At 42.0% G+C, this 113,450-nt stretch overlaps 4 protein-coding genes and 2 pseudogenes across 6 annotated transcripts; 4 read left to right on the forward strand and 2 right to left on the reverse strand.

The window, feature by feature from the left end:
- Nucleotides 1–14,530: 14,530 nt before the first annotated feature.
- Nucleotides 14,531–22,326, forward strand: LOC112267409 (transcription factor 15). The gene is made up of 2 exons (XM_024445682.2): nt 14,531–15,200; nt 17,818–22,326. The coding sequence occupies exons 1-2, from the start codon at nt 14,703–14,705 to the stop codon at nt 17,881–17,883; spliced, it is 564 nt and encodes a 187-aa protein (XP_024301450.1). The 5' UTR covers nt 14,531–14,702; the 3' UTR covers nt 17,884–22,326.
- Nucleotides 22,327–33,910: 11,584 nt separating this feature from the next.
- Nucleotides 33,911–47,715, forward strand: LOC112267398 (casein kinase II subunit alpha). Its single transcript, XM_024445673.2, has 13 exons — nt 33,911–34,022; nt 37,336–37,609; nt 37,790–37,901; nt 38,042–38,143; nt 38,236–38,286; nt 39,172–39,231; nt 39,547–39,630; nt 39,893–40,003; nt 40,211–40,312; nt 40,590–40,690; nt 42,473–42,621; nt 43,885–43,974; nt 45,732–47,715. Exons 2-13 carry the CDS (start codon nt 37,509–37,511, stop codon nt 45,848–45,850), a joined length of 1,182 nt encoding a protein of 393 aa, XP_024301441.1. The 5' UTR covers nt 33,911–34,022; nt 37,336–37,508; the 3' UTR covers nt 45,851–47,715.
- LOC112223435 lies at nt 38,687–38,782 on the forward strand (annotated as a pseudogene).
- A 4,210-nt stretch (nt 47,716–51,925) lies between the features above and the next one.
- LOC112267363 (solute carrier family 2, facilitated glucose transporter member 10) lies at nt 51,926–57,716 on the reverse strand. Of its 3 annotated transcripts, none has more exons than XM_024445660.2 (7): nt 57,568–57,716; nt 56,447–56,529; nt 54,557–55,834; nt 54,263–54,385; nt 52,781–52,916; nt 52,571–52,670; nt 51,926–52,231 (listed from the first exon to the last, which is right to left on the reverse strand). In XM_024445660.2, exons 2-6 carry the CDS (start codon nt 56,448–56,450, stop codon nt 52,571–52,573), a joined length of 1,641 nt encoding a protein of 546 aa, XP_024301428.1. In that variant the 5' UTR covers nt 56,451–56,529; nt 57,568–57,716; the 3' UTR covers nt 51,926–52,231. The 3 variants fall into 3 exon arrangements, with proteins under 3 accessions (XP_024301428.1, XP_024301421.1, XP_024301415.1); XM_024445653.2 differs by having other exon boundaries at nt 51,926–52,271; XM_024445647.2 differs by having other exon boundaries at nt 51,926–52,670; nt 57,579–57,650.
- Nucleotides 57,717–58,889: 1,173 nt separating this feature from the next.
- Nucleotides 58,890–59,508, forward strand: LOC112267387 (annotated as a pseudogene).
- Nucleotides 59,509–66,536: 7,028 nt separating this feature from the next.
- LOC112267353 (serine incorporator 1) lies at nt 66,537–83,889 on the reverse strand. Its single transcript, XM_024445639.2, has 10 exons — nt 83,454–83,889; nt 80,527–80,688; nt 79,813–79,991; nt 75,634–75,713; nt 74,660–74,797; nt 74,016–74,185; nt 69,982–70,072; nt 69,405–69,606; nt 68,785–69,030; nt 66,537–67,125 (listed from the first exon to the last, which is right to left on the reverse strand). Exons 1-10 carry the CDS (start codon nt 83,490–83,492, stop codon nt 66,987–66,989), a joined length of 1,446 nt encoding a protein of 481 aa, XP_024301407.1. The 5' UTR covers nt 83,493–83,889; the 3' UTR covers nt 66,537–66,986.
- Nucleotides 83,890–113,450: the final 29,561 nt, after the last annotated feature.

Raw genomic sequence — 113,450 nt, forward strand, 5'->3', positions numbered from 1 at the left:
AATATAGCTAACTCTCAACTTTTCTCTTTACTTCTCCTTCATTTTAAAGGAATGATTTTGTTCAAAACTGTTGAACTATTATCTTTCTCACTCTTTGAGTCAACTACTCATCACATTTTATGCACTGCAGTGCTACCGTAGGTAGCTGTAGCTTATGCTTTAGCACTAGATTCATTCTCTGATCCTTTCATTGGGTGGACAACATGTCAGTTCATGCTGCAAGAGCTCTGATCGGTTGGAGGACATCCTCCAGAAGTTGCCATCATTTCTGTGTAAGTCTATGGAAGGGGGTGAGAACCATGAGCCTCCTAGGTTTTGTATTGAAGTCAATGTAGACAGAGGAGGACACTACCCTACAGAGTGATGTTGAGGCTACTGTGGACCTGCATTGCAAAACAGTGTGTTTTAATACATTATTTGGTGACATTAATATATTTTGTATAGTTTTATCTAAAAAGGATACTTTTTTCTATTGTTTCATTATTTTTTATGAAATTCACTTAGGAGGATGGTTCACACCTCCCTCCTCTGAGGAGCCTCCACTACACTCGAGGTAACATTATTCGACACATAAACCATCAAGGAAACAAAAAGTATGAATAAATTCAGAATATATCTTACTTGAATCATAGTTGCTTTACCTAACAACTTTGTGTTAAATAAACTAACAAATAAGGCAACAGTAAACATGTTGTCTCCCAGTCCAATTAGTAACAACAATTCAAGCTCAAAGGGGACAGGAGACATGTTTGTTCAAAGTTTCGAATTTCAGTTGATTACTATAGGGCCCCTCTTGGGCCAATCAATGTAATTTCATAAATATGTATCTCTATGGTAAGATGCATCATACATCTAAGTTTTTTCAAAATTGGGCCATTGGTGTCTTAGATATACGAACGGACAGAGACGGATCCATAATTTGGTCATCAAATTTGATCTGATCATCTAAGTCACGACAATGGACAAACTTTCTGCTTAAACTAATAATACACAAACAATTATAAGTTTTATGTCTTTATTGAACACACCATATAAACATTCACATTGCAGGGTGGGAAAAGTATGTGAACCTTGGATTTAATAACTGGTTCACCCTCCTTTGGCAGCAATAACCTCAACCAAATGTTTTCTGTAGTTGCAGATCAGATCTGCACAACGGTCAGGAGGAATCTTGGACCATTTTTTTTATACAAAACTGTTTCAGTTCAGCAATATTCTTGGGATGTCTGGTGTGAACCGCTCTCGAGGTCATGCCACAGCATCTCAATCAGGTTGAAGTCAGGACTCTGACTGTGCCACTCAAGAAGGCATATTTTCTTCTGTTGAAGCCATTCTGTTGTTGATTTACTTCTGTGTTTTGGATTGTTGTCGTGTTGCATCACCCAACTTCTGTTGAGCTTCAATTGGCGGACAGATAGCCTTACATTCCTCTGCAAAATGTCTTGATAAACTTGGGAATTCATTTTTCCGTCGATGATAGCAAGCTGTCCAGGCCCTGAGGCAGCAAATGTTAGCTCTTGAGTGGCACAGCAGTCTAAGGCACTGCATCTCAGTGCAAAAGGGGTCACTGCAGTCCCTAATTCAAATCCAGGCTGCATCACATCTGATCGTGATTGAGAGTCCCATACATAGGCGGCGCACAATTGGCCCCGGGGTAGGCCGTCATTGTAAATACGAATTTGTTCTTAACTGACTTGTCTAGTTAAATAAAGGATCAAATAAAAAAGCAGCCCCAAACCATGATGCTCCCTCCACCGTACTTTACAGTTGGGATGAGGTTTTGATGTTGGTGTGCTGTGCCTTTTGTTCTCCACACATAGTGTTGTGTGTTCCTTCCAAACAACTCAACTTTAGTTTCATCTGTCCACAGAATATTTTGAAAGTAGCGCTGTGGAACATCCAGGTGGTCTTTTGTAAACTAAAGACATGCAGCAATGTTTTTTTTTTGGACAGCAGTGGCTTCTTCCGTGGTGTCCTCCCATGAACACCATTCTTGTTTAGTGTTTTATGTATCGTAGCCTCGTCAAAAGAGTTAGCATGTTCCAGAGATTTCTCTAACTCTTTAGCTGACATTCTTCTTAACATTGAGCATTCTACGCTGTGCTCTTGCAGTCATCTTTATAGGATGACCACTAGTAAGGAGAATAGCAACAGTGCTGAACTTTCTCCATTAATAGACAAATTGTCTTACCGTGGACTGATGAACATCAAGGCTTTTAGAGATACTTTTGTAACCTTGTAACCTGCAAGTGAACAATTCTTAATCTTAGGTCTTCTGAGATCTCTTTTGTTCGAGGCATGGTTCACATCAGGCAATGCTTCTTGTGAATAGCAAACTCCAATTAGGGCAGGGCAGCTCTAACCAACATCTCCAATCTCGTCTCATTGATTGGACTCCAGGTTAGCTGACTCCTGACTCTAATTAGCTTTTGGAGAAGTCATTAGCCTAGGGGTTCACATACTTTTTCCAACCTACACTGAATGTTTAAATTATCTATTCAATTTAGCAAAATACAATAATTTGTGTGTTATTAGTGTAAGCACACTGTGTTTGTGTATTGTTGTGAGTTAGATGAAGATCAGATGAAATGTTATGACCAATTTATGCAGAAATCCAGGTAATTCAAAAGTGTTCGCATACTTTTTCTTGCCACTGTATCCAATTTCATCCTGGTGGGACACTAATAGCAGACAACCATCAAAATGATTTACTCTAACAGTACTCTTCCCCTGGCCAGTAGAGGGGGCTACAACTTTTATGAAACAGGATCCATCAACTAAACACAAGGTTTGTACAACCTTTCGGTACTTAGTATAATACAAAAGGATACAGTACATTATAAGGAGCAGTGCTCGAAGTAGATGTGTCTATCCTGAGAAATCAGAACACAAACATGAAAGGGAAAACCCCCAATGCTGCTCTTGAATAGGGTGTGAGATCAATGTGTTTCCCCCCTCTATGCTTGTGCATGCTGTCTTTAGGTCCAGCCCTTAGGTCCAGCCAGAGAGCCACCCAGATCTCCTTTGGGTCAGAGGCTCTCCACCGGCCCAGCTCGGCTCCCTGACCACACCACGCTGTGGGGCTGAGGACAGGATGTGGACTGGGTCAGGTGTCGTGAGAACCAGGCCCCTTTCCCCCACTCTGTCCCAGACGGGGCCCTGAGACCTCCCTTCTCGGCCCCCAGCCACTGGCCCCCCCATGGGAAAGTCCAGCTATCTGTTTCAGACTCTCAGTGCACTCCAGCTGACTATTTTGAGACACAATGCGGTCCGTACACACACAAACACATACACACACACACACGCTTGTCTGAACCACAGTCCGTGAAAAGGATGTAGCCATTAAAAACAGCCGAACCCCACACACTATACATTAAAAAAAACATGAACACAGTGAACAAAAAAGTCAATCCATGGTATCCCCACTCCAGGTCTTTCCTCAGCCAATCACGATGGAGGATTCAACCGCCCCCAAATCAAGAGCATGTAGGGTCATCAGAGGGATAAAGCGGAAGGGCCTTTTATAGCCTACCTTTATCAAATCTTATCAAACCATAGGATCATAAAAGAGGAGGTTCTTGTAGATTCTCTGGCCTGATAAACTCGCTGGCCCGTGAACATTGTAGAGTTGAGACAAGGGTCCCAAGGTCCCAAGCGACCCGAGAGGAAGCTGTATATTGCTGCTCAGAGGAACCGCAGGAACGGCCGGGCGACCATTAAGGCCTGTTAGTTGGCTTCTCCAAAGAATTGTCGCGTGTGAGAAGACTTCCTGTTGTGATCAAGAGGTTGACATTCTAACTGTCTGAAAGAGACAAGGCTCCTCTGTTTGGATATCCGTCAGTCCCAGCAAAAGTATCACCAAAATATCCCCATGTCATTATGTGGCCATGTGAAAAGTGTAACTTCAGAAACTGTCAACTAATAAAAGAGTATAGATAACGTTTGCCATTTAGAACTTCGATTTGGACAACAATTTCTACTTCAACGAGTCGTCATCTCTGGACGTTCAGCTTACTCTGGACCAGGCCCTAATCCCCGGGACCAGAAAGGGGAAGTGGTGACGAAAGAGAGGCAGGCAACCCGGCACCATGACGAGACTAAGTCAGCAAGCAAATAGACCGACAATGCCCTCTGTTCTATTGGACAAACGTGCATTCACTTAAGAACAAACTGGATGAGCTCCATTCGAAACAATCCTATAAATGGGAGCTGATATCCTTCATTTCTCAGAGTCGTGGCTGAACGAGGAACTGGATATATCTTGTTGGTTTTTCTATGCATCGTCAAGACCGGATGGCGGACTCGGATAAGATGAAGGGAGGAGGGTGTGTCTCTTTGTTAACAACAGCTGATGCAAAATCTCTAATGTTCAGGAAGTCTCTCGGTTTTGCACGCCTGAGTTAGAATACCTCATGATAAGCTGCAAACCATACAATCTACCAAGAGAGTTTTCATCTGTATCTTTCGCAGCTGTCTATTTACCACCACAAACTGATGCTGGCACTAAGAACGTATTCAACTAACTGTATAAGGCCATAAGCAAACAAGAAAATGCACATTCAGAGGTGGCGTTTCTCGTGGCCTGTAATTTTTACAAGCATGTCACATGTGCAACTAGAGGTGACAAAACTCTAGATCACCTTTATTCCACACACAGAAACATACAAACATACAAAGCCCTCCATCACCCTGCCTTTGGCAAATCAGACCATAACTCTATCCTCCTGCTTCCTGCTTACAATAGTGCTAAGTGATTAGTGTTTTTTGAGGTTGGTTTTGAGAGTTACACATCGGTTATTAAAAAATAATCCGTTATTTTTTTGGGGGGGGGGGTTTGATACATTTTTTTAACATTAAATGCACTATGCAGTATGTGGGTTGAATGCTGTAACAACACATAATAAAACAATTAATAAACTCCCATGATGGTAGTGACTGCCCATTACTGCTTATCACTTATTAACCATAATTTGTTCACATTATTTTACTTTAATAAAATATTTCAGTTGTTGTGTAAATTACATTTGTTTTATTTGATGACTTTATTATTTAATTCCAAGTCATCATCTCATCTCTATAGAGCTGCTGCCTAAGCTGTCTGACAAAATCACTATTTTGTATTTCTTCAAAGTAAATAAGGCATACCTTTATGACTGCTGAATACCAACTATCAATCACTTATATCATATATTTTCAGGTAGAGATACCTCGCAAAGCAACAGCTGCTCTACAGTATATCACCTCATGATTGTGCTATCTTCTGTCTCTTCTGGAGCAGGCATAAAATAAACACAGACTGGACAAGTAGATGGATTAAGGTCATTGCAATTTTATGTGCTACATTATGTAGACTATTGGCCAGTTGGAAACCACAACTCCCTACTACATCACACAGTTCAGGCTGGATCTGATTTATCTGTAGAGAAACTGTGCAATTATGAACATTGAGCCCACAGAAAAAAAACTGAACGAAATGGAATTCAAATAAATGAAACGACATTGGTCAGTTGATCAGTTGTCAGTTGTTTAAAAAACAAATAAATATAAGAAATAATCACTCAGCACTAGCTTACAAGCAAAAACTCAAAAAGGAAGTACCAATGGCGTGCTCAATATGGAAAAAGTCAGTTGAAGCGGATGCTAAGCTACAGGACTGTTTCGCAAGCACAGATTGGAATATTTTTCTTTTTTTCTTTCACCTTTATTTAACCAGGTAAGCTAGTTGAGAACAAGTTCTCATTTACAACTGCAACCTGGCCAAGATAAAGCAAAGCAGTGCGACAGAAACAACTACACAGAGTTACACATGGAATAAACAAGCGTACAGTCAATAACACAATAGGGGGGAAAAGTATGTCTATATACAGTGTGTGCAAATGGCATGAGGAGGTAAGGCAATAAATAGGCCATAGTAGCAAAGTAATTACAATTTAGCAGATTAACAGTGGAGTGATAGATGAGCAAATGATGATGAGCAGATGATGGTGTGTAAGTAGTGATACTGGTGTGCAAAAGAGCAGCAAAGTAAATAAAAACAATATGAGGATGAGGTAGGTAGATTGGGTGGGCTATTTACAGATGGACTATATACAGCTGAGACGATCAGTTAGCTGCTCAGATAGCTGATGTTTAAAGTTAGTGAGGGAAATGAAGTCTCCAGCTTCAGCAATTTTTGCAATTTGTTCCAGTCAATGGCAGCAGAGAACTGGAAGGAAATGTGGCCAAAGAAGGTGTTGGCTTTGGGGATGACCAGTGAGATATACCTGCTGGAGCGCATGCTACGGGTGGGTTTTGTTATCGTGACCAGTGACCTGAGATAAAGCGGAGCTTTACCTAGCATAGACTGATAGATGACCTGGAGCCAGTGGGTCTGGCGACGAATATGTAGCTAGGGCCAGCCGACTAGAGCATACAGGTCGCAGTGGTGGGTGGTATAAGGCGCTTTGGTAACAAAACGGATGGCACTGTGATATACTGCATCCAGTTTGCTGAGTAGAGTATTGGCAGCTTTTTGTAGATGACATCGCCGAAGTCGAGGATCGGTAGGACAGTCAGTTTTACTAGGGTAAGTTTGGCGGCGTGTGTGAAGGAGGCTTTGTTGCAAAATAGAAAGCCGATTCTAGATTTGATTTTGGATTGGAGATGTATGATATGAGACTGGAATGAGAGTTTACAGTCTAGCCAGACTCCTAGGTATTTGTAGTTGTACACGTATTCTAGGTCAGAACCGTCCAGAGTAGTGATGCTAGTCGGGCGGGCGGGTGCAGGCAGCGAACGGTTGAAAAGAATGCATTTGGTTTTACTAGCGTTTAAGAGCAGTTGGAGGCCACGGAAGGAGTGTTGTATGGCATTGTCTGGAGGTTAGTTAACACAGTGTCCAAAGAAGGGCCAGATGTATACAGAATGGTGTCGTCTGCGTAGAGGTGGATCAGGGAATCACCAGCAGCAAGAGCGTCATCGTTGATATATACAGAGAAAAGAGTCGGCCCGATAATTGAACCTTGCGGTACCCCCATAGAGACTGCCAGAGGTCCGGACAACAGGCCCTCCGAACACTGAACTCTGTCTGCGAAGTAGTTGGTGAACCAGGCGAGACAGCCATTTGAGAAACCAAGGCTATTGAGTCTGCCGATAAGAATATGGTGATTGACAGAGTCAAAAGCCTTGGCCAGGTTGATGAAGATGGCTGCACAGTACTGTCTTTTATTGATGGCAGTTATGATATCGTTTAGTACCTTGAGCGTGGCGGAGGTGCACCCATGACCAGCTCGGAAACTGGATTGCACAGCGGAGAAGGTATGGTGGGATTCGAAATGGTCAGTGATCTGTTTATTAACTTGGCTTTCAAAGACTTTAGATAGGCAGGGCAGGATGGATATAGGTCTACAACAGTTTGGGTCTAGAGTGTCACCCCCTTTGAAGAGGGGGATAACCGCGGCAGTTTTCCAATCTTAAGGGATCTCAGATGATACAAAAGAGAGGTTGAACAGACTGGTAATAGGGGTTGCAACAATGGTGGCGGATAATTTTAGAAAGAGAGGGTCCAGATTGTCTAGCCCAGCTGATTTGTATGGGTCCAGGTTTTGCAGCTCATTCAGAACATCTGCAATCTGTATTTGGGTGAAGGAGAAGCTGGGGAGGCTCGGGCAAGTAGCTGTGGGGGGTTCGGAGCTGTTGGCCGGGGTTGGGGTAGCCAGGAGGAAAGCATGGCCAGCCGTAGAGAAATGCTTATTGAAATGTTCGATTATCATGGAATTATCGGTGGTGACCGTGTTACCTAGCCTCAGTGCAGTGGGCAGCTGGGAGGAGGTGCTCTTGTTCTCCATGGACTTTATAGTGTTCCAAAACCTTTTGGAGTTAGAGCTACAGGATGCAAATTTCTGTTTGAAAAAGCTAGCCTTTGCTTTCCTGACTGATTGTGTATATTGGTTCTTGACTTCCCTGAATAGTTGCATATCGTGGGGACTATTCGATGCTATTGCAGTTCGCCACAGGATGTTTTTGTGCTGGTCAAGGGCAGTCAGGTTTGGAGTGAACCAAGGGCTATATCTGTTCTTAGTTCTACATTTTTTGAAAGGGGCATGCTTATTTAAGATGGTGAGGAAATTACTTTTAAAGAACAACCAGGCACCCTCGACTGACGTGATGAGGTCAATATCCTTCCAGGATACCCGGGCCAGGTCGATTAGAAAGGCCTGCTCGCAGAAGTGTTTTAGGGAGCTTTTAACAGTGTACCCATAGCGGATGCAGGCAATGAGGCAGTGATCACTGAGACCACTAGCCCTGAGCCAGGCGCATCTCCTGGCTCCATGCCATCCAAGTTCCAAAAAATATATAACAAGGCTTATGATATGTTATGTCTTTCTATCTTTCTAAGACTCCAGCCACCCAAGCCATAGACTGTTCTCTCTGCTACCGCACAGCAAGCGGTACCAGTGCACTAAGTCTGTTACCAATAGGACCCTGAACAGCTTCTGCCCACAAGCCAAAAGACAGCTAAACAAGGCTGCAGCTGCTAAATAGATAATCGAATGTCTACCTGCTGCAGCTACAGTCTAATATCTATCCTGTTGCCTAGTCACCTTACCTATATGTACTTAGCTACCTCAATTATCTCGTACCCATGCACATCGACTCTGTATTGGTACTCCCTGTATATAGCCATGTTATTTTTACTCATCATTGTTATTCATTGTGTATTTATTCCTCGTGTCACTATTTATTTATTTTTTCTGTTTTATCTTTAACTCTGCATTGTTGAAAAAGGACCCGTAACATAAGCATTTCACTGTTATTCTACACCTGTTATTTACGAAGCATTTGAAACATTGATTTACATTTTATTTAAACTAACAATGTAACAAAATACGGTACATTGTTATTATTATATAGGAAGTGTACAAAACATGAGGAACACCTGCTCTTTCCATGACATAGACTGACCAGATGAATCGAGGTGATTGATGTCACCTGTTAAATCCACTTCAATCAGTGTAGATGATGGGGAGGAGACCGGTTAAAGAAGGATTTTGAGACAATTGATACATTAGATTGGATAAAATATTTAAGTGCCTTTGAATGGTATATGGTAGTAGGTGCTAGGTGCACTGGTGTGAGTGTGAAAACTGCAACGCTGCTGGGTTTTTCACGCTCAACAGTTTCCTGTGTGTATCAAGAATGGTGCACCACCCAAAGGACATCCAACTGTGGGAAGCATTGGAGTCAACATGGGCCAGCATCCCTGTGAAACGCTATAGTTCCTGATTTAAGGCTGTTCTGAGAGCAAATGGGGTTGCAACTCAACAGTAGGAAGGTGTTCCTAATGTTTTGTACACTCAGTGTAAGTCTTATCACAAACCAGACCAGATCTCATTAGAAGTATGTCAGAATGTTGAAATATACCATTGTAGTAACATGTAATTTATGCTGACATATGGGTTATTTGTGGCTCTACAGACTCAAAAATGTTTTTTTAAAGTAATCCTCAAATAAAGTGAAAATACACTGGAGTATAGTCAGGCTACTGAAGTATAGTATTTAATGCTGAATTTAACTAGCAGTCCCACCTGATAACTCAACATGTAGAAAGCCTTGTAAGCCAACCAGTATCTTTGGGAGGGAGGGAAGGAAGGAAGGAAGGAAGGAAGGAAGGAAGGAAGGAAGGAAGGAAGGAAGGAAGGAAGGAAGGAAGGAAGGAAGGAAGGAAGGAAGGAAGGAAGGAAGGAAGGAAAAAGAGAGGAGGGAAGGAAAAAGAGAGGAGGGAGAGTTAGATCTGAGGCCTAGGCTCATCTTTAGGTCACATTTGAGGGTAAAAAAAGTATAGGCTTCTGTTGCTACTTCATAGTCCTACCAACTTGCATGAATTGAGAAACAAACTGGATATACTGTACAAAAGGAAAAGGGAAATTGAAGTAGAATAAAATATGTTTCGTTCTTATAATTAACAAGTTATATAACAATAATGACAACGGATGTGTTTCAGGATGAAATGCCTTAACCATGCTTTTCCTCCCCAAAATCAAAGGGATGTTTGTAGCATTACCCACTTCTTAAGGCAGTCACTTTAAATCAGCAATTTGCACCTGAAATGTTATTCCCGACCTCTCATATCCTAACATATGCATACATTTTTTTCCACACAAAAACCCCTTGTTGAATGTATTGTCAATATTAAAATCAATTTTATGCCCCAATATTCCAGGAGATGTGCAGCTGGCTGGGTGCTCTGTGGAGTAGCTACTCTAGCCTAGTTCCAGAATGATTTGTGCTGTCTTGACAACTCCTTTGGTTTCATAACCATAGGAGTTGACAAGACAGCACAAACAGATCCGGGACCAGGCTAAAACTGCTCTGGGTCTGAGTCTGGGCCTCTGCACTCCCCTGTGCAGCTGTCCATGAGTCAACACGTCTCACCACAGAGAGTATCTAACCCAGCAGGCCATCATGGCCGCACTGCTGGCATTAACACAATATTGGGGCTGACTCGCAATGTGGTCACCGTGTCATCACTCAAAACAGTGCAGGAGTTGTCCAAGAGAGAAAATGGATTGGACGTGTGGGGGAGGCGATGGTGAATTGTCCTAAAAGGGAAGTTTATCAGGCCTGCTGCTTGTGCAGCAGACATTACTTAAAACATGTCTCTCATTTTTCATTGTCCCCCACGATGAAATCGGGGAGGGGACTGTGGATCTGTCTCTGTCCGTTAGTACGTTAGTTCGTCACACGTGATATCTCAGATGATATCTCAGACAGCACTGGGACGATTTGGTGAAACTTGGGTGAATGATGCGTCCTGCCATAGAGATTCAGCATTTACAAAACTGATTGGCCAGATGGTGGCAAGCGATTGAAAATGTACATTTTGAGAGGTCACGCACTTAACCCCGTTTGATCAAAAGTCATAAGATTTGGTACATAGGTTCCTCTCATCACAAGTAACACATTTGTCTCAGGTCACATAAGGTCCAACATGATGGACTTTTCACCATTTCGAATTTTGTGAAAAGCATTTTAAAAACGCTACCGATCTGCACGAAACTTGATATGTGGCATCTATGGACTAAGGTCGCGCAACGCAATACTTTCCAGACTAGTACCTAAAACAACATGGCCATTATTGACCAATAAACATTCACATGGGCGTGGTCTGGCACACAAATGCATAGAAATCAGTCAAGGGTATTCATATTGTAATGAAATTTCATACACATGTTGCAAACACTGAAGACTTAACATATGCAAGAACATTCATATTGACCACATGGTGGCACTATAACGGGCACATGTTTATATCTCTTGATCTGTTTGACTCAGAGTGATGAAATTTGGCACACATGCTCAGGGACATGAGTCTAGCTAACCCACGTGATATCTCAGACACCACTGGCACATTTGTTATGAAACTTGAGTGAATGAGATTACAAAATTACACTGATTGGTCCGGGGGCTATAGTCATCAACTGTACGTACGTTAGTCACACTCGATATGTCAGACACCATTCCCCTGATTCTGACGAAACTCGGGTGAATGATGTGTCTTGCCATAGAGTGCGACACACCGTGACTGCAAACTCAATATCACTTAGTTAATCGCCTCAACAGGTTTTTAAAGGCATTCCTTGGTGCGGGGGGCCAAAGTATTTACGGTTCCAAACTGTGAGGTTGGGGAAAGTGAGCAAGGGGTCGAGTTGGTCGCGGCTGAGGAGCAGTAAAAATAATCTTGCTGTGTCACGGTTTACAAGCGGGGACCGGGTCTTCTGCAGGTCGCCATTGTTGGTGCAGCTGAGTTAGGACCAGAGCCAGCAGGGCCTGCTGGTGGCTTGATGTGTCAGAGGTTGTGATTGTAAAAACAGGCCAAAGAGGCCCTTTGATGTCACACACCAGCAAATCTGGAAGCCATTTGCTTTTCCACAGTCAGTGATCGCATCCCAAATGACCAAGGCCCATCACAAGTAGTGCACTATATAGGGAATAGGGTGCCATTTGGGACGTATTTAGAGAAAGTGGAGGGCTTGATCCCCTCCAGCATCTGCTGCCTGTTTATTTACCCAGCTCACTTAACCCATTAGACAAACTAACCAGGGCTCACCGTTGCGCCACTGTTAGATTGGCCTCAGAGGACAGGATCTGTCACAGGGGCTTTAGACTGTAACAGTTGAAAATACCAAACATAGAAAGACGTAACATTTCATAAGCCTTGTTATAAGATATTATTAAGGTTAGAAATCTTTCAACAAGTTATAAAGCATCATACTTTGATGGTTTAAGTAAAGTGTTATTATCTCTAAGAGGAGCATAGACAACACCTATAAAATGTTTCTTTGTAGGTGTACTTTAATTGGATTACATGAAAAGGAACTCTAATAGGCCGTCAGAGCTGTGGTTTTAGTTGTTTTGCATTGCAGCAGCTTTTCATGTGCTGCACAAACAACAGAACATCATTACGTTTTTAATCTCACTTTATAGTATGTGGTGAGAGTTTCACGCCTCACATTCCTATGCATAATCACACTAATGTAATCTTTTGTATATACAAAAATGGCAATAGGCCTATTTAAATAAGTACAATGCTGGTAAAGATAAATGTTGTAATTGTAGTACATAATAAATTGGCAATAGCAGCCTCCAGTATCAAACACTGTTTAATGGAAGCCTCACCAACATAATCCAGGTAGAATCAGGATTTTCCCAGGGCAACTGTCTAGGCCCCTTGTTTTTTTCAATATTTTTTTCAATCTTTACTAACGAGTTAAGCCAGTGTGTCTATGTATGCGGATGACTCAACACTTTACATGTCAGCTACTACAGTGACTGAAATGACTGCAACACTTAACAAAGAGCTGCAGTTAGTTTCAGAATGGGTGGCAAGGAATAAGTAAGCCTTAAATATTTTGAAAACTAAAAGTGTTGTTTGACAAATCATTCACTAAATCCTTAACCTCAACTAAATCTTGTAATGAACAATGTGGAAATTGAGCAAGTTGAGGTGACTAAACTGCTTGGAGTAACCCTGGACTGTAAACTGTCATGGTCAAAACATGTTGATAGTAGCTAAGATGGGTAGAAGTCTGCCCATAATAAAGTGCTACTCTGCCTTCTTAACAATACTATCAACAAAGCAGGTCCTACAGGCCCTAGTTTGGTCGCACCTGGAATACTGTTCAGTCGTGTGGTCAGGTGCCACAAAGATTGACTTTGGAAAATTACAATTGGCTCCGAACAGGGCAGCACGGCTGGCCCTTAAATGTACACGGAGAGCTAACATTAATGATATGCATGTCAATCTCTCATTGCTCAAAGTGGAGGAGAGATTGACTTCATCATTACGTGTTTTTGCAAGAAGTGTTGACAAGCTGAATGCACTGAGCTGTCTGTTTAACCTACCAGCACACAGCTCGGACACTCATGCATACCCCACAAGTCATACCACCAGAGATCTCTTCACAATCCCCAAATCAAGAACAGACTATGGGAGGCGCATATTACTACATAGAGCCACAACTACTTGGAACTCTATTCCACATCAGGTAACCGATTCAAGCAGTAGAATCTGATTGAAAAAAACAGATCAAAAGACACCTTAAGGAACAGCGGGGACTGTGAAGAGACACACAGGTGCAGACACACGCATATGCACACATGCACTAGCACACAGGCACTAGCACACGCACATTGTAATATTGTTGTATGGTGGTATCATACATTTTGTGTTGCAGATATATGGTGGTGTAACAATGTTATATGATGTACTGTTTTATCTTTTGTTTTATGTGTAATGTAAGTGCCTTAATGTGTTTGGATCCCAGGAAGAATAGCTGCTGTCAGGGGATCCCCAATAAATACAAATGGGGATTAAATAAATTATTATCTAGCCAAGTTCTTCAACTCTTCCACAGAGTTGATCACAGACTAGAGTTTTTTTTAATGAACCTCTGACTCCTTTGAGTCACTAGGCGTCAAAACTTAAAACATGTTCATTCTTAAACCTTTTTAATAAAACGTGAACCAAATACAGACATTTCCTCATTGCTGCTGATCAAGATGGCAGCTCAGCAAGAAGGTGCATGTGCCAATTAAATCTCAACAAGGAAACAGATGGTGGTTGTTTTATTCAAAAGTATGGATTTCAGCAAACAAAGACAGGCACAGAACAACAGAGGACAAACATATGTACACGGTAAGGGTTGAAGAACTTACATGTTTGAAGAGTCAAAGCATATCGACTCCAAGGAGTCTTGAGGTTAATTTAAAAAACTCTAGTCTGCGCTCAACTCCATGGAGGAGTTAAGGTACTTGGCTTAACCATATTATGCAAATGATGCTTCAATTTATTAAAATGATACTGACCTATTAAAATAATACAAGTTGTTTATAGTCTATAATATAATTTTGGAGGGCTATGGTTCCTGTTGGACTGTAGCCTAATTGGTCCTTTTGGACAGATTGGTTTGCATGTCCCAAACAACCCATCCCCTTCTGCTGAGCTACAGTGGGCTGGCTATAAGAGCTTACTCAAGCACTCACTGTTAACCATCCGGCAACACCATACTATGAGGATATGTCAAAACACTTTTTTCCTATTCGAGGGGGTATTCCTATGCAAGTTCTGACCTCAACGGCTGTCCATGAGCACATATTAAACTGTAGGCTTATTATCTAAAGAATACTAAATTCATTGTAATTGGGTTATACTTTAGTTTATAATGGCTTTTACAATGCTTCGGCCGGTGGCAACTCACCCCTTCTCCTCCTACCCTCCTGATCTCAACATGATCTCGGACGACGAGGAGAACCGCAGCGAGAGCGACGGCAGCTCTGACCAGAGCTATGAATGCTGTGCCTCTTCAGATAAGACTTGTCGGCAGCTTTCCCGCATGGTGGGAGTCGGTGGGGTTGTTGTGGTCAAACAGCGCAACACAGCCAACGCCAGGGAGCGAGACCGGACCCAGAGCGTCAACACCGCATTCACCGCGCTCCGGACACTCATACCTACGGAGCCGGTGGACAGAAAGCTCTCCAAAATTGAAACGCTCCGGTTGGCGTCCAGCTACATCTCACACTTGGCCAACGTTCTGGTGCTTGGTGACGGGCGTGAGGATGGGCAGCCGTGCCTGAGTGCAGTGTACCGCGCTCAAGGACATGGAGAGAGGAAGCAACCCAGAACTATCTGTACCTTTTGCTTGAGCAACCAGCGAAAAGGGGTAAGCGTGCATGACAGTGCTATGTCAAGTATGAATTCCAAATATATTTATACTATTTTACATAGTAGACTAGACAGGCAGCATGGCACCCTTGACAGCCTAGTAGTGTACAGTGCCTTCAGAAAGTCTTCATACCCCTTGACGTATTCCAGTTTGTTGTATTACAGCCTGAATTCAAAATGGATTACACAAACAAACTATTCTCACCCATCTACATACAATACCCCATAATGACAAAGTGAAAACATGTTTTTCGAAATGTTTACAATCTTATTGAAAATGAAATACAAAAATATCTCATTTATATAAGTATTCACACCCCTGAGTCAATGTTAGAATCACATTTGGCAGCGATTATAGCTGTCTTCTGGGTAAGTATCTTAGAGCTTTGCACACCTGGATTGTACAACATTTGCACATTATTCTTTTTAAAATGATTCATGATCTGTCAAGTTGGTTGTCGATCATTGCTAGACAGCCATTTTCAAGTCTTGCCATAGATTTTTCATGCCAATTTAAGTAAAAACTGTAACTAGGCCACTCAGGAACATTCAATTTCGTCTTGGTAAGCAACTCCAGTGAATGTGTTTTAGGTTATTGTCCTGTTGAAATATTAATTTGTCTTCCAGTGTCTATTGGAAAGCAGACTGAACCAGGTTTTCCTCTAGGATTTTGCCTGTGCTTAGCTCTATTCCATTTCTTTTTATCCTAAAAAACTCCCAAGTCCTTGCCAATGACAAGCATACATAACATGATACAGCCACCAACATGCTTGAAAATATGAAGAGTGGTACTCAGTGATGTGTTGTGTTGAAATTTGCCCCAGACATAGTACTTTGTATTCAGGACATAAAGTTGATTTCTTTGCCACATTTTTTGCAGTTTTACTTTAGTGACCTTATTGCAAACAGGGTGCATGTTTTTGAATATTTTATTCTGTACAGGCCTCCTTCTTTTGACTCTGACATTTATGTTAGTATTGTGGAGTAATTACAATGTTGTTGTATCCTCAGTTTTCTCCTATCACAGCCATTAAACTCTGTAACTGTTTTAAAGTCACCATTGGCCTCATGGTAAAATCCCAGAGGGGTTTCCATCCTCACCAGCAACTGAGTTAGGAAGGACAGCTATATCTTTGTAGTGACTAGGTGTAATGATACACCATCCAAAGTGTAATTCATAACTTCAACATGGTCAAAGGGATCTCCTTTAAAAAATATATATATGTTATTATAAACTGGGTGGTTTGAGCCCCGAATTTTGATTGGCTGAAAGCCGTGGTGTATCAGACCGTATACCATGGGTATGACAAAACATGTATTTTTTACTGTTATAATTACATTGGTAACCAGTTTATAATAGCAATAAGGCACCTTAGAGGTTTGTGATATATGGCCAATATACCACGGCTAAGGGCTGTTTCCTAGCACTCCTTGTTGCGTCGTGCCTAAGAACAGCTCTTAGCCATGGTATATTGGCAATATAAATCAAATCAAATTTTATTTGTCACATACACATGGTTAGCAGATGTTAATGCAAGTGTAGCGAAATGCTTGTGCTTCTAGTTCCGACAATGCAGTAATAACCAACAAGTAATCTAGCTAACAATTCCAAAACTACTACCTTATAGACACAAGTGTAAGGGGATAAAGAAGCTACACCACACCCCCTCAGGAATTATTGCTTAATTATAGTCTACTTTTGTTGCATTCAATATCCTCTACTAATAGTATCATGTTTAATTAACCCTAGACTTGTTTTGATTGGCCACTTAAAATTAGTATTAGGTTTGTAATCTAGTTATTCCAGTATATCCAAAGAAATAAATGTCAAACATAGTTAATGTCACAATGATAATATGGCATAAAAACATTACTAGGACGATAACAAAATACTTTCTTGCCAGGTCACATGAAGATTCTTCATAATAGGTATCCATCAGTTCAGCTTCAATCTGTCAAACATCTTCTTGAGAGAAAACAACCGAATGGCAAATTATCCCGTTTGGGACATCATGTATTTATTAATTTCATTTTCAGTTTGCTAAGATATCCTTTAAATGAAAAACTGAGGAGGGGCTGAGGGGTTGTTGATATCAATTACACATACATAGTCTCAGAGCTTAAAAATCCTTCTTTAACCTGTCTCCTCCCCTTTATCTACCCTGATTGAAGTGGATTTATCAAGTGACATCAATAAGGGATGATAGCTTTCACCTGGATTCACCTGGTCAGTCTATGTCATGGAAGTCATTTTTTGTCTAAAGAAAGTGGTTAAATATGTGTTAAACATTTTGGGGGGGGGAGTTTCCTCATCTTTCTTATTCTGTATTGCTCAGATAAAGTCCAAACACTTCAAAACAAACTTCCTTTAGAATTGTTTTTTGAATATCTGTTTTTCCATGTTATTCAATGCATTTCTATGGGCTAATTGCAGTAAGGCCAAATTCAATGTTTCATCCCCCAAAAAATGATAGGCTCTTCATAAGCCAAAGACAAATATGCATGTAGTATTCATGTTTTGGTCGCAGATGTTTCCAACCACAGAATGTTCAGGACAGAAATCAATTCTGATGTTATTGCAACTTTTTGGCCTAACATGATATTTGTTTTTGCAGGGGAAAGATGGTCGGGGTTGTCTGAAAATGCGTGGAGCCAGTGCACTACGAATGAGCCGAAAATAGACGGCTCTCAGACTTCAAGGATTGTTGAATTCAAGTCAGCACCTCAGGGAAAAAACTCTAGCTAACACACCCACTGTACATATACCGACACATAGGCCAGAATGCCCTCCAACTTTGGGAAAAGACTGTCAAAAAGATGCGTTTCTGGAATTTGTTTGTGTGAGAAAAGGCTACTCCTCTCTGCCGCAATGCTGGCTATGGAAAATGTGATTTTGGAGGAACATTGTCATAAATGACACTTTATTTGGTTGCCTTTTCAACACCATTTTGAATTTTGCTTTAAAATTCTATTTTTACATAGTTGTCCCTAGTCTTTATTTCAGCCCCTCAATACCAACAATATTGTGGTGTTATTTTGATATAACTTACAAAATGTCTACCAACAAAAAAATGTTTTAAAGATAAAGTATGTCTGGGAATTTCCGATACAGTTTACCTTATCCTCCAGCAATGCTAAGGAATCTTTGCTAAGGAAGTGCGCGAGATAGGGCCTTTCCAAAATTTCTGAGATTGGCCAACCAAAGGCCTTTTGAGCCTAATAAGGATAGGACATGTCAGTGTGTGAGGAAAAACATGAATCACTCTGAAACATCACGCTCTGAATTTGCTCTAAAAAGTTCAAGGGAAAACAGGAAAGGCAACATGAATAGTGTCGGTAGATCTTTTGTCAAGACTAATGATTACTCATGGAAACTATCAAAACGTATGGCACCTTGCTGGACCGATGCCCAATATCAGGAAAAGATGGTAAAAGCCAAAGGTAGTGAGTTGAACAATTGGTAACACTTTAGTTAAATCCTGCACTTTAGTTAATGCTTTATAACCTGTTTTCAGGCTCATGAAGCAACTGCTTCACTTCCCTCTCGATTGCGCGTTCTCTCTTCTGTCTCCGTGTCTGCGCCGCACAAGTTTAAATTGAACCAACGTCGGTCAATTATTTGTTTAAGAACCGAAAAATATGTTGGTTTAATTGCTCAGCACTACTATATATGTATCAACATTTCCACTGACTCAAACTCATTATGAGATGATTAAAAGACATTATAAAAGGGGTCAGTCATGCATTTTCAAGACAAGGTTTACAATGATTATCACATAATGCATTGTCTCTGTTGGCTTAAAGTAAAGTGTTACCAATTGAACAAATTCAGTGTTTGAGTTTCAGATCCATGTCTAGCAATTCGCAAGTCTGCAGTAAAGTGCACTTAGAGTATAAACCATTCAATGGTTTTGGCTTATTGAAGCTGTATTTCAACAGCTGCAGAGGATCCCAGGAAGCAGTAAGCTGCAGGGCTTTAACACTGGTGTGTTTGAGTAAATCTTGCTGGTTTTAATGCACATGTGCTATTAATTAGTCACACCTAATATCACCTAGCAGCCTGTGTTGAGCAAAACACAGCTGCTGATATGTTAATGGCGTAAATCACAACTCTCCGGAGCTGGAGATGTATGGAGGGGTCAGAGAGCTGTGTGTATGTGTGTGGGTGCGTGTGTGTGTGTGTGTGTGTGCATGCCTTTGTATGTCTGAGTGTGTCAGTGAGAGAGAGAGAGAAAGAGAGTTTATAAGAGCTGAGTTATTGTTTTGTAAAGCACCTCTAAACCTGTGTAAGATGAGATTTAGTCATTTCTTTAAGTCCTCTGTCATAAAGCCAACTTGTCATTTGAAATAGACTTATATGATGTATTTTCCTCATAACACACATGCTGTGACATTGTTTGAGTGGTTGGTTCCTCAACTCTGATAATATAAGGCCAATAAAAGAATATCAGTAGCCTGGTTGTCTGTCTGTTAAGCTAACATTCCACTCCTTGTACTCCATGTTATGTGCCGTGGAGTGGAATGTTAGCTAAACAGACTGGCAATCAGGCTACAATATCACAGCTCCCATTACCAGATTTGGAATGTTGTCATGTCTCCACAATTACTACGTTACTGTAAATGGCAAGTGTTACAAAGTGGCATTGTTGTAGTTACAGCCTCAACCCATCAATAATGTACAATTAATTGTGCACTTGCATAAAAAGCACCCCCGGTCCCTTCTCCACCTGCTGTCCAACAGATCTGGGTTCAAAAACTATTCAAAATCATTTTACATACTTTAACTGGGCTTGATTGAGCTTGCCTGGCGCAATTGAATCAATAGAATAGTCGTAAAGATGCAAACCCCGTCCACCTGGCACTCCAGGCAGACTAAAGCAAATGCTTTAAAGAATATTAAACATTTCAAAACACTGTCAAAACGGGACTAATTAGAAACTGCTGTTTGACTGAGCTTATTCTGTAACTCTGGGTCTTGGGGCCCACTAGGGCCCCTTCAAATGGCTCCCAGAGGCCCCCGAGGCAGGAAGATGTCACGGAGGAACAGGAAGGAAAAGCAGGAACAGCCGACCCGGCAAAGGCCCTCCCTGTGGGGCCAGCAGGTCCTGGGTCAGTGCCAGTCCTGACATCAGCCTGCAGAGCTGGGGTCCAGATGTCCAGCTTCTAATTTTAATTAATGGGTGGGAAAGCCTGGCATTCCATCATGTATTATAGTCCAGAGGAATGTACTGTTTCACAAAGTCCCTAACAGCTGGTAAGGTTATGAGAGAAACACTGTTACAGTACAACAACCTGCAGGCTACTGTAACACCGCCTGGTATGGAGGATGCTGTTGTTACTTACCTTTATTATTAAGTTGACATTTACAGCAACAGCCTGTATGTATGTTGTTGAGAACAGAACATTTGACTGCCATTGAGTTGAGACGGAATAAAAGGAAGATATACACTTTAAAGTAAATTGTCTCGTCAAAGGAGTCCCCATGCAGCACTTACTCAATTCCTGTCCAGCCACATACTAGACATTTGCTGAGGGAACCATGGGACAAATAGGGCTAATATTGTGATACAGTTCCCTCAACCATGCTTCGACCAAAACAAACCCCTTTTGTGCCTTCTCTCACACAATCCACAATCCCCCCGTTCAACCTAAAGCTTCCTGTCCAACCTGCATGTCAGAAGAGCTAATCGCCTTCAGACACGCACTGCAGCCCTTTCATGAGACAGGGCCTTGGATACAATGCTTCTGATTTTTTATGATGTCATGATCCTTTTTTTTCCGTGGAAGAGGGATGGGAGTGTGGGGAGCAACTGAATCCAGCCAAGCGGGCCTAACCAGAGCCAGAGGGAGGGAAACTGTGTATGTGTGTGTGTGTGTGTGTGTGTGTGTGTGTGTGTGCGCGTACCTGCATGGTTGGGTGTGTGTGTGCGCCAGAATGGGTGTGCGTGTACTGTAGGAGCGATACTGTTGACACACTCTCCACCCGGTGGACACACTGGGGGCTATTGTTTCCCTACAGTACGCAAAGGGAGGAAGTGAAGGAATGCCCTGAGACATTAGCCTAGAGACAATGTCAGTCTGCTGGGGCCAGGGCCGGGCCTTGATTGCTGTGTTTCCCTGGCTCCCGCTCCTGCCGCTGGGCGGGGTCCTTAATGCTGAGGTGAAAAGGCTGCTAATTTCGAGCCCGATTTCTCCCATCAAAATAATAAAACAATATGAGTGCGCAAGCAGCCCTTCAGGAGGAAAGAGGCTTCCATCCTTAGTAACCATCCATCAGGGCGTAATAGTTCATTATTGTTTTGAGCAGGAGCATGGGGTCACTGGGGGTCAAGTGCTTGTATAATATCAGAAACTGTATGCACAAAACACTCTCAGAGTAGCACTGCAGATCTAGGATCAGGTCCTCTCTGTCCATGTCATCTTATTCATTATGATATATAATATATATATATATCCTAGATCAGCACTTTTAGGAGCTTTATGGATACGGCCTTGACTTCCATCTACCATAAACACAATCCTATGAGTCCTCTGTAAGTTAAATGAATAACTCAGGGCATGGCTTGTCTTGTTTAGCATTCTCTCGCTCTCTCTCTCTTGTAAACATTACTTGTACCTATCTAATGGTTTCATCACCACAAATGTGTAACTCTGTGCTTGTTGAGGCAAAAGCTTACAGTATGTAAATCACCCACTCTAGAAATGTATTAAACTACTTGCCATACCCTCAATGACCAACTATTTTCTGTATATCCTAACCTCGACATGAGATGATCTAAATGACTTAAAGGAATGAGTTCTCAATATGTAAGTTGCGGTCTGAGTCTATTTTGTTTTCACTCAAGATGGCTGACACTTTCACACCTTTCTCCAATGTTTGTGAGTGTGTGCATTTTATTTTTGTTTTTACAGTAGATTGGAAACTCTTCTGGCGAACTGAGTGCAGACGGCTAGATGTCTGACACTTAAAATGTGGCCCATATTTCATTTTGAAACCAGGAGCAATTGTTAGGAGGATATCCTCAATCAAGGACCCACAGAGCGCAATGAATAGCCTCACTAACAGAAGCATGCTGACCCATAACCTCTGGGACCAACATGTAAATGTTAGGCTACCTACATTGGAAATTGAGGAGCTCCCCCCTAAAATAAAAAAAAACACATAATCTGGGATACTTTGTTTGTTGTTTGTAAAAATGGTCATTTTACCGTATCCAGTCAAACCCCTAGATGCATATCTGAAACATCTGCAAGGCCTGGGTGACATTTCATATGGATCCAGTCTAGCCTAACCATTTTGAAGTGGGAAGTGGCAAGCAAGACCAAAAGTAGACAGCAACACAACCCGCATTTACAACGGTGTGCAAACACAGGTTCAGTAGGCGTACTATAGCCTTTCTGTAACTCACAGTGAGTACTTTCACAGATGCAAGTTACATATCGCCCCCTTGGTTTGAAAAATATATGGAGTGGGGTGTATTTGTTTTATGCTTTTATTCATTTCTCTTTAAATTAATTAACATTTGACTGTTGTCGGTTAGATGTCCAGATGCCTCTTAAAATACAGTTGAAGTCGGAAGTTTACATACACCTTAGCCAAATACATTTAAACTCAGTTTTTCACAATTCCTGACATTTAATCCTAGTAAAAATTGCCTGTTTTAGGTCCGTTAAGATCAGCACTTTATTTTAAGAATGTGAAATGCCAGAATAATAGTAGAGAGTTGTCACGGTTTTCTTCCGTCGAAAGAGAGTCGGACCAAAATGCAGTGTGGTTAATTCGATTCATCTTTAATGATGAAGAAAACACGATAAATACAAAAACAATAAACGTAACGTGAAAACCAAAACAGCCTAAACTGGTGCAAACTAACACAGAGACAGGAACAATCACCCACGAAACACTCAAAGAATATGGCTGCCTAAATATGGTTCCCAATCAGAGACAACGAGAATCACCTGCCTCTGATTGAGAACCGCCTCATGCAACCATAGACTATGCTAGAAAACCCCACTAAGCCACAATCCCAAAACCTACGAAAAAACCCCATACATAAACACAACACAAAAAAACCCATGTCACACCCTGGCCTGACCAAATAAAGAAAGAAAACACAAAATACTAAGACCAGGGCGTGACAAGAGTGATTTATTTCAGCTGTAATTTCTTTCATCACATTCCCAGTGGGTCAGAAGTTTACATACACTCAATTAGTATTTGGTAGCATTGCCGTTGAACTGTTTAACTTGGGTCAAACGTTTTGGGTAGCCTTCCACAAGCTTCCCACAATAAGTTGGGTGAATTTTGGCCCATTTCTCCTGACAGAGCTGGTGTAACTGAGTCAGGTTTGTAGGCCTCCTTGCTCGCACACACTTTTTCAGTTCTGCATACAAATGTTCTATAGGATTGAGGTCAGGGCTTTGTGGCCACTCCAATACCTTGACTTTGTTGTCCTTAAGCCATTGTCCATTTGGGAGGCCCATTTGCGAGACTTGTGGAGGTCTTTAATTTTTTTTCTGATGTCTTGGCTGATTTATTTTGATGTTCCCATGATGTCAAGCAAAGATGCACTGAGTATGAAGGTAGGCCTTCAAATACATCCACAGGTACACCTCCAATTGACTCAACTGATGTCAATTAGCCTATCAGAAGCTTCTAAAGCCATGACATCATTTTCTGGAATTTTCCAAGCTGTTTATTAAAGCCAGAGTCAACTTAGTGTATGTAAACTTCTGACCCACTGGAATTGTGATACAGTGAATTATAAGTGAAATAATCTGTCTGTAAACAGTTAATAAATAACTTGTGTCATGCACAAAGTAGTGGTTAAAACCGAGTTTTAATGACTCCAACCAAAGTATATGTAAACTTCCAACTTCAACTGTATCTGGGTAGTTGCCATTGTGGCCAAAACAAAAGTGAAAAAATAACTTCCTCCAAAATGATTGTCAAAACATAGTTACAATAAACTATGTCTAAACAACTCAAAATGTTATGTGGCCACTTTACATTTTTTTGTTCATATCCTGTTTAAATGAACCATTTAATGCATTAGGACCTTGCACATTTGGCCTCTGGTATGACATTACAATTAATGTTTATATATATATATATATGTCTATATATATGTCTCTATATATGTTTCTCTCTCTCTATATATATATATATATAGAAAGGTTTAATTATGCCAAAATAGACAATAACATTTTATTTGTTATTTAGATACTTCTGTCTTACTTCTGTCTTTAAATCAATAATCATATTCATATTTCCTTGTTTAATGACGATACCCAAAATGTAATAGACACTTGGTTAAGATTCACAGTATTTTCACGAAACCTAGACAAAAAGCAATTATCTTACTTGTGTATTATTATAATGTTACCTGTCCAAGACAACACCTTTTTTCCTTTAATTTATTGGCGTCACCCTGTAGGACTTTGTGAATAAAGTAACTCTCCCTATAATTTCAAAAGGAAGAATTGGCTTTGGGGGTGATCAGTGAGATATACCTGCTGGAGTGCGTGCTATGGGTGGGTGCTGCTTTGGTGACCAGTGAGCTTAGATAAGGCGGGGCTTTACCTAGCAGAGACTTGTAGATGACCTGGTGCCAGTGGGTTTGGTGATGATTATGTAGCGAGGGCCAGCCAACTAGAGCGTACAGGTTACAGTGGTGGGTAGTATATGAGACTTTGGTGACAAAACAGATGGCACTGTGATAGACTGCATCCAATTTGTTGAGTAGAGTGTTGGAAGCTATTTTTGTAAATGACATCGCCCAAGTCGAGGATCGGTAGGATGTTCAGTTTTACGAGGGTATGTTTGGCAGCATGTGTGAAGGATGCTTTGTTGCGAAATAAGAAGCTGATTCATGATTTAATTTTGGATTGTCCACATATTCTAAATCAGAACCGTCCAGAGTAGTGATGCTGGAAGGGCAGGCAGGTGCGGGCAGCAATCTGTTGAAGAGCATGCATTTAGTTTTACTTGCATTTAAGAGCAGTTGGAGGCCACGGAAAGAGAGTTGTATGACGTTGAAGTTCATCTGGAGGTTAGTTAACACAGTGTCCAAAGAAGGGCCAGAGGTATACAGAATGGTGTCGTCTGCGTAGAGGTGGATCAGAGAATCACCAGCAGCAAGAGCGACATCATTGATGTATACAGAGAAGAGAGTCGGCCCGAGAATTGAACCCTGTGGTACCCCCATAAAGACTGCCAGAGGTCCGGACAACAGGCCCTATGATTTGACACACTGAACTCTGTCAGAGAAGTAGTTGGTGAACCAAGGCTGTTGAGTCTGCCGATAAGAATGTGGTGATTGACAGAGTCAAAAGCCTTGGCAAGGTCGATGAATACGGCTACAGAGTAACAGTAATGTCTCTTATCGATGGCAGTTATGATATCGTTTAGGACCTTGAGCGTGGCTGAGGTGCACCCATGACCAGCTCTGAAACCAGATTGCATCACAGAGAAGGTACGGTTGGATTTGAAATGGTTGGTGATCTGTTTGTTAACTTGGCTTTGAAGACCTTGGAAAGGCAGGGTAGGATAGATATACTGTGGGTCTGTAGCAGTTTGGGTCTAGAGTGTCTCCTCCTTTGAAGAGGGGGATGACATCGGCAGCTTTCCAATCTTTGGGAATCTCAGACGATACGAAAGAGAGGTTGAACAGGCTAGTGATAAGGGTTGCAACAATTTCAGCAGATCATTTTAGAAAGAGAGGGTCCAGATTGTCTAGCCCAGCTGATTTGTAGGGGTCCAGATTTTGCAGCTCTTTCAGAACATCAGCTATATGGATTTGGGTGAAGGAGAAATGGAGAGGCTTGGGTGAGTTGTTGTGGGGAGTGAAGGGCTGTTAATCAGGGTAGGGGTAGCCAGGTGGAAAGCATGGCCAGCCATAGAAAAATGCTTATTGAAACTCTCAATTATCGTGGATTTATAGGTGGTGACAGTGTTTCCTAGCCTCAGTGCAGTGGGCAGCTGGGAGGAGGGGCTCTTATTCTCAATGGACTTTACAGTGTCCCAGAACGTTTTGGAGTTTGTGCTACAGGATGCAAATTTCTGCTTGAAAAAGCTAGCCTTTGCTTTCCTAACTGCCTGTGTATATTGGTTCCTAACTTCCCTGAAAAGTTGCATATGATGGGGGCTATTCGATGCTAATGCAGAACGCCACAGGATGTTTTTGTGCTGGTCAAGGGCAGCAGGTCTGGAGAGAACCAAGGGATATATCTGTTCTTAGTTCTACATTTTTTAATGGAGCATGCTTATTTAATTATTTAACGGCGATGAAGGCACTTTTAAAGAATACCCAGGTATCCTCTACTGACGGGATGAGGTCAATATCCTTCCAGGATACCCGGGCCAGGTCGATTAGAAAGGCCTGCTCGCTGAAGTGTTTTAGGGAGCGTTTGACAGTGATGAGGGGTAGTCGTTTGACCGCAGACCCATTACGGATGCAGGCAATGAGGCAGTGATCGCTGAGATCTTGGTTGAAAACATCAGAGGTGGATTTGGAGGGCAAGTTGGTCAGGATGATATCTATGAGGGTGCCCGTGTTTATGGATTTGGGGTTGTACCTGGTGGGTTCATTGGTCATTTGTGTGAGATTGAGGTCATCAAGCTTAGATTGTAGGATGGCCGGGGTGTAAAGCATGTCCCAGTTTAGGTCACCTAGCGGCACGAGCTCTGAAGATAGATGGGGGGCAATCAATTCACATATGGTGTCCAGGGCACAGCTGGGGGCAGAGGGTGGTCTATAGCAAGCGGAAATGGTGAGAGACTTGTTTCTGGAAAGGTGGATTTTTAAAAATAGAAGCTCGAATTGTTTGGGTACAGACCTGGATAGTAAGACAGAACTCTGCAGGTTATCTCTGCAGTAGATTGCAACACCACCCCCTTTTGCAGTTCGATCTTGTCGAAAATGTTATAGTTAGGGATGGAAATTTCAGTTTTTTTGTGGTCTTCCTAAGCCAGGATTCAGACACGGCTAGGACATCCGGGTTGGCAGAGTGTGCTAAAGCAGTGAATAAAACAAACTTAGGGAGGAGGCTTCTAATGTTAACATGCATGAAACCAAGGCTTTTACATCATGACATATTGGAGCCCTGTGTGAGGAATCTAAGAAAAAACTAGGCTTTACTGTTGAATTCAGTCCATGTGAATTGTGTAGCAAAATACATTATACACAAATAGCGATGTAGGCAGGACAAAGTGGAGTGGCGTGTGTGTGGTTCCTTTTCATCCAGATACTAGTAGGGAGAGATTGACTCTTGTGTTGTTTATCAGATGAAAGGTCAGTGTGTAGGGAGGTCAGAAACCTGACCATGTGGTTCAAGGACAACAACCTCTCCCTCAATGTGATCAAGACAAAGGAGATGATTGTGGACAACAGGAAAAAGAGGACCGAGCACGCCTCCATTCTCATCGATGTGGCTGCAGTGGAGCAGGTTGAGAGCTTCAAGTTCCTTGGTGTCCACATCACCAACACACTAACATGGTCCAAGCACACCAAGACAGTCGTGATGAGGGCACGACAAAACCTATTCCCCCTCAGGAGACTGAAAAGATTTGGCATGAGTCCTCAGATCCTCAAAAAGTTATACAGCTGCACCATCGAGAGCATCCTGACTGGTTGCATCACTGCCTGGTATGGCAACTGCTCGGCCTCCGACCGCAAGGCACTACAGAGGGTAGTGCGAACGGCCCAGTAAATTACTGGGGCCAAGCTTCCTGCCATCCAGGACCTCTATACCAGGCTGTGTCAGAGGAAGGCCCTAAGAATGGTCAAAGAATCCAGCCACCATAGTCATAGACTGTTCTCTCTACTACCGCACGGCAAGCGATACCGGAGTGCCAAGTCTACGTACAAGAGGCTTCTAAACAGCTTTTACCCCCAAGCCATAAGACTCCTGAACATCTAATCAAATTACACACCGCTGCTACTCTATTGTTATCATCTATGCATAGTCACTTTAATAACTCTACCTACATGTACATATTACCTCAACTAACCGGTGCCCCCGCACATTGACTCTGTACAGGTAGACCATGTATATAGTCTCAATATTGTTATTTTACTGCTGCTCTTAATGACTTGTTACTTTTATTTCTTATTGTTATACACATTTTTTAAAGTAAGCATTCCATTGTAAGGTCTACTCTAGAGGCGGAAGAAACACACACCTATTTAGGAGAGGTGCTGGCTAGCGGAGTAATAACCTAATAACCAGACAAGCAGTCGAAACATTGGATATTAGGTTATTAAATTATTGCATCTGAGCTCCTAGTGTGCGGCTCACCTGTTGTATTCGGCGCATGTGACTAATAAAATTAGATTTGAAACCCCTACTCCCTTTCTCTCCCGCTTTCTTACTCCCCCTTTTATTTGTACCACTATGCTCCATACTTGCTTCACTCTTCTCCATCACTATCTCCTACCATCTCTGACCTAGTCACCGCGCAGCCGTGCCAAACCGCCGCCACACCGAGTCAAATTGGATTGTTTGTTTATCAACGATTGATACCGGAGCTCCGATCAGTATCTAGCGATCAGATTATGTTGCCTTTAAATAAATAATGATGTGTCTAATTGAACACATTTTTGAAGTAGCAAAGACATAGAAGTTGCTTATGTGGAAGAACTTACTGACATTGTCAAAATCTAATGACTGCAGCTTTCTTCTGTCTTTTTTGTCTTCTATGATATCACTTTGAAGGTGCATGCTGCCACCTATTATGCTGGAGTGTGCAATCAATATCTGCCTAATTCTATAGTACTAAGAAAAGAAAAGAAATTAAATAAATCCCTACTAACTTCTACCCCCACCCCCAAAAAAACTCCCAAGCCCCCAATCCATTAAACTTGATCTTGTTCATGCTGAACCAATCCACCCGTAGGATTATTCAGAATGTCAACAACCATTGACAGTAACATCTGTTACCCCCAATAACTGTTTTGCCATATCCACTATCACCTTCAACCTGGCACTTCTGCCTACCACAACCCGAGTCATGTTGATAAGCTTACCAATGAAAGCTATGAAGTTAACTTTATTGACTATCAGGGTCCTTTAACATAGCACATTCATGATCACCAGATTCCCGAACAAGTCTCGAAACCATGCCAGAATCAGCAGAAGCACCAGGTCCACTTAGTACAGGAAAAGCCATGGAAGCTCCATCAGTCCGCACTGTAGTTCCACCAATCTATCTTACAGCCTCTGCATATGATACATCATGACTGATTCTATACTGAACAAAATGAAATGCAACATGCAACAATTTCAAAGATTTTACTGAGTTACAGTTCATAGAAGGAAATCAGTTAATTGAAATCAATTCATTAGGCCCTAATCTATGAATTTCACATGACTGGGCAGGGGTGCAACCATGGGTGGGCCTTGGAGGGCATAGGCCCACCCACTTGGCAGCCAGGCCCAGCCAATCAGAATAAGTTTTGCCCCACAAAAGTGCTTTATTACAGACAGAAATTACTCCTCACGTGGACTGAGTGGTGGTCTGCGGTTGTGAGGCCGGTTGGACATACTGCAAACTTCTCTAAAATGACGTTGGAAGCAGTTTATGGTAGAACATTAAATTCTCTGGCAACAGCTCTGGTGGACAAGGAATTGCACGCTCCCTCAAAACTTGAGACATCTGTAGCAATGTGTTATGACAAAACTGCATATTTTAAAGTGGCCTTCTATTGTCCCCAGCACAAAGTGCACCTGTGTAATGATTATGCTGTTTAATCATCTTCTTGATATGCCACACATGTCAGGAGGATGGATTATCTTGGCAAAGGAGAAATGGTCACGAACAAGGATGTAAACAAATTTGTGCACAACATTTGAGAGAAATAAGCTTTTTGTGTGTATGGAACAGTGACGATTTCAGCATTGTAAATCTTAGTGGGGCAAACCCCAAACATTTTTGGGGATGCATGCCAGCAAAGCCACTACATATCACAATGCTAAATAATAGATAAATTGCACTATAACAGTGACAAATGCTGCCTACAATCTGCCTATATAAAGCTGTCCCAACACCTTACCACTGCTACACCTGGCTATCAGCAGAGCCTTGTCTGGCAGTGAAACAGTTCATTCAGCCTCATTTACCACCTTTAAAAAAACTGCTGATATGGCTGACTTGCTAAAACAAATGTGGTTTCTACTGACAATTGAGATGTACAAACTATGGCATAAGAGAGGCTATCACACCCTGATCTGTTTCACATGTCCTTGTGATTGTCTCCACCCCCTCCAGGTGTCGCTGATTTTCCCCAGTGTATTTATCCCTGTGTTTCCGGACTCTCTCTGCCAGTTCGTCTTGTATGTTTTTCCAAGTCAACCAGCGGTTTTCCCGTTCTCCTGTTTTTTGTTATTCTCTTTTTTCTAGTCCTCCCGGTTATGACCCTTGCCTATTTCTGGACTCTGTACCCGCCTGTCTGCCACTCTGTACTTCCTGGACTCTGATCTGGTTTTGACCTTTTGCCTGTCCACGACCATTCTCTTGACTACTCCTTTTGGATTAATAAACATTGTAAGACTCAAACCATCTGCCTCCTGTGTCTGCATCTGGGTCTCGCCTTATGTCATGATAGAGGCAATTTAGATGAAGACATTAATGAGCGAGCTAGGACGGGCGTAGTCAAATTATTATTAAAAGTATAGATACCTTAATAGAAAGTTAGTCAAGTAAAAGTCAGCCAGTAAAATACTACTTCAGTAAAAGTCAAAGTATTTGGTTTTAAATATACTTAAGTATCAAAGGTAAATGTAATTGCTAAAATATACTTAAGTATCAAAAGTAAAAGTATAAATCCCTTAATTCCTTATCTTAAGCAAAGCAGATAGCACCATTTTTTTGTTTTTTAAAATTTATGGATAGCCAGGGGGACACTCCAACACTCAGAGATTATTTACAAAAGATGCATTTGTGCTTAGTGAGTCCGCCAACAGAGGCAGTAGGGATGACCACGTGTTCTCTTGATAAGTGTGTGAATTTGACTATTTTCCTGTCCTGCTAAGCATTCAAAATGTAACAAGGACTTTTGGTTGTCAGGGAAAATGTATGGAGTAAAAAGTACAATATTTTCTTTAGGAATGTAGTGAAGTAAAAGTAAAAGTAGTCAAAAATATAAAGTAAAGTAAAGATAACCAAAACAACTACTTAAGTAGTACTTTAAATTATTTTTTACTTAAGTACTTTACACCACTGATTATTTGTTCAGCACTTTTAAACTGTACAGCGACAGAATTCAGAACATGGGCCATTCATAAAGTATTCTCCCTGTACACTAAGTCAGAACCGTAGGATAAATAAAAGGGGCATATAAGCTCTTAAAATATTCAATTATGATATTTCTCTAAAACAGGCTACAGGCTACATGTGCACCACCAAGTCAGAACAGTAGGCTAAGTTATGAGAGGAAAAGGGACCAAATTATTAGGGTCATGCACATGGGCTACTAACAGCTTACTATACGACATACACTTACTATTACTTTCTTAGCTACAATATACACATCTCCCTAGCATATTACATCCTTTATGCATCAGCATACAATACATTTTTGGACTCACTTGAACAGGAAGGTGGTGCAGCAGTCCTTCGTGGGCAAATTTTGTCAAAGTCTGGCATTCTCTGGATTTATGGTGCTTTCAAGACGAATGGGAACTTGGAAAAAAACAAGGTTGAATCATGACGTCAGTGATCTACAGGTCGGAGCTCTAGAAAGAGACCCGAGTTCCCGACTTGGAACACCGAGCTTGATGACAGTTCAAAACGTATTTTCCCAGTCGGAGCTTGTTTTTTTTCCAGAGTTTCCAGTTGTCTTGAACTCACTGAAGTCTGAGATTTCCCAGTTCCGAGTTTCCAGTTGTTTTGAATGTGGCAGAAATCATGCTGGATTGACAGCATGGCCAAGCTTGGAAAAGAGACCCTTCAACCCTGACTTGGACCACACACACTCCACCGAATAGCAGGGTAGTGATTGCTTTGCAATGCTTGCAGTTAGCCACTAATTCCTTCCAAACCACCCATTGTTGAATTCGCGATTTCCAACTTGTTGTGTAATGTTTATGTCCAATGGCCGATGAGCACCGATACGTTTTATCTATAATTTCTCTTCATATGACAAGGATTTAAATGGATTTGCCAGTAGATAGTCAAGTTGATTCATGATGATGATGACTGCTAGCTTGCTAGCTAAGATTTTGAAAGTATGATGTTGACATGTACAGTCCAATCAAAGCTACCGTAGATATAACATGATTTGACGTTATTTTATCAGTGGCCAATGACCTTGATCATTATTGGATGGACACTTCTAATGTAACTCTAGAGGCTTGAATCTTCAAGCTTTCCAAGTAGATTTTGTGGTGACGTAGTGTACCCATGAGTGGCAGAACACTGAGCCAATCACAGTGCAACTAGAGAACATTACCAACCCTTTAATTATTTTTTTAAAGCTTAACAGGTGGGAGTCAAAACAGGTGGGGTTCTGCCCCACCTGCCCTGAATGACAGATCACCACTGGTTCCAGGAATTTATATTTCAGCTCATGAAACATGGGACCAACACTTCACATGTTGCATTTATTGTTTTGTTCAGGGTATATCGTTGAGCCTCTCTCTGCACCTGGTATCCACGAAAGGCTGCACTATGTGTCGTCGTCCCCCCCACACACATTTACAACACTTAACCTTCCCATTTCTCCCACATTCACCATAGTCATGTTCCCCTCCACACTTGGCACATTTTTTCTTTCCTTTACACTGAACAACTACATATTCCATTATTTGGCATTCAAAACACTGCAGTGGGAATGGAACAAATTCTCTGACATCGAAACTAAGGAATCCTATCTGTACTTTTCCAGACAAAACCTTCCCAAACCTCCGACAGCACCGACACGCTTCCACTTCTTTGACCTTCTTTCCTACTGATTGAACTTTAGGCTTCAATCACTCTTCCTCCTTTCACATTTTCTTTAATATCATCTATGGACATAGATATTTAGGCCCCAGTGATGACTCCCCTAAACCTAGCACCAGAGACATGCTTTTAATCTTCTTCCCATTAAGCTCTTCAATTTGCATAATCTTCCCTTGCTGAGTCTGACTACCATAACATATGAGCAATCTATATTTTCCAATCAACCAGGCTAGTTTGACTTCACCTATCATTCTCTAAGCCATTGGTTAGTCAGATAGGGCCTCATTTACACCCTGTGGTCTCATCAAACACCATCACCACTTTCCACTCCTCATCAAACACCATCACCATTTTCCACCCAAACACATTATTACTCTTGCTTCATACCTTGGCCCTCTTTATGCTTTCTTTACGAGACGTGCCACTGCTTTCAGTATCATGAGCTCTCTTCTCCCTATGTACAATAGTTCCACTGCAGACCATTCAGGTCCTCTACCCTCATCCTCCACCTCCATGGCTTTAGAACTTAGGGCCATATATAGTTTGCATTCCAGCACAGCTGTTGCTTCTCCAACGTTTTCTCCATTTCCATCCCAAGTGCATTGTCAAGCCCTCTCTCACACTGGCTAGCCTTGTCCAGATTTATTCGTAGATTTTTTTTTTTAAAGCCTAAAAAATGGCCTTATACCCATTAATGGGTAGAACTTGATATCAAGAAACGCCCCTATCAGAAAACGCCCCGAAATGCTGTCTGCAATTACACCCATCGCGGTAGTCCGCCATATTGTCTCTGAGACAGCAGAAATCATACAGAAGTACACCGGCGAGAGGAAAGAAAGCGAACCTGCCTTCACTTGGATCCCATATTTGATCAAAGAGGTAGCTATATACAATGGAAGTTTGTCCTCTGGTTTAAATTATTTTATGAAATAAGCAGTCAGTTAGACATGCTAACCGATTTAGCTAGCCAAGCCAGCAGTGGGACCCGGTGACTAGTTAGCTACCTACTAACGTTACGCATGTAAGTTGGGGCGAGAGGTTGATGGTGGGGTAGGGAGACTACCGGTATCTATCCAATTGGATAACAATTTACAGCTGACACGTTGATTTCGCAAACTTTTGCCAATTAACGTTAGCGAACTTTCGTACCTCTACTTGAAATCTGGGGCACTGGGCTAACACACTTTTGTTATTCCTCAATACAACGAGACGCGTTTCTTATCAAACATGGCATTAGTTAACTATTTTAGCCAGAGGGCAGCAACACCACTTTCCCCCAAGAGATTGCATCCATCACAGAAGGGGACTAATAATAGCCACATTTTTTTCAATTAAAACTAGCTAGTGTAACTTCATCATATTATGATATGTAGTGGATGTGAAACTCGCATGTGGCATGTTTACTCTGAACCAAACAGAATTTGTCCAATAGAAACTCAGGTTTTCGTTTAACGTTTTGCAACGTAATCCGCGAAATGAATACACTCTATTAATATCACACCGTCCCTGAATTCTAAAGGCAACTGTTGCTCACATAGTGGTAACTGGTTCTCTCCCCATCACTTATTGAGCAACAGTTGATTTTAGACCTCAGGGAAGGTGTGATGTACTCCAGGTGATTTTTCACATTCACACCCAAATGGTGCGGTGACCCGGATCTACAGTTGGGCTCTGCCCGGCTGCTGGTGTTCGGAGGTGTAGGAAGGGGTCAAATGGGATGGGTGTGAAACGCGACTGGTTGCTGGAGTACATTGGTGATATCACACCTTCCCTGCGATCTAAAGCCAACTGTCGCTCATGGAGTGACTGACTAGCCTGTTGGGGGCGATGAAACAACAGAAGCCATTCAGTTTAAATGGAATATCAAATTGTATTTGTCACGGGAGCGTGAACAGGCCGGGACTAAAGTTGGAAAGCTGAACGTTGTGCAAATACTCTGCCATACCAGGGGGCGATTGACCAATCGAAGCTCATTTATGGCTTCCAGACCCTACTGGATTGACTTTTGATCCCTAGCACTACCTAGCATGCTGTTGGCTTGCTAGCACCCACATAAGGAGACACTCTGGGTGAAGCTAGCAGGGCTAGGTGAGGTACTGTGTCAAGTGCTGAGTAGTGGACACCCACGTTACTCTGTTGGCTATGACGGTTGCCTTTAAGATCCATGTGTTGATGGTGCAGAAGTTTGGTGGTTCACATCCAGCTCCTGGCAGAACAAAATGTGCTCTGTTGTAATGACATGAGGACAAATTGAAGTTACTGCAGCTAGCTGAGATCCTTGTCCTACATAGCTGACAAGTTGTAACATTATGAACACTAGTCAGTGAGAGTATTCTGCAATGAATGTTGCAGATCTTATATTCTTGCCTATCCCAGAAGATGGTACTTCAGTTCTTAAAACCTAGTGTAATTGAGGTGTAAGAGCTAGGTGTAGGCTCATGTACCAGGCAAATATCTCAAAGCTAGGTAAAAGGAGCCTCTGGGTAAAACCGTTGAACCACAAATGCATTGACTGCTTTGTTAAGTTGGCTCAAGTGAGGATATCTATGACAGGAACCACGATCTATGACAGGCACCACAGTTATGACCGTTTGTCCATTGCTGGCAAAGATAAGCGAAGGCTTGACTGAGAATATTGCAGATGAAATTGGTCTATTGTCAAGAAATATGGATGGATATCTTAATTTAGCAATACATGCCTGTATGAGTATTATGAACTTTTTGCTCAACAAAAGGATTTTTTTTCAGTTAAAAATAGAATAAAAGCCAAATGCTATATTATTTGTCTTATAAAAGAAGTTGCAGCGTTAATGAGGAATTCCATCAAACATATTCATGATCATGGATGTAAGAGATGCAGGGGTTTTTTTTGGACAAAAATGGGGTATCGGTGCTGGGCATGGCATGGCCATTTGTGCGGTTGGGCGACCAAACATTTGAGGTCTCGTGTTGGCCGCAGTGACAACATTTTTCAGTTTTAAAGCAAATTTCCTGCAATTCTACACATTTTGCTATGACTTATGCAATCTGAATTGATCAAACATTATAACAAATTCATGCCATGACAAAAATACTCCTGAATGCATCATTCTTGGACTTTTTAATTCTTCCTGTGCAGCATTTCCTTTGTTGATTGTTTGTTTTCAAAGATGCTCTTATTAAAAAATATATAGGTCCATTATCCTGCAGGGTGGCAGGTAGCCTAGTGGTTAGAGTGTTGGACTAGTAACTGAAAGGTTGCAAGTTCGAATCCTCGAGCTGACAAGATAAAAATCTGTCGTTCTGCCCCTGAACAAGGCAGTTAACCTAACCCACTGTTCCTAGGCCGTCATTGAAAATAAGAATTTGTTCTTAACTGACTTGCCTAGTTAAATTAATTCATGCTAAAACCCGGGACTGGATTTATCTGCATGAATTAATTTAACTAGGCAAGTCAGTTAAGAACAAGTTCTTATTTAAAATGACGGCCTACCCCAGCCAAACCCTAACTGGGATGACACTGGGCCAATTGTGCGCCACCCTATGGGACTTCCATTCACAGCCAGTTGTGATACAGCCTGGAATCGAACCAGGGTCTGTAGTGAGGCCTCTAGCACTGAGATGCAGTGCCTTAGACCGTTGCGCCACTAAGTCAGTAGTCATATAGCTTATCCCCGCCAGCCTTAGTAATTTAACATTGTGTCAATACTTTGGCGGTGGTGCAGTGACCCACTTTAAAAACAACCTACTGGTAGTCAGGGCTGGAATTTTGTATGCAACAATCCATAGCCTTCTAGCTTCTTCTTCACTTTTTTTAGACTTATGGTCAACAAATGCAGGGTTGTAAATGTAACTGTGCATCAAATAGATTTTACACACACCTGTCGAAACTTTGTGATTGTCTGCACTGGCCATCAGTTCTTCGGGAAGTTTTTTTTTCTTTTTTCGCACATGTAAATTATGCTTATTTGATCTGGCCTTGGTGATGGTCTCAAATAAGATAAATAATAATAATATATGCCATTTAGCAGATGCTTTTATCCAAAGAGACTTACATTCATGCTTGCATACATTTTGCGCATGGGTGGTCCCAGGAATCAAACCCACTATCCTGGCGTTGCAAGAGCCATGCGCTACCAACTGAGCCAAAGAGGTCCACGAATATAACTGACATTGTTTATTTTGTCCCCTCTCTTCCCCCCTGTTGTCTCAGCTGTCCAGAGGTTCCCCTGGTGGCTTCCCTTGCTTATAGCCAAAGCCCCCCACCCCCTTACCCCCTGCCCTGTCACGAAGAGGCCCCACCCCACCTTCCCTCCTCTCCCTCTTCCCTCCTCATCCTTCTCTGCAGTAAGTGGCCCCTCCCCCTCCTCTGCCAAGCTGTTGGACATGCCAGGACCCGTGCAGAGTCGGGCCCGTGTGTACACAGATGTCAACACACACCGGCCCAGGGAGTACTGGGACTACGAGTCCCATGTGGTGGAATGGGGGTACATACCAGTCTCTCAAGTCACAGCGACATTGGTGCTTGCTAAACTATTATGAGAAGTCTGAAATTACTATTTCTCTTCATTCCATGTTAAATCTCAAGGTCTGCTCCCTTTCTGTCATTTGCAGTTTAATTTTAATTACCTTGAATGGTGTAATTGACAAAACAATTATTCCTGCAGAAATCAAGATGACTTCCAGTTGGTGCGGAAGCTTGGACGCGGGAAGTACAGTGAAGTGTTTGAAGCAATCAACATCACCAACAACGAGAAGGTTGTGGTGAAAATACTCAAGGTAAAGGGCCACGATGAGAAATCAACATCATTCAGATCATAGATTCATAGATTGCCATTCGATGCAGACTCGCATTGGATTCATATTGAATTAAAATCACCCAGACGATCAATACAATTGGTCTTTATTTGTGTTCATAGCCCGTCAAGAAGAAGAAAATCAAGCGTGAAATTAAGATCCTGGAGAACCTCCGCGGGGGCCCTAACATCATCTCCCTCAAAGACATCGTCAAAGACCCAGTGGTGAGTAGGAATGGCGGGAAAGATGTGAAAACGCTGTTCTTCTTTTAGAGCATGCCATGACTTTGATGCAACAACCCTTTCTCTTCTTTCAGTCTCGGACACCCGCCTTGGTCTTTGAACATGTCAACAACACTGACTTCAAGGTAAGCCAGAGCATCTGTTTTTTTACACCTGAGTCTTATGCACATCACAGCAAAATGTTTTGCAACGGAAAATTCTTATTGGACAAGTTCTGGGGTGTATTCACTAGGATCCAAATGGAAGCAAACTAAACGGGGAGGGAACTACCTGAATCTATCCAGTAAACTCTCATTTTCAACTGTTTGGACTAATGATTACACCCCAGGTAGTCCCTCTCCGGTTTAGTCTGTTTTCTTCCATTTGGTACTTAATGAATACCACCCTGATTCTTAACTGTGTACATCATCTCTATTCTGAAAAAAGGCCCTGTGAAACCTTCGTTATTGGCATGCATGCTGTTTCCCCAGTCTCCTGTGTGTGTGTGTGTGTGTGTGTGTGTGTGTGTGTGTGTGTGTGTGTGTGTGTGTGTGTGTTGAGGCACAAAAAGGTGCAGTGCTATGTCTTCAGTGCCAGGATGTTTCTTGTCTTCTGGTTCTATTCTCAGTCGCTGGTACACTATGAGCAACTTTGGTGTTGAATTACTTAATAATAGACTTAAATGTTACCAGTCAGATGCCCAAGTTGATAGCTTTTGATTTCAATATGTGAATTCTTTGTACTGGATAATGTGTTCAGGTTGCAAAGACCTATACGCATGTTATTTTAATTTTTTATTTTACTAGGCAAGCCAGTTTAGAACAAATTCTTATTTCCAATGACAACCCACTGTTCCTAGGCTAACTACCTTGTTCAGGGGCAAAACGACAGATTTTTACCTTGTCAGCTCGGGGATTCGATCTACCAACCTTTCGGTTACTGGCCCACTAGGTCCATTATCTATCTGCATGTAATGTTCAGGGTGTAGTTAAATCACTGTATTGATTCACTGCATCTGTTTTTACTTGCAGCAATTATACCAGACCCTGACAGACTATGACATCCGGTTCTACATGTTCGAAATCCTCAAGGTTAGTCTCGTAATGTTGTAATTTGGGTGAACTATCCCATTAATTTGTGTAAGAAGCCCAGAGGCTTTGCCAGACATGAGTCAGCATTTCCCCCTCTCAAAACAAGAACATTCAGGTGCTTAGAGTATAGGCCTCTTGTTTGTCTTTGTCCAATGGTTACATACCAGCTCTTTCCCATCAACATGTTTGTGCACCAAGACGGGTAGACAACATCTGTTTTGTAATTTCTGCCTTTATTGCATTACTGTGTTGAGTAAATCCCCAGCCTCATCGTTGCTAACCAGCGGCCATTTTGGCTCTTGGCTCTGTGCACAGGCCCTGGACTACTGCCACAGCATGGGAATCATGCACAGGGATGTGAAACCCCACAACGTGATGATTGATCACGAACACCGAAAGGTGAGTGTTTACAACCAATGCGGCGGAGACACAATAACTGCCTGATTCGCCCTAGTCAAGACCTTTGTCATCCATTGAATGTGACTACAATATGTAGGTTAGTTTAAATAGAAATTGGATATTGTACCACGACAATCCTCAATACAATACTCCAAAGTCCAAGTAGTCTCTCCCAGTTTCACTCTGTTTGGTGCCCTAATGAGCACAACCCTGTTGTATTTCTCTCAGTATTGACTTGCCTCTGTTTTGTGTATTCTTCCAGTTGCGCCTTATTGACTGGGGTCTGGCTGAGTTCTACCACCCGGGACAGGAGTACAACGTCCGAGTGGCTTCTCGCTACTTCAAAGGACCCGAGCTTCTGGTCGACTATCAGGTATGTTTTCCGGCTACTGTTATGAATTGTGTGACCAGCACAGTCTATATTATTTGCTGTTGTGTACATCCCATATATATGCATATAGATAACCTTTTTGCAATACTGAGCTGTGCTGGTTACTCATCCACCATAGTTACAGGGCAATGTGAAAACAAAATATCTTCACTTTTTTTCTCTTTTTGTTCCCCCACTGTCTTCGTCCAGATGTATGACTACAGTCTGGACATGTGGAGCTTGGGCTGCATGTTGGCCAGCATGATCTTCAGGAAGGAGCCTTTCTTCCACGGCCACGACAACTATGACCAGGTAAAAACACACTCTCCAATACTTTGTCCACCATGTCTCAAAGTTTACACTCATTACCAGTGAAGAACATAACCATGGGCCTGTTCAGGAGGGTGTAAGGTTACAGAACAAACAGATAGAAATAGACTGTGTAGAACAGATATGATTCTGTTGGGGACAATAGGGAATCCTGTCCGCTCTATTCATTCCATTTCTATCTACAATGTTCAGAGCGGTTCACGTCACTGGATACGCCCCAGGTGAGATGAATTACCTGGTGTTGTTTCTGACTTTGTAGTTGGTAAGAATAGCCAAGGTGTTGGGAACGGAAGACCTGTATAACTACATCGACAAGTACAACATTGAGCTGGAGCCTCGGTTCAATGACATTCTGGGGAGGTACGTTGTCTGTCTTCACTAGTGTGTGTTTTTTTTACACTGGGTTTGTAAACTTATACTCCTTTCTCATAGGGTTTACGGTAAGTTGCCTGTAAAAAAATAAATGCAAGCAGGCCCATTTTTTAAATATAATAATATATTTTTTTCATATTCTCGCCTGAATACACCTTTTTATACCCGTTGTGCGCATGCCGTTGACGAGTGTGCAGATGTGGGTGGGGCGTCTATTTTAATTTTAAAGTCCAATGAATATACACCATCAAAAATAAATAAATTAGTTTAGGCAGGTCATTATTCATTAGTTAAGACAAATAAAATGTGTTTTTAAAAGAATAGCATATTTGGATTTGAATTGTTACTGGTCTGTGCAGCCTATAGGCTACATGGCAGCACCATGCAAATTAAATCACCAGTTTATTTTGTTGATTAAAGCAGACAATACACACCCACATTCCCCTGCCCTGATAAGTCAACACTCATATTTTATAGTAACAATAGAATGGAATATAACAATAAAATACGGGATCGTGTTGAACTGTGGTCATATAAAAAAAAAAAGAGTGATATTTTTAAAGGGAGCCCAAGCCAACACCTTTTTGAGAATTTGTATGTGCTTGAGAAACCTTAATCTGCTCTTTCTGATCATGTAACTAAAATCCAAATCGGTCCTGAATGAACCTCTGTGTAATTTGAAAGTCACTTTTGATCCAGGTTTAATTTTTTCCTATCCTCCCTCTGCCTTGTTAGGGAGTGATTAAAAAAATAAAAGCAATCTATATTTTGAAAAGCATGTGAGTCTCGTGTTCATATTTCACAACCTCTGCAGGCTTTTGGAGTTGCCTGTACCCGATCGAGCGACACAATCGGACTACACTTGATTTTAGGCTTCATTGTTGCATGCTAAATGTTTCTGGAAAGTGATGGATGACTAGATGAGCTACCACCTCCACGTATTTATTTGCCCAACCAGGGACCAATTAACCAAATTCACAAAAATATTATGTGAATCAAAATCACATTGCTTGATTATCAGGCAAGTCACGAGCTTTTGGTTGGGAGTAGGCTACTGTGTGAGTGAATAGCAAAATAATAAACGTTTTAAGCTACATAACTTGCTAGCAACATGTTCTGATTAGTGCTAATACAGCCAACTAGACTAAAAATGATCACGAGCAGCACTCACCTCAACCTAGCTAACATTTCTCCAGCCTAATTGTAACCAAATAACAGATTCAGCGAAAACAAACACCTGACATTGACGCTGTCCCAGTCAAAACAGTGCTGAAATGATCATATAGTTGACCACACGCAGGTATCGCTTCAAATGTATTAGAACGATTGGATAACTTGGAGTTTCGATGCGCAACAATGTGATACATGCCTGTCAGTGTAGTGTGCGCCAATGCCGCTTCAGCATTACTGCCATTTTTGTGTAACATTTTTCATAATGGCAAGAACAAGTTTGATGTCGGACAACAACAATAGAACATGATTTAATGCATGCCAAAGACGGTAAGATGAAAGGGGGACTTTTATACTGAGGGGTTGGTGAGGCTTTTAAACACATTGCAGCAATCATGACTAGGTCGGTTGGCGAGAAAAACAAAAGTACAGGCTTTGTCGCTGGAAAATGCCCCCCCCCCTCGCTAAAGGGTTTCGTCTGAGTTTGAAAGGGATATTAGTTGTTCCTGCCTTAAAAAACACCTGAATCTAGACCTTGCTGTGCATAGGTTTTTTTGTGTGTTTTTTTTGCACTGCTGCTAACCTGCTCTCCCCTTCCAGACACTCTCGTAAGCGGTGGGAGCGCTTCGTCCACAGTGAGAACCAGCACCTGGTCAGCCCCGAGGCCCTGGACTTCCTGGACAAGCTGCTGCGCTATGACCATCAGGCCCGGCTGACCGCCCACGAGGCCATGGCTCACCCTTACTACTGTAAGTGCGAGGAGGGATCCAGTTGCCAGTACATTTAGCCGAACTGCAAAGTCAAAATTGTCTATATCGTGAAAAGAAAATGTAAGGTTAGGGGTATGGTTAATTAGACCATGGTCCCATATTGATGCGATTGGAAGGGACCTGTGGGTTTATTGCAGGCATGTGCAAAATACTGCAGATGTTTTTTTTGGCCCTCGGTGGATTTAGTTTTCCGAGTAGGGTGGAAATGTTTTATTTTGGTTTAGAAAACTCCAGGGCACAATTGAATGCCTAAAACGCAATAGAAAATTGTGTAAAATTGACAATGGACCTACAGGTAACTGACAAAATAATGGAAATACTTAAGTAAATGAGGGTTACAAAGTATATTGAAAGTGGGTGCGGTTCCTGACTTAATTAAGCAATTAACATCCTATCATGCTTTGGGACATGTGTGAAAATGCTGGACAGGCCATTATTTTGGCTACCATGGCCATGCCCCCTTCCACAGTGACCACTCGTGCCCTGAATGGTTTGATGAACATGAAAAGGATGTAAACCATATGCTGTCTGTCATCAGATCTCAACCCAATTGAACACTTATGGGAGATTCTGGAGCGGTGCCTGAGACAGCTTTTTCCATCAACAAAACACCAAATGATTGAATTTATCCATGGAGGAGTGGTATCACATCCCACCAATAGAGTTCCAGACACTTGTAGAATCTACGCCAAGGAGCATTGAAGCTGTTCTGGCTCGTGGTGGCCCCACACTCTAAGACACTTTGTTGGTGTTTCCTTGATTTAGTCAGTTACCTGAATATTAACTGCTGTTTTTCTGTCCCGCAAATGTATTTTGACACAAATCAAAGGCTTGTTATGACTGGGGTGGTTACTTGGCATCTCAACCAAATGTCTCTGTTGAATGCAACTCGCAGCTTAAAGGTATGTTATTTTCATGTAATGAAGGAGCAGGAAGTTTGTCATTCGTAGGCTGTATGTCATGCTATAAGAAGATTATTTTGTTTGTTCTAATCGGGGTCTTGTTCATTAGGGCACACTAGCAAAATGTTTTACAACGGCAAACAAAAACAAGCGTGTCTTGTTGGAAATGTTCAGGTAGCGCCGCCTCGGTTTACTCTGCTTTCCTTCATTTTGTGTGTAATGAACACGACCCAGTTCACTGGTTATCTGCAGTTCCTTATGACCATCTACTTGCAGTGACTAGGGACTCGAGACTAGAGGTTGTTCAGTGTTTTTAATATGAGTTCTTTTGTCCACAAAGATACCGTTGTCAAAGACCAGGGTCGCATGCCGGGGTCGGCTAACCCTGCCGGCGGAAATACAGCAGTAAGCACAGCCAACACGGTCACTGGTGAGTGCAAACACACACACCCTAATCATCCTAACACTCCCACCCATGCATCCTCATCTGAACTCCCCGAGACTCCCATCACTCAGTGTTAAGGAGGATGTTTTGTCTGTGGGAGGCCAAGTTTGGAAATGAAACCAAATCAAGCAGCCGACTTGGTCTGTGTTAAGATTGAATTAAGCGGCTATATTGGTCCACACAAATTGGACAATCTTCTATCAAGGGTTACCACATTGTCATAATTGACATACTGTAATTCAATCCAATACATTTCATAAGAGCTAAACTCACCATATGCCAGTGCATCCCTTGTCATCTTTCTTATGTAACTCATTGGTTATACAGACCTGCCAACATGCACACGCATTTTGCGTACCAACTACGCAATTCTCTCCATGTACGAGATCCGAGTTAAAAGTACACAGAAATAAATACAGCCTGATTTAATATATATATATATATATATATATATATTTTACATTTCAATAATAAAAACTAAATCCACTGAGTGAATCTAACATCCCGATTCTTGAGCTGCAACACACGGACATGTACGAAGTTTGTGTCAACGGACATGGAGATGAATACATAATTTTTGTACGTAGCTATTATTGGACGTCCTCCTGTTTGTTGTGATGCTGAGTTCGCCGACTGTCAGCTGTACATAAACTAATGGACAAATCCCGTTTTCGACTCTGTGTGTTGTGGAAAGGTAAACACATTGTTTCAAGCTAACGTTTGCGAACACAAGATGGACATTCAGTGGGCTCTAAAGTGCCAGCAGTTCACTCGCATTTACTAGTGAAAGAAATTAAGTGCATATGCAAAAAATAACTGGTCGCATTTGTTCGAGTGTGATATACATTTTAATTCTGCGTCCCATTAGTTGTATTTTCCACGTAACATTACGAGGATCACGCAACCTGACAGACAGCAACTAATTATGATCCACGTCACAAAAAGCATTACAAAAGTATAATAAAATAATACATCTAACTTATTGGCATTAAATGGGAGTTGGGAGTTTAGAAGAATGAATGAGCGTTCGGTATTAGCTATAGAAGCAATGCTTCTAAAGTGCCTTTGCACTAGATTTGATCAAGTTTGAAAATCTGAAATCATGTATGCGCTGCAAAGAAACACAATCGGGACCTTCGCGTAGGCTGAAACACCGGGCTCTTCTAGAAAACAGCGGGCAGATTCCCTTTGCGGTAGCCTACTTAAATTTTGTGTGGACACGATCAGTTGTTTTTATCTTTTCAAAATGTTTTATCTTTTAGTCTTTATTAGGAACCGTGTCTAAAAATCCCATACTTGTGAGCTGGCCCTGTTTGAGAGGTGACAAGCGTTCCTCTACTATAGAGACTAAACTTGGGGGCATGTGCTAAGAAAAACGTTATAGATAATTGACTCCATTATACACTGCATGTAGTAGAATAAACATACAATCTGTGCTAATTACACAAAACATATATTTATTTTATGTTCTGTTCTTATCAGTATGAATCTTTTATTTATGTTTTGTACATACCTTTTTAGAGGACTGAACTGAACCAGTGTGTGATCCATAATGTTTGTCTAAGCACACAAATCTCCAATTTGCCACGCACGTCTAAAGTTGGACCAGGTTGGCAGGTCTGGTTATACTGTAGCTCACTGCATCATCAGAACTCCCTTGGGGGAGAGTTTTCTAAGTAACCCCGTGGTTATCTCTGAGGTGTATGGTGGTTAAGCTAAACCCCCCCCTTTTCCCTCTCAAGGTATATCTGCCTTGCCAGCTGCTACTGCCCTGGGCACCCTCACCGGCTCGCCCGTCCTCTCTGCTGCCACCAACGCCCTGAGCACCCCTGTGCCTGCCTCCATTACTGCCCCCCAGTGATGGCACCCCCAGGAGAGCAAACCTATGGGTGCCACTCATGCAGGCACGCACCAACATCTGTACTTACTCAGTCAGTCCGACTGCCCTGAGATCCAGGAATGCCAACCTCTGAAGGCTATCTCGCCTGAACGATGTTTATTTGTTTCTCCTTGAATGAACTTGAGTTAACCAGACATGAAATGAATGTTCTGTGTAATCAACACATGCAGGTATTTATTTAATCTTGATGGCTGTGTGTGTGGCTATGTCCACAATCTGAGAATGAGTCACGAATCCAAGGGTGATGGGGGTTTCTCCCCCCGAACACGTTTTGTTTTTGTACATTACTGACAAGTAGTTCATCGGAAGGTAACAGGAAAGAGACATTAGCATTTAGACCAAAAGGAGCAGTCTGCAGTTTACTAATGCAACCTTGTCAAACGAGCGCTGGCGAGCACACCTTAAGCAATTCCCATATTTAGTCCAGTCTACTACACTATACCACCATTATGAAAGACTTCCCGATAGTATTTGGAAGTTTTTGGTGCTGTTCTGTGCTCCAGTGGTGAGTTGAAACACTGAAGCTGCCTCACTCAACGTATCCTAATGACATTTCAGCCTGAATAGTATGTCTTGCCTTTCTACTGTACTGGATACCTAGTTTTTGATGTCAGGATTCCCTGACAGTTTTCCTTTTTTTTTTTTTATTTTTTACTGAAATGCTGTGGTATGCTGGATGGGTTTAATTTACTGTGGCAATGGTTTGATGGCAGAATTGTCATTCGATCCCTTCGAAAGCCAGGCAAAACTATCCGTTCTGTTATTTTGAAAAGTTTCTCTCAAACGTGCTGCTTTGCAGTTCCTTGAAAAACTATGTTCACTCAATCGCTTGAGAAAGAGGAGACAGACTAAACCTATTTTTTTTCTCGGGGAGAGTTAGTTATATGTGGAGAAAATATGGATGGTGTTAGATATAAGATCACAACTGAATATGAAGGCACCAGAGTCCTGGTTAAGTTGGCTTGAAATGTGTTTGTATTTATCTGCTGTTGGTACCTGAGGAGAGTGGTTTTCTTTTTGTATTTAGTTTGTTTCGGGGATAAGTTTCTTGGATTGATCACCTGTTTGGCTAACACTTACGGTGGCAAGAATTAGTATGTGAACCCTTTGGAAATACCTGGATTTCTGCATGAATTGGTGATAAAATCTGATCTTCATCTTGGTCACAACAATACACACAGTCTGCTTAAACTAATAACACACAAACAATTGTACGTTTTCATGTCTTTATTGAGCACACCGTGTGAACATTCACAGTACAGGTTGGGAAAAGTATGTGAACCCTTGGATTTAATAACTGGTTGATCCTCCTTTGGTAGCATTAACCTCAACCAAATGCTATCTGTAGTTGTGCATCAGATTTGCACAACGGTCAGGAGGAATTTTGGACCACCTCTTTACAAAACTGTTTCAGTTCATCAATATTCTTGGGATGTCTGGTGTGAATTGCTTTCTTGAGATCATGCCACAGCATATCAATCGGGTTGAGGTCAGGACTCTGACTGGGCCACTCCAGAAGGTGTATTTTCTTCTGTTGAAGCCATTCTGTGTGTTGGGTTGTTGTCCTGTTGCATCACCGAACTTCTGTTGAGCTTCAATTGGCGGACAGATAGCCTTACATTCTCCTGCAAAATGTCTTGAAAAACTTGGGAATTCATTTTTCCGTCGATGATAGGGCCTGGACAGCGTGCTGAGGCAGCCGCAAACCATGATGCTCCCTCCACCATACTTTACAGTTGGGATGAGGTTTTGATGTTGGTGGGCTGTGCCTTTTTTCTCCACACAGTGTTGTGTGTTCCTTCCAAACAACTCAACTGTAGTTTCTTCTGTCCACAGAATATTTTTCTAGTAGCGCTGTAGAAAATCCAGGTGCACTTTTGCAAACTTCAGAAGTGCAGCAATGTTTTTTTTCCGACCGCAGTGGCTTCTTCCATGATGTGCTCCCATGAACACCATTCTTGTTTAGTGTTTTACGTATCGTAGACTCGTCAACAAAGATGTTAGCATGTTCCAGAGATTTCTATAAGTCTTTTGCTGACATTGTAAGATTCTTCTTAACCTCATTGAGCATTCTGAGCTGTGCTCTTGCAGTCATCTTTGCAGGATGGAGAGTAGCAACAGTGCTGAACTTTCTCCATTTTATAGACCATTTGTCTTACCGTGGAGTGATGAACATCAAGGCTTTTAGAGATACTTTTGTAACCCTTTCCAGCTTTATGCAAGTCAACAATTCTTAATCTTAGGTCTTCTGAGATCTCTTGTTCAGGGCATGGTTCACATCAGGCAATGCTTCTTGTGAGTAGCAAACTCAAATTTGAGTGGGAGTTTTTTTTTTTTTTTACAGGGCAAGGCAGCTCTAACCAACATCTCCAATCTCGTCTCATTGAGTGGACTCCAGGTTAGCTGACTCCTGACTTCATTTAGTTTTTGAGGAGTCATTGGCCTAGTGGTTCACATTTCAACCTACACTGTGATTGTTTAAATTATGTATTCAATATAGACAAGAAAAATACAATATTTTGTGTTATTAGTTTAAGCACTGTTTGTCTATTGTTGTGACTCAGATGAAGATCAGATCAAATTTGAAGACCAATCTATGCAGAAATCCAGATAATTCCAAAGGGTTCACATACTTTCTTGCCACTTTCTTGATACTGGAAGATGTATTGAACATTTCTCTGCGTTTTAGTGCCATAAATGTTCATCTTGTGTAAGGATAGACCCTGCTGTACATATGCATCCTTTTTTTTCTTCATTTGAAATCTCAATATATGAAAAATACATGCATACATCAACATTTGAGTCCTTACTTCACTGTATATATTTGTATGTCCTTTGAAAATATTTGTGTAAATAAACACGTGTTTTATTTATCAAGTAAATCTGACTGTATAGATGTTTTTTTTTCAGTGTCTCCTGATTTGTAAGGTTTTATTAACATTACTTTCCTTATAGTATTCTTTTGTGAAGTCACTTACAGTGCATTTGGAAAGTATTCTGACTCCTTGCCTTTTCCCACATTTTGTTACAACCTTATTCTAAATTGTATTAAATAGTTTTTCTTATCAATCTACACACAATACTCCATAATGACAAAGCATAAACAGGTTTTTAGAAACAGTTACACATTTATAATATTTTTTAAATCTCACATTTACATAAGTAATCCGTCCTTTTACTCAGTACTTTGTTGAAGCACCTTTGGCAGCGATTACAGCCTCGGGTCTTCTTGGGTATGACGCTACAAGCTTGGCACACCTGTATTTGCGGAGTTTCTCCCATTCTTCTCTCCAGATCCTCTCAAGCGCTGTCAGGTTGGATGGGGAGCATCGCTGTACCGCTGTTTTCAGGTCTCCAGAGATGTTTGAGTATTTTGGTGTTTTATTAGGATCCCCATTAGCTGTTGCAAAAGCAGCAGCTACTCTTCCTGGGGTCCACAATAAAACATGAAACAAATCAGGATGACATAATACAGAACATATAGACGAGAACAGCTCAAGGACAGAACTACATACATTTAAAGTCTGGGCTCTGGCTGGGCCACTCAAGGACATTCAAAGACTTGTACAGAAGCCACTCCTGTGTTGTCTTGGCTGTGTGCTTTAGTGTTGTCCTGTTGGAAGGTGAACCTTCGCCCCAGTCAGGTCTTGAGCACTCTAGAGCAGGTTTTCATCAAGGATCTCTCTGTGCTTTGCTCCGTTCATCTTTCCCTCAATCTTGACAAGTCTCCCAGTCCCTGCCAGTGGAAAAACATCCCACAGCATGATGATGCTGCCACCACCATGCGTCACCATAGGGATGGTGCTAGGTTTCCTCCAGATATGACGCTTGGCATTCAGGCCGAAGATTTCGATCTTGGTTTCATCAGACCAGAGAATCTTGTTTCTCTTGGTCTGAGTCCTTTAAATGCCTTTTGTCAAACTCCAAGTGGGCTGTCATGTGGCTTTTACGGAGGAGTGGCTTCCGTCTGGTCACTCTACCATAAAGGCCTGATTGGTGGGGTGCTGCAGAGATGGTTGTCCTTCTGGTAGGTTCTCCCATCTTCACAGAGAGACTCTAGAGCTCTGTCAGTGTTCATTGGGTTCTTGGTCACCTCTCTGACCAAGGCCCTTCTCCCCCGCTTTCTCAGTTTGGCTGGGTGGCCAGCTCTAGGAAGAGCCTTGGTGGTTCCAAATGTCTTCCATTAAAGAATGATTGAGGCCGCTGTGTTCTTGGGAACCTTCAAAGCTGCAGAAGTTTGTTGGTATACATGCCCAGATCTGTGCCTCGACACAATCCTGTCTGAGCTCGGCGGAAATTCCTTCGACCTCGTGGCTTGGTTTTGATCTGACATGCACTGTCAACTGTGGGAGCTTATATAGACCGGTGTGTGTGCCTTTCCAAATCATGTCCAATCAATTGAATTTACCACAGGTGGACTCCAATCAAGTTGTAGAAACATCTCAAGGATGATCAATGGAAACAGGAGGCACCTGAGCTCAATTTCGAATCTCATAGGCAAAGGGTCTGAATACTTATGTACAGTTGAAGTCGGAAGTTTACATACATTTAGTTTGGAGTCATTAAAACTAATTTTCAACCACTCCACATTTCTTGTTAACAAACTATAGTTTTGGCAAGTCGGTTAGGACATCTACTTTGTGCATGACACAAGTCATTTTTCCAACAATTGTTTACAGATTATTTCACTTATAATTCACTGTATCACAATTCCAGTGGGCCAGAAGTTTACATTCACTAATTTGACTGTGCCTTTTAAATAGTTTGGGAAATTCCAGAAAATTATGTCATGGTTTTAGAAGCTTCTGATAGGCATCATTTGACATAATTTGAGTCAATTGGAGGTGTACCTGTGGATGTATTTCAAGGCCTACCTTCATACTCAGTGCCTCTATGCTTGACATCATGGGAAAATCAAAAGAAATCAGCTAAGACCTCAGAAAAAAAATTTAGACCTCCACAAGTCTGGTTCATCCTTGGGAGCAATTTCCAAATGCCTGAAGGTACCACATTCATCTGTACAAACAATAGTACGCACGTATAAACACCATGGGACAATGCAGCCGTCGTAACGCTCAGGAGACGCTTTCTCTCTCCTAGAGATGAACGTACTTTAGTGCGAAATGTGCAAATCAATCCCAGAACAACAGCAGGGTACAAAAGTATCTATATAAACAGTTAAAGTCAAGGTATTGGAGTGGCCATCACAAAGCCCTGACCTCAATCCTATAGAAAATTTGTATGCATAACTGAAAAAGCGTGTGGGAGCAAGGAGGCCTACAAACCTGACTCAGTTGCACTAGTTCTGGCAGGAGGAATGGGCCAATATTCACCCAACTTATTGTGGGAAGCTTGTGGAAGGCTCCCCGAAATGTTTGACCCAAGTTAAACAATTTAAAGGCAATGCTACCAAATACTAATTGAGTGTATGTGAACTTCTTACCCACTGGGAATGTGATGAAAGAAATAAAAGCTGAAATAAATCCTCTCTACTGTTATTCTGACATTTCAGATTTTTAAAATAAAATGGTGATCTTAACTGACCTAAGACGTGGCATTTTGACTTGGAATAAATGTCAGGAATTGTGAAAAACTGAGTTTAAATGTATTTGGCTAAGGTGTATGTAAACTTCCGACTTCAACTGTAAATAAGATGTTTTTGATTTTGATTAAATATGCAACAATTTCTAAAAACCTGTTTTCACTTTGTCATTGTGGGTTATTGTGTTTAGATTGAGGAGCATGTTGTAGAATAAGGCTGCAACGTAACAACATGTGGAAAAGTCAAGGGGTCTGAATACTTTCCGAATGCACTGTATATACATTTTGCTATGTTTGAAATTAATTGTGACAATTGTGCTACATTTTTATTGTAATGCTAGGTTTAGTTAGACTACTGTTTTAGAGCTTCATTATCTGGCAGAGTGCCATTTGATGAATTCTAGTGAACTTGAAAGACTAACGACTTTGAATGACTAATTAGATTAGATCACCAATTGCGCCGTAAAGGCCCAGTTAAGGAGCCCCATGCGGCTATGGAGTCGAGGTTATAGATTTATTTGATTTCAAACACAATACAACCACACGTGGATAATGCATTTAAAATCTTTGATGATGACACAAAAGTTTGAAAACGTATTTCCATTATGGTTCTCTAAATGGTTAAACATTTTACAAACATAAACATTGTAGGCTAGGCATACTTGGGTTATACATAGAACAAAGTGAAGGATAGGACAACATTGACATTGGTTAGAGCAAGACTCCCTCAGTGGATCAGCGATCTGAAACTCTGAAACTGATGATGGTGATGCCAGATGATGACCTCCGTATAGGTTGACTCTTGATGGAAATGGAAAACTGCTGTTATTTTTCTTGCAGACTTGAAAAGTAGTAGAAAGAGCAGAGTCACTTGCAAAAACATTGTGTTTCATTTTCATTTGTGAAAACAAGTGACAGAATTGTTCACAAGCATTCGAAAAATAAGTTTGAAATACCAGTGCAATAAAAACATTGTTCAGTCATGTCGTAAGCTCTGCTATGGTAGCTGGACGGATCACTACGCTCAACTTTTCAATACCGCCATTAGCATCAGTCCGTTGTTTCAGTCAGGTTGCAAGAGTGTAAATATATATATATATATATATATATACTTAGAATGTAACACTTGGATAGACTCACTCAACATTGGGTTGCTGAGCTAACAATGTGCACTCTTTGATACCCGGGGGAGGCGATTCTCCTGCTAAGGATGTTACAGCATTCTTCACTGTTGTGTACCCTACAAAAGAAATAACAGATAAGTTCCTAGATCTAACTGCATTTCAGATCACGTTGAAAATAGCATTTCTATTTTTACTGCATAATGATAGACTGAAGTTTGAGTTATACCTTTTCAAACAGAGCTCCCTGTCTATTTGCTCCAGTGATTTCCCTTTGGTCTCTGGTAACATGAAGTAAAAGAACACCACCGCTCCCACTCCAATCAGCCCATAAGAAAGGAATGTCCCAGACAAACCAATCACATCTGGTGACGAAACATAATCAACTTAATTGCCAGGTAGATACTTTTTAACTAAATTACTGCACTGCATTCTAGGTTGAGCGCCATACAAGGAATATAGTTCAATCTTTGAAGATTTAACCCTTGAATGAGTAGATGTGCCCAAACCTTTGACTGGCACTATATACAGTACATTCAGAAAGTATTTAGACCCCTTGACTTTTTCCACATTTTGTTACATTACAGCCTTATTCTAAAATTGATTAAATTGTGTTTTATTTCTCATCAATCTACACACAATACCCCATAATGAAAAAGCAAAAATAGGTTTTTAGAAAATACATGAGTATTCAGACCCTTTACTCAGTACTTTGTTGAAGCACCTTTTGCAGTGATTACAGCCTCGAGTCTTCTTGGGTATGATGCTACAAGCTTGGCACACCTGTATTTGCGGAGTTTCTCCCATTATTCTCTCCAGATCCTCTCAAGCGCTGTCAGGTTGGATGGAGAGCGTTGCTGCACAGCTATTTTCAGGTCTCTCCAGAGATGTTCGATTGGGTTCACATCAAGGCTCCGGCTGGGCCACTTAAGGAAATTCAGAGACCCGAAGCCACTCCTGCGTTGTCTTGGCTGTGTACTTAGGATCGTTGTCCTGTTGGAAGGTGAAAAGTCACCCCAGTTTGAGGCCTTGAGCGCTCTGGAGCAGGTTTTCATCAAGTGTCTCGCTGTACTTTGCTCCGTTAATCTTTCCCTCAATTCTGACTGTTCTCCCAGTCCCTGCAGCTGAAAAACATCCCCACAGCATGATGCTGCAACCACCATGCTTCACCGTAGGGATGGTGCCAGGTTTCCTCCAGACGTGATGCTTGGCTTTCAGGCCAAAGAGATCAATCTTGGTTTCATCAGACCAGAGAATCTCATGGCTTGGATTTTGCTCTGACATGCACTGTCAACTGTGGGACCTTATATAGACAGGTGTGTGCCTTTCCAAATCATGTCCAATCAATTTAATTTACCACAGTTTGACACCAATCAAGTTGTAGAAACATCTCAAGGATGATCAATGGAAACAGGATGCACCTGAGCTCAATTTCGAGTCTCATAGCAAAGGGTCTGAATATTTATGTAAATAAGGAATTTCATTTTTTAAATTTTTAATAAATGTGCAACAATTCTAAAAACCTGTTTTCGCTTTGTCATTATGGGGTATTATGTGTATACTGATGAGGGGAAAAAATATTTAATCAATTTTAGAATATGGCTCTAACGTAACAAAATGTGGAAAAAGTCAGAGGGGTCTGAATACTTTCCGAATGCATGGTAGTAAACCGGACTTGTTTGAATGTGAATTCATAGAGGTAGACACTTACTGATGACATTCAAGAAGGAGAATGTGACAATTAAGTTGGCAGCCCAGTTGAAGCAGTTTGTGAAGGCAAACGCTCTCCCTCTGACCGCAGCAGGAAATATTTCACTCAAAATGAGCCAGGTCACTATGCAACGGAAAATTCACAAACATCAACCTCTAGTCATTCACAAGACCACGCTATATGACTGTCAAAAGCAAGTTCTAGCTAAGCTTAACAATAATCTTATGGCCCCACATTTAGATAATTTGCCAGAAAACACGATAATTATGAATAATCCTAGGCGAAAGTACTTACTTGGTCCAAATCCAACTGAGTATGCACTGACGACTGCCATCATACAGAATAAAATGATCCAGTTCACCACTCCATTGTGGACAGCTGGAGAAGCCACTGGCATCAAAGTACCTAAGGATCTCTCAGCATCGTAAGCAATATGCCTTACTTCGGTCCTATCGTGACGTCCAAGGCGTTGACTGACAGAAATGTCAAAGCTTGATTGATTTTCCACCGTTAGCTGCGATAGGGGTGTGCTGTTATTGACATAATCCCCAGCATTACAGTGTGTGTTGGTGTTGACCACTGAACGCCCGCTCAAAAGTCCTATGGTCATCAAACACACGGACATTACTATACATCCACCAATGAGCAGAGGCCTCCTGCCAACCCTATCGGCAAACACCATGGAGACCAAGGTGGCGATCACCTTGACTACCCCCAAGCCCAAGGACGCCAGCACTGCCGAGGCATTGCTCTTGAAGCCCACTGACTGAAAGATGGTTGAGGAGTAGAAGAGCACATTGGGCTGACCTGTGAACTGTTGAAAGATCACCAAGCCTAGCGCAATGGTAGTCCTGGTCCTCATATTGTCCTTCTGTTGAAAGAGGTGCAGAAAGTTGTACTGTGGGTTATCGAGTATGTTGGAAACATGTGCCGAATTCTCCACTTTGTGATTCTCAATGGAGTGAATAAGACCTCTTTGGCTTTGAGCACCTGCACTTTGGCCTGCTGCAGGTGTTCCGGCATTGGACGGGAGAAACCAAATGGAGACAAACTGAGCCAAAGTAGGCACGATGGCTAACCCAAACATATACTTCCATCCCTGCCTGGCATCGGACAGGATATAGTTTATGGCGTAAGCTCCCAGGATGCCCACGGTGATACCAACTTCGTACAGAGTCACCAAAAAACCTCTGTGCTTGGGGGTGACCATCTCCGATACAAAGATACAGCAGGACATGGAGGAGATGCACATGGCGAAGCCCACCGTGATTCTGCCCACCACCAGTGCCAAGTAAGAGTTGCTGACCAGAATCAAACTCCCGGCCAGGATGAGGACGTTGCTGTGGAGGATGGAGTTCCTCCGGCCGTAGCGGTCAATCAGCCAACCACCAACCAGGGAGGCCAGCAAGGCCCCGATCAGAAGGGCACTGACCACAGCCTCCTGCTGGACACAAGTGAGTCGGAACTCGGCCTGGAGCTGGAGGAGAGCCCCGGAGATAATCCCCAGCTCGTAACCAAAGACCAGGCCACCAAGCGTGGACACCACACTGGAGAGGGCCAGGGTGGAGCAACCTAGGAAAGAAGAAAAAGGTTTGGAGTATATAAGTATACAATTCATTATGTGAGTATAGGATTCATTTCGTTAACATTTGAATGATCTTTTGATGATGTGATACAATTAATAATGGTTTCCACAGAAGGTAAAAAATATTAAGGTGCAACACAATGTAATCATTTGTGTCTATTTTCATATTACTGTGTGTGCCTATATAGAGGACATTTAGTAAAGCAGCTAAAAAATGTGCTTATCATACATATTCTGTGTCCCATAGAAGAAACATTAACTATTCAAATGTATGCTCATGTTTGGAGAAAGGACATTAATAATTGATTATGTTCTTCATGTCCAGGTATACGTGTTTTATATGCAATATCTATTTCTGATTAATCTAGCAAAACTCCGGGATAGTGGTTGTAAACTCTACAAAGCGGTGTCTTCAATGATGATAACGTTTTTTTTTTTTTTTTTTTTTTTTTACAGTTCTGCATATGCATAAGTATTGCACTGTATTGCATGCATGTACTGTTAGGCCTACTGTACATCTACATTATTTTTGTGTCATTTCATAACAGCTTGTCTTGATGTTGTAAAATAATTAGGTTGAAATAATCCAAATAACTTACCCATAATATTGAGTTGCTATTCCTTCAACTAAAAACACATTTCAGTTCAAGCAAGGCTCAGTCCATGTTGGCATTTCTCGACTCTAAAACAGAGGCAAAAATAATCCATGAAACATAAAAAATGATGTTTATAAATAGAGAAATAAAACGCTTATGACCTCGCGCGCCCAAAAGGAGACGTCCAGCGGCGCATGAACAAAACAGTGAGCGCGAGAGGCCGCACAGCTCTGTAGTCATGACAACTCCCCTGTTTATGCCACTGATTTCATTAGACAAGACCACTTGAGATTGGCTCAACAAAATGCACTCTGGCCGTTAATCAGATCATTGCTCCTTTTCTCTGTTTGGAAAAAGCACCTTATGCACTGGTAGCAAATGTAATATTCCTTGCAAATAGGCTGCAGAGAGGAGATGACAATGCATTGATGAATTTAACATGTCCTTTCCAAATACTGCAGCAGCGTTGTTTCAATTAGAATAACGGTAATACATTGATTACAAGGCCTTTTAATCTATTATATCCCATCTATTCTATTCAATTTACAGTATAATAATATTATATTCCATTCTATTCTGTCACCATCCAAACACCACAGTTTTATTGCTTGCTCAAAACAAACAGGCCTATATGGTTCATTCTAATGGCTATATGGAAAATAAGTAATACATTGAAGGTACAAAAGACATACGATATTCATCACGATTTTACCTGTTGCCATTGTTGATGCGCTTATCAGTAAAACACCAGTATGTTTTATATTTATCATATCAGAAGTGTAAAATAAATTATTGCTTGATTGTACATCTTTGGACGGTAGGCATCCTTGCTATCATGGAATACCGTTATTGAATGTTCGCATATTAATAGGCTAAAGCACAGATATAGACTAGACAGTAGACTACATACACTACCCTACCCTTACCAAAATTGGCTGAAAGTTCAAATCAAAGAAGAAACGACGAGTTAAAACAAAATGTAAGATTCCCAATCATGCGGATAGAGTCTCAAAGGCAAGTATCCCGTTAAACTCCAGAGAACGCGCTCGAGTGCACTCATTTACGTAAAGGCAATGACTAAGATGCTTTGTTTTTTGTATCCTTTTTGTAGTAAATTTGCTTACCATGTTCTTACAATGTTTCTGGTGAAGATGCATTTGGTTAACTTCGGAGCAACACAATGTATGACTTTACATCAGGAAGTTGAAGCTACGTGGCAGAGAAAAGCGTCTCAAATTGCAAGTCTCAAATTGCAAGACTCCATTTCAAACTTTTGACACCAGGGGCCGACATCTCGACAACTTTTAAAATATTCCAAAGAAATCGAACTCCTAATGAAACTTTTCCCATGCTTCACTTAGTGAAACTATCATTGGAAAATTGTAGGCCCATACCATAGGCCTAGCATTAATTTCGACTCATACATCGATTAAGCCCATATGAACGACAACACGTATGGAAAAACGTAATGTGTGATAGTTATTTTATGAAAACATTTAAAAACATCGCAGGCTATCATTTACCTTCGGGAATTATTCCTACAGATGTGATAGTGATAGCATCTGTGACCTGGCTGAATCTCCAGTCTTTTTACATTTCGGCTGTTGAAATATCCCTGTCAGTTTTACACCGAAACTAAGGATGGCAAAACTTTTAAATACATGCAATTGTGCCACTTGTCTGCAAGCAGGAAAAAAACTGTGATTTGTAAACATGGCTGTTGAGGCAAACAGTGTGGCCCTCCTGCAGTTTCTCTAGAAAATAGAACTGATGAAACAGGGTGCAGAAGCTCGTGTATATCGGGGACGTTTTTGGGCAGGCCGACCATTGTAAAGTAAAGGTTTCCTAAATTGTATAGGTACCCGGTGCTGGATGAAAAACGCACACATCGCAGAACCATGCAAGAGGTGCTCTCAATACTTCGCTGTTGAAAAGCTGTTGAGTGACTGCTGGGGATCTACATGGTTTCAAATCATGAAATAAATTGAAGTTGCAGAGCTGCACCGCACTGCAGAGATGTTGCTGTGGTGTCTTTGTGAGCTGGACAACTGTGAAATACTTCCAATTTACAGGATGTTGATGATTGGAAGGTCTATACGGTAAGTATTTTATCTTATTTATATGAGGTCATACATATCAAATAATATATTTAAAACAATATGGCCAAACGGGTTGTGGTATTTGGCCAATATACCATGGCTAAGGACTGTACCTGGATACAGCCCTTAACCATGGTATATTGGCCATATACACCAAAGTCCGATGTGCCTTATTGCATTATAACCTGGTTACCAACGTAAAAATAATAAATGTTTTGTCATACCCGTGGTATACCGGTCTGCTATACCGAGGCATTCAGCCAATCAACATTCATGGCTCAAACGACCCAGTTTGTAATATATATGCCTGCCTACCCTTGATCTTTATTAGTGTCTAATATTCCTCTCTTTCTCTCTTTCTCTCGGTTCCTCTCTCTCTCCCCCTCTCTCTCTCTCCAGGCTTATCTGCACCAGTCGTCTACTTTGTAGACTACACCTCCCACTGCATCTTTCTTGAAGACATTGTGGGCTACATCACCGTCAGAGACCACATCGCCTCCACGCAGCTCTCCTCCACCCAGAAAATCCCAGAGGACCGTCTGGAACAGCTCGCTAAGAAGATGGATCGGATTCTGGCCAAAATGCGTGACGAGGACGTCGTCCATGGAGACTTGACCACGTCCAACATGCTGCTGAAGGCTGGAGAAAGCTTTCCTGAGCACCCACCCCAACACAGAGGTTCTGTTCGAGAAGCTGCTGAAGGCCTACGCAGCTTCGTCCAAGAAGCCCCACGCCGTTGTCAATAAGCTTGATAAAGTTCGGGTGAGTGGGAGAAAAAGGTTGACGGTCTGTTAAAGGGAACCTATGAGATCGTTTGTACCAATGCATTTACAAGGACATGGCCCGTTTGGCACTGATTTGTTAAGAGTTCTATTTGATATTTAGATGGTAGCATATAGGCATAGACAGTGGAGAAGCTGTCGGTCCGACAATGTTATGTTACTACAAATATTTGTTATTGAAATAAAAGACCCTTGGCTTTATTTGTTTGTGTTTTTTCTTGACATAATAATATACACTATTTAGCAGACGCTTTCATCCAAAGTGACTCACAGTCATGCATTCTAAGGATGGGTGGTTCCCGGAAACAAACCCACTATTCTGGTGTTGCAAGCACTATGCTTTACCAACTGAGCTACAGAGGACCACTTCTTTCACTGGTTAATTCAATGTAATGAGAATCTAGAATGAGGTTCTTCATTCTGCCCCACACGGTGTGCAGGCAGGCAATGATTTCTCAATCCAATTTCTATTGTGCCTTTCTGATGGCCCACAATCATATCCCTTGTTATGTAAGGAAGGCCTTACTTGGGATCTTTTATGAGCGTTCCTGTTTCAATTGTAGCTGGGGAAATTATTTTATGAGCTTTCCTGTTTCAATTGGAGCTGGGAAATCACATGACTGAGATAGGCGTGTAAATGTTTACTTTCAGAATTGCTCTCCAGTCCTGTCACGGTAAACATCCCAACCAAACGTGAATCCCAATGAATAGCTGCTGGGATATTAACAATGCCATCACAATTATGCTCATCCTTTTGGATTGTAAAGGTATGAGGAAAAACGCTCAGTATTTTGATTGTCATGGCAATATCACTAGGGTTTTCTTAGAAGTAACGTTATTGGGGCAAATGTCAAAGTCAGCCCTACAAGCAAACAACAGTACTTGTCTTGGCTATGAAACAAGTTCAGTTTTTATTATTGTTGTATTACTAAATGTATGCGAATACATCCTAGAGTAGCTGTTTATGCTATGCATGGTTTTTTTTATGCTGATATCTTGCCCTCACACAATACGTGTGTACCGGAATGGCTGTGTTCAATCCAGATGGCACCTACAGTTTAAGAAGTTGAATCAATGTCCAGGCTATAGCCGCAGGGAGTGGAGAAGCCATTGACATTGCATTCGGAAAGCATTCAGACCCATTGACTTTTTCCACATTTCATTACATTACAGCCTTATTCTAAGCAGGTTTTTAGAAATGTTAGCAAATGTATTACACATTTAAAATAAATTTAAAATAAACATTAAAATAAATAACACATTTACATAAGTATTCAGACCCTCTACTGAGTACTTTGTTGAATCACCTTTGGCAGCAATTACAGACTTGAGTCTTCTTGGGTATGATGCTACAAGCTTGGCATGTAATTTGGGGAGTTTCTCCCATTCTTCTCTACAGATCCTCTCAAGCTCTGTCAGGTTGCAGTGTCGATGCACAGCTTTTTCAGGTCTCTCCAGAGATGTTTGAATGGGTTCAAGTCTGGGCTCTGGCTGAGACTTGTCCCGAAGCCACTCCTGTATTGTCTTGGCTGTATGCTTAGGGTGGTTGTCCTGTTGGAAGGTGAACCTTTGCCCCAGTCTGAGGTCCTCAGCAAGGATCTCTCTGTAATTTGCTCTGTTCATCTTTCCCTCGATCACTGACTAGTCTCCCAGTCACTGCAGCTGATAAACATCCCCACAGTATGATGATGCTGCCACCAACATGCTTCACCGTAGGGATGGTGCCAGGTTTCCTCCAGTTGTGACGCTTGGTATTCAGGCCAAAGAGGTCAATCTTGGTTTCATCAGATCAGAGAATCTTGTTTCTCATGGTCCTTTAGGTGCCTTTTGGCAAACTCCAAGTGGGCTGCAATGTATGTGCCTTTTAACTGTGGGGCCTTATATATACAGGTGTGTATTTCCACATCATGTCCAATCAATTGAATTTACCGCAGGTGGACTCCAATCAAGTTGTAGAAACATCTCAAGGGTGATCATTGGAAACAGGATGGACATGAGCTCAATTTTGAGTCTCATAGCAAAAGTGTCTGAATACTTATGTAAATAAGTTATTTTTGTTCTTCATTTGCAAAAATGTCTAAAAACCTGTTTTCGCTTTGTCAATTATGGGGTATTGTGTATAGATTTAGGAAGAAAAATAAATATTTAATACATTTTAGAATAAGGCTGTAACGTAACAAAATGTGGAAAAAGTCAAAGGGTCTGAATACTTAGACTTAGAATTAACACACTCTTTTCACTCTTCACTTTCCCTCGTTCTTAATAATGTCCAACATTCCTCAGATCCCAAAGGTGGAGAGGTTTGCTGGTGCTATGCTGTTGGGTTGAGAAGTTCTACCCGGACAAAGTCCATCTCGAGTGGTCGAGAAACAATTGGGAGCAGGTGTATAGCGTGTGGAGTAAAATCGAGTTGACCATGGCTCAGGAGAACAAGAGGGCGGTCTACACGTGCCACGTGTATCACTCCAGTTTCTCTGGGCCAGTATACAAAAGACGTTGTTGATCATATCAACACACAAGGTAACTAACTCATCAGAGACATGGTAGCCATTTTAGCTCTGGGTCACAAACCCGTTCGGCCCTGGGCCCACATTCTGGCACACAGGCCGCCAGTTTGAGACTCCTGTTTTAGTTATCTGTTTACAATTATCTCACAAATGTATTCTGCCAATCAGAGCTTGGCTATATCGTGGTAATTGTCATAAAGATTGAGTGTAGATGAAATACAAGTTAGTGGGGAAGTCTTCATCCTGGAAATTGAATTGAATTCTACATGTTTGGTTTTCATAATGTTGGTCAGGAGAATGCATCAACAGAGACAGAATATATCCGATGGAGCTGATATTCAAGATATATATTCAAGTGTCTTCTTATAACTTTGTAGTGCAAACGTATTGTGCCTCATCATGTTATGTTCACTAGGGCTTACAAAACAAAAAGTCCAGCTACTCCATCCCTGTTTCTGTAAATTCTCTTCCATTTTGTGCCTAATCAATAGGACCCATGTGTATTTTTCAACAGGCACCCCTATGAATGTGATATTTATTAAGTGTGAGCCACTACGCCCTCTGCAGGATGAGGAGTGCACGCTCAACTTCTGTGTCCTGAACAAGTGTCGGGTCAGCTGGCATAAGGACGGACCGAGGGTCCCTGCTGGCCAGGTTTTCAACTCACCGCCCAGCCTGAACGTCAACGGCCTGTACTCTATGTGGAGCTTCCTCAAACTGAGTCCCACCACGGAGGACTATGTCTCAGAGTTCAGGTGCCGTGGAGAGAGTGTTCACACTGTCAGATATCATAGGCACATAATAATAATACTTTTGTGGGTGCTTATATTTGTCCTATTTCACGCATGTACAAGTGTGTATTATACCAATGTGTGAATAGGATTTTTTTTTTTTTTGTCCCTGAGACACCCTCGGAGAGTGTGGTCACAGCCCATAGGCCTAGTGTATACTCAAGTTGTACAACTGACACACTCAGGTTGTACAACTGACACACTCAGGTTGTACAAAGCATTTGACACAATGGTTGTGATACAATAGTTATGTGATGTCTGCAAAAACACCAGATGTATCACGACCATTGTGAGGATGGGTTGTACATCAGTTGTACAACCAGTGCTAAGGCATAGTCAAAGGATGTATAGAAGGATATTACCGCTCAAGTTTGTAGCATTATGTAGAGTTATTTTTGTACGTTCAGTAGTTTGATGTCTTTAACCTTGTTTTTGTTTATTTAATTCGCTCTATTCATCCTCAAAAGATGGGAAATGTTGACGTGAGTCTGAGTGCTGATCTATGATCAGATGATCTAAAAGGCTAAACTGATCCTAGATTAGCACTTAATGAATACGGGCCCTGATCATTGAGAAGATGTCCTGCTTTGTTGATAGAGAATTACAGTCAGCGTTAGTTACTCGTAATTCTCTTGTTGCTAGACAGTCTATTATGGCACAAGGCGAGACCCAGATGCAGACACAGGAGGCAGATGGTTGGAGTCTTACAATGTTCATTAATCCAAAAGTAGACAAGAGAATGGTCGTGGACAGGAAAAAGGTCAAAACCAGATCATAGTCCAGGAGGTACAGAGTAGCAGACAGGCTCGTGGTCAAGGCAGGCAGAATGGTCAGGCAGGCGGGTACAGAGTCCAGAAACAGGCAAGGGTCAAAACCGGGAGGACTAGAAAAAGGAGAATAGAAAAAAGCAGGAGAATAGAAAAAAGCAGGAGAACAGAAAAACGCTGGTTGACTTGGAAAAACATACAAGATGAACTGGTACAGAGACAGGAAACACAGGAATAAATACACTGGGGAAAATCAGCGACACATGGAGGTGGAGACAATCACAAGGACAGGTGAAACAGATCAGGGCGTGACACAGTCATAGTATGTAGTATATATTATATAGTATATGTAGTATATATTTTTAATTTAACCTTGATTTAACTAGGCAAGTCAGTTAAGAACAAATTCTTATTTGCAATGACGGCCAACTGGGGAACAGTGGGTTAACTGCCTTGCTCAGGGAAGAACAACAGATTTTTGTACCTTGTCAGCTCGGGGATTCGATCCAACAACCTTTTGGTTACTGGCCCTACGCTCTAATCACTAGGCTGCATGCCGCCTCAAATATAACTCACAGTTGCACCAAACATTTGTAATAAACTTTATTTTTATTTATTGTACAAGACTTTCCAAACAGTTGTGGTTCAATGGGAACTGAAGCAGGTTCCATAAGCAGACTCTCATCACAACTACAGCTTACAGAAGGTTTTGGTCTCAGAATGAAATTAAATACTTATGATACATTTTCATCAATATCACAATGGCAGTGTTAATCTATAAACCATCGTGCTCCGATCAAGTGCATCAACATTTTTTTCTTTGTATTTGCGGTCATAACTGAGCTTGAGGATATCATTCTAATTATGTCATATTTACTAAATATCCGGTAACATTTTGTGGTATGTGAATATGACATAATGTATGTCCATTTGGAACTGAACCTTAGGCCTAAATGCAAAGCATAAATTGCAAAAACATACCTAGATGGCTTGTAGAGGCCTATATTTGAAAACAAATTACGCTGGGTTTTTGTTGTAGATACTGCACATGCATTTCAAAATATGCTTAAATTCCTTCAGTAAGCATTATTGATTCAGTCAATTACATTCAATCTCCAAGACACGAACATGATAAGATAACACAAATATTTGGCAGAAGCATAAATCATTTAAGTAGATTGTGGATCGCTTTCCAAAAACGCATTTTTCAAACACTGATTGCTAAGCTCTCTTATTTTGTGATGATTTCAATTCAAAATACACAAACATTAACAGATATGTAAGGCATTGGAAGGCATAGCAGCTTACTACAATATCAAATAATGTAAGGATAAACCTATGCAAATTCAATTACGACTGAACAGTGTTGGCTACAATTAAATAAGCATCTGTAAGACTGAAAACTTTGAGGGTATAAGTGCAAACAAAACAGTTACCGAAAATCATGTCACCAAAGGTCATACTAAGCAGCTTCTTCAAACACAAAGATAAATATAACAGAAAAGGGAATCAATGCTTTTGAAAATAAGAATTGAACTCAGATATCAAGCAATAATTGTGACATAGTCAATAGATGTGATTATAAATGCTAAATATTTGTGGGCCAAATATAGCATTGGTTGAACAATATTTTTTTCATTCTCCTTACACCACTTATGGTACTTGGAGAGGGTCAGGACTGGTCAGATTCGTAGTTTGAGTCTATTGTTAACCCAACATTTCCCATAATGCAGGAATATAACATCCATAGACATACAGTGGCAAGAAAAAGTATGTGAACCCTTTGGAAATACCTGGATTTCTGCATAAATTGGTCATACAATTTGATCTGATCTTCATCCAGGTCACAATAGACAAACACTGTCTGCTTAAACTAATAACACACAAACAATTCTACATTATCATGTCTTTATTGAACACACCGTATAAACATTCACAGTGCAGGATGGAAAAAGTATGTGAACAATTGGATTTAATAACTGCTTGACCCTCCTTTGGCAGCAATAACCTCAACCAAATGTTTTCTGTAGTTGCGGATCAGACTTGCACAACGGTCAGGAGGAATTTTGGACCACCTCTTTACAAAACTGTTTGGGTTCAGCAATATTCTTGGGATGTCTGGTGTGAATTGCTTTCTTGAGGTCATGCCACAGCATCTCAATCGGGTTGAGGTCAGGACTCTGACTGGGCCACTCCAGAAGGCATATTTTCTTCTGTTGAAGCCATTCTGTTGTTGATTTACTTATGTGTTTTGAGTCATTGTCCTGTTTCATCACCCAACTTCTGTTGAGCTTCAATTGGAGGACAGATAGGCTAACATTCTCCTGCAAAATGTATTGATAAACTTGGGAATTCATTTGGCCGTTGATGATAGCAAGTTGTCCAGGCCCAAACAACTCAACTGCAGTATCATCTGTCCACAGAATATTTTGCCAGTAGCGCTGTGGAACATCCAGGTGCACTTTTGCAAACTTCAGATGTGCAGCAATGTTTTTTTGGACAGCAGTGGCTTCTTCCGTGGTGTCCTCCCATGAACACCATTATTGTTTAGTGTTTTACGTGTCGTAGACTCGTCAACAGAGATGTTAGCATGTTCCAGAGATTTCTGTAAGTCTTTAGCTGACATTCTAGGATTCTTCTTAACCTCATTGAGCATTCTGCGCTGTGCTCTTGCAGTCATCTTTGCAGGACAGCCACTCCTAGGGAGAGTAGCAACAGTGCTAAATTTTCTCCATTTATAGACAATTTGTCTTACTGTGGATTGATGAACATCAAGGCTTTTAAAGATACTTTTGTAACCCTTTCCAGCTTTATGCAAGTCAACAATTCTTAATCTTATGTCTTCTGAATTCTCTCTTGTTAGGGGCATGGTTCACATCAGGCAATGCTTCTTGTGAATAGCAAACTCACATTTTGTGAGGGTTTTTTATAGGGCAAGGCAGCTCTAACCAACATCTTCAATATCGTCTCATTGATTGGACTCCAGGTTAGCTACCTCCAATTAGCTTTTGGAGAAGTCATTAGCCTAGGGGTTCACATACTTTCCCCAACCTATACTGTGAATGTTTAAATGATGTATTCAATATAGACAAAAAATAGAATAATTTGTGTGTTATTAGTTTAAGCACACTGTGTTTGTCTATTGTTGTGACTTAGATGAAGATCAGATCAAATTTGATGACCAATTTATGCTGAAATCCAGGTAATTCCAAAGGGTTAACATACTTTTCTTGCCATGAGATAAAGGACATTTTTTTAAATGAAAGATGTTCCTTTGACATGAAGGTTAACTATCCCTGCGTTTGGTCCCAAATTGCATAAAATGTCAAATGTACCACAAGGCTGGAGATTTAACACCAGGTTCATTTGTAAATCTATCTACTGTAATAGATCTAAAACGCTAACTAAAGAGATATTTTTATGAAAAACCATCAACATCTAATACACAAAACAACACAGTCCATTATGACTAAAAATCACGTGAAATGTACAGTAGGCAATAAGGTCAATGTTTATGTAAAATGTACAAAAACGAAGCAAGATAAGGAATCAAGATAAGGAAAGTGAAAGAAGAATACTGCGTTAGCGGAAACCTTTTCAGCTAAAGTCCCGGTTGATGAGTATCATGGGGGCGACCAGGGTCCAGACATAGAGGGTGAGACACACCCAACTGGAGCTGATCTTCACCCAAACCGCCGGCCACTTGCTGGTCATGGCATTGTATTCTGCATCAGGACTGTATAGGAAAAAAAGTATGATTTCTATATTAATATCTGAACAAATGTAATGGTGTGGATCTTTAAGAGAAATATCTATGGTTGAAGTATTATTTGCAGCATTGCTGTGTTGCTTTGCGGTCACTTTCATGTTAGAGAGCTAGAGCTGCCTTGTGTTGCGTGAGAGAGTTTAAATATAAATGTTGAACTATAAAAGATGTGAAGAGGCGACTCCGGGATGCTGGCCTTCTAGGCAGAGTTGCAAAGAAAAACCCATATCTCAGACTGGCCAATAAAAAGAAAAGATTAAGATGGGCAAAAGAACACAAACACTTGACAGAGGAACTCTGCTTAGAAGGCCAGCATCCCGGAGTCGCCTCTTCACTGTTGACGTTGAGATGGGTGTTTTGCGGGTATTATTTAATGAAGCTGCCAGTTGAGGACTTGTGAGGCGTCTGTTTCTCAAACTAGACACTCTAATGTACTTGTCCTCTTGCTCAGATGTGCACCGGGGCCACCCACCCCTCTTTCTATTCTGGTTAGAGACAGTTTGCTCTGTTCTGTGAAGGTAGTAGTACACAGCGTTGTACGAGATCAGTTTCTTGGCAATTTCTCGCATGGAATAGCCCTCATTTCTCAGAACAAGAATAGACTGACGAGTTTCAGAAGAAAGGTCTTTGTTTCTGGCCATTTTGAGCCTGTAATCGAACCCACAAATGCTGATGCTCCAGATACTCAACTAGTCTAACGCCAGTTTTATTGCTTCTTTAAGCAGGACAACCGTTTTCAGCTGTGCTAACATAATTGCTAAAGGGTTTTCTAATGATCAATTAGCCTTTTAAAATGATAAATTCGGATTAGCTAACACAACGTGCCATTGGAACACAGGAGTGATGGTTCCTGATAATGGGCCTCTGAACACCAATGCAGACATTCTATAAGAAATTAACCATTTCCAGCTACAATAGTCATTTACAACATTAACAATGTCTACACTGTATTTCTGATTAATTTGATGTTTTTTTAATGGACAGAAAATGTGCTTTTCTTTCAAAAACAAGGAAATTTGTAAGTGACCCTAAACTTTTGAACGGTAGTGTATATACTGTATTCTATACTATTCTACTGTATCTTAGTCTATGCCACTCTGACATTGCTCATCCATATATTTATATATTCTTAATTCCATTCCTTTACTTAGATTTGTGTGTATTTGGTATATGTTGTGAAATTGTTCGATATTGCTTGTTAGATATTGTTGCACTGTTGGAACTAGAAGCACAAGCATTTCGCTACACCTGCAATAACATCTGCTAAACACGTGTATGTGACCAATAACATTTTATTGAATTTTATTTGGAAGTCAACTTCACTCCAATCCAAATCTGCATAACCAAACTTGACACCATGGCTGTGTCTGAAAATGTTACTAGCTGTCAAATACTTGCTTCCTCCGTCCTTATTTCCTCAATTACTTTTAAAGCTCATTGGAGAAGGATGTGTGAGGGAGGGACCTTGGATCCTCTCCAAGGTCTGTCAAGAACAAATCCTCAAGGGGGAATTAAGGAAACAAGGGCGGAGGAAACAAGGGCGAAGGAAGCAAGGACTTGACAGCTAGTAACGTTTTCAGACGTAGCACTTCACGACGTTGGTAATCTGTGTAGTTTGGCCTTACTGACCTATACCAGTTGGTGAGAGTCATCATGATGTAGAGCGAAGCCAGGAAGAGCATGAAGTGGAAGAAGGAATAGCTGTACTGGACCATGTCCCTCTCGTTGTCCTCCACACGCCCGGGTCCATTCCTCCCCGCACCCGTCCCTCCCACCTCTTCGTCCGGTGTGCCCGCGTTACTCTCCTCCAGGGTCACTGTGTCGTTGGAGGCCATGGTCAACTTGTTCACCTGGCTGGTGTTGGATGAGCGGATGCTACAAGGACGTGAGCATTTACAATCATTATAAGAATTACAATTCATGAGAAATTCTAACATTTATAATAACTTCGAAAGCATTTATAAGCATTTGTAAATATGTATAAGCATGTATAATTATTCAATAAAGTTATAATGAAGTATAACCAAAGGTATTAGATTAAAAAGTCACAATCATGGATTGGATTGATAAAGCCCTTCAGAATGCTCAAACTGCAAACTGATATTCTAATTCCATGAACAGGGGGGGGGGGGTCACCAGTCACCAAATCCACTGATACTGTGTAGCAACAACAAATTGACATTACTTATATTTCCCAAACCACTATGTGCTATAGCTGTACCAAGGTCTGCCTTGCTGACCAATCATACCTGGAGTAGAGGATGCATAGAACGAAGATGGCCAATCCCACGATGCTCTGGGCGTCCCACCACTGCAGATAGGGAGAGGACAGGATGGGCTCCTCGGTGCCGATGATCACCACGGCCGTCTGGTTCTTAATCTCCAGAGGGGCCAGCGTGGGCACCAGTGTCTGTTGGAAGATGCTCAGCAGGCTGGGGTTGCATGTCCGGTCTAAGAGGGGAATTTAAAAATATATATATATTTTTTCTTATTATTTCTTTCGTTTATATCTTAATATTAATAATTACTTGTTTAAGAGGGGGTGGTGACTTTTGAGTTTAACTCGAGCTGAACAAATACATTTGCATTTAGCGTGGAGAATGGCGATGTGTTTGCAATTCATGGGCAAATGTTTCAAAGGATGTCAGTCTGACTGAGAAACTATTTGATCGTTCCCAATAATTATGAATATGATTGCATTTAAATGGTTAGATATATGAACAATGAACTGTTAATTTATTTGGTATTAATGAATAATGAACATAGATGAACAAGTCAGGGAGGCAGTGCTGTTAGGTCAGCAGCTTGTATAACAGTGGCTCTGACCAGGCTCGTTGGTCATGGCAGACCAGGTCAGATACATGGTGTACATGGTCATGATGGAGGACTGGAGTAGACCAGATCGGGGCTGGGATTCCTAAAAAAACAAACAAAGTAACTGTGATTTACAAAGGGATATCAAACATGGAAATACTGTCTGACTAGGCCTCAGTGGGGGTTTCTCCACGTAGCAAAGGGAGGATGGACCTCCGTTTTAAAACAACAATAAAAACATATTTAAAAATCCTCCTTGTAATAAATATATTTTTTAATACTTTTCATCTGTTTAACCACCACAAGTTTTTAAATCATCAGCCGCTACTGGCAGACGTGTGTTATAATTAAGGGCCTGGATTTGTTCTTGACCACATGACATTTTAGGATGTACTTTAAGCTGTACTAGGCCCACTGTGACATTTTTGATCATTTAAATTATGCTGTGGCTGCGCCTTGCATCACAAAGTTGGTCACAACTCAGAATCAACTGAATATGATTTGAAACTTAGTTTAGGCACGTCTCTCCACTAGATGCACACTGACTCTTGCAAATGGGTGGCAGGGTAGCAAAGTGGTTTGAGCATTGGGCCAGTAACCTAAAAGGTTGCAAGTTCAAATCTCTAAGCTGGCAAGGTGAAAAATCTGTTGATGTGCCCTTGAGCAAGGCACTTAGGCCTAATTGCTCCAGGGTTGCCGATGATAATAGGGAGAGTTGGGATATCCAATTCACACGTGTATTAATACACCCTTGTACATGTGTGAAATAGGACAAATATAAGCACCCACCAAATCAGTGAGCATTCTTTGTGTCAATGGTGTGCCCTTTGTTTATCAATTCCCCGTTAAATATATACTCAGTATTGAAGTTACTGTTAATCGCCGCATTTCCCCAGTAATCTAGAATGTTTGGTTATGGTGACTTCTGCTAATACATTGAATATAATATTATTCATTTACCAGTCTCATTCTCGTAGTGGACACGTTGTTTGGAGCGCTCAATAACTGTGCAACACTTTTGATGGAGAAGCTTAGGTTTATTTCATTCTATTTACCAGTTTTCTGGCAATTTCTTAATTATCTTTGTTTGGAACACGTCTGGTTTCCCTGTTTTGTCTAATCTTGTGTGAGCACATGCGCTTAAGCGTGCATAGATGTACCTGGCCTGCGTTCCAGGATAGGTGTGGCTTATGGTATTTACAGTGCCTTTAGAAAGTATTCATAACCCTTGACTTCTTCCACACTTTGTTGTGTTACAGACTGAATTCTAAATGGATTACATGTATTATTTTTCACACCCATCTACACACAATATCCCATAATGACACAGTGAAAACATGTTTTTAGAATTTTTGGCAAATGTATTGAAATAGAATTACAGAAATATCTCATTTACATAAGTATTAACAGCCCTGAGTCAATACATGTTAGAATCACCATTGGGAGCAATTCCAGCTTTGACTCTTTTTTTGGGTAAGTCTCTAAGAGCTATGCACACCTGGATTGTACAATATTTGCCCATTATTCTCTTCAACATTCTTCAAACTCTGTCAAATTGGTTGTTGATCATTGCTAGGCAACCATTTTCAAGTCTTGCCATAGATTTTCAAACAGATTTAAGTCAAAACTGTAACTTGGCCACTCAGGAACATTCATTGTCTTCTTGGTAAGCAACTCCTGTGTAGATTTGGCCTCGTGTTTTAGGTTATTTTACTGCAGAAAGGTGAATTCTTTGTGGAAATGTGGAAAGCCGACTGAACCAGCTTTTCCTCTAGGATTTTGCCTGTGCTTAACTCCACTACATTTCTTTTTTATCCTGAAAAATTCCCCAGTCCTTAACGATTGCAAGCATACCCATAACATAATGCAGCCACCACTATGCTTGAAAATATAGAGAGTAGCACTCAACAATGTGTTGTATTGTATTTGTCTCTGGTTTACTGACCCCTGCCTGCCTTGACCTGTCTATTGCCTACTCCTGTTGGAATATTAATCTATTGTTGATTCAACATGGTCTGCATCAAGTCCAGGGCCATTTCCCTTCCACCGCGCCGCCACTATGACTTCGGGATTGACCTTCTCCGTAGCACCACACCGCCCAAGGGGCATCTGTACTCGCCTCCAAGGCTATGGAGGACTACATTGGGCACTCCCTAGCTACTGGAATTATCCATCCCTCTTCTTCTCCCGCTGTCTTGTCCTTCATCTCCACGAAGAAGAACCCTGCGTCCGTGCATTGACAACCGGGGCTCAGTGACATCACTGTAAAGAACTGTTATCCGCTACCACTCTTTTCCTCTGCCTTCGAGCTGCTCCAGGGGGCCACTGAGTTCTCCAAGCTGGATCTACGTAACGGCTACCACGTGGTGTGGATACGAGAGTGGGATGAGTGGAAGACCGCCTTCAACACAGCCAGCGGCCACTACGAATATCTGGTCATGCCCTTTGGCCTCACCAACGCCCCTGCCGTGTTCCAGGCTCTGATGAATGATGTTCTCCGCGACATGCTGAACCAGTTCGCCTTCGTCTACATTGATGACATCTTCTCCAGCGCCTTCTGGAGAACCAGTTGTTTGTTAAGGCGGAAAAGTGCGAGCTCCATCGCTCCACCATTCCCTTTCTGGGCTACATCATCTCTGCTGGGAGTGTCAACGATGGATCCCGAGAAGGTGAAAGCGGTGGTGGGTTGGTTCCAGGGTGCAGCTCGTACCCTTTGTATACATCACACCTTTCATGTGTCCAGAGTCAAACCCATGTCTCACAGCCCTTTTTCTCCCGTTCTCTGTTTGTCTGTTGCCAGTTCGTCTTGTTTGTTCAAGTCAACCAGTGTTTTGTGTCTCAGCTCCTGTTTTTTCCAGTCTCTCTTTTCTCGCCCTCCTGGTTTTTGACCTTTGCATGTCCTGACCCTGCCTGCCTGCCGACCTGCACCTTTGCCCCCCTCTCGGTTACCGACCTCTGCCTTACCCTGAGCCTGCCTGCCGTCCGGTACCATTGCCCCACCTCTTGGTTTACTGACCCCTGCCTGCCTTGACCTGTCTATTGCCTCCCCCTGTTGGAATATTAAACTATTGTTTATTCAAAGAGGTCTGCATCTGGGTCTTACCTTCATGCCTGATATGTGCCTTTGTAGTGACTGGGTGTATTGATACACCATCCAAAGTGTAATTAATATCTTCCCCATGCTTAAAGGGATATCCCACTCAATGTTCACTTTTTTTCTTCATTGGAAAACCTCCCTGGTCTTTGTGGTTGAATCTGTATTTGAAATTCACTGCTCGACTGAGGGACCTTACATATAATTATTTGTGTGGGTTACAGGGATGAGGTAGTCATTCAAAAATCATGGTAAACACTATTATTGAAAAATTAAAGGAGAGCTGCAGACTCTAGGAGCTCAGATGCAATAATTGAATAACAGACAAGCTGTCTTCGTCAGGGTATATAACACTATTATTGCACAAAGAGTGAGTCCATGCAACTTATTAAGCACATGTTTACTCTTGAACTTATTTAGGCTTGCCACAACGATGGGTTGAATACTTGACTCAAGTTATTTCAGCTTTTCATTTTTGTACAAATGACATTATGATGTATTGTGTCTAGGCCAGTGACAAAATAATCTACATTTAATACATTTTAAATTCAGGCTGTAACACAACAAAATGTGGGAAAAGTCAAGGGGCGTGAATACTTTCTGAAGGCACTGTAAGTGCCCGCTTGGGTATGTTCTGGTCAGTTCTGTTTGACAATTCGTTTGGGTAGGATGCAACTGAGTGTAGTAGACCCCACCTGTTTCTTTATGCTTAGGACAGGTTATGTCTGATAGGAGGCTTTTTTCTTTTTCAATACTGACATTTTGAAGTCAGATATTTGTAAATATATCTACTTGTGAATTGATCACCGTCATCACCAGCGCTGTCTAAATAAATACAACACTAATTTCCACCTCTACCTTCCTGCCTCGTGCTGATTTTTTTTGTCCTTGCGACTGCTACAAGGTCCCTATTTTACACTCTAATAGTCCTATCTGTTGAATGAGGGCTCACCTGTACTCTGGGCATGACAGACACAACAGAGGCTACGGCACAGAGGAGCAAGTTGAAGCTGATGAAGAACTTGTTGAGTAGACAGCCCTCTGACCGAGTGTAGAACATGTACATCAGGATGATAACGATAAAGGCCATGACGTAGTTGAGTCCAGTTACAGCGAGCAAGGCTAGAGACGAGAGGATAGACCGAATCAGATTCAAGTTGCGTTGTTATTATGAAGCAGAACATATTCTGTCTAAGAGCATTATACAGAGTGTGTGCACTATTGACACCTGCATTTACTGTATGTTACGGTTACCATTTATTTAGCTGGTATTTACTTAATACAGTAATTACTCTTTTGGAATTCAAATAATTACTGTTATGTGCTATTTGGTACCAGGTAGTTACCAATTGTGGTGAATTGATATCACTTACTTTAAAAAAAGGTGAATACTTGCTAAAACATCAAATTAAACCTCCCATCAGCATTCCTAATCACCAAAACATCATTCATTTGGCTAATTTTTCTGACTGTTTGAGTGTGTGTGTGTTTATGTTCTTTTCACCCCCTCTTTCATTTTATTGCTTTACTGTTTACTAAGTGTGTTGCGATCGTAAGTGGATTTAAAAGTGGATTTGATTTGCCAGGAAGACTCACCTGCATACCAGCCCCTGGAGTTCCCTCTCTCCATGTTGTCCACCCAGGATTCATTCCAGGAGTGGGCAAAGTCCACCAGCAGAACCAGCTGGATCAGGATGAAGCAGAACGCCCCACAGGTACCCACCACAAACCATGCTACACACACACGCACGCACGCACGCACGCACGCACGCACGCACACACACACACACACACACACACACACACACACACACACACACACACACACACACACACACACACACACAGATAGAGACCATCATCACATGACACTTAAAGAAATTAATTATACTTTTTTTTTTACCACCTTTTCTCCCCAATTTCGTGATATCCAATTGCAATCCAAATGCGATCTTGTCTCATTGCTGCAGCTCCCCAACGGGCTCGGGAGAGGCGAAGGTCGAGTCATGCGTCCTCCGAAACATGACCCACCAATCCACGCTCCTTAACACCCACCGGAATCCAGCCGCTCCAATGTTTCGGAGGAAACACCGCTCAACTGATGACCGAAGTCAGCCTGCAGGCGCCTGGCCCACCAGAAGGAGTCGCTAGAGTGCGATGAGTCAAGTAAAACCCCCACGGCCAAACCCTCCCCTAACCCGGACAACGCTGGGCCAATTGTTCGCCGCCCTATGGGACTCCCGGTCACGGCCGGTTGTGACAAAGCCTGGGAAAGAACCCGGGTCTGTAGTGATACCAATCGGGAGGCCCTCATCATTATATTACACGTATCAACAAGCAGTTTCAAAAAATATTACTATTACATGATTATCATTGTGTATATCAATAATTAATAGTGTTAATATTACACTACATTTTAATATCAAAGACTAATTGTATATCCCTCATGTATGCTGATTGTGCATGGTATGCATGGTCAAAGGCTGCATTGATAAATCATAATAATATACAAATATCAACTATCACAAAATAATCTATGACCGAAAGGATTTCAATTGTGTCAATCTTACTGCGAGTAAAAGGCCCTTCAGGAATGTAAAAGGCACCGACTGTCACGGCAACCATGGCAGCCACCTTAAAGAACCAAAACCTGGGAGGGAGAGAGAGGTAATTTATCAACTAGTAAATATATGTGAATAGGCTTATGATGTCTAGCTGCTACGGAAAACTCTAGTTCAGTTATTCTCCACGGGTTCCTCGGCATGGTGGCCTGAAGCACGTTAGCTGAGTGACCCGTTGTGTATGAGATTATTTCACTAATATTGCCCTTGGTTGCGGCAGTGCGATAATCATATGAGTGAAAGTTGTCAGTGTCTTACCAGTCCCCCATTATGAGAATTGTTAAGTTACAAGCAGTGTACATGCTTTTTTGAGGTAGCACATTACAATCGTACCTGTATACGGGTTGAAAATTGCAGATTTGGGCACTTTTTTAAACTTCTTTGGGATAGGGGGCGGTATTTTGACGTCTGGATGAAAAGCGTGCCCAAAGTAAACTGCCTGCTACTCAGGCCCAGAAGCTAGGATACACATATAATTGGTAGATCTGGATAGAAAACACTCTAAAGTTTCTAAAACTGTTAAAATAATGTATGTGAGTATAACAGAACTTATTTGGCAGGCGAAACCCAGAGGACAAATCTTGTTGTTGTTGAGGTGACTGTGTTTTCTATTGGTTTTCTATGGGAAACTAGATTTATGAGGCACCTGTGGTTGCAGTTCTTTTGGCTTCCATGAGATGTCAACAGTCTTTAGAAATTGGTTGATGTTTTTCCTTTGAGAAATGAAGAAGTACAGCTGTTCAGACTGAGTGTCAAGCCAAATGTACTTTAGTTTGGTGCCATGCGCTCCACGTTGATTTTATCCGCTATTGAACACAGTATATTCCGTCTTAAATTTTATCGATTATTTACGTTTTAGGATACCTAAAGTTGGATTAGGAAAGTTGTTTGAAATGTTTGGACCAAGTTTACAGGTAATTTATTAGATAATTTGTAGTCATGTTGGGCGAGTTGGAACCGGTGTTTTTCTGAATCAAACGCGCAAATAAATGGACATTTTGGGTATATAAAGAAGCAATTTATCGAACAAAAGGACCATTTGTGATATTTCTGGGACATTTTTTCTGGGACATTTTGGAGTGCCAACAGAAGAAGATCTTTCAAGGTAAGGCATGACTTATATCGTTATTTCTGACTTTCGTGTCGCACCTCCCTGGTTGAAAAATGTTTGTCATGCATTTGTATTATGGGGCGCTGTCCAGATAATCGCAGGGTTTGCTTTCACCGTAACGCCTTTTTGAAATCTGACATGGTAGCTGGATTAACATGAAGTTAATCTTTATTTTTATGTATTACACTTGTGATTTCTTGAAAGTTAAATATTTATAGTAATTTCATTTGAATTTGGCGCTCTGCCATTTCACCGGATGTTGTCAAATCATTCCCGCTAAAAGGATTTGACCCCTAAGAAGTTTTAACCTTTATTTAACTAGGCAAGTCAGTTAAGAACAAATTCTTATTTTCAATGACGGTCTAGGAACAGTGGATTCACTGGCCTTGTTCAGGGGCAGAACGACAGATTTTTTACCTTGTCAGCTCGGGGATTTGATCTTGCAACCTCTTAGTTACTAGGCCAATGCTCTAACCACTAGGCTACCTAGCCACCCCATAAACACCTTAATTGGAACACAGTGGCTGTACAGTAACATGCTATACATGACGTAAGAGCCCTGGCTCTGCGCTTCACAGCGCTGTGTGGGTTTTGACTGACAGACGTTCTGAACTTGAGCATCTCACGCGACAAGAAGTTGCCCCCATCCCTCCTGCTAGTTTGGCAAACTTGCACATACTTTATTGTCTGTAAATGCTGGGGAATTCTGTAAATTAAGGAGGACAATGTATTTTGAAAGATGAGACGTTGAGGATTATAATAAATACCGCTTTGATGTCATAAAAGCAAGCCAAACAGCCGTGAGTCCAAATGTGCACTTCACATTTACATACAGTGGGGCAAAAAAAGTATTTAGTCAGCCACTAATTGTGCAAGTTCTCCCACTTAAAAAGATGAGAGAGGCCTGTAATTTTCATCATAGGTACACTTCAACTATGACAGACAAAATTAGGGAAAAAAATCCAGAAAATCACATTGTAGGATTTTTGCAAATTATGGTGGAAAATAAGTATTTGGTCACCTACAAATAAGCAACATTTCTGGCTCTCACAGACCTGTAACTTCTTCTTTAAGAGGCTCCTCTGTCCTCCACTCGTTACCTGTATTAATGGCACCTGTTTGAACTTGTTATCAGTATAAAAGACACCTGTCCACAACCTCAAACAGTCACACTCCAAACTCCACTATGGCCAAGACCAAAGAGCTGTCAAAGGACACCAGAAACAAAATTGTAGACCTGCACCAGGCTGGCAAGACTGAATCTGCAATAGGTAAGCAGCTTGGTTTGAAGAAATCAACTGTCGGAGCAATTATTAGGAAATGGAAGACATATAAGACCACTGATAATCTCCCTCGATCTGCGGCTCCACGCAAGATCTCACCCCGTGGGGTCAAAATGATCACAAGAACGGTGAGCAAAAATCCCAGAACCACACGGGGGGACCTAGTGAATGACCTGCAGAGAGCTGGGACCAAAGTAACAAAGCCTACCATCTGTAATACACTATGCCGCCAGGGACTCAAATCCTGCAGTGCCAGACGTGTCCCCCTGCTTAAGCCAGTACATGTCCAGGCCCGTCTGAAGTTTGCTAGAGAGCATTTGGATGATCCAGAAGAAGATTGGGAGAATGTCATATGGTCAGATCAAACCAAAATATAACTTTTTGGTAAAAACTCAACTCGCTGTGTTTGGAGGACAAAGAATGCTGAGTTGAATCCAAAGAACACCATTATTGACATCCAAAGAACACCAGTATTGAGATAAACTTTTGTTATTGACCAAATACTTATTTTCCACCATAATTTGCAAATAAATTAATTAAAAACCCTACAATGTGATTTTCTGGAATTTTTTTCTCTAATTTTGTCTGTCATAGTTGAAGTGTACCTATGATGAAAATTACAGGCCTCTCTCATCTTTTTAAGTGGGAGAACTTGCACAATTGGTGGCTGACTAAATACTTTTTTGCCCCACTGTATCATGAAACTCATGTCATATACTGTAGTGTCAACGTTTATGATCACTATGCTCGATGTACAGTTACAAGATGACATGGTGTTATACCATTGGTTGTTCTGAACAGAATGAGCCTATGTTTGTCTATTGTGATTTTTTTTTGTCTTGGCACACACACATGAATGCACTCATTACTCCTTTCTATGGGCACCAAAATGTAGATCTGTTTCCATTAATTACACTGTGAAAGCCTAAAGGTGTAATTTCGCATATTTTATAATTTAGCTAATCACGTTGGCAATAGACCAGGCTTTCAAATGATGCCCATCTGAACCAGATTCCGATTCATAATGGACCGTTTTTTTGGATTGTGTAAACAACATCAGTAATTGTGTGAGAGCGGAGACGCACAGTCGTGTTACAAACAAAACAACTACAAGTGCGCTTGCTCTGGTTTCTCAACGGCAGGAAGAGGAGAAAGCAAAACAACAACAAAAACGCATAGTTGAAGATTCTTCTTTGAGTCATAAAAGTGCCATGAAATGACTTAGGAACTGTGCACACTTTGGAGAGGTGTGTGGCTACTTGGAGACACCGGTTAGTCCTCTCACTCTAAATCTTGTCATGTTTTTTGTCTTATGTTGCACCTACCACACATTTTACAGGAATATTCTTCACATGTTACTGGTGAAAATTACAGTAAATGTCAACTTAACATAAAATCAACAGTGTAATGTTTGGATTCAGTCTTGTGTCTGGTGAACTGTTGTGTCCTCACCTTTGGTCTAATAATTTTACCATAATCTCAAACTGTTCCCTTTCCACTGCTACCATGGTTATGCATAGGCTTTCCATATTTCTTCTGTAAGAAACATGTCAATTCAGCCCTATCCATATAGACCAATTTCCACAAGTGTAAAAGGTTACTAATAAAAGGTATTCAACGAAATACTGACTTTAAAGTCAAAGTTGGCATTTAAGTTTAATTACATGTAGTAATAAGTAGCATGTGGGCCCTTTTTATTTTTCTGATGGGTGCGTTGCGTTATGGGGTGGGTACCCGTTGTGGATGGCGGAGCGCGGGTCTCGACTGTTCTTCACGTTGATCATGATCAGAGCGAACGCCAGGAAACACATGCTCATTCCGAAACACACCCGGTACACGGCTTTATAGCCCACTAAGATCGTACAGTTGATGTTTCCATTGATGCCTGCTCCGTCTTCACAGAACCCAGGAATCTACAGGCACAGACGGACATAGGCACAAACCATTCAGGTAAGTCTTATCTACTGTCCATTTCCATAGTCTGGCTGTGCGAGTCTGCAATTCAATAACATTACATTTCTGCTTTGGTACTGTAAATCAACAAGTTGGCTACTATCAGTACTGTACCACAAAACTGTCACAATTTATAAGTAACCAACCATAGTCATTCAACATTCCCATTTGGAATGAATATATGTCAATGTTTCAATTTAGACAGAGTTGCAATGTTAATGCACCTTAACATACAGTAAGGTTGCATTGGAAGTTGCAACTCTGTGTGTAGGCCCCCACCGTTTTAGGTATGTGTGACTTGACTCTTTTCACCAATAGCCTCCCCATGTATTCAAGCATTATTAAAGTAACAAATGATCATTCACCATATACACAAACATCTACTGACACAGCATGATTCATTGTCTCCATAACACCTCCACACACACACACACACACTTTATGTCTCACTCAGGAAGTGTGTGTATGAATTTAATTGATTGGCCCGTCTCCTACCTTTTTTAGCTGCTCGTCCACTCCTGGTGACAGCATGATACAGGCTATAATGGTCCCTAGCAACAGGATGAAGGCGTAGATGACTCGCGTAACCGTGGAGTTCTTGCTCTGGGGACAACATCTGCACAACAAGCATGTCGCACTGCTACACAGACACGGCACCTAGAGGGAAATAGAGGAGGGAAAATCATTGTCAAACGTTCTTGTGCGGTTGTAGATAGAGGTGAAAATCATTGCGAAACATTCCCCTAACATTGTAGGTCAGCTAGGGACAAGCCAGAGTCAGTGCAGACACTGAATGGACTGATTAACCTTCGTCTTGGCACTTGAAACACTACATACTGCAGCAATGTGGTGGTAGGCCTGAACCTAATCCAAACGCAATAAAAACAAGTCAACAACTGTCTTTTTGACCGTGGGGGTAAAATCAAGTGTACTTAGGAGAATTCGAGATATTGCTGTTACTTACTTATTCAACCAAGACAGAGAAACAACAAACATGTCTAATCCACCACAACAGTGATACAACAGTGTTACAGTAACCATTACAAAGGCATCACGGCATTGTACCTTTAAGACACCTGACTCTGTCAGCCCTAAGTAGCCTACTAGCTTGTAAACAACGTAATACCCCAGGCAGACAGACACAAGGTCAGCTTAGCCATGGGTAGCCAGAATATGGGCAAGCCGGCAAGACAAATCTTTTACACATGACTGATGAGAACCCTTACCTGTTCACCGGATGTGCTACCTGTCCCAGACCTGCTGTTTTCAACTCTCTAGAGACAGCAGGAGCAGTAGAGATACTCTCAATGATCGGCTATGAAAAGCCAACTGACATTTACTCCTGAGGTGCTGACTTGCTGCACCCTCGGCAACTACTGTGATTATTATTATTTGACCATGCTGGTCATTTATGAACATTTGAACATCTTGGCCATGTTCTGTTATAATCTCCACCCGGCACAGCCAGAAGAGGACTGGCCACCCCTCATAGCCTGGTTCCTCTCTAGGTTTCTTCCTAGGTTTTGGCCTTTCTAGGGAGTTTTTCCTAGCCACCGTGCTTCTACACCTGCATTGCTTGCTGTTTGGGTTTTAGGCTGGGTTTCTGTACAGCACTTTGAGATATCAGCTGATGTAAGAAGGGCTATATAAATAAATTTGATTTGATTTGATGAGGCTATCCTGTGGTTAACATAAACATGACCTGCTTTAGCTGGGTCAATGTGGAGAAGAACCAGGAATCACAAGTTGACTGTCTAATAACTAGACAGTTAAAATGGAGGTCAGAAGGCATTGGATTAGGCTTGTTGTTGTATGCGTTTGTCTCAATCCCAATACTACTCCCCAGCAAAGCCAAAATTCATATGTCTAGCGGCATGTACTAGAGTAGCTACTGAACGTCCTGGCCTACTAATGTTTTTGAAACTATTCATGGCAACGTTGTGGTGGATGTGTATTTGGTTGCTTGGCCGACACTTATTAGTTGGGTCTGAGATAAAGTACGACTGTATAACTTATCTCTGAGCTGCGCCCAATGCAGGACAAATGCCCCTTTGTCCTCTTATTGTTACATCATAACATATTTTGCTCTAGTCTAGGCTATAATATGACATCTCTAGTCTAGGCTATAATATGACGATAACACTGTATGAGATTGACAGAGATACATGTATTCCATGTAGACTATTATATGTCTGTTATTCCATGTAGACTATTATATGTTCTTTATTACATGTAGACTATTATATGTCTGTTATTACATGTAGACTATTATATGTACCTTATTCCATGTAGACTATAATATATTTGTTATTACATGTAGACTATTATATGTCTGTTATTCCATGTAGACTATTATATATCCGTTATTCCATGTAGACTATTATATGGACGTTATTCCATGTAGACTATTATGTATGTTATTACATGTAGACTATTATATGTACATTATTACATGTAGACTATTATATGTACGTTATTCCATGTAGACTATTATATGTACGTTATTCCATGTAGACTATTATATGTACGTTATTCCATGTAGACTATTATATGTACGTTATTCCATGTAGACTATTATATGTTTGTTATTACATGTAGACTATTATATGTTCGTTATTCCATGTAGACTATTATATGTACGTTATTCCACGTAGACTATTATATGTACGTTATTACATATAGACTATTATATGTCCGTTATTACATGTAGACTATTATGTACATTATTACATATAGACTATTATATGTACGTTATTCCATGTAGACTATTATATGTCGGTTATTACATGTAGACTATTATATGTACGTTATTACATGTAGGTTATATTGCTCCACATACATATTATGGCAACAGTTTAAGCATGCCATGGTCTTTGTTTTTGGACTTGGACAAGGCAGCAAGCACTGTTAATCCAATTAATCATGAGTAGAGCAGATGACTACTAGTAGCATGATTACCCCTTTAGGAATTACAGTAGACCCATACTATGTGTGTATTGTGGGCTACTTGGGAGAGGAAAATAGTTTGTTTCCCTTTTCCCTATGAAAATGTATATTCTAGTCTATAACTGTGAACACATATTGAGACCTGACATTTGTGGAGACCAGAGCAAGCCAGAGCAAAAGCAGAGGCAAATCAAAACCTTGTTTTCCACACAAGCAGATACATAACCAAGTCCTAGTCAATCACATAGGCTACCACCATTCGAGTCCGCTAGTTCAGGTAATTCGTTTCAAGATGAGTGACAGGCGCTTGCGCCTCCTCATGATTCTGACCTGTTGCTTACGTCACATCATCCTGACAACCTTGTATGAGTTCAGTCGAATATTGAGATACTATGCCATTCTTTATGTTTGTCACATATGTTAACCTGGTTCTTGTGAACAAATATATTCGTGATATCATATGAGAAGAAACGTACCCAGCTTGCGACAGAAAAGGCCGCCAAAACAGCTCCCATAATATTCCAGTTTCGGCTAAATCTATAGCGCTTTTCTTCCAGTAACGGCACCCGTTACGTTTCTGTCCCTCCAGGTTGAATTGTAAATGTAGATACAATTAGAGTACCAACTTTTGAAAATGGTAAATATTTGAATTAAACGATTTTGTTGTCGTGTCGTACAGGCGAGCCCTACTTCTTCAACTCGCGCAATCGTCTATGCTTTCTTGGTTACTGCAAACAGGGATACTTGGGACGTCCACACCCTAAATCCTAACCTTAACCATTATCCTAACCCTAACCTGAACAACAACCCTTACCTAACCCAAACCTCAACCTTTACTTTAACCGTTATAGATGTCAACTTCAGTGGGGGGACGTCAGAGTATGGACCTCTAAAGGATACCGCATAGCAAGGTGCTTGCTTTCTTGGCGGTGAATTATTTTTTACTATGCGTAACACAGGATGATGTCATTACGTTAACATCAGTACAGTCGATGCAATGTCGATGTTGCCGTGGCTGTGAATTCGAATGTCATTTTACTTTAGAGAGAACCTTGTTGCAATCGGAATCATCCCGTAATGCTGTCTGATATTGGTGTAAAATCAAACGTTTGAATTCCAACCTCAACATACAGTTTAAGCTACAGTTGACATTTTATTTAGTAACCTACACAAACACAAATCTGTCATTAATAAAATGTAAATATGAATGATTTCCTCTGTGGAGGCTAATTGTCAGATGTAATTTACACGATCTTGATTAAATATATTGTAGACCTAATAAAGCTTCCATTCAACATCCCGTGAGAAAACAACAACAACATAAAAAAACATATGTTGTCAATTTTAGGATGACATGTTAGCCTTCATGAACCCGAACCATACATTGGTAACAGTTCATTTGAACTGTACGTCACAACATGGTCATAAACATGACATAACAAATGTCAAAACCTGTCATGACATCTTATGTGACAAGGCTGTGTCATTTTGTAATCGTTATAACAGTAGTAATTACATAAGTTGACCAAACAATACTACTTACCCACTTAAGTAATTTTATGCCAATATTATGACACTGTTATGACGTTAAGTTCATAAAAAGTGTTACTCATAGCTACAGTGCATTCGGAAACTATTCAGACCCCTTGACTTTTTACACATTTTGTTATGTTACAGCCTTATTCTAAAATTGATTAAATAGTTTTTCCCCGTCATCAATCTACATCAAATTCCACATAATGACAAAGCAAAAACAGGTTTTTAGAAATTTTTGCAAATGTATAAATAAAAATGGAAATATCGCAATTTACATAATAACTATTCAGACCCTTTACTCAGTACTTTGTTGTAGCACATTTCACAGCGATTACAGCCACGAGACTTCTTGGGTATGACGCTACAAGCTGGGCACACCTGTATTTGGGGAGTTTCTCCTATTCTTCTCTGAAGATCCTCTCAAGCTCTGTCAGGTTCGACGGGGAGCGTCGCTGCACAGCTATTTCCAGGTCTCTCCAGAGATGTTTGATCTGTTCAAGTCCGGGCTCTGGCTGGGCCATTCAAGAACATTCATAGACTTGTCCCGAAGCCACTCCTGCCACTGTCTTTGCTGTGTGCTTAGGGTCATTGTCCTGTTGGAAGGTGAACCTTCGTCCCAGTCTGAGGTCCTGAGCTCTCTGGATCAGGTTTTCATCAATGATCTCTCTGTACTTTGCTCCATTCATCTTTCCCTCAATCCTGACTAGTCTAGTGTTACAAAACTTCTTCCATTTAAGAATGATGGAGGCCCCTGTGTTCTTGGGGACCTTCAATGCTGTAGAAATGTTTTGGTAGCCTTCCCCAGGTCTGTGCCTCGACACAATCCTGTCTCGGAGCTCTACAGACAGTTCATTCAACCTCATGGCTTGGTTTTGGTTCTGGTTCTACCCCTTTGCAGAATCAACAGTGATGCCTCTGTAATAGGGCCAGACAGCTCAGTCTCCTGGTCAACAGCTCCTGGTCAACACCTTTGACCAGCTGAGCACCACAATCCTTGAAAACCTAAAGAGAGAAGAGTCATTAACAAAACAGATACTTCTCATCCTATTTCTCATCCTACCAAAACGGCCACCTTTACTGAAAGAAAAGTAATGTCGGCAACCATTACATTGGTCCAGTGGCGATTTTAGCATGTACATCTTGATGGGGCAAACTCCCCAAATTGTTTTTAGATGCATGCCAGCAAAGCCACTACACAACTCTAAACAATACATTAATTGCACTAATATTGTGACAAATGGTGCCCACAAACTGCTAGGGCCTACATAAAGCTGTCCCAACAGCAGAGCTTTCTTTTCAGCACCATGGAGTGAGTCCTTACCAAATCAGATCAAATTGTATTTGTCACATACGCATTTTCAGCAGATGTTATTGTGGGTGTAGCGAAATCCTTGTGTTCCTAGCTCCAACAGTGCAGTAGTATCTAACAGTGCAGTAGTATCTAAAAACGATTCACAACAATACACCCAAATCTAAAAGTATAAGAAATTAAGAAATATATAAATATTAGATTGAGCAATGTCGTGGCATGTGTGGCATTGACTAAAATACAGTCTATACATATGAGATGATTAAAGCAGTATGGAAACATTATTTAAACATTATTAAAGTGACTAGTGTTCCATTATTAAAGTAGCCAGTGATTCCAAGTCTAGGTATATAGGGCAGCAGCCTCTAAAGTACAGGGTTGCATAACCAGGTGGAGTCCGCCTAGTGATGGCTATTTAACAGTCTGATGGCCTTAAGATAAAAGCTGTTTTTCAGTCTCTCGGTCTCAGCTTTGATGCACCTGTACTGACCTCGCCTTCTGGATGATAGCGGGGTGAACATGTTTGGCTCGGGTGGTTGATGTCCTTGATGATCTTTTTGGCCTTCCTGTGACATTGGATGCTGTAGGTGTCCTGGAGGGCAGGTAGTTTGTCCGCGGTGATGCGTTGGGCAGACCGCACCACCCTCTGGAAAACCCTGCGGTTGCAGGTGGTGCAGTTGCAGTACCAGGCGGTGATACAGCCCGACAGGATGCTCTCAATTGTGCATCTGTTGTCACGCCTTGACCTTAGAGTTCCTTATTATTTTCTATGTTTGGTTAGGTCAGGGTGTGACTCGGGTGGGAAAGTCTATGTTTTCTATTTCTTTGTTTTTGGCCATGTGTGTGTTTCCCAATCAGAGGCAGCTGTCTATCGTTGTCTCTGATTGGGGATCACATATAAGTTGTCATTTTCTTTTTGGGTTTTGTGGGATCTTGTTTTCTGTATAGTTTCTTAGCCTTACAGAACTGTGCGCTTTCGTTTTTTTTGTATTTGTTTGTTGCAGGTTTAGCACTACTAAGTTTTACGTTCGTTGTGTTGTTTATTGGTTTTTGGTGGAATATTAATAAAGGTAATGTACGCCTACCACGCTGTACCTTGGTCTGGTCATTCTCCAAACAAGGAGCTTAACATTTCTAAAAGTTTTAGGGGCCAAGACAAATTTCTTCAGCCTCCTGAGGTTGAAGAGGCACTGTTTCACCATCTTCACCAAACTGTCTGTGTGGGTGGACCATTTCAGATTGTCAGTGATGTGTAAGCCGAGGAGCTTGAAGCTTCCCACCTTCTCCACTGCGGTCCTGTTGATGTGGATAGGGGTGTGCTCCCTCTGCTGTTTCCTGAAGTCCATGATCAGTTCCTTTGTTTTGTTGACGTTGAGTGAGAGGTTATTTTCCTGCACCACTCTCCCAGGGCCCTGACTTCCTCCCCGTAGGCTGTCTTGTCATTGTAGGCGAGTTTAACTCGGGTCGCAATTGGGGCCTAAATCACCATCTGAAGTGTAACTGCCTAGTTACAGTTAACAGAGCCTTACTTGAGTGGTTAAAGTCACGTGATTCCATGAAAGTGAATATAATGTACACTTCATTTTTGGTTGTAGTTCTTTTTTTAACTGTTTTTAATATGATTTGTTTATGTTTTGTTTTAGAAATGGAATATGCCTATATAAAACAATTTAAATATATTCCAAAGGAACATCAGGAGAAACTTGATTAAAAGTGTTACAATTGTGCCATCTAGAGGGGATATAATATAGTGTTATTGACCAGTTCTAAAATGGAAAAGATTTGATAAATAAACTCATCTTCAAGGTTATGATGTTTTTATTTGATAATTCAGGATTCTCCACTAACGAACAGCGGGAGTTTCATTTGATTATAATTTGTGCCACATATTACATCCATACATTTTTTGTAATTTATTTTGTTGTTCTAAGAAAGTAAGCTCAAAGAACAAGTGTAGCTCAAGGTCATGAAACTGCAGAATGCGGTGGTAGCCATGCTGGTTAAGTGTGCCTGATTCATGCAATCTCCGCTGAACAGTTGATGTTGAGATGTGTCTGTTACTTGAACTCCGTGAAGCATTTATTTGTGATGCAATTTCTGAGGTGCAGATAACTCTAATGAACTTATCCTCTGCAGCAGAGGTAACTCTAGGTCTTCCTTTCCTTTGGCAGTCCCCACGAGAGCCAGTTTCATCATAGTGCTTGATGGTTTTTGCGACAGCACTTGAAGAAACTTTCAAAGTTCTTGACATTTTCTGGATTGACTAACCTTCATGTCTTTTAAAGTAATGATGGACTGTCATTTCTCTTTGCTTATTTGAGCTGTTCTTGCAAATGTGTGAACTTCGTCTTTGTAACGAGTGCGCTGAGAGTCGGGAAGCAAGTACAGGGAGTGAGTGTTTTAATGAATAAACAAAACAATACAATAAACACGAAACACAAACAACGCACGGACATAGAACAGAGTCCAAGTGGAGTGACAGATATAGGGAAGATAATCAAGGATATGATGGTGTCCAGGTGAGTGTCATGAGGCACTGGTGCTCTTGACGATGGTGACAGGTGTGCGGGATAATCAGCAGCCTGATGACCTAGGGGCCGGAGAGGGAGTATATGTGACAGTCATTTACCAAATAGGGCTATCTTCTGTATACCACCCCTATTTTATCGCAACGCAACTGATTGGCTCAAACACATTAAGAAGGAAAGAAATTCCACAAATAACTTTTAACAAAGCACACCTGTTAATTGAAATGCATTCCAGGTGACTACCTCATGAACCTGGTTGAGAGAATGCCAAGAGCATGTAAAGCTGTCATCAAGGCAAATGGTGGCTACTTTGAAGAATCTCAAATATATTTTGGTTTGTTTAACACTTTTTTGGTTGTTATTTCATAGTTTTGATGTATTCTCTATTATTCTACAATTATTCTACAATGTAGAAAATAGTAAAAAATAAAGAAAAACCTTTGAATGAGCAGTTGTGTCCAAACTTTTGACTGTTACTGTATATATAATTCAAAGGCAATGATTGATACATTTACAAAAATGTACCTTAGATAATTTATTTGAGAAAATGCATTAAAAGTCCATAGAGGACATATATTAATTTAAAACATGGTTTCCTCATTATGTTGAGATCATGACTGATTTATCTCATGATCACTACATAACAAAAGGTGTTTTGTTGAGATCACAAGATAAAACTGGTGATCACAACATAACATCTCTTTCCAAAATCATGGGTATTAATATGGAGTTGGCCCCCCCTTTGCTGCTATAACAGCCTCCAATCTTCAGGCCAGTCAACTTCTTCCACACCGATCTCGACCAACTATTTCTGTATGGACGGGGGCATTGTCATGCTGAATCACGAAAGGGCCTTCCCCAAACTGTTGCCACAAAGTTGGAAGCACAGAATCATCTAGAATGTAATTGTATGCTGTAGCGTTAAGATTTCTCTTCACTGAAACTAAGGGGCATAGCACGAACCATGAAAAACAGCTCCAGGCCATTATTCCTCCTCCACCAACCTTTAAAGTTGGCACTAAGCATTGGGGCAGGTAGCGTTCTTCTGGTATCCATCGGGCTGCCAGATGGTGAAGCGTGACTCATCACTCCAGAGAATGTGTTTCTAGAGCTCCAGTGTCCAATGTCGGTGAGCTTTACACCACTACAGCCGACGCTTGACATTGCGCATGGTGATCTCACGCTTGTGTGCGGCTGCTCGGCCATGGAAACCCATTCCATGAAGCTCCCGACAAACAGTTATTGTGCTGATGTTGCTTCCAGAGGCAGTTTGGAACTCTGTAGGGAATGTTACAACCGAGGATACATGCTTCAGCACTAGGCGGTCCTGTTCAGTGAGCTTGCGGTGGCTGAGTTGCTGTTGCTCCTAGACATTTCCACTTCACAATAACAGCACTTACAGTTGACCGGGGAAGCTAATTTGAAAGGGTGTCCACATACTTCTGTATATATAGTTGGCAATCCTGAACGATAATTCTTCACGTTTTACTGGTGAAACTGCATCGGCATGCCAATCATTTGATTGATCTCAATCAGTTTCATGGGAATATGCAGTTAGATCTTAAATTACTGCTTTGTGAGCGAATTAGAGCAGATGGTGTTAACAAACTCTTAGTCTTCTTGTATTTTTGTTTAATGAAAGACCATACGCTCTGCTGAGTTTTGGCGCATGAGAAGAATATTGAGACTATTCAGCTTCGGCTAACTGCTAACCATCCTAAAATCTCGTTAGAAATTAGGAGGTGTTTTTTGGTGTAACAGTAATGTTATAGGCCCTACTATCCTATACTATTATATTTGGTACTCTTATGTAAAATACTAATGAATCATTATGTGATCTTGCAAGCATTGAATCAAGCATTGACTCAGCTTCGATCTACTCTTCCACTGGCAATAACAATAATAAGTGATGAGGAGGACTATTAGGCATAGGCAACAGATCTTGATTAGTGTTATTTTAAACGATGGGAGCCCTTCGTGGTACTGAAATGACAGCGCCAGGATCACGCAATGATATTAAAGAAGATGAACCAACTTGTGGTGCTGAAGGACCGCTGAATGATAGCTCTGCCATTTGGCCAGTTCAGAAACAAACAATAGTATACAACTATGTGGTATACCAATTTGCAGGCTATAGCCTCAGCATTTTTGATTGTTGCATTGCTGATGCCATTTCCCGTCACAACTTGCAGACTTGTTTACGTGTTTCTGTGCGTTTTGTTGCCAACCTTACTTTGCTACCTGACAACTTTACGGTTTTTACTTTTTAATTACTGTTTATATTTCTGTTTTTTCCATTCAACTTTTTCACTCCAGACTCTTTATCTGGATGTGGTTCGTCAAGACCTCCAACAGCCGAAGCTAAGTAGTAACATTAACATGATGCCTTCTAATTGCAGTCACTGTACTCATAATATACAGGAGAACGATCGCCTTATGGTGAAGATAGCTGTGTTGCAAGCCCAGCTTCAGACGCAATCGTTAGGCAAGGGTAATTTCAGTGTAGGAAAGGATGAAACAGCGTCTGTGCCACCAGTAAGTACAGATAGTAACGTTAGTATAAATCCCCTCGCACGGTCCCCGCAGCCGGACAACGTTCTCATGGTTTCTGGAGGAAAATGCTGTAGGAATGCTCAACCGGTGTCGCTCATTCAGCCGACAGAAACTTTCAACCGTTTTTTCCCATTAAGCAGTGAGTCGGACTCCAAGGCCAAGCCTTTTCTTGTCTCTACTCCTCCCGTTACGGGGTCTGAGACACCGAAGCTTCCCACCATTAGCTCTGACAAATTGAAAACCCTAGTCATTGGCGACTCCATTACCCGCAGTATTAGACTTAAAACGAATCATCCAGCGATACACTGTTTACCAGGGGGCAGGGCTACCGACGTTAAGGCTAATCTGAAGATGGTACTGGCTAAAGCTAAAACTGGCGAGTGTATAGAGATATTGTTATCCACGTCGGCACCAACGATGTTAGGATTGAACAGTCAGAGGTCACCAAGTGCAACATAGCTTCAGCGTGTAAATCAGCTGGAAAGATGTGTCAGCATCGAGTAATTGTCTCTGGCCCCCTCCCAGTTAGGGGGAGTGATGAGCTCTACAGCAGTCTCACACCTCAATCGCTGGTTGAAAACTGTTTTCTGCCCCTCCCAAAAGATAGAATTTGTAGATAATTGGCCCTCTTTCTGGGACTCACCCACAAACAGGACCAAGCCTGGCCTGCTGAGGAGTGATGGACTCCATCCTAGCTGGAGGGGTGCTCTCATCTTATCTATCAACATAGACAGGGCACTAACTCCTCTAGCTCCACAATGAAATAGGGTGCAGGCCAGGGGGCAAGCTGTTAGCCAGCCTGCCAGCTTAGTGGAGTCTGCCACTAGCACAGTCGGTGTAGTCAGTAGTCAGTGTCTGTGCCTCGACCTGGGTTGGGCAAAACTAAACATGGCGGTGTTCGCCTTAGCAATCTCACTAGGATAAAGACCTCCTCTATTCCTGTCATTGTTGAAAGAGTTTGTGATACCTCACATCTCAAAATAGGGCTACTTAATGTTAGATCCCTTACTTCAAAGGCATTTATAGACAATGAACTAATCACTGATCATAATCTTGATGTGACTGAAACATGGATTAAGCCTGATAAATTTACTGTGTTAAATGAGGCCTCACCTCCTGGTTACACTAGTGACCATATCCCCGGGCATTCCCGCAAAGGCGGAGGTGTTGCTAACAGTTACGATAGCAAATTTCAATTTACAAAAAAAATGACGTTTTCGTCTTTTGAGCTTCTAGTCATGAAATCTATGCAGCCTACTCAATCACTTTTTATAGCTAATGTTTACAGGCCTCCTGGTGTAACGGCATTCTTCCTCCTCTTCCGAGGAGGAGTAGCGAGAAGGATCGGAGGACCAACTAATGACACCTGCCTCTGATTGAGAACCATACTAGGCTGAACTCAAAACCCCAACATAGAAAAACACACATAGACAGCCCACCCCAGCTCACGCCCTGACCATACTAAATAAAGACAAAACAAAGGAAATAAAGGTCAGAACGTGACAGTACCCCCCCCCCCCAAAGGTGCAGACTCCGGCCACAAAACCTGAACCTATTGGAGAGGGTCTGGGTGGGCGTCTGTCCGCGTTGGCGGCTCTGGTGCGGAACGTGGACCCCACTTCACCACAGTTTTTCTCCGCCTCATTGTCCGCCTCCGTGGCCTCTTAAACACGGCGACCCTCGCCGCCGACCTCGGACTGGGGACCCTAGAAATGGGTCCCGAATGGATGGGAGACTCCGGCAGTGCCGGACAGGCGGGAGACTCCGGCAGCGCCAGACAGGCGGGAGACTCCGGCAGCGCCGGACAGGCGGGAGACTCCTGCAGCGCCGGACAGGCGGGAGACTCCGGCAGCGCCGGACAGACGGGAGACTACGCTAGCTCCGGAGTGAAGGACGGCTCTGGCAGCTCCTGTCTGGCTGACGGCTCTGGCAGCTCCTGGCTGGCTGACGGCTCTGGAAGCTCCTGGCTGGCTGACGGCTCTGGCAGCTCCTGGCTGGCTGATGGCTCTGGAAGCTCCTGGCTGGCTGACGGCTCTGGCAGCTCCTGGCTGGCTGACGGCTCTGGAAGCTCCTGGCTGGCTGACGGCTCTGGCAGCTCCTGGCTGGCTGACGGCTCTGGCAGCTCCTGGCTGACTGATGGCTCTGGCAGCTCCTGGCTGGCTGACGGCTCTGGCAGCTCCTGGCTGACTGGCGGCTCTGGCAGCTCCTGGCTGGCTGACGGCTCAGGACAGACGGGAGACTCTGGCGGCTCAGGAAAGACGGGAGACTCTGGCGGCTCAGGACAGACGGGAGACTCTGGCGGCTCAGGACAGACGGGAGACTGGCGGCTCAGGACAGACGGGAGACTCTGACAGCGCTGGGCAGGAGGAAGGCTCTGGCAGCGCTGGACAGGCGGGAGCACCTGTAGGGAGAAGACGGAGAGACAGCCTGGTGCGGGGGGATGCCACCAGAGGGCTGGTGCATGGAGGTGGCACCGGATAGACCGGGCCGTGCAGGCGCACTGGAGACCAGATGCGTAGAGCCGGCGTCATGGCACCTGGCTCGATACCCACTCTAGCCCGGCCGATACGAGGAGCTGGAATGTACCGCACCGGGCTATGCACACGCACCGTGGACACTGTGCGCTCCACCGCATAACACAGTGCCTGCCCGGTCCCTCTCGCTCTCCGGTAAGCACTGGAAGTTGGCGCAGGTCCCCTACCTGAACTCGCCACACTCCCCGTGTGCCCCCCCAAGACATTTTTGGGGCTGCCTCTCGGGCTTCCAGCCACACTGCCGTGCTGCCTCCTCATACCGGCGCCTCTCTGCTATCGCTGCCTCCAGCTCTGCTTTGGGATGGCGATATTCCCCTGGCTGAGTCCAGGGTCCTTTGCCGTCCAGAATCCCCTCCCAAGTCCAACTCTCCAGGTATCGCTGCCTCTCCTGCTGCTGCTGCCTGTTACCACGCTGCTTGGTCCTTGGTTGGTGGGTGTTTCTGTAACGGCATTCTTCCTCCTCTTCTGAGGAGGAGTAGCGAGAAGGATCGGAGGACCAATGCGCCGCGTCGTAAGTGTCCATAACATTTATTTTAAGACATTAACTGAACACTATGAAATACAAAACAATAAACGTGAACATGAACGAAAACCGAAACAGTACCGTGTGGCAACAAACACTAACACAGAAACAAACACCCACAACTCAAAAGTGAAACCCAGGCTACCTAAGTATGGTTCTCAATCAGAGACAACTAACGACACCTGCCTCTGATTGAGAACCATACCAGGCTGAACTCAAAACCCCAACATAGAAAAACACACATAGACTGCCCACCCCAACTCACGCCCTGACCATACTAAATAAAGACAAAACAAAGGAAATAAAGGTCAGAACGTGACACCTGGGCCATATACAGCGTTCCTCATTGAGTTCCCTGAATTCCTATCGGACCTTGTAGTCAAAGAAGATAATATAAAAAATTTTGGTGACTTTAATATTCACAAGGAAAAGTCCACAGACCCACTCCAAAAGGCTTTCGGAGCCATCATCGACTCAGTGGGTTTTGTCCAACATGTCTCTGGATCTACTCACTGTCATAGTCATACTGGATCTAAATGTTTTTCCTCATAATCCTGGACTATCGGACCACCATTTTATTACGTTTGCAATTACAACAAATAATCTGCTCAGACCCCAACCAAGGAGCATCAAAAGTCATGCTATAAATTCACAGACAACACAAAGATTCCTTGATGCCCTTCCAGACTCCCTCTGCTTACCCAAGGACGTCAGAGGACAAAAATCAGGTAACCACCTAACTGAGGAACTAAATTTAACCTTGCGCAATACCCTAGATGCAGTTGCACCCCTAAAAACTAAAAACATTTCTCATAAGAATCTACCTCCCTGGAATACAGAAAATACCTGAGCTCTGAAGCAAGCTTCCAGAAAATTGGAACGAAAATGGCTCCACAACAAACTGGAAGTCTTCCGACTAGCTTGGAAAGACAGTACCGTGCAGTATCGAAGAGCCCTTACTGCTGCCCCATCATCCTATTTTTCCAACTTAATTGAGGAAAATAAGAACAATCCAAAATGTATTTTTGATACTGTCGCAAAGCTAACTAAAAAGCAGCATTCCCCAAGTGAGGATGGCTTTCACTTCAGCAGTAATAAATTCATGAATTTCTTTGAGGAAAAGATCATGAATATTAGAAAGCAAATTACAGACTCCTCTTTAAATCTGCGTATTCCTTCAAAGCTCAGTTGTCCTGAGTCTGCACAACTCTGCCAGAACCTAGGATCAAGAGAGAAACTCAAGTGTTTTAGTACTATATCTCTTGACACAATGATGAAAATAATCATGGCCTCTAAACCTTCAAGCTGCATACTGGACCCTATTCCAACTAAACTACTGAAAGAGCTGCTTCCTGTGTTTGGCCCTCCTATGTTGAACATAATAAATGGCTCACTATCCACCGGATGTGTACCAAACTCACTAAAAATGGCAGTAATAAAGCCTCTCTTGAAAAAGCCAAACCTTGACCCAGAAAATATAAAAAACTATCGGCCTATATCGAATCTTCCATTCCTCTCAAATATTTTAGAAAAGGCTGTGCCAGCAACTCACTGCCTTCCTGAAGACAAACAATGTATATGAAATGCTTCAGTCTGGTTTTAGACCCCATCATAGCACTGAGACTGGCATCAGCCTGAGGCTCTGCATCTGTCCATCTGCATCTGCTCCTAGACCTTAGTGCTGCTTTTGATACCATCGATCACCACATTCTTTTGGAGAGATTGGAAACCCAAATTGGTCTACACGGACAAGTTCTGGCCTCGTTTAGATCTCATCTGTCAGAAAGATATCAGTTTGTCTCTGTGAATGGTTTGTCCTCTGACAAATCAACTGTAAATTTCGGTGTTCCTCAAGGTTCCGTTTAAGGACCACTATTGTTTTCACTATATATTTTACCTCTTGGGGATGTCATTCGAAAACATAATGTTAACTTTCAATGCTATACGGATGACACACAGCTGTACATTTCAATGAAACATGGTGAAGCCCCAAAAATGGCCTCGCAAGAAGCGTGTGTTTCAGACATAAGGAAGTGGATGGCTGCAAACGTTCTACTTTTAAACTCGGACAAAACAGAGATGCTTGTTCTAGGTCCCAAGAAACAAAGAGATCTTCTGTTGAATCTGACAATTCATCTTAATGGTTGTACAGTCTTCTCAAATAAAACTGTGAAGGACCTCGGCATTACTCTGGACCCTGATCTCTCTTTTGACGAACATATCAAGACTGTTTCAAGGACAGCTTTTCTCCATCTACGTAACATTGCAAAAATCAGAAACTTTCTGTCCAAAACGTATTAATTAATTAATCCATGCTTTTGTTACTTCTAGATTAGACTACTGCAATGCTCTACTTTCTGGCTACCCGGATAAAGCACTAAATAAACTTCAGTTAGTGCTAAATACAGCTGCTAGAATCCTGACTAGAACCAAAAAATTTGATCATATTACTCCAGTGCTAGCCTCCCTACAATGGCTTCCTGTCAAGGCAAGAGCTGATTTCAAGGTTTTACTGCTAACCTACAAAGCATTACATGGGCTTGCTCCTACCTGTCTCTCTGATTTGGTCCTGCCGTACATACCTACACGTACGCTACGGTCACAAGACACAGGCCTCCTAATTGTCCCTAGAAGCAAACAGCTGGAGGCAGGGCTTTCTGCTATAGAGCTCCATTTTTATGGAATGGTCTGCCTACCCATGTGAGAGACGCAAACTCGGTCTCAACCTTTAAGTCTTTACTGAAGACTCGTCTCTTCAGTGGGTCATATGATTGAGTGTAGTCTGGCCCAGGAGTGTGAAGGTGAACAGAAAGGATCTGGAGCAATGAACAGCCCTTGCTGTCTCTGCCTGGCCGGTTCCCCTCTTTCCACTGGGATTCTCTGCCTCTAATCCTATTACAGGGGCTGAGTCACTGGCTTACTGGTGCTCTTTCTTACCGTCCCTAGGAGGGGTAGGTCACCTGAGCTGAGTCACTGATGTGATCTTCCTGTCTGGGTTGGCGCCCCCCCTTGGGTTGTGCCGTGGCGGAGATCTTTGTGGGCTATACTTGGCCTTGTCTCAGGATAGTAAGTTGGTGGTTGAAGATATCCCTCTAGTGGTGTGGGGGCTGTGCTTTGGCAAAGTGGGTGGGGTTATATCTTTCCTGTTTGGCCCTGTCCGGGGGTATCATCGGATGGGGCCACAGTGTCTCTTGACCCCTCCTGTCTCAGCCTCCAGTATTTATGCTGCAGCAGTTTATGTGTCGGGGGGCTAGGAACAGATTTTTATATCTGGAGTACTTCTCCTGTCTCATCCGGTGTCCTGTGTGAATTTAAGTATGCTCTCTCTAATTCTCTCTTTCTCTCTCTCGGAGGACCTGAACCCTAGGACCATGCCTCAGGACTACCTGGTATGATGACTCCTTGCTGTCCCCAGTCCACTTGGCCGTGCTGCTGCTCCAGTTTCAACTGTTCTGCCTGCGGCAATGGAATCCTGACCTGTTCACCGGACGTGCTATGTGTCCCAGACCTACTATTTGACCATGCTGGTCATTTATGAACATTTGAACATCTTGGCCATGTTCTGTTATAATCTCCACTCGGCAAAGCCAGAAGAGGCCACCCCTCATAGCCTGGTTCCTCTCTAGGTTTCTTCCTAGGTTTTGGCCTTTCTTGGGAATTTTTCCTATCCAACGTGCTTCAACACCTGCATTGCTTGCTGTTTGGGGTTTTAGGCTGGGTTTCCGTACAGCACTTTGAGATATCAGCTTATGTACGAAGGGCTATATAAATAAATTTGATTTGATTAATGCAAATACAAATACATATAGCTTAATATAATTGCACTGTTTGGGAGGAGAGCTTAAGTTGCGAGTAGGCATATCATTGCATTTTGAAGCTTGCACTACCATGTATCATAAATACACGTTGATTTGATTGGCTTGAACACATGGTTACAATATACCCTATAACAGAATCAAATAAAAAAAAGAGAGGTAAGCTACTAATTCATAGAATGCATTTGCATCGATTAAACGTGCTATCAAATCAATTGACAAAGTCGTGAACATAAATCATTACTACATAGAATTGCAGGATTTTCTTTTTTAAACAGTCATAAAATCAAGCTTTTGGTGTGGTGTATTCACGCATCTCAATAAACTATAACCTAAATGCATTATTACCTTCAACTTGATCCAATTCATGATTCCAATTTCCCGCTCCTGACGTCAAGAACAGGCCCTGCGTCTCAACCAATAGACATTATGGGCTAAATGTCCCAAGCAGGCCTATAGCAACTTCCAGAGAGGGTCAGGCTCCTTGGGCTTTGCAGTGACCACTCTGGTTTGGGTGTATTCGACAGAACGGTGTGGCCCTAAGCCAAGTGGTCACATATCGTTCTAGGTTCCACTGCGCAAGAGGGGGTCCGTGGAGTTTTAGGAACATCAAGGCAGACACACAGTGAAGTTGGATTTTTTTGATTGGCAAAAAGTGGTCAAGCCTCCAATTGGCCTTCACAGTGCACACACATAGAGAACATGGTTTGTCATTCTATCGTTTTTTGTGGAATTTTTGTGGAAATTAAATAGAATTATTTTGAATTTATCAGAAAAATGAAATAGTTTTACCAGCTCCGTTTATTCTCAAAGTGTAAAAGGTGAGGGAGCGTCGCTCCCTAGCGCTCTGGCAGCACTACCACCCTCTAGCTAGCACACAATGCTAGCTAGCTCAACTTGGCTAGCTTGGTGTGCAGTGGTAGGCTACTAGCAAGCTCCATTATGGCCAAATCGATCACGAAATTATACTGTAGGCCTACTGAACAGCACTGCCTTGTGTGAAAAGAGAGAGCCTAGCTATATTCAAATCAAATCAAATTGTATTTGTCACATGCGCCGAATACAACAGGTTTAGACTTTACAGTGAAATCCTTTCCCAACAATGCAGAGTTCAAAAGTAAGACAAATTTGCTAAATAAAAAAGGAAATAGTAACACAATAAAACAACAATAACGAGGCGATATACAAGCAGTACCAGTACCGAGTCAATGTGCAGGGGTCCGAGGTAGTTGAGGTAACTGAGGTAATATGTACATGCAGGTAGGAGTAAAAGAGACTAGGCAATCAGGATAGATAAGCAGTGTATGTGAAAGAGTGTGAAAGTGTGTCTGTGTGTGTCACGGCTTTCTTCTGTTGAAGGAGAGGCGGACCAAAACGCAGCGTGGTTATTGTGACACATCTTTAATGAAGATGATAAATGAACAATATACAAAACAAGAAATGTGAAAACCCTAAACAGCCCTATCTGGTGTAACAAACACAAAGACAGGAACAATCACCCACAAACCCCAACATCAAACAGGCTACCTAAATATGGTTCCCAATCAGAGACAATGACTAACACCTGCCTCTGATTGAGAACCATATCAGGCCAAACACAGAAACAGACAAACTAGACACACAACATAGAATGCCCACTCAGATCACACCCTGACCAAACAAAACATAGAAACATACAAAGCAAACTATGGTCAGGGTGTGACAGTGTGTTTGTGGCATCAAAATGCATGTGTGTGTGTGTTTTGTGTGAGCGTATGTATTGTGTGTGCGTATTGGAGTGTCAGTGTAGTATTTGTGAGTGTGTGGGTGTGTGGGAGTCCAGTGCGTGTGCATAGAGCCAGTGCAAGAGAGTCAGTACAAAAAAAGGGGTTAGTGCAAATAATCTGGGTAGCCATTTGATTAACTGTTAAAAGAAGTCTTATGACTTGGGGGTAGAAGCTGTTTAGGAGCCTTTTTGGTCCCAGACTTGGCGCTCCAGTACCACTTCCCGTGCGGTAGCAGAGAGTCTTTGACAATTTTTTGGGCCTTCTTCTGACACCACCTGGTATAGAGGTCCTGGATATATGCACTACCCTCTGGGCTGTATGCACTACCCTCTGTAGCGCCTTATCGTCGGATGCCAAGCAGTTGCCATACCAAGGAGTGATATGCTCTCAATGGTGCAGCTGTAGAACTTTTAAGAATCTTAGGGCCCATGCTGAATCTTTTCATCCTCCTGAGGGTGAAGAGGCATTGTTGTGCCCTCTTCACAACTAGGTTGGTTTTGTTTGGACCACGATAGGCTCTTAGTGATGTGGACACTGAGGAACTTGAAGTTCTCAAACCACTCCAGTGCAACCCTGTCGATGTAGTCCACGATAAACTCCTTTGTCTTGCTGACGTTGAGGGAGAGGTTTTTGTCCTGGCACCAGACTACCAGGTCTCTGACCTCCTCCCTATAGGCTATCTCATTGTCATAGATGATCAGGCCTACCACCGTCGTATTGTCGTCAAATTGAATTATGGTGTTGGAATCGTGCGTGGCCACGCAGGCGTGGGTGTACAGTGAGTACAGGAGGGGACTAAGCACGCACCCCTGAGGGGCCCCCGTGTTGATGGTCAGCATGGCAGATGTGTTGTTGCCTACCCTCACTACCTGGGGATGGCCTGTCAGGAAGCCAAGGTTTGTTGCATCACAGACATTCCTCTTCTGTTGGCATGGCTGGACAGCACCCTGCATAGACACCACCTGTCGGAGTCTGACCGTAGCTCCCCTTCGTTACTTGCTGGTCTCGCATTTTTTGTTCTCGCCATCTCAACTCCTCTTCAGTGTATTCTGGCTCAAATTAATAAGGGTGTATACTCCTATGTTAGTATGTAAAAGAACATCAAAAACTGTTTTGTCGTCCAGCTGTTCTTGGAAAGAGGAATCTTCAGAAGTAGCCATTGTAATTATTTAGCTAGCTATCTCAGATAAACAGTGCATTGTAACATAGCTCCTGTGAACCTGTAGAAACTAGTACTGCTACCGCCCCCCATTTTGGAAAGCCTGCCTTCGAGGGGGGGAACACAATTGGACAAGGAAGTAGGGCTCCCATCTGGCTGTAGTCTTTACAAAGCAAATGGAAAATGAGTCTACCTAGGTATTTTACAATGCTATGGCAGAAAGGAACATAATTGAGACAAGTCCAATGGCTCTATTGAACAAAGACAACCATATCTACTTGCTGCTAGTGAGATTGTGCAATCGGTGAAACACAAAGGCCACAATAATTGTTACAAAACATGACTTTATTTATTTCATATTTTTCAAATAAAAAACATGTTGTATTGTATCAATGTTCTGTCATTATTAATTAAAACATATATATAATTTGCATTATAAAGCAAAACAGTTACAGTGAAATAGATCTGTTTTTGCATAGATATATACTGTAGACATTTATAAAGCTATCTAACTCATATGGTGTGCTTGTCTGTATTATAGTAAGTTTTATTTACGATAGTATACGACTCTCCACTGAACAGCAGGTTATATACAGTCACTAGTAAAAGTGTACACACCCCTTATAAGGGCACAGGGTGAGACCCAGATGCAGACACGGGAGGCAGATTGTTTGAGTCTCTGATATTTATTATAATCCAAGGGGCAGGCAAGAAAACAGTTGTGAACAGGCAAAAGATCATAAACAAGGTCAGAGTCCAGGAGGTACAGAGTGGCAGGCAGGCTCAAGGTCAGGGCAGGCAGTATGGTCAGGCAGGTGAGTTCTGAGTCAAGGCAGGCAAGGGTCAAAACCAGGAGGACTAGCAAAAGAGAGATAAGAACACCATGCTGGTTGACTTGACAAGTCAGAATGATGTTTTTCTGGGGCTGTTGCTGGGCAGATCTCCTCTACAGACTTTCAACTCCCTCCAAAGATTTTCTATGGGGTTGATATCTGGAGACTGGCTAGGCCACTCCAGGACCTTGAAATGCTTCTTACGAAGCCACTCCTTCATTGCCCGGGCTGTGTGTTTGGGATCATTGTCATGCTGAAAGACCCAGCCAAGTTTCATCTTCAATGCCCTTGCTGATGGAAGGAGGTTTTCACTCAAAATCTCACGATACATGGCCCCATTCATTCTTTCCTTTACACGGATCAGTCGTCCTGGTCCCTTTGCAGAAAAACAGCCCCAAAGCATGATGTTTCCACCCCCATGCTTCACAGTAGCTATGGTGTTCTTTGGATGCAACTCAGCATTCTTTGTCCTCCAAACACGACAAGTTGAGTTTTTACCAAAAAGTTATATTTTGGTTTCATCTGACAATATGACATATTCCCAATCTTCAACCGGATCATCCAAATGCTCTCTAGCAAACTTCAGACGGGACTGGACATGTACTGGCTTAAGCAGGGGGACACGTCTGGCACTGCATGATCTGAGTCCCTGGCGGCGTAGTGTATTACAGATCAAGGGAGATTATAGGTGGTCTTGTATGTCTTCCATTTCCTAATAATTGCTCCCACAGTTGATTTCTTCAAACCAAGCTGCTTATCTATTGCAGATTCAGTCTTCCCAGCCTGGTGCAGGTCTACAATTTTGTTTCTGGTGTCCTTTGACAGCTCTTTGGTCTTGGCCATAGTGGAGTTTGGAGTGTGACTGTTTGAGGTTGTGGACAGGTTTCTTTTATACTGATAACAAGTTCAAACAGGTGTCATTCATACAGGTAACGAGTGGAGGACAGACGAGCCTCTTAAAGAAGAAGTTACAGGTCTGTGAGAGCCAGAAATTTTGCTTGTTTGTAGGTGACCAAATACTTATTTTCCACCATAATTTGCAAAAATCCTACAATGTGATTTTCTGGATTTTTTTCCCTAATTTTGTCTGTCATAGTTGAAGTGTACCTATGATGAAAATTACAGGCCTCTCTCATCTTTTTAAGTGGGAGAACTTGCACAATTAGTGGCTGACTAAATACTTTTTTGCCCCACTGTACGTCTGAGTGCCGTCTCAGATTATTGCATGGTATGCTTTTTTCGTAAAGTTTTAAAAAAATCTGACACAGTGGTTGCATTAAGAACCAGTGTATCTTTAATTATATCTAGAACATGTATCTTTCGTCAAAGTTTATGATGAGTATTTCTGTTATCTGACGTAGCTCTCTGTAATTTACCGGATATTTTGGAGGCATTTCTGAACATGGCTCCAATGTAAACCGAGATTTACATGAATGTATTGTGTAACATGATCTCATATGAGTGTCATCTGATGAAGATTATCAAAGGTTAGTGGTTAATTTTATCTCTAATTCTGCTTTTGTGACTATCTTTGGCTGGGAAAAATGTCTGTGTGTTTTTTGGGATTTGATGGTGATCTAACATAAATATATGTTGTGTTTTCACTGTAAAACATTTTTAAAATCGGACACGATGGGTAGATTAACAAGATGTTTATCTTTAATTTGCTCTATTGGACTTGTTAATGTGTGAAAGTTAAAATATTTCAAAAAAATATTTTTGAATTTCCCACACTGCCTTTTCAGAGGAATGTTAGGGGGATGGTTCCGTTAGCGGAACCTGAGTCCTAGACTCATCTAATATAGATGAAAACTCTCTTAGTAGATAGTGTGGTCTACAGGTACTCTACCTCAGGCGATCAATACCTCAAAACTTCTTGATGGGGGTGGTATTGTGGGTGACCCGGCCTATAGAGCGCCTGTCCAGTGCTCCAATGTCCATGGGAATGGAGAGGGGCTGAGTGCGGATGCCCAGCTCGAACGTCAGTGTAGCTTCCATAAAGCTCTCCTCGGCCCTAGTCAATGAGTACCCAGAGAGATTTCGACTGATTCTCCCACAGCAAGATGGCATGAAAAGGGGTGCGAGTAAGGGGAGAGGAAAAGTTATCCGTATGGCCCACCAGAGTACTCGCTTCTACCGGTGAGCCTGGTTTTTTAGTGGACAGGTGGCCACGAAATGAACAGTAGTCCCGCCATACAGGCAACTCTTCGTGTGAAGCCTGTATATCCGTTTGGCTGGGGACAGCCTTGCTCTGCCTATTTGCATCAACTCGGGAAGAGGTGAATTGGCAGACTTTGGAGACTCTCGGGGGAACTCAGGTAGCCTCGGTTTCTCTCAGCAATGTGGCTATCAGAGACTTCCGGGATGTCTCGGTGGCGAGGTGGAAGCCTTGGGCGGGTGACTGAAATCGAACCTCCTCTCCTTCCTATGCTCCCGTAGTCAGCCATCGATCCGAATGGTCAAGGCAATGAGCGAGTCGAGATGCATCGGTAGTTCTCGGGCTGCAAGCTCGTCCTTTACTTCCGCCGATACTCCATGCAGGAACATGTCGAAAAGTGCTTCTGGGTTCCAGGCACTCTCAGCTACTAACTTACGGAAATCCACTGTAAAGTCTGCCAAACTGCGGGAGTCTTGCCGAAGCTGAAGTAACTTCTGGGCAGCCTATCTCCTGGACAATGGAGTATCGAAAACGTTCTTCACCTCCGCCACGAACTCCTACAGACTGAAGCATATGGCCAAATGTTGTTCACATACTGCCATAGCCCAGGCAAGAGCCCTCCTGGACATCAGCATGATGAGGTATGCAATCTTAGAGCGGTCTGAGGGGAAGGAGGAGGGTTGCAGCTCGATGATGAGGTAACACTGAGTGAGAAACGTCCGACAGGTACCCGACTCTCCATCGAAGCGTTCTGGGGGAGGTAAGTGGGGTTCCCGGGAAATTGGGGTGGCCAGGGAGGCTGTGAAGTTACCTTTGTGGTAGGCCTAACAGACAACCCATGGAATTGCTCCAGCAATTCGTTCAACGCTCAGTCATGGCATTCAGCCAAGGTCTGCAACCCTTCCATAAGACCACGAAGCAACTCCTTGTGCTTTCCAATGGTGGCTCATTGGGAGGAGATGGCATTGTGGAGCTGGTCCATGTCTGCTGGGTCAGTCATGGCCAGTTCATACTATCACATTTCAAGAGAAACCCAGATGCAGACAGTGTCGATGTAACAAAGGATTATTACTTGAACAGAGGGCTGGCAAAACGACAGGTCAACGGCAGGCAGAGGCCAGTAACCAGGGTGTGAAAGTTATGGGTATGCTTGTCATCAGCAGGAACTGGGGAGTTTGTCAGGATCAAAATAAACATGACAGGAGCAAATCCCAGGAAATTAGTTAAAAGTAAAACACTTTCTAGAATTCGATGATGATTCGTTTCAGCGCGCCGTCATGCTTTTGTCCCTCACAGAAACCAAAGATAAAAAGAGAAGACAAGATGAGTTTGGTCTGTTTATAGTATGCATGCTGAAGGGGTGTGTCATCTACCATCATTCACATCCCGCCATTCACTTCCTGAAGTTCTCAAAAAATGGGTCAACACTTACTCACCTCATTTTGTTATAGCATCTTTAGTCCGACAGACGATTACGTGAAACCCAGAATGCATTGTATGCCAACAAACATGGCTCCACACATAGCTGGAATTAGCTTAGCTCGTCATAATCAGTACAACCTTCAAAAAAGTATTTTACACACATAATATCGGAATGCATGATTTAAAATCGGTACTTGAAAAACATGTGAATAAACAGTAAATATATCAATAATTACCACACAAAACATTTTCTGATAGTGATTTATTGATACAAATGGCGCGTGCAGGCAGTCAATCACGGTAACCTCTCACTCCCACTCTGAGGCATTCGGTGTCATTGTTTAAGGATGTAGCTAATGAGCTAAGCTGTAGCATTAGCAATTTCTTTCAAAAGGAGACAACTCACAAATGCGGAAATTCTGGAGATTTTTTAAAAATTCTGACAATGAGTATGAAAGTCAGGAATCAGATTTTGACAGTGACAGTGAGGAACTGCCCCCCCAGCCATTGAGAACCCTGAATCTGAGGACCCCTTGTCCATTGAAAAAGTCCCAGTTCCCTTTGAAGATGCTGGTGGTGATGGAGGCAGACCGATAGTGGATGAAGTACAGGAGTTATGTGGTAGCTGGAAGGCTGCCAGCCATTTCACCCCTCTTGGCCCTGCTGTTTGCTTTGCTGAGTCCCAGTCTGGAGTGCAACGCCCCTTGCCTTTTCCATCTGAGGCAGAGTGCTTCAAGTTGTTTCTGACAGAGGAGCTGGTGGGAGACATAGCAGAGACCAATCGCTCTACCTTGGAGCTACAGGAGAAGAGAGAGTCAGGAGTCGGGGGGACAACCACAATTAGTGAAATATATACCTTCCTGGTGACAGTCCTCATGGGGATAGTAAAGAAGAACTCCCTAAGAGAATACTGAAGCACAGATCCTATGGTTTCAACTCCCTTCTTTGCCACCCTCTTTTCCCAAGACCGCTTCCTAGTTCTGCTGCGATGACTGTATTTCATCAACAATGCTACTGCCATCCTATATGACCCGTTATACAAAATAAGAAATGTCAATAGCTGGCAGTAAAGTGGCATGACAAACGAGACATCCATGTCCTCTCTACTGTCCATACAGCAACCATGTCGGCCACAGGGAAGGTGGACCACCTGACGGGAGAGAGAGAAATCAAACCAGACTGCGTGCTTGACTATAACTTCAAAATAGGGGAAAGTAGATAACGCAGACATGTTAAACAGCTTTGTGGAATGCACTCAGAAAATGACCAAGTGATATAAGAAGATATTTTAACAGATATTTTATTTTTTCCAGGGTAGCTTCAAAAATACAACAAGCCAATACTTCTCTGACGCAATTAGCATTGTTTTACAGAGCTAACAGAATAATGTAGCTAGCTACATAAGCACGATTTAATATAACACCATAAAGGTTATGAAACCTTGCGTGTCTGCGGTTATAAGGAATATACACAAAAATATTATGCTACAGTAGAAACGACATAACAGGACATGCAGAAACTATTATAACGTAATAAGGCACTTACTTACGCTCACATTTCCAAAGTTATTATTGGTAACGAAAACAACTATGACTGCGATGCAGGCAACAGATGGAAAATGTGAACACGTGTGTGCAGGACGGGAGATAAGCAAATGTCTGCAGACTTGAACTGCACAAACAATTGGGAAGTTTTTTGGGAATTTTGACCGGGTCAGAAATGTCCCAAAAATTTAATGAATTGGTCCGCAAAAGTAAAAATGACTCCTTCGTGTGAATGAATGAGGCGGAACACACCTCAATTCAAACTGTTCTTAGAAAATAAAAAACTTGTTAGAAAATAATTTGAAATTGACAAGTTGAAAACAACCTATAAATAAAAACAGGCAGCATGCCTTGGTTTGAGGGCAGCACGGATTAAATGTACTGTTGCGTAACACTCACATTCTGGAATGGAGAGAACGTTCTAACAACACGTGCATAAAAAAACTCACGCTGGGGCAACCGTTAGAGGTATTTGGAACTCACGCATGAAAGGGCTAATAAATTTAAAAAAAATTTTTTGCAGAGATATTCAAGAGAAGTGACTGCAATTTGTTCAGTCACCTCCATCCCCTCTGTTTGGAGGACAACTTTATTACTATGGCTAGGTAGGTAACCAAAACCAAGGGCTCTATTAATTCCATAGTGTGATTAAAGGCAATGTTCCCGCAGTCGCAGAGACTACATTCACCTTTTATTCCTGGTTCATGCCTGGTTATTCTTTAAAAGTGCTTTCCTCACCATCTTCAAGAAGCATGACCCATTCAAAAAAATATAGAACTAAGAACAGATATAGCCCTTGATTCACTCCAGACTTGACTGCCCTTGACCAGCACAAAAACATCCTGTGGCGTACTGCAATAGCATCGAATAGCCCCCGCGATATGCAACTTTTCAGGGAAGTTAAGAACCAGTATACACAGGCAGTTAGGAAAGCAAAGGCTAGCTTTTTCAAACAGAAATTTGCATCTTGTAGCACAAACTCCAAAAAGTTCTGGGACACTGTAAAGTGGGCACCTCTTCCCAGGTGCCCACTGCACTGAGGCTAGGAAACACTGTCACCACCGATAAATCTACAATAATTTCAATAAGAATTTTTGTATGGCTGTCCATGCTTTTCACCTGGCTAACCCTACCCTGGTGAACAGCACTGCACCCCCCACAGAAACTTGCCTATGCCTCCCCCATTTCTCCTTCACCCAAATCCAGATAGCTGATGTTCTGAAAGAGTTGCAACATCTGGACCCCTACAAATCAGCTGGGCTAGACAATCTGGACCCTCTCTTTCTAAAATTATCCGTTGCAATTGTTGCAACCCCTATTACTAGCCTGTTCAACCTCTCTTTCATATCGTCTGAGATCCCTAAATATTGGAAAGCTGCTGCGGTCATCCACCTCTTCAAAGGGGAAGACACTCTAGACCAGGAGTGTCAAACTCAAATACCCAGTGGGCCAAAATGTAAAACCTGAACAAAGTCACGGGCCAACATTGAACAAATTAACCTTTTAATATGGACCCAAACAAGTTTTGCTTTAACATTGAATATGGAACAAGCATCGCTGATTACCATACAATATATAATTTAATAGTGGAGACATGCAAAATCGAATTTCAAATGAAAAAACACATCAATGGCATTCATTTATTAAATAAATAAAATGTAAATAAAAATTGTATGCCTCTTTTCTATTTGCAGCCTTCTGATTTAAATACCAAAATAAACTTTTTCCACTGGCTAATAATTTTACAAATAAAATGATAATAAATCAATCAACCATTCAAGCCCATGCCTTGTAGCAAGAAAAAGTGCATAAAGAAAACGTTAATTATTGCACGCTGGTCTAATCTGATGTGCCCAAGCCAGATACCTGGCATCTCTTCTTGGATGCTAGTTCATCAATGTCTGGGCTCAAGCTCTGAGCTGAAGAAATCCTCAGTATCGAGCGAAGATGTTCATCAGTCAGACGTCTCCTGTGAGTTGTTTTGGTCATCTTCATCGAGGAGAAAAGTTGCTCGCATAGATAAGTGCTGCCGAACATGGAGAGCATCTGAGCAGCTTGGGTGCGGAGCTGAGGCATTGTGTCAGGGATGAACCGTGGAAACTGTGCGGCGCCCACAGCATCATACTTTGACTTCAGCGTGTCGTTGCACTGGAGTTCAATCAGCTCCATTTGGATGTTGGTTGGTGCATTTTCCACATCAACTGCGAAGGGATTACTAAGCAGTTCAAACTTGCATTTCTGGGCATCGAAGTCGGCAAATCGCCGGCTAAACTCAGCGGCGAGAACACTGAGTTTTTCAGCAAACTGTGCGCATGGGAACACGGCGGTAGAGATCTGCGCTTTTATGGATTGGCAGCAGGGAAAATGGCAAGGGTTTCCTTGCAGCATCTGATTCTCCCACAGGCACAGTTTAGTTTTGAAGGCCCTCACTGCAGCGTACATGTCTGTGATGATGCGCCCCCGCCCCTGAAGCTGCAGGTTCAGCGCATCGAGATGGCTCGAGATGTCACAGAGAAAGGCCAGCTCACACAGGAACTTTTGCTCCCGGAGCTCTGCTGTATCCTTCCCTTTGGTTTCCAGGAATTGACATATTTCCTCACGCAGCTCGAAACATCTGTTCAGTACTTTTCCTCTGCTTAGCCATCTCACCTCTGTGTGATACGGCACGTCTGCGTATTCCGAACCACACTCCTCCAGAAAAGATTTAAACTGGCGGTGATTTAGACCTTTGGCTCTTATAAAGTTAACTACCTGTGTTACTGTGGTCATAACATGTTCCATCTTTAGGGCTTTGGCACACAGTGCTTCCTGATGTATGATGCAGTGGTAAACAGTTAGCTCACCTGCACAGTTCTCTTCCCGCATCTTCTCCCGAACCATGCCCACCAGTCCACTCTTTTTACCGCACATCGCTGGCGCACCATCTGTCGTTAATCCAACGAGTTTATCCCACGGCAGCTTTATTTCAGTTACACATTTGGAAACCTCCTCAAAGATTTCCTTTCCTGTGGTTGTGCCATGCATTGATTTGAATCCTAATAGCTCCTCCGTAACACACAGATTTGAGTCCACTCCACGGATGAAGACTGACAGCTGAGCAGTATCAGATGCGTCGCAGCTCTCATCCACAGCGAGGGAGAACACAACAAAATCTTTTCCCTTTTCCATCAGCTGGTCATACAGATTGGTGGCAAGATCACATGTGCGATCAGCTACTGTGTTCCTGCTCAGGCTCACGTTTGAAAATGCTTGTTTTTTCTCTGGGCATACGAGGTCACAAACCTTCATCATGCACTTTTTCATGAACTCTCCCTCATTAAAGGGCCGGGCTAATTTTGCGATCTCTGCTGCCACTATATAACTAGCCTTTACAGCAGCCTCGCTTTGTGATGTGGCTTTTTTAAACATATTCTGTTGTGAAACCAAACTTCTTTTCATCTCCTCTACTTTCTGGCTCCTTTGAGTCATGTCCAGGTCCTTGTATTTGTCATGGTGTTTCGTTTCATAGTGTCGTCTAATGTTGTACTCCTTACTTACAGCCACGTTGACTCCACAAACAAGACAAACAGGTTTGTCTTTTACATATGTAAACAGATATTCTGCCTCCCACTTGTCCAGAAAGCTCCTGTTTTCTGCCTTTCTTTCGCCATTTTTGGGAAGGGTTAGCTCGCTGACAGTTGTAGCGTCTATGTTGCTATGACTACTGTCACAGAGGAGAGAGCGTTTCTGGGTCCTGTCCTGATTGGCGTGCGAAAACAGCAGAGCATTATGGGATTCGTAGTATTAGTGGTGAATGCGCTGTATAATACCGGCGGGCCAGCTCTAGTAGTAATTTGGTATTGACTCGCGGGCCAAATATAATTACCCCGCGGGCCAAATTTGGCCCACGGGCCAGAGTTTGACACCCATGCTCTAGACCCAAACTGTCACAGACCTATATCTATCCTACCCTGCCTTTCTAAAGTCTTCGAAAGCCAAGTTAACAAACAGATCACCAACCATTTCGAATCCCACCGTACCGTCTCCGCTATGCCATCTGGTTTCTGAGCAAGACATGGGTGCACCTCAGGCACGCTCAAGGTCCTAAACAATATCATAACCGCAATCAATAAAAGACAATACTGTGCAGCCGTCTTCATCGACCTGGCTAAGGCTTTCGACTCTGTCAATCAATGCATTCTTATCGGCAGACTCAACAGCCTTGGTTTCTCAGATGACTGCCTTGCCTGGTTCACCAACTACTTCTCAGATAGAGCTCAGTGTGTCAAATCGGAGGGCCTGTTATCCGGACCTCTGGCAGTCTCTATGGGGGTGCCACAAGGTTCAATTCTCGGACCAACTCTTTTCTCTATATACTTCTGGCCCTTCTTTGGACACTGTGTTAACAAACCTCCAGACGAGCTTCAATGCCACTCTCCTTCAGTGGCCTCCAACTGCTCTTAAATGCAAGTTAAACTAAATATATGCTCTTCAACCGATCGCTGCCCGCACTAACATCACTACTCTGGACGGTTCTGACTTTGAATATGTGGACAACTACATATACCTAGGTGTCTGGTTAGACTGTAAACTCTCCTTCCAGACTCACATTAAGCATCACCAATCCAAAATGTATTCTATAAACGGCTTCCTATTTCACAACAAAGCATCCTTCACTCCTGCCGCCAAACATACCCTTGTAAAACTGACTATCCTACCGATCCTTGACTTCGGCGATGTCATTTACAAAATAGCCTCCAACACTCTACTCAGCAAATTTGAAGTAGTTTATCACAGTGCTATCCTTTTTTGTCACCAAAGCTCCAAATATTACCCACTACTGCAACCTATATGCTCTCGGTGGCTGGCCCTCGCTTCACATTCGTCGCCAAACCCACTGGCTCCAGGTCATCTATAAGTCTTGCTAGGTAAAGCCCTGCCTTATCTCATCTCACTGGTCACCATAGCAGCACCCACCCGTAGCACGCGCTCCAGCAGGTATATTTCACTGGTCATCCTCAAAGCCAACTCCTCCTTTGGCCACCTTTCCTTACAGTTCTCTGCTGCCAATGACTGGAATGAATTGCAAAAATCCCTGAAGCTGGAGTCTTTTATCTCCCTCACTAACTTTAAGAATTAGCTGTCAGAGCAGCTTACAGAACATTGCACCTGTACACAGCCCATCTGTAAATAGCCTACCCAACTACCTCATCCCCATATTGTTATTGTTTTTTGTTGTTGCTCCTTTGCACCCCAGTATCTCTACTTGCACATTTATCTTCTGCACATGCTTAATTGTATTTTTTTCACCACTATGGCCTATTTTTTGCCTTACCTCCCTAATCTTACTACATTTGCACACACTGTATAAAGACATTTCTATTGTGTTTTTGACTGTACGTTTGTTTTTCCCATGTGTAACTCTGTGTTGTTTGTGTCGCACTGCTTTGCTTTATCTTGGCCAGGTCACAGTTGTAAATGAGAACTTGTTCTCAACTGGCCTACCTGATTAAATAAAGGTGAAATAAAAAAAAATAAAAACGGTAAACGCTGCATATGTCGGCTCAGTCGGAAATTATCTTTACATTTATCATGGCTCTTCCGCAATACTTTGGTGATATGGATTTAATCTAGCCCCCCATCTAGCGGTCTCTCCTTGTCTGTAGACTGCTTTCCAGCATAAGGAAACAAACAAAAATGTAATTTAGTGATTTGTGTGAACTATCCCTTTAACCCTGTCAATCACACAAATCTTGCAGTGAGTTCTGAGAAAAAAAATCACATCTTTACCACAAAACCTAGAGAAGGGCCAAAGGATGTGTGTGGATTCAACATACCTGCAGGTGTTCAAATCTAGATCGATGGTGTCCACAGTTGTAGGTTTTTGCGCACTCTGTGAAACACACACACAGAGAGAGAGAAATGCATCATATGACCTCCCCCATAGAGAAACTGTGAAGTCATGGGGTAGAAGCTGCTTTGTGGCGTTATGTTATTATAACGGCAGATGCTTGAGAATGTTTCAGCAGACAGCGTCATTTATACTTCCTTCATACTGTATTGGTGGTCAAAACTACATCCAACTTTGAGGAAAAGGCTTGTTTTTGGAAGCAGGGAAGCAAACAGTAGTCTAGTCTTTGGTCTGTCTTTGGTAGACAGATGTGGCGAAGTCTGTTACAAGTTGTAAGTGTAGAACAGTAGTGGTCATATAACATTTTTAGCTACATTGGTGGGGCATTGTACCCCTACAATGTAAAGTACTTTGCAACCTAGTGAGGAGGGAAAAAAATACTGTATCATGTAAACGCAATTCATGATCATTATATTTCAGGTGTCTTGTATGATTACATTGAATTGATATGAGTGTGCCCAACTAAAGTCAAATAGTTATGTATGGACTAGCTTGTTATTGCTTGTGTGGGATTGCTGTGTGGCAATATACTGCATGCCAAAATCTGTCAAATCCATTTGATTCCTTATTGAAAATATGTTTCATTATGACCTGCCCTGACTTTACACTGTGGTGCATTGAGACAACAATTGCTGATTTTTCACATGCAATACATAGACATAGGCAAGCGTGTGCTAATTATTGACACATATCTACAGGCTTCTGAGGGCTAAGCTGTGGCCTTAATTCAAATGCAATGACACACCAATTTAAAGTGACTTTTATTCGCCTGTAGAACAACCACAAGTTTCATCACAGTGAAAATAGCTCCAATCAAATCAAATTGTATTGGTCACATACACATGGTTAGCAGATGTTATTGTGAGTGTAGCGAAATGCTTGTAAACTTCAGCTGTACTTGTA

This window comes from Oncorhynchus tshawytscha, linkage group LG02 (genome assembly GCF_018296145.1).
Source record: "Oncorhynchus tshawytscha isolate Ot180627B linkage group LG02, Otsh_v2.0, whole genome shotgun sequence".
Lineage (NCBI taxonomy): Eukaryota > Metazoa > Chordata > Actinopteri > Salmoniformes > Salmonidae > Oncorhynchus > Oncorhynchus tshawytscha.

Bases quoted from the DNA above. Each gene is read 5' to 3' on its own strand.
- LOC112267409 (XM_024445682.2), top strand. From the start codon at position 14,703: ATGGCTTTTACAATGCTTCGGCCGGTGGCAACTCACCCCTTCTCCTCC. The intron at 15,201-17,817 runs GTAAGCGTGCAT...TTGTTTTTGCAG, and splicing joins TGAGCAACCAGCGAAAAGGG to GGGAAAGATGGTCGGGGTTG.
- LOC112267398 (XM_024445673.2), top strand. From the start codon at position 37,509: ATGCCAGGACCCGTGCAGAGTCGGGCCCGTGTGTACACAGATGTCAAC. The intron at 40,313-40,589 runs GTAAAAACACAC...CTGACTTTGTAG, and splicing joins GCCACGACAACTATGACCAG to TTGGTAAGAATAGCCAAGGT. The intron at 42,622-43,884 runs GTAAGTGCGAGG...TTGTCCACAAAG, and splicing joins CATGGCTCACCCTTACTACT to ATACCGTTGTCAAAGACCAG.
- LOC112267363 (XM_024445660.2), bottom strand. The intron at 54,386-54,556 runs GTAAGTACTTTC...TCCGTTGCATAG, and splicing joins CTCAGTTGGATTTGGACCAA to TGACCTGGCTCATTTTGAGT. The intron at 52,671-52,780 runs GTATAACTCAAA...TTTCTTTTGTAG, and splicing joins AGGGAGCTCTGTTTGAAAAG to GGTACACAACAGTGAAGAAT.
- LOC112267353 (XM_024445639.2), bottom strand. From the start codon at position 83,492: ATGGGAGCTGTTTTGGCGGCCTTTTCTGTCGCAAGCTGG. The intron at 74,186-74,659 runs GTGAGTCTTCCT...TCTCGTCTCTAG, and splicing joins CTCCAGGGGCTGGTATGCAG to CCTTGCTCGCTGTAACTGGA. The intron at 67,126-68,784 runs GTCAGTAAGGCC...TTTCCTATACAG, and splicing joins ACTCTCACCAACTGGTATAG to TCCTGATGCAGAATACAATG.